The sequence below is a fragment of the Gossypium hirsutum genome, chromosome A07 (assembly GCF_007990345.1).
Source record: "Gossypium hirsutum isolate 1008001.06 chromosome A07, Gossypium_hirsutum_v2.1, whole genome shotgun sequence".
Taxonomy (NCBI): domain Eukaryota; kingdom Viridiplantae; phylum Streptophyta; class Magnoliopsida; order Malvales; family Malvaceae; genus Gossypium; species Gossypium hirsutum.
The window spans coordinates 61,119,674-61,263,852 of record NC_053430.1 but is presented as its reverse complement, the minus strand read 5'-3'; positions in this window follow the sequence as shown (position 1 = coordinate 61,263,852).

The following is a 144,179-nucleotide window of genomic DNA, read 5'->3' as shown; positions in this document are numbered from 1 at the left end:
AATTTAAAACTTTTCATTTCACATACATTTTGTCCCTTAAACTGGCTCACGAGGCCCAAAACATGCATTAGAGGAGGTTCGGGACTAAACCGAGAACTTAAGAAAAACTTAAAAAAATTTCATGCTTTAAGGCTCCACACGTCCGTATGGATACAGACCGTGTAGTCACACATGCCTGTGTGGCTTGGGACACGCCCGTGCCCTTAACCCGTATGTAACACTGACTTTAAAACACGGCCATGGCACACTCCCATGGGGGTAGACCTTGTGTCTACCCGTGTAGACAACTTACAAGGCTATTTTCCAAGCCATTTTGTCACCCTCACAACATATGCACACATACTTATCCAATAATATACAACATGTCATAAATGAGCTCTTAAACATCTACAGACATGTTATGCTCATGTCAATTTTTTATGCAATAAATATCATAGAATTTACTCAAATCATTACCACATACTTGTCATAACTACCATTCCGTCACAAACCTCATGTCCATCACTAGGCATGCATAATCATATCCACAAACCATTCATGAGGCATTATTAACTATTTACCAATCACTTAATCTTGCATCAGTTATTAACTCATCAATGAATCTCAATTTAATCTCTAGGCATACAAGCTGTAAACCACATCACAAGAGATAATAACATACATGCATAAGAATAATCATATAGGCCCATAACGTCATTAGCCGACATAGGCCCATTCGCATGACTATATACTACCTTAAGAACAAGCCAATGCCTTTGGCTATATCATAATATCACATACTCAACATTAAAACCTTATACATGCCATAGACTCAAAACACTAGGATTTACTTACGCCGATAGCGTTAACTTGACAGTGTGATAATATCTCTGATAGCCTCCAACCTGAGCTAACCTGGAAACTCTAGGGAACATGGGAAAGAAAATGGGGTAAGCTTTATGCTTAGTAAGTTCATATAAAAACAATAAGCAATTCATTAACATCTTTTATCAATGTTTACAACATATTCTCAAATTCATGACAAGCTGTCTTCTTGAGCAACAGTCACTAAATTATTTATATATGGAGCTACGAAACTCCAAATTAAGTTTCGTTAATTTTATTTGAAACTAGATACCTTTCTACCATAAAATTTAAATAATTTTTAGCTTAGCCAATTAGTACAGTTTATTCCTCAAAGTTATCCTTGATTCACTGTCTAACAGTTCAGACCCTTCTGTACTAAAGTTGAATTATCTCATAGTACAGGATTCGAATAATGTTCTCATCTATTTCTCTTGAAACTATACTCATTAAGAATTCTAAGCATATAAATAATAACTCATAACCATTTTTTTTACAATTTATAATGATTTTCTCAAATCAAGACAGGGTATTTTGAAGTCATTCTAACTCTGTCCCACATAACTTCAAATATCTCATTATAGGAAATTCTTTTGCTTACATAGTTTCTTTTATAAGAAGCTAGACTCAATAAGCTTTATTTCAATATTTTATTAAGCTTCTAACGCGTTTTCCACTATTTTAGTGTATTTTCAAAGTTACACTACTGCAGTAACTCAAATCTGTCAAGGCTAAGTTACTCATTCATGATCATTGTTCACAAATTTAATACAATATCATTTCATCCATCATGGTAAGAACACATATTTATGCATCATAGATCATCACATTCCAAGGCATTCTCATAGGCTTAGTGTACATAACTGCACAACTCGTAACATAGCTCAAGTGCATACTCACCAATGACTTACCTCATTGGGACCATCATCAACTCTTTCCTCGGATTACCCGTTGAACACTTGGAATACTAATTGGATACTCGAAAAATCCTTTGCACATAAGTGCCTCAACTGTAGCTAGAGCTACCTCATATCTCATGACATTTAAATGCTCATGACATTTAAATGCTCACTCTAGAGCTAGTCATCTAGACTCATAATTCCTAGTGACATGTCACTCGTATCCTATTTTATTCTTAAGGTTAAAACGAGATTTTTCCTCGCTTATCAAGGCTTTGTCTCATCATATTTATATTAATCACATACACATTAATATTTGTACAATTCATGTGATGATAACATTTAAATACATGTATAGCATGGTATTATTTACATATGAACTTACCTCGACACCACAAAGGTGAAAAAGACGTAATCGTCCATAAGTTAATTTTCTCCGTTCTAGGCCCAAATCGCATTTTTCAACATCTAAAATATCACATTTAGCTAATTAAAACAATGTACTGATCAAATTAGTCCATTGACACACTTTGGAAAATTTTACAATTTTGCCCCTCTATTTTTCCAAAATTACCAAATTGCCCTTAGGCTCGTAAAATGATTTTTATTCAATTTCTTTACTCTTTAAGACTAGATGAACCATTTTCATAACTATAATCTGCGGTAAGCCCAATAGGCTCGTGGGCCCACATAGATAAAATCTGCGGTAAGTGACTATTAATGGACTAAGCTATGGTGTTCGCATAGCTGTGACTGGAATTGGGCTAAATGGGCCACACGAGCTTGTGGGTCCACTTGGGCTGAGTAATGGGCCTTGGGTCCATTTACACCGTTATGATCATTTAGGTTATTTGTGTCACTCGAGGCGACTGTAGACCTTCAGAGAAATCGTTATCTGGTCGTAATACCCCTGTAGGCTAAAATGACCGTAATACCCCTATAGGATAAAATGACCGTAATACCCCTGTAGGGTAAAATGATCGTAATACCCCTATATGGTAATATGACGATTATGCCCTTATATTCCGTATGACTGATGTGCCTATGATTTACATATATGATTGTACTGAGTATGACTTTACATACACGTAATATTTATGACATGACATACTGCATGGAGTTAGGATTTTTATATGGAGGAAGTACTGTATTGGTGACTATGTCACATTCACTATTACTGGTGGCTACGCCACAATTACTGATACTGGTGGCTTTGCCACATTTACTGTTCTGGCAGCTATGCTGCAATATTATTACTAGTACCTTTGATGCGATATTGGTGTGCTAGTTGGGTGGGTCGATTTATATCCCCACATGGAGTGTTGGTTGGTACAGATGGTGTACTGGCTGGATTTGGGTGGGATGCATAGTTGCATGTTTGCACTGTATTGATACTGTATTTGTGCCTAGGCCCACACTGTTTCTGTATAGGGCTAAGGCCCAGACTGTACTGTTACTGAATAGGGCTCTGGCCTAGACTGCTACTGCATGTGCTATTTTCTGTCTGGCTGATAAGGGATTACACGCTCAGTTTTTGTAAACTCACCCTTTCTTTTAACTGCGCAGGTAATCCCCAGCCTTAGACAATTTGGAGTCGCGAGGGACTCAGAGGTGGCCACACGACCGCTGATGCTCTGTTGAAGACTTTTTATTTAAATTTTATATTTTGGGGTTTTAATTCTATAATAAGGCCTCTGAGGGATTAAATTTTTAATTGGGCTTTTGATTTTCTTATTTAAAATTGCTAAACACGAATTTTCAAAAAAATAATAACTATTTTCAAAAACACTTAAAAATAGACTTTTTTTATTTCAAACTTTAGTAACTTCCGCAATTTGAAATAACTTAAAGTATCAATGCCAGACATTAAGCAAATGTTTTTGACGAGAAGATTTGCTAACCTCGTGCTAAAGGTTTTAGTTTTAGAAATGAACTTTCAATGACAACTCATTTTTTTTGAATGACGCTTTGATGTGACACGCTAGATTCAGCCCTAATGTCTAGGTCGGGTTTGGGGTGTTACAGTAAACCTCAGATCTCTATCTGAAATAATCGATAAGGGCACCCCGTGAAGTCTCACTATCTCTAAAACATATAAATTAGCCAATTTCTCAAGGGAGTAGTCGGTACGCACCGGTAAAAAATGTGTCGATTTGGTAAGTCTATCAACAATGACCCAAACGGAATCCTTTTTCTTTGGCGTCAAAGGCAACCCTGTCACAAAATCCATGGTTACTCGGTTCCATTTCCACTTGATAACCATCACAGGCTAGAGAAAACCTGAGTGTACTTAGTGTTCGGCCTTCACTTGTTGACAACTTAGAGACAAACTCAGAAATGTCTCCTTTCATTCTCGGCCACCAGTACATTTTCTTCAAGTCATTGTACATTTTCACATTACTCGGATGGATAGCCAAGCAGCCACTATGTGCCTCTCGTAAAATCTTCTGAATAAGCTCCTTATCCTTGGGTACACAGATCCTGTCTCAGTACATCATACAACCGTTGGCACTAATACGAAATTCTAATTCACTTCTCGTTTCATACTGAGCCATTTTAGCTTGCAAGTCCTCATCACTTTTCTGAGCCTCACAAATCTCTTAAAGGAACATAGGTCTAGCTCTCATCTCTATTAGAATCAAGCCATCATCAATCATGGTCAGTTGAGTATTCATAGCCCTCAGGGCAAACAATGATTTCCTACTCAAAGCATCAGTGACTACATTCGCCTTTCCGGAGTGGTAGTCAATCACCAATTCGTAATCCTTTGTCAACTCCAACCACCTTCGTTGCCATAAATTCAGCTCCTTGTGAGTCATCAAATACTTTAGACTCTTATGGTCAGTGAACAGTCAGCATCTCTCGCCATACAAATGGTGTCTCCAAATTTTCAGCGTAAACACAATGGCGGCCAACTCTAAATCGTATGTTGGGTAATTGTTCTTGTGTGGCTTTAGCTGTCTTGAGGCATTTCCTATCACTTTTCCTTCTTACATGAGTATGCACCCCAATCCATTTAAGAAGGCGTCACTATATACCACGAATTCTTTCCCCGATTCTGGTTGTACCGGAATTAGAGCCTCGGTCAACAAGGCCTTTAATTTCTTGAAACTTTGTTGGCACTTCTCTGTCCATTCAAACTTGACATCCTTTTATAACAACTTTGTCATCGGAGTAGCTATTATTGAGAACCCATTTACAAATATTCTGTAGTATCCAGCTAAACCCAAAAAGCTTCAAACTTCTGTTACATTCCTCAGTGATTTCCACTCAACAATGGCCGAGATTTTGCTTGGGTCAACTCTGATTCCATCTCTCAACACGATGTGTCCTAGGAATCTAACTTCTTTAAGCCAAAATTCACTCTTACTGAACTTGGCATATAATTGTTTATCTCTCAAGGTTTGTAAAATAGTTCTCAGATGCTCCACGTGCTCACTCTCATCACGTGAGTAAATCAGTATGTCGTTGATAAAGACCACTACAAACTTATCCAAATACGGTCAAAAAATATAGTTCATCAAATACATGAACATCGCAGGAGCATTTGTTAAACCGAAGGGCATAACAAGAAACTTATAATGCCCATACCTTGTCCTAAATGTAGTTTTTGACACATTTTGCTCCTTAACCCTTAACTGATAGTAGCCCGACCTTAAGTCGATCTTAGAAAACAAGGTGGCTCCTCTTAACTGATCGAATAGATCATCGATCCTTGTCAAGGGATACTTGTTCTTCACGGTTACCTTGTTGAGTTGTTGGTAGTCTATACACAATCTCATCAACCCGTCTTTCTTTTTCAGAAAAAGTACCAGAGCACCTCACGATGAATAACTCAGTCTTGCAAAACCTTTATTCGTTAACTCTTGTAACTGAGCCTTCAAATCCTTTAACTCTATTGGAGCCATTCTATACGGAGCAATCGAGATAGGTGTCGTACCAGAGACCAAGTCGATGCCAAACTCGACTTCTCTAGTTGGAGGTAATCTGGGCAACTCTTCCAGAAACACATCTAGATACTCACATACCACCGACACTATCTCAATTTTAACTTCTGACTCTTTAGTGTTCAACAAATATGCTGGGTAGGATTCATACCCTTTTCTTAAATATTTCTCGGCAATCAAAGATGAAATCAGTACTAGTGAGTTATTCGGTTCACCTGATTCAACTCGAAGAAGATCCCCATTCTCACATTTCATTTCAATGAACTTGCTACCAGAATTCACTATCACATTATGAGCAATTAACCAATCCATGCCAAGAATTAGGTCAAATTCATCAAACGGTAGTAGCATGAGGTTAGCTGGAAAACAATAACCTCTAATCATCGAAGGAAAATCTCTACACACTTTATCCACTATCATATGCCTGCCTAATGGGTTTGACACTTTTATCACAAATTTGGTGGACTTAGAAGACATATTCATACTGGGTACTAATTTTGTAATATCCTGAATTAGGGCTTAATCGGAATAGTGGTTTCGTGACCATAAATCTGAGATAGAAATAATTATTTTACAATGATTTTGATGTTTATGATATGATTGCATGATTGTGTGAAAATTTCGTGATGAAATTCTATGCCTAAAGTGCTTAAATTGAAAGTAGGGACTAAATCGAATAAGTTGCAAAACTTGCATTCTAGAAATTTTTAGTATGAAATTGTTTTGGAATATTAATGAGGAGGTCTTAAATAGCAATTTGACCAATTTTAAGTTCATGGACAAAATTAGGACATGGAAGGAATTTTTGGAAAGTTTAGTACTAAGGGTATTTTGGTCATTTAGTTATTAAAATGAATTAAAAACAAAATTAAAAGCCAATTTTTGTCCATCTTCTTCATTTGGCCGAAATTTCAAAGGTTCTCCATAGCTAGGGTTTGTTTCAAGCTTCCAAGCTCCATAATCAAGAAAAACGAGATTCAAGTCGTGATCGAGGAAAAAAAAGATTGTGGACTAAATTGCAAAATCCTTATATTTTGGTACCAAGGTAAGTTCATGTGTAAATAATGTAGCATAAATGTTATTTTTAAGTTATTAATGTTAATTATATGATATGCTGATTTTTAATCGTGAAATATTATGCTTTGTGGTTAATGTTGAGTAATATGCAAATTATGTTTACTACTTGATAAATATGAATTGCTACCGAGTATCGGTTCCGATATTCCATGGAAGACGGCAAATGTGAGATCGAGGGAAAAAGCCCGTTTGAACCTTAGGAATAGATTAGGATACAAGTGACATGTCACTAGGATGGTTGAGCATCCGAACTCGTTGAGTTGAGTCCGAGTTCACTTATGGATGCAAATGTCCGAACTCGGTGAGTTGAGTCCGAGTTCGTGAGATGTAACTAGGCATCCGAACTCATTGAGTTGAGTCTGAGTTCACTTAGGGGCGGGTTACATGATTTCTTGATTACATATGTGGCACTTATGTGCAAATTATCCATGTATCCGAGTTATATTCTGATGTGTTCAACGGGTGAAATTTCTAGTTTAATGGAAGAGCACTTAAGATATAAGTGACGTTTTGGGTAAGTGTTGTGAAATGGACACTTTGGACAGGTATGTTCTTAACCCTCGGGTTGAAATTAGATACAACAACGATAAGGTGGTAAGATGATGAATGATGTTTAAAGATGTGATATATGTTTTGGTGGTACCATGCTAAAGTTGTTTGGTATATTTGTATTGTTATGTTACTTGTTATTTACATATGAACTTACTAAGCATTTATGCTTACTCCTTCCTTTTCATTCACTATAGTTTGAACAAGCCGGCTCAGGAATCGGGACAGGTCGAAAGTTCGATCACACTATCCAAAGGACTTTTATCTTGGTAAATGGCTTGTACAACTACTTAAGTATGGCATGTATAGCAATATACCTATTTTGTGTAAATAATTTTATGATATGGCCATGTTTGGTTGAGAAAATGTTTGATATTGATAAGTCATGGTGATGGCTAATTTAGATCATGTTTGATATCATGGAAGTTTAACAGGTTATCTAGTTCATAAAAATTCATGGAAAGATGAAACTTGCCTTAAAACAGAATATTGCTGCAGCAATGACATGAATTTGAAAAATCACTAAAAATAGTATAAATAGAAATAAGTGATGAGTAAGTTATGAAATTGAATCTTAATGAGTCTATTTTCATATGGATTGAACAAAATAGGAATATAAATTATATTTTATGAGATATTTAAACTTTTACGAAACAGGGCCAGAGTGATTTCTGGATCCCCTGTTCTGACTTTAAAAATTCATAATAAATTTTACTAAAATAATTAGAAGTTGTTATTTATATGTACAGATTCCTTATTGAGTCTAGTTTTAATAAAAAGAAACCTCATAGTCATTGAAATTTTGTATAGATATATATCTGATTCGTAATACACAGAGATCAGAGCTGTCGAACCCTGAAATAGGGGATATTTTAATTAATAAACTGTACTAATTTGCCAAATAAAAAATTCTAGAAAAAAATTTTCAAATAGATATATGAGTATAGATTCAGGGAAAATTTACGGATCTTGATTTTGAGTTTCGTAACTCGAGATATTATTTTTCTTGTAACTGTGACGCGAGTAGCTAGAAAGCTGTGAATGTAGAAACAAATGATTTGAAGTTCTTAAATTGATAAATTATGTTCGGTAACCCCTCAAGCTCGACCCCGGTGATGGTCTCGGGCGTGGGGACATTACATTTAGTGGTATCAGATCAGGTTTAGTCGGTTCTCGGACTACGTGTTGTATGTACGGATTTTGCTATACATGCCATATGTATGAATTGTGATAGTGTGATGACTTCTGACCTTTTTAAATGATTTTTATATAGTAAATGGATCCCGATCCAGCTGTGGCAGATGACGTAGAGAGTAATGCGCCAGCTCCGGCTGAAGGGGCAGCGCCGACTGAAAACCCACCTCCTACTGTTGGTTAGGGAGGAGGAGAAAGGGATCGGGAAGCCTTTCTCCAAATGATGAGTGCATGGTACACTGAGTTCGTTCGTACGAACCCAAATGTACGACCTCCCCCACCTCCCCCAATTCCTCAACCTATGCCTCCAATGCCTCAAGGAGTGGATATGATAAAATTTCACAGAACCCCCGTTGATAGAATTCGTAAACAAGGGGCTGAAGAATTTAGAGCAAATATTGATGATGATGCAGAGAAAGTAGAGTTCTGGCTTGAAAATTCTATCCGGGTATTTGATGAATTATCTTGTACACCTGAAGAATGTTTGAAATGTGCTACATCTTTATTGAGAGATTCAGCCTATAATTGGTGGAAGACTTTGATTTTGGTGGTACCGAAAGAGAGGGTAACCTGGGAATTCTTTCAAGAAGAGTTTCGGAAGAAATATATTAGTGAAAGATTTATTGATTAGAAATGTAAAGAGTTTCTTGAGCTAAAGCAAGGTAATATGACAGTCTCAGAATATGAAAGAGAGTTTGTTCGATTGAGTAAGTATGCCAGGGAATATGTTCCTACAGAAGCCAAAATGTGCCGACGATTTGAAAACGGGCTCAACGAAGACATTAAAGTATTTGTCGGGATCCTTGAACTGAAAGAAATGGTAGTCCTAGTTGATCGAGCTTGTAAGGCTGAAGAACTACTTAAAGAGAAGAGGAAGGTAAAGGCCGAGACACAAAATTGGAAGAAAAGGCCAATGAGTAAGGGACCTTCACAGCAACCCGGAAAGTCAAGAAATATGAATCCTCGTTCCCAAGTTTCAGCTGGGCAATCATATGGAAATTTTAAGAAGCAGAATGTGGGTCCTAAATCTCAAAATACTTCTACAGCCAGTGTAGGGAACTCGAGATTTGTTAAACCTGAGTGCCAGTGGTGTGGTAGAAATCATTTTGGTCCGTGCAGAGCAAATGAATGTTTTCGATGTGGTTCTCCGGATCATTTTATTAGAGACTGCCCAAAGAGAGCTGAGAAAGAAAAATTTCAGAGTGTAAAAGCTAGTGGTGCAAACTCGAGGGGAAGGTATCCGAGAAAAGCTGGAAGTGAAACAAGCAGTAAGAATGTAGCCAGAGATGCAGCAGTTAGATCTGAGGGAAGAGCTCTGGCTAGAACTTATGCTATTAAAGCGCGTGAAGATGCTTCCTCACCCGATGTGATTACCAGTACATTTTTCTTTATGATATTAATGTTATTGCTTTGATTGATCCTGGTTCTACTCATTCATACGTATGCATTAAACTGGTGTCTAGTATGAATATACCTGTTGAGAACACAGAATTTATGATTAGAGTGTCGAACCCGTTAGGCAAATGCGTGATAGTTGATAAAGTAAGCAAGAAATGCCCTTTAATGATTCAGGGTCATTACTTTCCGGCCGACTTGATGTTGTTGCCGTTTGATGAATTTGATGTTATTTTGGGTATGGATTGGTTGACATTGCATGATGCTATAATAAATTGCAAAGAAAAGGTTATAGAATTAAAGTGTGAAAGTGGTGAAATTCTGCTGGTTGAGCCAGACAAATCAGAGGCATTATCTAGTATGATTTCTTCGATGTCGACTTAGAGATATTTGAGAAAGGGTTATGAAGCTTATTTGGCGTATGTAATTAATACAAAAGAAGTTGAAAAGAAAGTTGAATCAGTGCCGGTTGTGTGTGAATTTGCGGACGTATTTCCAGAAGAATTGCCGGGTTTGCCTCCAGTCAGGGAAGTAGAATTTGGTATTGATTTAATATCGGGAATAGCTCCGATCTCGATTGCTCCATATAGAATGGCACCAACAGAGTTGAAAGAATTAAAGTCGCAGTTGCAAGAGTTGACTAATAAAGGCTTTGTGAGACCGAGTTTTTCACCTTGGGGTGCTCTCGTGTTATTTGTGAAAAAGAAGGATGGTTCTATGAGATTATGTGTTGATTATTGGCAGTTAAACAAGGTGACAATCAAAAACAAGTATCCGTTGCCGAGAATTGATGATTTGTTTGATCAGCTAAAAGGAGCGACATGGTTTTCAAAGATTGACTTGAGATCTGGGTATTATCAGCTGCGAGTAAAAGAGTCAGATGTGCCTAAAACTGCTTTTAGAACAAGGTACGGTCGTTATGAATTTTTAGTTATGCCATTCGGGTTGACAAATGCTCCGGCTGTGTTTATGGATTTAATGAATCGCATATTTCGGCCATACTTGGACAGATTTGTTGTGGTGTTTATAGATGATATTTTAATTTATTCAAAAGATGAGACAGAGCATGAGGAGCATTTGAGGATAGTGTTGCAAACTTTGAGAGATAAGCAGCTATATGCTAAGTTTAGTAAAAGTGAATTTTGGCTCCGGGAAGTTGGATTTTTGGGTCATATTGTTTCAGGTGATGGTATACGGGTTGATCCTATTAAAATTTCAGCCATTGTTGATTGGAAAGCACCGAAAAACGTAACTGAAGTTAGAAGTTTCTTGGGGCTAGCTGGGTATTATCGGTGGTTCATAAATGGATTTTCTATAATTGCTGCTCCTATGACTAGACTACTTTGAAAGGATGTTAAATTTGAATGGACAGAAGAATGTCAACAGAGTTTCGAAGAATTGAAAAAGTTATTAACTGAAGCACCAGTGTTGATACAACCCGAATCAGGTAAAGAATTTGTGGTGTATAGTGATGCTTCTCTAAATGGTTTGGGGTGTGTACTCATGCAAGAATGAAAAGTGGTGGCTTATGCTTCGAGATAGTTAAAACCTCATGAGAAGAATTATCCTACTCACGATTTGGAATTGGCTGCGGTGGTATTTGCTTTGAAGATTTGGCGACATTATTTGTATGGTGAAAAGTGCCGAGTATATACCGATCACAAAAGTCTTAAATACTTGATGTCACAAAAAGACTTGAATTTGAGACAGCGAAGATGGTTGGAGTTATTGAAAGATTACGAGCTTGTTATCGATTATCATCTAGGAAAAGCGAATGTGGTTGTCGATGCTTTAAGCAGAAAGTTGTTGTTTGCTTTGAGAGTTATGAACACTCAGTTGAAAATTTCAGATGACGGTTCGATTCTAGCAGAGTTAAGAGCAAGACCGATGTTTTTACAAGAGATTTCTGAAGCTCAAAAAAATGATGAAGATTTGCTAGCCAAAAGAAAACAGTGTGAAGCTGATACGGGATCAGATTTCAGAATCGGTTCTGATGGTTGTTTGATGTTTAAAAATCAGATTTGTGTACCGAAAAATGATGAGTTGATTCAAAAGATTTTGCATGAAGCACATAATGGTTGTTTAGCGGTTCATCCGGGCAGTACGAAGATGTATAATGACTTGAAGAAAATGTACTGGTGGAGTGGAATGAAAAGAGATATTTCCGAGTTTGTATCAAAGTGCTTAGTTTGCCAACAAGTGAAAGCTGAACACCAAGTACCTTCGGGATTACTCCAGCCTATTATGGTTCTTGAATGGAAATGGGATCGGATTACTATGGATTTTATATCAGGGTTGCCGTTAACTCCAGGGAAGAAAAATGCCATCTGGGCAATAGTTGACAGACTGACTAAATCGGCTCATTTTATTCCGGTATGTACATATTATTCTCTTAATAAGTTGGCTGAATTGTATATCCGAGAGATTGTTAGACTTCATGGGATACCTTTGTCAATCATTTCGGATAGAGATCCGAGGTTTACCTCACGGTTTTGGCAAAAGTTGCAAGAAGCATTAGGTACAAAGTTAAATTTCAGCACTGCCTTTCATCCACAAACTGATGGACAATCAGAGAGAGTAATTCAGATTCTTGAAGACATGCTCAGATGTTGTGTATTGGAATTTCAAGGTAGTTGGGAAAAGTATTTACCGTTGGTAGAATTTGCTTATAATAATAGTTATCAGACAAGTTTGAAGATGGCACCTTATGAAGCATTATATGGTCGTAAATGTCGGACGCCATTGTATTGGACTGAACTCAAGGAAAATCAGATTTATGGAGTTGATTTAATAAAAGAAATCGAAGAAAAGGTGAAAGTGATTCGAGATTGTTTGAAAGCTGCTTAAGATAGACAGAAATCTTATGCGGATTTGAAACGAAAGGAAATGGAGTTTCAAGTTGGTGATAAGGTATTTTTGAAAGTGTCTCCATGGAAGAAAGTCCTTAGATTTGGACGAAAGGGCAAGTTAAGTCCGCGTTTTATTGGACCGTATGAAATAATTGAAAAAGTTGGACCGGTAGCATATCGGTTAGCGTTACCACCCGAATTAGAGAAGATTCATGATGTGTTTCACGTATCTATGTTATGTCGGTATCGTTCGGATCCTTCACATATAATTTCACCGACAGAAATTGAACTGCGACCGGATATGACTTATGAAGAAGAACCGATTAAGATTTTAGCTCGAGAAGTCAAACAACTAAGAAATAAAAGTGTTGCACTTGTAAAAGTGTTGTGGCAAATGCATGGGGGTAGAAGAGGCTACATGGGAACCTGAAGAAACTATGAGAAACCAATACCCACACCTGTTTACCGGTAAGATTTTCGAGGACGAAAATCCTTAAAAGGGGGGGAGAGTTGTAATATCCTGAATTAGGGCTTAATCGGAATAGTGGTTTCGTGACCACAAATCTGAGATAGAAATAATTATTTTACAATGATTTTGATGTTTATGATATGATTGCATGATTGTGTGAAAATTTCGTGATGAAATTCTATGCCTAAAGTGCTTAAATTGAAAGTAGGGACTAAATCGAATAAGTTGCAAAACTTGCATTCTAGAAGTTTTTAGTATGAAATTGTTTTGGAATATTAATGAGGAGGTCTTAAATAGCAATTTGACCAATTTTAAGTTCATGGACAAAATTAGGACATGGAAGGAATTTTTGGAAAGTTTAGTAGTAAGGGTATTTTGGTCATTTAGTTATTAAAATGAATTAAAAACAAAATTAAAAGCCAATTTTTGTCCATCTTCTTCATTAGGCCGAAATTTCAAGGGTTCTCCATAGCTAGGGTTTGTTTCAAGCTTCCAAGCTCCATAATCAAGAAAAACGAGATTCAAGTCGTGATCGAGGAAAAGAAAAGATTGTGGACTAAATTGCAAAATCTTTATATTTTGGTACCAAGGTAAGTTCATGTGTAAATAATGTAGCATAAATGTTATTTTTAAGTTATTAATGTTAATTATATGATATGCTGATTTTTAATCGTGAAATATTATGCTTTGTGGTTAATGTTGAGTAATATGCAAATTATGTTTACTACTTGATAAATATGAATTGCTACCGAGTATCGGTTCCGATATTCCATGGAAGATGGAAAATGTGAGATCGAGGGAAAAAGCCCGTTTGAACCTTAGGAATAGATTAGGATACAAGTGACATGTCACTAGGATGGTTGAGCATCCGAACTCGTTGAGTTGAGTCCGAGTTCACTTATGGATGCAAATGTCTGAACTCGGTGAGTTGAGTCCGAGTTCGTGAGATGTAACTAGGCATCCGAACTCGTTGAGTTGAGTCCGAGTTCATTTATGGATGCGAACGCCCGAGCTCGTTGAGTTGAGTCCGAGTTCACTTAGGGGCGGGTTACATGATTTCTTGATTACATATGTGGCACTTATGTGCAAATTATCCATGTATCCGAGTTATATTTCGATGTGTTCAACGGGTGAAATTTCTAGTTTAATGGAAGAGCACTTAAGATATAAGTGACGTTTTGGGTAAGTGTTGTGAAATGGACAATTTGGACAGGTATGTTCTTAACCCTCGGGTTGAAAATAGATACAACAACGATAAGGTGGTAAGATGATGAATGATGTTTAAAGATGTGATATATGTTTTGGTGGTACCATGCTAAAGTTGTTTGGTATATTTGTATTGTTATGTTACTTGTTATTTACATATGAACTTACTAAGCATTTATGCTTACTCCTTCCTTTTCATTCACTGTAGTTTTGAACAAGCCGGCTCAGGAATCGGGACAGGTCGAAAGTTCGATCACACTATCCAAAGGACTTTTATCTTGGTAAATGGCTTGTACAGCTACTTAAGTATGGCATGTATAGCAATATACCTATTTTGTGTAAATAATTTTATGATATGGCCATGTTTGGTTGAGAAAATGTTTGATATTGATAAGTCATGGTGATGGCTAATTTAGATCATGTTTGATATCATGGAAGTTTAACAGGTTATCTAGTTCATAAAAATTCATGGAAAGATGAAACTTGCCTTAAAACAGAATATTGCTGCAGCAATGACATGAATTTGAAAAATCATTAAAAATAGTATAAATAGAACTAAATGATGAGTAAGTTATGAAATTGAAGCTTAATGAGTCTATTTTCATATGGATTGAACAAAACAGGAATATAAATTATATTTTATGCGATATTTAAACTTTTGCGAAACAGGGCAGAGTGATTTCTAGATCCCCTGTTCTGACTTTAAAAATTCATAATAAATTTTAATAAAATAATTAGAAGTTTTTATTTATATGTACAGATTCCTTATTGAGTCTAGTTTTAATAAAAACAAACCTCATAGTCATTGAAATTTTTTATAGAGATATATCTGATTCGTAATACACAGAGGTCAGAGTAGTCAAACCCTAAAATAGGGGATACTTTAATTAATAAAATGTACTAATTGGCCAAATAAAAAATTCTAGAAAAAAATTAGCAAATAGATATTTGAGTACAGATTCAGGGAAAATTTACGGATCTTGATTTTGAGTTTTGTAACTCGATATATTATTTTTCTTGTAACTGTGACGCGAGTAGCTAGAAAGCTATGAATGTAGAAACAAATGATTTGAAGTTCTTAAATTGATAAATTATGTTCGGTAACCCCTCAAGCTCGAATCCGGTGATGGTCTCGGGCGTGGGGGCGTTACAAATTTCATGCATATATAGAAATGAGTAGACCCCGGATCAATCAAAGTAATAATAGAAATATCGTGAAGAGAAAAAGTATTCGTAATCACAGCTGGTGAAGATGCCTCTTCGCGAATGCAAATGACATAAGTCCTTGTAGGCGCACGACCCTTGGACCTCATAGCAGAATCTCTAGGGGCACCTCTACTGCTAGCCCCACTGCCCAGGTTCTTCTATGGTTTACCCCTCGTAGGAGCACTACTCGCCCTCACGTCTTGCTTTTTCTCTTTCTCATCTAATTCGGGGCAATCTCGGATGAAGTTTTCCAAAGATCGACATTTGAAACAACCTCTTTCATTCACACATCATTCACCGAAATGATGTCTACCACATTGTGAACACTCCAGCCTGTTTGGCTGAGCACTACCAACACTCGCGACAGAAGTGGTTTGGGCTTTAGATGCCGTATGTTGCTTATTCTTTCTTTTATTCGAGAACCCTATTGATGCATTTGATCCGGCAGGAAACTCTCTCGGTCTCTTAGATGAGGTCTATTGTGATTTCCCCATTTGTCTTTTCCTTGAGTCTCAGGACTTGATGTCAGCTCTTCTCTTCTCTTTGGCCAATTCCTCAGCCTCACATGCTCTCTCCATGAGCACCACAAATTCCCTTATCTCCAAGATGCCAACTAATAGACGAATATCTTCGTTGAAACCATCGTCAAACCTCTTGTACATAATGACTTCTGTAGATACGCACTCCCATGCATATTTTCTGAGTCTCACAAACTCACGTTCGTACTCAGTGACCATCCTACGGCCTTGCTTTAGCTCTAAAAACTCTTTTCTTTTCTGTTTCATAAACCTCTGACTAATGTACTTCTTCTAGAACTCCTCCTGAAAGAAATCCCATATAATCCTTTCCCTTGGTACAACCGACACAAGGGTGTTCCACCATTGATAGGCTGAGTCTCGTAGGAGTTACACTGCGCACTTCACGCACTCTTCAGCCGTGCAGGATAACTCATCAAATACCCTAATGGTATTTTCTAACCAAAATTCTGCTCTCTCTGGGTCATCATCAATCTTAGCCCAAAATTCGTTAGCCCCTTGCTTTCGTATCTTATCTACTGGGCATTTCTCTCTCCTAACCAAATCCACTCCTTGCGGAGCTACAAGGGCATACTGACGAATCGGAGGAGGTGGAGGAGGTGGAGTGTTCGGATTTGCACGAACAAACTCCGTGTACCAGACATCCATCATGTGGAGGTAAGCTTCTTTAGCCCCTCCACCTTGACTCAGTGTCACAGGCCCACTATCTATTGGCTCGGTCTCTGCAACGGGAGTCGGTGCATTACTTTCCACGTCATCCACTGTAGCTACGTCAGGATCCATTTACTATATTAAAAACATTATTTATAATCGTTAGGAGTCGTCACACTATCAATATACAACTATGACATGAATAGAAAGACTCGTACTCATGCTAGATTAGTCCTAGAACCGACTAAACCATGCTTTGATACCATTAAATGTAACACCCCAAACCCGTGCCCTACATCGGGACAGAATACGAGGCGTTACTAAACTCAAACACATGCATTCCACATTTTGATGTCATTAAAACTTGGTCATATTAAAAATTTTTTCCACACTTTGTCTAAAACTTCTTATCAAGGGCCTATAAGGTTCAAAACACCTCTTAGAAACCATTCGGAACCAATTTGGATCCTTTAACCAACACTATGAAAATAACCTTTAAAGTAGGACACACGCTCGTGCAGATGGGCAACACGCCCGTGTGGTCATTAGAACATGGCCGTACTGATGGCCCGTGTGACACACATGGCCTAAGCCTCTAGGGACACGCCTATGTCCCGCGTCCGTGTGAATTAAATTCTAAATTCAAACATACAGGGGTTTTCACACGGCCTGACAGATGCCCATGTCCATGGCCCGTATCCCTCACACGGCCATGACACGCCCGTGTCCCTCACACGGCCATGACACGCCCGTGTCCTAGCCTGTGTCTAAAAATCTTGACATTCTGTTTCTAACGTTAGAAATCCTTAATGGTCACACGGCCAAGGCACACACCCGTGTGCTAGGCCGTGCCCTTCACACGGCTAAGACACACGACTGTGTCTCTGCTTGTGTGTTTACTACCATGCATACGAACTTGAAATTTTAACATGCAGGAGACACACGGCCAGACAACACGCTCATAGGGCTGGCCGTGTTTCACACACGGCCTAGACACATGCCTGTATGTCTACCCGTGTGGAAAATATAAGGCTATCTACCAAGCCTTTTGCCACCCTGAAACATGATTTAATGACCACTAACATATCAAAGTCTAACTTGATATGATTTCTCAACCAAACAACCATAACTAAGGCTTTCACACATTTCATTTATACTTAATCAATTGATAAATTACTCATTCATGAAAGAACTTCTTGTATTCATAAAACAACCTTCAACATTTGCCAATTTCCATGCCCTTACACAAAATAAATCAAATGCTAGAGTAAGCCAACACATTTGGCCAATTAACAATGATGCAAAACTCAAAAGTTAGGGTCCTATACATTCCATAATAAAAATAAATAGATCTAACTATACGAATTGCTTCGATTGATAGTGTAATCGATGCCTCTAACGTTCGTTGATCACGAGTTAATTAGGCAACACTATAAGAAAATGGAAAGAAATAGGGTAAGCATAAAGCTTAGTAAGTTGCATGCAATAAATATAACAACAACTTTCCCATTCATCATCATGCTCATAGTACTTAAGTAGGCATAAGCACAACTTACTCATCACTAGCCAATACATTTCACATAGCATATATTGAGTTCACATCTCATACATTTCAAATAGGTACCTGTACCACTTACAACATGATTATACATTTCTTGTTTAACTGAAACTATGACTCTCACCGTTGAACCATTTGGAATGCTATCGAATATTCATTAAGCCTTAAACATAAGGTGTAATGCCGATGCCATGTCCCAGACATGGTCTTACACTGGCTCATCCATCAAGTCGATGCCATGTCGTAGACATGGTCTTATAGTGACTATCGAAATCGAGGCCGATGCCATGTCCCAAACATGATCTTTCATTGGCTCTCACATGTCCGTACCGATGCCATGTCCCAGACATGGTCTTACATTGACACATCTCATAGTCGATACATGTCCCAGACATGTCTTAGACTGGCTTACATCTCGAGGCCGATGCATGTCCCAGACATGTCTTACACTAACTCTCGTCTTAATGTCGTTGCCATGTCCCAAACATGGTCTTACACTGGCTCTCATAATGTGGCTGATGCATGTCCCAGACATGTCTTACACTAGCCCACAAATAACCCAAATGTCATGGCGCGAATATCCGATTTGTTCCTAAGGTTCCCCCGGGAGTTCTATTATCTTAATTATGATAAAGTGTTTTCATTACCACAATTAAGAAATTTATACTATATCAATTCAAACACAATGAAGTTGTATTATTTACAAAGAACTTACCTCGGATTACAGGATGTAGACGACTAGTTCAGCTTAGTCCACTCGCTTCGCTTTTCCCCGGTCTTGGCCCAGATTTTGTAATTCTTGATCTAGAATGATAAAAATTTACGAATTTAATCATTTTATCCATCTAGATACTCAACAATTTAAAATTGGGCAAAATGACCATTTTGCCCTAGACTTTTGCAAAATGACCATTTTACCCCTAGGTCTGAAAATCGATTTTTATTGAATTTCTTCATAACTTAAGCCTAGTCGATTACTTTTTACACTAGACGTAGTAAAAAATTCCCAATATTTCACACTTTATCAGCTATTTTACAACTTATGCAAAATGGTCCTTTTTAGGGTTTTCATGAGAAATCTCTTCACAAAGGTTGTTTGTTTCACAACCATGGTTCATTTTCTTCCATAAAATTTCAGAAAAAAACAAGTCTACTATCATGATAAAACCCTAGACTTTCAACCATTTTGTAAAATAATCCCCTCATTTGAAAGCTCATGATATAAGGATCTTGAAAGTACAAAAATATTCAAGAAAAGCCCTCAAAATCACTTGTAGAGAGACTAAGTGGCTGAAATTTCAAGCTTCAAAAACTCCTCTAATGGATAATATTTTTAGTGGAAGAAGGAAAGGAAAGAAGAGATGACAACATTTTTTTATTTTATTTCTAGACAACATTATGTCATCAATTTACCTAACCCTTTGACTAGATGAATTTTCTTGTCTCATGGCCAGCCAAGCTAAAATCCAAGGGTCTATTTGCCCTTAAAAGACCCCCAATTTAAGTGTCATGGCAGTTTAACACCTTTAGCTATCAATTCAAGACTTTTGAACTTTATGCAATTTAGTCCTTTTTCGCGATTAAGCTCATAAACACTAAAATTACTTCACCAAAATTTCCATGCATTAATATGAACGTGCTATAACTCTAAAATAATAATAAAATACTTTCTCTAACTTTGGATTGGTGGTCTCAAAACCACCATTCTGGCTGAGCCTAAAATCGGGCTCTTAGAACATTCAACCATTTACCATGCATTTGTGAACTAGATCACACAAAAAATGTAACACCCTATACCCGTAACCCATACCTTACCTAACTTTATCTCATGCATACAAATAGCCTCAAGTCACCGAGACTTGGTCCAAATTAAAAAATTTTCAATTTTTATCTTAAATTTCTTATTATGGGCCTACGACCCCAAGTCATTCGTTAAAAACTATTCGAAACCATTCTGGGTCCTTAAACCAACCTTAAGAAATTTTCCTTAAGATAGGGCGCACACCCGTGTGGAAGGTTAACATGCCTATGTGACCATTTCGACATAGTCGTGCTGGTGGTCTGTGTGGCTCACACAGCCTAAGCACCTTAGGACATGCCCGTGTCCCACACCCGTGTGGAATTAAATACTAATTCACACCTATAGGGGTTTTCACACGGCCAGAGACACGCCCATGTCAATGTCTCGTGTCCCTCACAAGGCCATGACACGCCCGTGTCTTAACCCGTGTGCAAAAACCTGGGTATTCTGTTTCTCACGTCAGCATTCCAAAATTGTCACATGGCCAAGGCACATGCCCATGTACTAGGCCGCGTCCTCTACACGGCTGAGACACACGACCATGTCTCTGCCCGTGTGTTTATTATCATGAATACTGACTTGAAATTTTTATGTGCAGGGGTCACACGGTCGGACCATACGCCCACAGGGCTGACCGTGTGTCACACACGACCTAGACACACGCCTGTGTGCCTATCTGTGTGGAAATATAAGGCTATTTACCAAGCCTCATTGCCACCCTTGCATACCTATTTTCACGCAATACCAGCTAATACCAAACAAGCATAATTTCCAAAATCAAATCAGCCAAAAAGACATTCATTCAACCATGTAGATGCAACTTTTATAAACTCAAAATAAATATTAGCCAACATTCATGGCTTAATATTAAGTGTGAGATCTATCCCAAGCCAACACATTTGGCCAAATCTCTAAGACTAAAAATAATAAGTTCTAATCCTATACATGCCATATTCATAAATATAAATCCAACTATACCGAATGTTTTGGTTGATAGTGTGATCTATATCTCTGACTTTCAGTGATCCTTGAGCTAGTTAGGCGACACTGAAAGAAATGAAAAGGAAAGGGAGTAAGCATAAAGCTTAGTAAGTTGCATATAAATAAATATACAACAATAAGCTTACAATTTACCAACAACTTATGATACCAAAGTGGGCATAAGCATGAATTACTCTTTACTTCATACAAATCACATAGCTTATACAATGAGTTCACATCTTATACATATGTATCACTTAGGTTCTTGTAATACTCACAATACGGTTATACTTTTCTCATTAACTTAAATTTAAAACTATCTCCATTGAACCATTTAGGACACTACCGGATATTCCATAGGCCTTAATCATGGGTAAAGTGCCGATGCCATGTCCTAGACATGGTCTTACACTAGCTATCATCTTCGAGGCCGATGCCATGTCCCAGACATGGTCTTACACTAGCTCTCACATAACCGTGCCGATGCCATGTCCTAGACATGGTCTTACACTGACACATCTTATACTGGCTTACGTCTCGAGGCTGATACATGTCCCAGACATGTCTTACACTGCACTCGTCTCAATGCCAATGCCAAGTTCCAAACATGGTCTTACACTGGCTCTCATAATGTGGGCGATGCATGTCCCAGACATGTCTTACACTAGCTCACACAAATGACCCAAGTGATGTGGCATGAATATCCGGTTTACTTCCTAAGGTCCCAACGGGAATTCTACTATCTCAATGATCATTACACATTCTCAATCTCAAAATCAAGCAATTCATGCCATATCTATTCAATGACAATTTCAATACGGATAGTAGCAATATAGTTATATTATTTACATACAGCTTACCTCAGATTTCAAAATATAGCGACTATACAGTTTAGTCGATTTGCTTGGCGAAATTTCCCTCGGTCTTGGTTCGAATTTGGAAATTGATCTCTATTAGCAAAATACACTCGTTTAGTCACTAATTACAATTAGGCAATTGAAAATTCACATTTTCAGTAAAATGACCATTTTGCCCCTAGACTTTGGCAAAATGACCATTTTACCCCTATGCCTGAAAATTAATTTTTTATCGATTTTCTTCACCTCTTAAGCTTAGTTGAACTCTTTTTATTGTTATAGAAACCTAAAATTCCCACTATTTCACACACTTATCACTTATTTTGCAACTTAGTCCCTTTAGGTGTTTTCATGCTAACACCTTTCACAAAAGTTATTTATAAGACAACCAAGACTCATTTTATTCCATAAAAACTCAGCAAAAAACACAAATTCTTTCATGGCAAAACCCTAAACTCTTGATCATTTTGCAAGATAGCACTCTCATTTGAAAACTCATACTTCAAGGGTCTCAAAAGTACAAAAATATTTTAGAAAAGCCATTAGGATCACTTACTTGTGAGTGCTTCAAGTTGCTAAAAATTTTTGAAGCTTAAACCCCAAAAAATGGCTAATATTTTCAGCTAAGAAGAAATGGGAAATAGGGTGATATCATTACCTTTTTCTATTTTCTATTTTTGTCAAAATTGGTCACCTAATCCCACCAAAAATTGAAATTTTTGACCACACATGTCCCCTATGGCCGGCCACCCTATTTCTAGGGGTGTAATTATCCTTTAAAGGTCCCCCGATTTAGGTTTTCTAGCTATTTAACACCTTTAGCTATCAATTTAGGCCTTTTACACTTTATGCGATTTAGTCCTTTTTCACAATCGGGCTCACAAACGTCAAAATTAACTCACCAAAATTTTCATGTACTAATATAAACATGCTATGACTCCAAAATAATAATAAAATAATTTCTCCAACTTCAGATTTGTGGTCCTAAGACCACTATTCCGACTAGGCCCTAAATCAGGTAAGACCACTATTCCGACTAGGCCCTAAATCAGGCTGTTACATTTCTCCACCGTTAGGGATTTTTATCCTAAAAAATCTTACCAGCGAATAAGTTCGAGTACTAATCTCTCATAGTCTCCTTGAGTTCCCATGTGGCTTCCTCAACTCCATGTCTATGCCACAAAACCTTCACAAGTGCTATATTCTTATTTCTCAACTGTTTGACTTCTTGAGCCAAAATCTTGACTGACTCCTCGCCATAATTCATGTCCGAAAGAATTTCAACCTCAATCGGTTAATCACATGAGAAGGGTCTGATCTATATCAACGTAGCATGGACACATGAAACATGTCGTGAATCTTTTCCAATTTCAATGGAAAATCCAATCAGTAGGCAACTGGCTCTACTTTCTCGGTAACTAAATAAGGTCCTATGAAATGAGGACTCAACTTGCCTTTCCTACCAAATCTGAGGACTTTCTTCTACAGAGATACCTTTAAAAATGCCTTATCACCGACTTGAAACTCAATTTCCTTTCGTTTCAAATCCGCGTAAGATTGCTGTCCATCCAAGGCAGCCCTGAAGCAGTCACGAATCACTCTAATTTTCTTTTAAGTCTCCTTAATTAATTCAACCTCGTGAATCTAACCCACTTTAAGCTCGGTCCAATATAAGGGCGTTTGACACTTTCGCCCATATAATGCCTCATAAGGCGCCATTTTCAGACTTGTCTGATAACTGTTATTATAGGCGAATTCAACCAATGATAGATACTTTTCCCAACTACCTTGGAACTCAAGGACGCAACATTGTAACCTGTCCTCTAATATCTGAATTACTCTCTCTAACTGATCGTCAGTTTGCGAAAGGAAAGTTGTGCTAAAATTCAACTTTGTTCCCAGAGGCTCTTGTAACTTTTTCCAAAACCTTGAGGTAAATCTCGGGTGTCTGTCTAAAATAATCAATATGGGCACTCCGTGTAGTCTCACAATCTTAGAAAAATACACGTCAACTAATCTCTCAAGGGAGTAATTGGTACGCACTAGTATAAATGTGCCAACTTTGTTAGCCTATCCACAATAACCCAAACAGTATCCTTTTTCTTTGGGGCTACCGGCAAACCCGTCACAAAGTCCATAGTGATCTGATTCCACTTCCACTTGGGGACCATGATAGGTTGAAGTAGACCCGAAGGCACTTGATGTTCAGCCTTTACTTGTTGACATGCCAGGCACTTAGACACAAACTCTGAAATATCTCTTTTCATACCCGACCACCAATTCATTTTCTTAAGGTCATTGTACATTTTCACACTGCCCGGGTGGATGGACAAACAACCACTATGTGCTTCTCTCAAAATCTTCTGAATAAGCTCATTGTCCTTGGGTACACAAACTCTGTCTCTAAACAGTAAACATCCATTGGTACCAATACGAAAATCTGATTTAATTCCCAACTCACACTAAGTTCTCTTGCCTTGCAATTTCTCATCACCTTTCTGAGCTTCTCGGATCTCTTGAAGAAATGTCGGTCTTGCTCTTATCTCTATTAGAATTGTACCATCATCAGAGAATGTCATATTGACATTCATTACTCTCAGTACAAATAACAATTTTCTACTTAAAGCTTCGACGTCTACATTTGCCTTTCCCGGATGGTAGTCAATAATCAATTTATAGTCCTTTATCAGCCACTATCGTTGTTGTAAATTCAATTATTTTTGAGTTATCAAGTACTTTAAGCTCTTATGATTGGTGAATACCCGACATTTTTCCCCATACAAGTGGTGTCTCTAAATTTTTAGTGCGAACACGATGGCGGCCAACTCTAAATCATGCGTTGGGTAGTTTTTCTCATGTGGCATCAGTTTTCTTGAAGCGTAAGCTATGACCTTACCTTCTTGCATAAGCACGCACCCCAAACCATTTAAGAAGGCGTCGCTATATACCAAAAATTCCTTGCCTTACTTCGGTTGCACTAACACGAGGGCTTCAGTCAACAAAGCCTTTAATTTCTCGAAACTCTGCTGGCACTTTTCTGTCCATTCAAATTTGACACCCTTTTGTAGTAGTTTTGTCATTGGTGTAGCTATCATAGAGAATCCGTTTACAAACCATCTATAGTACCTAGCCAACCCCAAAAAGCTTCGAATCTCTATCATATTCTTCAGAGGTATCCATTCAACAATAACCGAGATCTTACTTGGGTCAACTCGAATCCCGTCTCTTGACACAAGATGTCCTAGAAAACTGACCTTCTTAAGCCAAAATTCACTCTTACTGAACTTGACATACAATCTCTTGTCTCTCAAGGTTTGCAACACAACTCTCAAATGCTCTCATCACATGAATAAATAATAATATGTCATCGATAAAGACGACGACAAACTTATCCAAATATGGCCTGAAAATGCGGTTCATCAGATCCATAAATACTGCCGGGTCATTAGTCAAACCAAAAGGCATAACAAGGAATTCATCATGCCCATATCTCGTCCAAAAAGTAGTCTTTGGTACATCTTGCTCTTTTACTCTCAACTGGTAGTACCTGGTTCTTAGATCAATCTTGGAAAATACAGTGGCCCCCTTCAACTGATCGAACAAATCATCGATTCTTGGCAAAGGATATTTGTTCTTCACCATCACCTTATTGAGCTGTCTATAGTCGCTACATAATCTCATTGACCTGTCTTTCTTTTTCATGAAAAGTACCGAAGCACCCCATGGTGAAAAACTTGGCCTCGTAAAGCCCTTATCCATTAGCTCTTGCAACTATGCTTTCAACTCTTTTAACTCAGTTAGAGCCATCCTATACGGAGCAATCAAGATGGGCATCGTACTGGGAACCAACTCAATTCCAAACTCGATTTCCCTCACTGGAGGTAGTCTGGGTAATTCTTCTGGGAACATGTCTGTAAACTCACAGACCACTGGTACCGATTCAATCTTCAACTTAGACACTTGAGTATTATTCAACACAAAAGCTAAATAAGCCTCACATCCTTTCCTCAAATATTTCTCAGCAGTTAAAGATGATATTACTACAGGTAGATTATCTGATCCATCTGGTCCAACTCAAAGAACATTCTCGTCTTCAGATTTCAACTCAATAACTTTCCTCCCACAGTCCACTACAAAACTATGAGAAGTCAACCAATCGATCCCCAGGATTACGTCAAATTCATTAAACGAAAATAACATCAAGTTACCCGAAAAACAATGACTTCTAATTGTCAAAGGACAATCCTTACACACTTGGTCCACTAATACATATTTGCCTAAAGGGTTAGAAAATTTGATCACAAACTCAGTGGACTCTACTAGCATGCTCATACGAGGTACCAATTCCATACAAATATAAGAGTGGGTAGATCGTGGGTCAATTAATGCAACAATAGATATATGATGGATAGAAAAAGTACCCGTGATCGCATCGAGAGACTCTGCCTCTTCTCGAGCTCGAATAGATAAGTCCTTGTGGGCGTTCTGCTCTCGGACCTCACTGCAGTGTCTCTGGGTGCACTTCTGCTAGAAGCCCCACTTTTCGGGTTTTTTTTATGGTCTACCCCTCAATGGAGCACTGCTTGCCTTTACTTCTTGCTTTCTCTCTCCCATCTCAGGGCAATCACGAATAAAGTGGTCTAGTGACCCACACTTATAGCAACCTCTCTCGTTTCCTCGACACTCGCCAAAATGACGCCTGCCACACTGCGAGCATTCTGGCCTATTTAGCTGAGCACTACCGACACTCGCGATAGAAGCGGTCTGGGCTCTGAAAGTTACATTCTGCCGGTTCTCGTTTATATTTGAAAACCCCACCGAAACATTCGATCGGGTAGCGAACTCTTTTGATCTTTCGGATGAAAACTTATATGATTTCCCCATCTATCTTTTCTTTGAATCCTGCGACTCAATAGCTGTTTTTCTCCTTTCTTTTACTAGCTCCTCAGCCTTGCATGCTCGCTCGACGAGTACTACAAATTCTCTTATCTCTAAGATGCCAACAAACACTCGGATGTCTTCATTAAGTCCATCCTCAAACCTCTTACGCATGATAGCTTCAGTCGATATGCATTCCCGTGCATATTTGCTGAGTTTCACAAACTCTCGTTCATTCTCCTTCACAGTCTTATTACCTTGCTTCAAATCTAAAAATTCCTTCCTTTTTTGATCCATGAACCTCTGGCTAATATACTTTTTTCAGAATTCTTCTTGGAAAAATTCCCAAGTTACTCTTTCTCTCGGTACCACGGACATGAGAGTATTCCACCACTGATATGCCGAATCCCGTAAAAGTGACACCGTACACTTCACGAATTCTTCAAGTGTGCATGATAATTCATTAAATACCTTGATGGCATTTTCTAGCCAAAATTCTGCTCTCTTCGGATCATCATCTATGCTAGCTTCGGTCCCTTATTTTCGAATCTTGTCTACTGGAGGCTTCTCTCTTCTAAACATGTCTGCACTTTTCGGAGCTACTGGAGCATACTGAGGAATTGGGGGAGGTGGGGGAGGTGGAGTGTTCGGGTTCTCACAAATGAACTCTGTGTACCAAGCATCCATTATCTGGAGGTAAGCTTCTGTAACCCCTTCGCCTTGGCCCATAGTCACGAGCTCACTCTTAACCAGAGTGGTCCTTTCGGCGAGAGCCGGCACATTACTTTCCACATCATCCACCGTGGCTCTATCATGATCCAATTACTATATAAAAACATAATTTATAATCGTTAGAATTCGTCACACTATCAATGTACAATTATGGCATGTATAGCTAGACTCGTACTCTCACTAGGTTAGTCCTAGAACTGACTAAACCATAGCTCTGATACCACTAAATGTAACACCCTATACCTGTAATCCACGTCGGGTCGAAGTACGAGGCATTACCTAATTTTATCTCATGCATACAAACACTCTCAAGTCACCGGGACTTGGTCCAAATTAAAAAATTTTCAATTTATACTTTAAACTTCTTATTATGGGCCTACGAGCCCCAAATCGACCATTAAAAACTATTTAGAACCAATCTGGGTCCTTAAACAAACCTTAAGAAATTTGCCTTAAAATAGGGCACACGCCCGTGTGGAAGGTTAACACGTCCGTGTGACCATTTCGACATGGTCGTGCTAGTGGTCCCTGTGGCTCACATGGCCTAAGCACCCTAGGACACGCCCATGTCCCACACCCGTGTGGAATTAAATTCTAATTCATACCTACAGGAGTTTTCACACGGCCAGACACACGCTCGTGTCAATGTCCCGTGTCCCTCACATGGCCACGATATGCCCGTGTTTTAACTCGTGTGCAAAAATCTGGGTATTCTGTTTCTACGTCAGCATTCCGAAATTGTCACACGGCCAAGGCACACGCCCATGTACTAGGCCGTGTCCTCTACACGACTGAGACACACGGCCGTGTGTCTACCTGTGTGTTTATTATCATGCATACTAACTTGAAATTTTTACATCTAGAGGTCACACGGCCGGACCATACGCTCATGGGGCTGACCGTGTATCACACACGGTCTAGACACACGCTCGTGTACCTACCCGTGTGGACAATATAAGGCTATTTACCAAGCCTCATTGCCACCCTTGCATACCTATTTTCATGCAAATAGCAGCCAATACCAAAGCAAGCATAATTTCCAAAATCAAATCAACCACAATAGACATTCAACCATGTAGATGCAACTTTTATAAGCTCAAAATAAATATTAGCCAACATTCATGGCTTAATATTAAGTGTGGGATCTATCCCAAGACAACACATTTGGAAAAATCTCCAAGACTAAAAATAATAAGTTCTAATACTATACGTGCCATATTTAAAAATATAAATCCAACTATACCGAATGTTTTGGCTGATAGTGTGATCGATATCTCTGACTTCCGGTGATCCCTAAGCTAGTTACGCAGCACTGAAAGAAATGGAAAGAAAAGGGAGTAAGCATAAAGCTTAGTAAGTTGCATGTAAATAAATATACAACAATAAGTCTACAACTTACCAACAACTTATGATACCAAAGTGGGCATAAGCATGAGTTACTCTTTACTTCATACAAATCACATAGCATATACAATGAGTTCACATCTTATACATATGTATCACTTAGGTACCTGTAATACTCACAATACAGTTATAGTTTTCTCATCAACTTAAATTTATAACTCTCGCCATTGAACCATTTGAAGCACTATCGGATATTCCATAGGCCTCAATCATGGGTAAAGTGTCGAAGGCAAGTCCCAGACATGGTCTTACACTAGCTCACACAAATGACCCAAGTGATACGACATGAATATCCAGTTTACTTCCTAAGGTCCCAACGGGAATTCTACTATCTCAATGATCATTACACATTCTCAATCTCGAAATCAAACAATTCATGCCATATCTATTCAATGGCAATTTAAAGACGGATAGTAGCAATGTAGTTATATTATTTACATACAACTTACCTCGGATTTCAAAATGTAGCGACTATAGGGTTTAGTCGATTTGCTTGGCTTTCCCCCGGTCCTGGTTTAGATTTGACAATTCTTGATCCATATTAGCAAAATACACTCGTTTAGTCAGTAATTACAATTAGGCAATTGAAAATTCACATTTTTGATAAAATACCATTTTGCCCCTGAACTTTGGCAAAACGACCATTTTTACCCCTATGCCCGAAAATCGATTTGTTATCGAATTTCTTCTCCTCTTAAGCTTAGCTGAACTCTTTCTACTCTTATAGCAACCTAAAATTCCCACTATTTCACACACTTATCACTTATTTTTCAACTTATGCAAAATAGTCCCTTTAGGTGTTTTCATGCTAACACCTTTCACAAAAGTTGTTTATAAGACAACCAAGACTCATTTTCTTCCATAAAAACTCAGCAAAAAACACAAATTCTTTCATAGCAAAACCCTAAACTCTTGATCATTTTGCAAGATAGCACCCTCATTTGAAAACTCATGCTTCAAGGGTCTCAAAAGTCCAAAAATATTTTAGAAAAGCCGTTAGGATCACTTACTTGTGAGTGCTTCAAGTTGCTGCAAATTTTTGAAGCTTAAAACCCCAACAATGACTGATATTTTCAGCTAAGAAGAAATGGGAAATTGGGTGATAACATTACCTTTTTCTTTTTTCTATTTTAGTCAAAATTGGTCACCTAATCCCACAAAAATTGAAGTTTTTGACCACACATGTCTCTTATGGCCGGCCACCCTATTTTTAGGAGTGTAATTACCCTTTAAAGGCCCCAATTTAGGTTCTCTAGCTATTTAACACCTTTAGCTATCAATTTAGGACTTTTACACTTTATGTGATTTAGCCCTTTTTCACAATCGGGCTCACAAACGTCAAAATTAACTCACCAAATTTTTCATGTACTAATATAAACATGCTATGACTCCAAAATAATAATAAAATAATTTTTCCAAATTCAGATTTGTGGTCTCTAGACCACTATTCTGACTACGCCCTAAATTGGGCTGTTACAAGGGATAATTGCACATGCATGCATATGTAAATACTTATTTATAGCTTACAACCAATCCAACCAAAATGGGCCAAGTTACATGGCTAAATACCAAATCAAGCCTTTGAAAATTACAAGCCAATACATTTGGCTAAAATCATGATGACAGATATAACAAAATGACCAAGTTCCTATACATACCATATTCTCAAAATGTTTAAAATCATCAGTACCCAAAATAATAGTTTGATAGTGTGATGCGAGCTCCGACAATCTCCAACCCGAGCTAGCTTGGTGATTCTATAAAATATGGAAAATAAAACGGAGTAAGCTATATAGCTTAGTAAGCTCGTATGAAAGAAATAAGCAAACTTTACCATTCGTTAACATGCAAGTAATATATCATAAGATAATGTAATTTACTGAAATCTCATGATTGTAATTCATTCCATCACAAACTACCTTGAAATTGTCATTTCAAGAATTAATAATCATAAGCTTAAAGTACATACCTGTACCATATCGTAATAATTTCATACTTAGTATCATCGTTGTCATACCCAATGAACCACTCGGAATAAAAATATCAGATACTCGAGAAAAACCTTGCACATAAGGTGCCACATATGTAGCCATTGCTACCTATATCTCATAACACATATTGCTCATTCTCGAGCCATTAACGGGCCTGCTCACACAAGCTGTCAGTCAAGACATAACTACTTGGTGCCGCTCACACAAGCTGTCAAGTAACCGTAACATATGCCGATATACTCAGCCACTGGTAGGACGTACAGGACCAGCACCCAAATCACATAACATAAAACCCTAGTGACAGTCACTTGTATCCTAATCTATTCCTAAGGTTCGATTGGGATTTCTTGCTTACCAAAACTTTGTCGAATGTGCCCATAAGGTCGATTACACAAATCATGCATAAATTAAAGCATTTAAAATACATTTAAAGTAAAGCTTATTTAACATACGAACTTACCTAGGTTACAAAAAAAGGCCAAAAAGGATTTATTCGTCAGTTACTTTGTATTTCCTTGATCTAGACCCGAACTTCATTTTTCTTTATCTATAAGTCACATTTAACTTATTTAATCATCAAATTATTCAATTCAACCCAAAAACATATTATAGAAAAATTTATATTTTTTCCCTTAACTTTTCAACATTTTACAATTTAGTCCCTAGGCTTGTAAAATAAATTTCTTTCAATTTCTTCACACCCAAGCCTAGCTGAATATTATTTATACTCATAACAGGCCACGTTTTTCATTTATGTAACTTTTCTACACATTTTATAGAATTTTACAAACAAGTCCCTATTTAACATTTTTATCAAAAATCACTTTACAAACGTTGTTTAACTAACAACGAACATGCATTTTCTACCATCAAACATCAAAATACAAACATATTTAACATGGGTAAAGATTTTAGACTTTAAATTTCTTCCAAATTAGTCCTTGAAATAGCTAAATCAAGTTACAATGATCTCAAAAATATAAAAATCATTAAAAACGAGACGAGAATAGAATTACAATCGAGCTTGAAAGCTTGGCAAAAACCCTAGCTATGGTTTCCCCCAAAATTTTGGCTATAAGGGACTAAATTGAAGAAGATGACATCTTTTATTTAGTTATTTTTGTTTTATTTACCAAATTACCTATTTACCCCTCACTTAGACTTTGAAATTGTACCTACTCCATATACATTTTTGTCCATCCTAAAGTATAATGTCTAATTACCATTTAGGGACCTCTAATTTATAATTTCATAACAATTTACTACCTTTATGTGACATCCCTAATTTGACCCTAGTCGGAAAGTGGTTTTGGGACCACAAAATCGAGCCATAAAAATAATTAACTATTAAATTCTATGTTTATTATATGTGTAAATGCATGTGTGAAAGTTTCATGCTTTGATTTTGTCATTTGTATGTAAAATTTATAAGATAGGACTCATGTGATAAAACTTGAAAGTGTGATAGGTAAATTTGTAAAGTGTCAAATAATGCATGAAATGTTAACATGAGGGATTTGCATGTCAAATATTCCTTTTTGGTTATAGTGGCCGGCCATGTTGAGGAATTTATATTAAAAATAGACATAAATAATTACTTATGATGGTTGTATAATTTTATATTGTTAAGGAATAATAAAAAAAAGAAACAAATAGCTCAGTGGAGAGAGGGAATGAGTTTTAAGTTTCATTTTTCTGTGCATGTTGATTTGGGGGAAAGGAGAAAGCATATTTGGCCATTGATGTTTTAGTTTGAAGCTCAAATTAGTTGGTATGTTAATGATCATTTTTGCTTATAATTTATATTTTTGGAACCTTAGGATCATGAACTAGCATACCCATGTTGAAATTTGTGGAATGATTGTAGTTAATAGAAATTACTACGGTAGAAAATCTAAGTTCTTAATATTATTATGGTAGATTTTTAAAGTTGGAAGTGAAGTGAGATGATTTGCAAAGTCAATTCATGAAATTGCACATTGAGGATTATTATGGAAAATTTTAAAAATATGGTGGATTAAATTGTTTATTTATGTGAAATTATCAATGTATAAAAAAAAATACGTCATTGACATATTTTGAAGTCTTTTATTTGAAAGAGTTTTGTTTGGGTGCTTGATGTTGAATTTGTGTTATTTTATAGAGTGAATTTTTACTACATTTAAAAATTAAGGATTTAATTGAGTAAATTATAAATGAGAAGGATTTTATTATAAATTAAAGATATACATATACACGCTGTATATTAAGGGTTAAGTATTTGGCAATAGTGGGTTATGTGTTAATTGTGAAATTAACTTGGTGGATATGACGGATTAAATTGTATAGGATGTAAATGTTTTGGGGAAAATGTGTAAAAGTGTAAATAAGTAGCTAAATGTTTTGAATTAAATGATATATGAAATTGAGATTAATATTTACATAGTCATTTTAGAAACGAGTAGAATGATAGTTTGATGATTTTTTTAATTATTAGTGTTTAATTAAGTACAATGATTAACTTAAGTGGGAGATAAATTAGTAATTAGTATTAAATTTCAAAGTGAGATTATAATAAAGGATTATTTAAATAAATAGTCCATTAATTTGATGAGTTTTGGTTAGTGGATAATTATGAGAGAATTATATATATATGTAATATATGTTAAGTTATAATAAGAAAATGAAAATGATATGAAAGTAGGAATAAAATAAAAGAAACAAATAGAGTAGTGGGGGAAAGAAAAGGAAAGAGAAACAAAAATTAAAGCTTCATCTCTCGCATGCCGATTTGGGGAGAAAAAAAAGGGTTAGCATCATTCGGCCTTTAAGTGCCATTTTTGAAGCTTATTTCTGTTGGGATGATTTGATTATTTTCAATTAAATTTTATATTTTTGGAACCTTAAAATTTTGTAGTAGATTACTTATGTGGAAATTTAGAGAAATTATGACTTTTGTGGAAGTTGCCATTCTTGAAAAACTTTACTGCTTGAAGTTGTTTTGATAGAATTAGAGGTTAAATTGTTAATTTTGTGAAGTCTAGGGACTATTTTGGTGGATTGTTCTTTTGCTGGAAATTTGAATTGAATTACTAGGTTTAGTGAGTAATTAAAATATTTTGTACCATGAGTTTTGTTAGTATTAGCTTGCAAGGAGTTTAATGCTATAAATTAAATTAGCATGGTGTTAAGTTATAAAATTCAAGAATTTAGGGATTGTTAATAAATTATATGTATATTTGGTTAATTATGGAAATGGTAAATTCAATGATTAATTAGTAAAGTAAATTGAAATGAAGTTTTGCCGAATGTGTTTATTGGTGTGTGAAAATTTGAATTGTAACGTTAAATCGTTAGTATGTGTTCTATGATTTCCGAATGTGAGTTAAGGTAAATAATGTGGAGAAGGATGAGTTGAGTTGTAAAATTTATGTATATGAATTAGTGGTTAATGGACAATCGGTCAAAGTGGTTAATATGCATTTGTATATGTTATAATGGCCGATTATAATCAAGAATAAAGATGTGAATGAATGGTTGTTAATGAGTTGTCGTATATTTCTTATTAAGAAAAATTATTAATGTTTGAATCTAAATAAATTAGTCAAGTAATTAAACAAACCAATTTATTTTACCTAGCTCAAGAGCGAAAGGAACTTAACTCGGAAAAGGGGAAAGCGAAACAAATGGAATAGTCGATTCGTAGTTGTCCGACGACATTTAAGGTAAGTTCTTAAGTATTTGAGTTTGATTCCTTTGTAAGTCTTAAGTTTTAAAACGGGATGAATATGAATTATGTATATACGTTAAGGTCAATGACTTTTCTAAATGACGGCATATATGATATTATGTTTTAAATATGTGAATGAGAACTTTACAGAGTAAATTGTATAAATCTGCTAGGGACAGCAGCAGTAGCGTGTTTTGGAAAAATTACCATAAATTGTGGGAGTTGAGTTAAAAGTTGGATAAATTATGTAATTAAAGCTTGACGCGTCTAGTTTCGTATAAAAGAAATTGTGTAAGTAAAGGGGTTGCCGATAATGAGATTTTCAAAGTTGTGTGAGATAGAGTCAGAATGGCTCCGAAATCCTCTATTTAGTATTTGAAAAATCATTATAAATCGTACAAAAATGATTATAAGATAAAATTTTATGCTTAGACTCCTTAATGAGTCTAGTTTCAAACAAAATAAATGAAAATATATTTTGAATTCTGTACAATTTTATGCTTAGACTCCTTAATGAGTCTAGTTTCAAACAAAATAAACGAAAATATATTTTGAATTCTGTACAATGAGAAATTAAATTCTTAGTGAAGAGTAGTCAGAGTAGTCAAGCAGTAAAATAGGGGAAACTTTAAGAAAAATCTGGTATTGATTGGCCAAACCAAAAATTCTGAAAATTTTGTGGATAGAGGATATACGAGTCTATTTTCATGGAAAATTAATGGCACATAATTTGGAATTTCGTAGCCCTAGTTACAAATAATGTAACGACTGTTGCTCAGGAAAACAGCTTGTAGAGAAATTGTGGTCATGTTGTAAACATGGATAAAACTTGTTTTAGTTGCTCATAAGCTATTGATTAAACCCATACGTGAATTCTAAATTGTGATATTATAAAATGATATATGAGTGTTAGATGGATCTTTGATATTAAAATTTGTGAAATTGTAAGTATATAAGTATTCGAATATGAAATGATAGTATGGCTTGAAATTGAATTATTCATCGGAAAATGATAGATGTAGATTCAGCCAAGACAAAGTGTATACATGAAAGTATATGTGGTATGTGAAGTATATTTGGATAATTGTGATGTGAATACATGAAAATTTATATTTTGATTTAGGATGTTATGTGATGAATGTGAATGTGTATATATGAGATAAGGCCGAATGGCAAATGTGATGAATGTGAACCTGTATATATATGTGTGATAAGGCCGAATGGCCAATGTGATGAATGTGAACATGTATATATGTGGTAAGGCCGAATGGCTAATGCGAAATGTGTATGAGATAGATATGAGGTAAAGCCGAATGGCTAATGCGAAACGTGTATGAGATGGATATGTGGTAAAGCCAAATGGCTAATGTGAGATATGTATGAGATGTGTATATATATATTGTGGCCAAATGACAAACGGCGGAAGGTGTGTTTTATTAGATATTTGATAAGGTAAATGAATTACAAATATGATAGTCGATGTGAATGTTGTAACATGTGAATAAAGATGCATGAAACTCTATGATGTAAACCTGGGATTAAAGACCAGATGACCATATGTGGTGACTATGTCTGGGTTAAGACCTACTGACTTCGTGTGGAGATTTCATCTGAGCTAAAGGTCTCGCCGCTAATCCGAGTAGAGTTTAAAGCTATAAGACTTCGCAATAAGAATTGCTTATAAATATATGCAATGTGAAAGGTTAAATAGGTATGTACTCCAAGTTTATATGTGAGCTTGATTTGAACTAAATCATAAGGTAGTTATGTGATGCATACGTGAGCAATCTATGAGACTATTCCTATGATTATGTGACATTGGATCAGTGTGAATGGTTATGTGAAATTATACAATATATCTATGTCACATGAGCTCACTTTTATGTGAAAGTTTATTTGCCTATTATATATGATGGGATGTGCATATTCGGTAAAGGGATGGTATGCCCGAAGGAAGAGTGAAATAAAAATTCGAACAACTATGTTATAATTTGATTGTTATCTGTTGATACTGCTTAAAACTTACTAAGCATTGTAATGCTTACCCCGTTTACTTTGTTTCCTCTGTTTTATAGATCTCATTTGGAAGCTACAGGCTCGGGGATCGTCAGCAACTAGTCACACTATCACTATCCACTGCTTGTTACTGTTATGTTTTGAATTATTTTATGGCATGTATAGAATGGGCTAGTGGCCGAAGAATATTTTGGTTAATGTATATAAGCCATGCGAAAATGGCATATTTTGAATGTGTACTTATAGAAGTTTAAATTTGTATCCCTGGCTGCCTTTAGTATTTATCTAAAGGAATGTTCTTTACTTCAAAAAAAAATTCAAGATTTTTACTGTTCTGATATGAGTTTCAAGTCCGGTAATGCCCCTTTACCTATTCCGGCGACGGATACGGGATACGGGTGTTACACTTTAGCCTATAGAACTCAAATTTTGCACCTATTGCAATTTAGTCCTTCTAGTCAAATTGAGTACTCAATCTATAAAATTTCTAAATGAAATTTTCACACAATTATTCTATAATGCTGTAGACCTTAAAGAAATTGTAAAACAAATATTTCTACTTCAAATTTGTGGTCCTGAAACCATTGTTCTGATTTGATCCAAAACAGGCTGTTACAACTCTCCCCCTTTAGGGATTTTCGTCCCCGAAAATCTTACCGGACAAGAGGTTAGGGTACTATTTTCTCATAGCTTCCTCAGGTTCCCACGCAGCCTCTTCGACCCCGTGTCATTGCGTTAAAACTTTCAGTAGGGTTATGCTTTTATTTCTCAACTGTTTAACCTCTCGAGCTAACACTTTGATTAGTTCTTCACCATATGTTATATCGGGTCGAATCTCAATTTTTGTTGGGGAAATTACATGCGAAGGATCTGATAGATATCATCGTAACACTGATACATGAAACACGTTGTGGATCCTCTCTAATTTTGATGGTAAAGCTAGTCGATATGCCACTGGCCCTATTCTTTTGATAATCTCATACGGCCCAATGAAGCGCAAACTCAACTTGCCATTGCGACCAAATCTAAGAATTTTCTTCCACGAAGACACTTTCAGGAACACTTTTCCACCGACCTGAAATTCAATATCCTTTCGTTTCAAATTCGTGTACGATTTCTGTCGATCCGAAGCTTCTTTCAAACAATCACAAATTACTTTTACTTTTTCTTCAATTTCTCTAACCAAATCAACCTCGTGAATTCGTTTCTCATTAAGGTTGATCCAATACAACAAATTCGACACTTGCGGCCATACAACGCTTCACACGATGCCATCTTTATACTCGATTGATAATTGTTGTTATAAGAAAATTCGACCAACGGTAGATATCTCTCCCAACTACCTTTGAACTTTAAAATACAACAGCGAAGCATATCTTCAAGAATTTGAATCACTCTATCAGATTGACCATCGGTTTGTGGATGGAATAAGGTACTAAAATTCAACTTCATACCCAACGCTTCTTGCAATTTCTTTCGAAATCGTGATGTAAACCTTAGATCTCTATCTAAAATAATAGAAGTAGGCACCCTGTGCAATCTAATAATCTCAGCAATGTACAATTCAACTTGTTTATCAAGTGAATAATTGGTACATACCGGAATGAAATGAGCCGATTTTGTCAATCTATCCACAATGACCCAAACAACATCTTTCTTCTTCAAAGTCAGAGGTAACCCTGATACAAAATCCTTCGTAACTCTATCCCATTTCCACTCAGGGATAGTCACAGGCTAAAGTAACCTAAAGGTACTTGATGTTTGACTTTCACTTGTTGACAAATCAAACATCTTGTTACAAACTTTGAAATGCCTCGTTTCATGCCTGAACACTAATATAATTCCTTCAAATCATTATACATCTTTGTACTTCTAGGATGGATAAATAAACAACCATTATGTGCCTCATGAAGGATTTTCTAAATCAGTTATGTATCTCTCGGTACACAAATCCTACCTAGGAGCCTCAAACAATCATTGGATCCAATCTGATAGTCTAAATCACTATTTGATTCGCATTAAACTCTTTTAGCTTGGAACTCATTATCATCTTTCTAAGCTTCACAAATTAATTGAAGAAATACCGGTCTAGTTTTAAACTCGGCTAGAATCAATCCATCATCAGATAAAGTTAACCACATTTTCATCGCCCTCAGAGCAAACAAGGTCTTTCTACTTAAAGCGTTTGCGACTACGTTTGTTTTCCCTGGGTGATAGTCGATCACTAATTCATAATCTTTCAATAGATCAAGCAATCTTCGTTGTCGCAAATTCAAATCTTTCTGAGTCATCAAATACTTTAAACTCTTGCGATCGATAAAGATGTGACACTTTTCACCAAGTAAATGACGTCTCTAAATTTTTAAAGCAAACACAACAGCAGGCAATTCCAAGTTGTGCGTTGAAAATTCTTTTCGTGCAGTTTCAACTATCTTAAACCATAAGCTATCACTTTACCCTTTTGTATCAACACACAACCAAGACCGTTCAATGATGTGTCACTAAAAAATACAAACTCTTTACTTGACTTAGGTTGCACTAATACTGGTGCTCAGTCAACATTGCTATCAACTGTTCAAAACTTTTTTGACTTTTTTCAAACCGCTTGAATTTCAAATCCTTTCGTAACAGTTTGGTCGTAGGTGTAGCAATAATCGAAAATCCTTTAACAAAGTGTAACACCCCGAACCCGAGACCGTCACCGGAGTCGAACACGAGGTGTTAACAGACTTTTAAAAATTTTCCAGACACTGCCAATCTGCGTAATAGTCGCTTTAAAAATCATATCTTGAGTTTCACAACTCGAAAATCAGTTTTGTGATTTTTCCTTGAAACTAGACTCATATGCCCATCTACATATTTTTTTCTAGAATTTTTGGTCGGGCCAATTAGTACAGTTTATTAGTCAAAGTCTCCCATGTTACAGGGATCGACTACCCTGACCTTTGCGCATTACGACTTGGATATCTCCTTGTACAGGGCTCCAATACTGATGCCGTTTCTTTCTATAGAAACTAGACTCAGAGAGGAATCTATACATATATGGTATGACTCCTAATTATCTCTGGTTAATTTATAATGAATTTCCAAAGTCGGAACAGGAAATCCAGAAACCGTTCTGGCCCTGTCTCACAAGAACCTGAATATATCTTAACATACTGTCCGTATGATGGTTTCGTTACTTTCCTATGAAAGTAGATTCATCAAGGTTTGTTTACATAATTTATTCACTATTTAATTCCCTTCCTACTATTTTTAGTGATTTTCCAAATCTACATCACTGCTGCTGTCAGCATCTGCCTTTAAGGTAGACTTTACCTATTTCATGGTTTCCATGATTCAACTAGCCATTTTTGCATAAATAGCACAATTTATGAAAGTGATTAACCATCCCCATGGCCAATCCTTGTCAAGCATATCCACACCAAATGATTATAACAATATACTCAAACACATATAAGCCATTTTCGCATGGCTATCCAAAATTTATACAAGTCCAAAGGGTCCACGACCCATAACAAACGGGTAGTCCTATACATGCCATTTCGAAGTTCAACCAAAATTGTACCAAAAGGGGGCTTTGATAGTGTGGGCGACTTTGACCTCAAGATCCCGAGTCCGATAGCTGGATAACCAAATCTATAAAACAGAGGAGCAATGAAACGGAGTAAGCAATTTATGCTTAGTAAGTTTTGAGCAAGGAATTCCAGCACAACAAAAGTATAGCATTCATATAGCTAAACGGATAATTTCATATGCAAAAATTTACGATATCGTACTTGCTTCACATTATCAACCCTTATGTACATACACAAAAGATCAACTCGGCCAAAGGCCGGTAGCTCGTTTATCAACTGAGCGAATACTTATTTGTAAGGGCTCAACTACATTCAAGCACATACGAAACATACCTCAATGTCGGGATGTTTCGAGAGTATTAACTGGAATTTTACAGCAAGTTCATTCATTCCCAAATCACGTACCTTCGGAATTTAACCGGATATAGCTCCTCGTTCAAATGCCTTCGGGACATAGCCCGGTTATAGTAATTCGCACAAATGCCTTCGGGACTTAACCCGGATTTAGTAACTCGCACAAATGCCTTCGGGCTTAGCCCGGAATTAGTATCTCGCACAAATGCCTTCGGGCTTAGCCCGGAATTAGTATCTCGCACAAATGCCTTCGGATCTTAGTCCGGATATTGTCACTTAGCACAAGCCTTCGGGACTTAGCCCGGACATCATTCAAATAACCATGCACATTTAACAATAAATCATGGCCCATTCGTATTTCATTTTCGTTAGCAAAACTCAAACACAAGACATTTATCATTCTTGCAAATTCGGCTCAATAGCCACACAAAGAGCATGATTTTAATTTGCTTAAAACATGATCTAATCACATCATAATTTAAGCTCTCTTACTCAAGAACTTACCTCGGGTGTTGTCGAACGATTCCGATAGCTATTCGACCGCTTTTTCCTTCCCTTTATCGGATTTAGTTCCCCTTTGCTCTTGAGCTTAATTAAACAAATAAATTGATTTAATCATTTGAGCATCGAAAAGAGGAACACAAGGCACTTAGCCCATATTTATACATTAGACATTAAAGTCACATATGTACGGAATCATGAATCAAACTCAACATTTTAGCAAAATTTTCCCCCTTGGCCGAATATGCATGTCTATTTTGGGGCCGATTTCAACACTTAATACATTCTACAAGTATGGTCACTTGTATTGACTAAACACCCTTTTGTTTCAAGTTCAAAACTTGGCTAATACACACATATACACACTAGTAAAGCATCATCTCCCTTTCCATCAATTTAACACATGCATTGCTCATTAACATGAAAAAGTTATATTCGGCCTTAGCACACAACTTGCTAGCCGATTCTTCTCCATTTAGCAACCAATGCACATATGTGCTCACTCAAAAATGCTAAAAAGGAGGTTCAAGAATCATCAAGCCATCATCACATGCATCATTAACAAGCTTCATATTTAGCATGCAATGGCATTAACACAAACTCCACCTAGGCCGAATCTTAACTCATCTTCATGCCTCATCACCACAACATCAAACATCAACCAAGAATGATGCATCCATGGCCGAGTGTCATTTCCATCACATAGCAAGATTTAGACCATGGGCTAGGTAGAACTCAAGCTAACAACTAAAATATGCATGAATCTCAAAGAATAATATCAAACATACCTCAATCTAGTTACATGCATGGCCAAACTTCCTCCTAATCCTCTTCCAAACCAAACATGAAGCAAGAACTCCTTCCTCCTTCTTTAGAATTTTCGGTCAAAAGAGGATGAAAAAGGATGAACAAGTTTTTCTTTTCCTTTCTTTAGCTCACGGCAATGGGGGGGGGAAACAACTACACACATTTTTTTTTTGTATTCATCATACTCCTTTTTATTATTTTATGCCCATGCCCCTTATTTTATTTTTTTCCTACATACCTCACTAGGCCAACATGTTCCCAACATGTTTCCACCCATAGCATGGCCAACCACTAGCCTAAATTTTGGGTAATTTGACATGCAAACCCATCATTTTCACAACATGCATTAATAGACCATTTTAAATTAGCCTATCATATTTTCACCATGTCTGATATCAATCCCTATTTAATAATTTCTCATGCAATTGGCAAAATTGGAGAATGAAACTTCCACATACTCATGTACACACATAATAAGCATAGAATATGGAAATCAATTATTTTTATGACTCGGTTTTGTGGTCCCGAAACCACTTCCCGACTAGGGTCAATTTTGGGCTGTCACACAAAGCGTCGATAATAGCAAGCCAAACCTAAAAAGCTTATAACCTCAGATACATTCCTTGGTGGTTTCCAATCAACAACTACAGAAATCTTACTCGGATCAACCCATATACCTTTCGCTGAAACAATTTGACCCAAAAATCTGACTTCTAAGCCAAAACTCACTTTTTCTAAATTTAGCAAACAATTTCTTATATCTCAAAGTCTGCAATACGATTCTTAAATGTTCGGCATGCTCAGACTCATCTCCGGAATAAATCAAGATATCATCAATAAAAACAACTACAAATTTGTCTAAATACTATCTGAAGATTCAATTCATCAAGTCAATAAAAATTGAAGGAGCTTTAGTTAACCCAAATGACATAACAAGAAATTCATAATGCCCGTACCTCATTTTGAACGTGGTCTTTGACACATCCAACTCTTTAACTCTCAACTGATAATAGCTTCATCTCAAGTCTATCTTTTAGAACACCATTGCCCCTTTCAACTGATTGAAAAAAAATCATCAATCCTCTGTAAAGGATTGCAACATCCTGATTTTGGGCCGAGTCGGAATAATGGTTTCGTGTAACATCCCAAATTAGGGTCTAGTCAAAATAGTGGTTTCGAGACCACAAATCTTAAATAGAAATAATTATTTTATGATTATTTGATGACTCATGACATGATTGCATGTTTGTGTAAAAAATTCATGAAGAAATTCTATGCCTAAGATGTCCAATTTGACTTTAGGGACTAAATTAAATAAGTTCTAAAACTTGTATTCTAGAAGCTTCAAGCATGAATTAGAGGTCCTTAAATAGAAATTTGACCGAGTTCTAAAATTTTGGACAAAAATGGGCATGAATAGGAAAATTTTGAAAGAAAGGCCTTAAGGGCATTTTGGTCATTTGGTTAATAAAAGAATAAAAAGGGAAAACTCAAGAAAAAATGATTTCCATCTTCTTCTAACAGTGCCAAAATTTGGGGAGTCCCCATAGCTAGGGTTTTCAACATTTCAAGCTTGATTGTAAGTGCTCCCAACATTTTTAATGTTCTTTACATTTTTAAAGTTGTCATCAACCGATCTAGCTATTTCTACCATTATTTTGAGCTATGGTTCATGTATGAAATTTTACCCATGTGTGATATGGTTGTTTTTGATGTTTAATGGGGGAATATGAATGTTTGATGTGTGATAAACATATTTTACTAAGTGATTTTTAGTGAAAACACCTAAAAAGGACTTGTTTGTAAAAGGTGTAAAAATGAGTAGTAAAAATGTGTAATAAAGGAAAATGTGGGCTGATATGAACATGGTGTAGGTTTTGCTAGGCTTGGGTAACCAAGAAAATCCATGCATTTCATTTTACGAGCCTAGGGACTAATGTATAAATAAATGAAAAGTTAGGGGTAAAAAGGTAATTTTACCAAAGTTTTTGTTATGGGTCGACATGAATAATGTGTGCATTGAACAAGTTAAATTTGACATTATAGATCAAGAAAAACGTGATTTGGGTCTTGATCAGGGGAAAAACAAGGTTTCGAGGATTAGGCTCATTTCTATCATTTTGTACTGAGGTAAGTTCATGTGTAAATAATGCAATGTTGTATCATGTTTTAATGCTTAAATTTTATTATGAATTATGCTTGATTATTTCATGAGTATGTGGGTGGTGCCATGAATATTGAAATCGACATTACGAGCAAGCTCAACAAAAATGTGGTTCGAAGATTCCCGTTTAAACCTTAAGAATAGTTTAGGATACAAGTGACATTTCACTAGGAATTATGTGATCTAAACTCATTGAGTTGTGGTTTGAGTTCATGATTTATGTAATTTGAACTGATGAGTTGTGGTCTGAGTTCATGATTATGAGACACATGTTATGACAGTCCCGGTACTGGTCTCATACATAGTATTGATGGCGAGGTAGTCTGGCATGTGTTGCAGATACCTGACAGCTTGTATGAGCAGACCCGTAAGATGCTTAAAAATGAGAAACATGTGACATGAGATATGAAGTAGCATTGGCTACATATAGGGCATTTAGGTTCCAGATTTCGATGTATCCGATAGTATTCTGAGTGCTCAACGGGTAGTTCTAAGAGAAGTTAATGGGTAGCCTCGATGAATATGTCAAAGACGAGAAAGTAAGTTATTATGTGCAAGTGGGCATAGGTATGTACATTGAACTCATGAGAATGACATGAGTTATGATGAACTTGTGGTAAGAATATGTAGGTATATATATATAAAGAATAAGTTTAAGAGTTGATAAAATGCAAGATTTTACTCATTATGTCAAAAGTATGATTAATGCATGTTTAAGTTGCATTTTATTTGCATGAGAACTTACTAAGCTTTATGCTTGCCCCCGTTCCTTGCCATCTATTATGTCGCCAAGCTAGCTCGAGGATTGGAGGATGTCAGAGAATCGATCACACTATTAATTGAATATTTGGTATAGTTAGATTCAACATTTTGAATATGGCATGTATAGGGACTTGGTCTTTTTGTTAGTCATATTGATTAGCCAAATATGTTGGCTCATGATGGTATTGTGATTCATTTTGTATATGGCCATGATGTAACAGTCCAATTTTGACCCTAGTTGGAATAGTGGTTTCGGGACCACATATCCGAGTCAAAAAATATTTTAACATTATTTTTCATGCCTATGATTAGTGAATTGACATGTGTGAAAGTCTCGTGTGAAAATTTAACTGTTTGTGTGCTTAATTTTCAAAAAGGATCTAATCGTGTAGAAGGTAAAAGTTGTGTGCTAGTTGTTAGAGTGCTTATTTGAATTGGCTTTCTAAAGAAAAGGTCCTTATGTGGTTATTTGACCATTGGAAGTTGGAATGGACATAAAAGGCATGTGTTAGGTGAATGAATAATTTTATAACAAAGGGTAAAATTGTTATTTATTTATTTAGTTAATATTAAATAAAACAAAGGCATGAAAATCAAGCCATTAGTGTTCATCTTTGCCGAAAATTAGAAAAGAAATAGGGTGCGGAAAGCTTGGTTCATTCGGCCATAATTAAAGCTTGATTTAAGGTTTGTTTTTGATCCGTTTTTGATAATTTCTACGATTTTGTGATCGTTGTTAAGTGCTCTAGCTAGCCCATGCTTAAATTCATGAAATTTTTGATGATTTGGAAATGTGCTATGGATGAATTCATGAACTTGATGATGTTATATGTTGTAATATGAAAGCTTGATGTTGGGTTTACATGTGTTGTCTTTGAATTTTTTATGAAATTGAGTGATTTGGGCTAGATGGTAAAAATGTTATTTTTGAGGGACTAAAATGTGAAATAAATAAAATGTGTGGACTTGTATGAGAGCCATGAAAATTTCGCAAAGCCTGTGTGTAAACCAATTTTGTGTATTTTGTGAATTCGTGAAATAGGGACTAAAGTGTCGAAATGTGAAAATGTTAGGACTAGTTTGTAAAATGTCTCAAATATGTGTTTATAGATTGAATTGAATTAATTGGTGAATAAAAGGGTTAATTTTGAAAACATATAGATAAAGAAAAGAGGAATTCAGACTTAGATCGAGGAAAGTTGAAGGTTATCGAGTAGACAGTCCAAGTCGACAAATTTCGAGTACAAGGTAAGTTTGTACTTAAAATATGATGTTAAGTAAGTTTTGATGCCTTTATTATACATGGGTTGTATATAATTGAATTGGATAATATGGTGATGAATCGGATGTTTTGGCACTAAGTGTGCAATTTAAACTGGCTTTGGCACTAAGTGTGCGATTTAACTAGCTTTGGCTACTTGAGGCACTAAGTGTGCAATACTGACTTAGTCTCGGTTATTTGATATGGCACTAAGTGTGCAAAAATATTTAGCTTCGGCTAACCTTATAGCACTAAGTGTGTGGATGTCTAAATTAGGAATAACGTATGGAAAGTCTTATAACATTCAATAAGAGGTAAGTACGAAAGTGAGTAAGTACGGAAAGATTCAGGTATGTATAATACCTAAGTGGTAGATGATGTTATGTATGTGAATTTCATTGAGTTGATATGGTTTTATGGATTGAAATTGTGAAAGTACTCATATACTGTTATTCTATGTTCATATACTATTGATTATTTGAGTACGAGCTTACTAAGCTTTTGAAAGCTTACTTTGTGTGTGTGTTTGAATTATTTTTTAGATATCGAAGCTACCAAGCTCAGGGATCATCAAAGATTGTCACCACTCTATCGAATCTCATTTTGGTACTTTTGAAAATGTAAATATTTGAAGTATGGCATGTATAGGCTAGTAGTTGTGAAGTATGTTTTATGATGTATATAGTTAGCCACGAGATTTGGCTAATTTGTGTTTGAACTCACATTTGATAATGGCGTATGATATGTGATGTTAATTTGCAATTATGGCATGTATTAATTGGATAAAGGAGATAGAAAGTTTGGTGAGTTCATGGTATGAGAATGAATGATGTTTTTGATATAATCTTACATTATGTTTTAGTATAAAAAGGTAAGGTTTATAAGTATGTATGTAACACCCCAAACTCAGCCTGGAAGTTTGGCTCGAATTTGGCGTGTCACATTGAAGTGTTTTTTGAAAACCATGTTTCCATTAAAAACCGTTCTTAATAATTAAAAACTTATACCCTTTTTAAACCTTGTTAGAAAACCTCAGCTGAATAACATTCTTAACAACTTTGTAAAAATCTTGGCAGTCAAGGAAGCTTAATTTAAAAACAATTGCGGATACGTGATGTTTTGAACAACAGTAGTTGCTTTGGAAAATCGTGTTCTAATACTAGTAATTATAAGAACAATAAATAAAATTCCAAATTTGAAATCCAAAAAATTAACACGGCTTTACTACAACCCACATAGAAACATTTAAAAGTAATAATCAAAACTGTAACATAAACAGTGTGTGTGGCTTCCTCCGAGCCCTTCGCAGCTCCGATCCGTCTAAGGCTAGAAATTACCTGAAAGGTTCATAAACGGGGTGAGTTTACGAAAACTCAGTGTGAAATCCCCTACTATATAAAAGGAACAGTCAGTCATATAAAAGAATTAAAAGTCTGGCCCCAGCCCTACTTACAGTTTCAGTGTCAATTTGGCCTTAGCCCATTATAACAGACAGTACCAGATGGGCCTTAGCCCATTACAGGATAAGAAACATTATCAAAACTAGAATCAAAATGAGAATCAGAATCAGAATTAGGTGACAGAATTAGAATCAGAATCAGAATTAGGTGACAGAATCAGAATCAGTATCAGGTAATAGAATCAGAATCAGAATGTGAATGCAATCCCAACCCAATCCAGCCATCACACCACCCGTACCAGCCCATCACACCATGTGGGGAATAACTCAACCCACCCAGCCCACACACCAATATGCATCAAAGTTGCTAATAACAGAATATTGTGGTAGAGCCACCAGAATCAGATAATGTGGCAAAGCCAGTTAACAGAATACGTGGCACAAAGCCATCGATAACGGGTCTATAATCGGCACGAAGCCCATAATATCAATACGAAGCCCACAACAACGGCACACAGCCTTCGGTAACATGATCGGCACTCAGCCATTGATCGGTCCACAGTCGTCTCGGGTGACCCGTACGACCTTATCAAATCAGTACGAATATATGGCTCTTAAGGCTTCGGTGGATCCATAGTCGTCAAGCAACCATGCGATCCTAACAGATCATGTGACAACCCAAAATTGACCCTAGTCGGGAAGTGGTTTCGGGACCACAAAACCGAGTCATAAAAATAATTGATTTCCATATTCTATGCTTATTATGTGTGTACATGAGTATGTGGAAGTTTCATTCTCCAATTTTGCCAATTGCATGAGAAATTATTAAATAGGGATTGATATGAGACATGGTGAAAATATGATAGGCTAATTTAAAATGGTCTATTAATGCATGTTGTGAAAATGATGGGTTTGCATGTCAAATTACCCAAAATTTGAGCTAGTGGTTGGCCATGCTATGGGTGGAAACATGTTGGGAACATGTTGGCCTAGTGGGGTATGTAGGAAAAAAATAAAATAAGGGGCATGGGCATAAAATAATGAAAAGGAGTATGATGAATACAAAAAAAAATGTGTGTAGTTGTTTCCCCCCCCCATTGCCGTGAGCTAAAGAAAAGAAAGGAGAAAATTTTTGTTCATCCTTTCTCATCTTCATTTAGCCGAAACTAGAAAGAAAAAAACAAAGAAAAAAAATGCTCATCCTTTGGTTCATCCTTGGCCAAAAATTTTAAGGAGGAAGGAAGAAGAAAGGTTGAAGAGGTTCGGCCATGCATGTAGCTAGGCTAAGGTATGTTTGATGATGTTCCATGAGATGCATGCATGTTTTAGTTGTTAGCTTGAGTTCTACCTAGCCCATGGTCTAAATCTTGCTATGTGATGGAAATGACACTCAGCCATGGATGCATCATTCTTGGTTGATGTTTGATGTTGTGGTGATGAGGCATGAGGATGAGTTAAGATTCGGCCTAGGTGGAGTTTGTGTTAATGCCATTGCATGCTAAATATGAAGCTTGTTAATGATGCATGTGATGGTGGCTTGATGATTCTTGAACCTCCTTTTTAGCATTTTTGAGTGAGCACATATGTGCATTGGTTGCTAAATGGAGAAGAATCGGCTAGCAAGTTGTGCGCTAAGGCCGAATATAACTTTTGCATGTTAATGAGCAATGCATGTGTTAAATTGATGGAAAGGGAGAGGATGCTTTACTAGTGTGTATATGTGTGTATTAGCCAAGTTTTGAACTTGAAACAAAAGGGTGTTTAGTCAATACAAGTGACCATACTTGTAGAATGTATTAAGTGTTGAAATCGGCCCCAAAATAGACATGCATATTCGGCCAAGGGGGAAAAATTAGCTAAAATGTTGAGTTTGATTCATGATTCCGTACATATGTGACTTTAATGTCTAATGTATAAATATGGGCTAAGTGCCTTGTGTTCCTCTTTTCGATGCTCAAATGATTAAATCAATTTATTTGTTTAATTAAGCTCAAGAGCAAAGGGGAACTAAATCCGATAAAGGGAAGGAAAAAGTGGTCGAATAGCTATCGGAATCGTTCGACAACACCCGAGGTAAGTTCTTGAGTAAGAGAGCTTAAATTATGATGTGATTAGATCATGTTTTAAGCAAATTAAAATCATGCTCTTTGTGTGGCTATTGAGCCGAATTTGCAAGAATGATAAATGTCTTGTGTTTGAGTTTTGCTAACGAAAATGAAATACAAATGAGCCATGATTTATTGTTAAATGTGCATGGTTATTTGAATGATGTCCGGGCTAAGTCCCGAAGGCTTGTGCTAAGTGACAATATCCGGACTAAGATCCGAAGGCATTTGTGCGAGATACTAATTCCGGGCTAAGCCCGAAGGCATTTGTGCGAGATACTAATTCCGGGCTAAGCCCGAAGGCATTTGTGCAAGTTACTAAATCCGGGTTAAGTCCCGAAGGCATTTGTGCGAATTACTATAACCGGGCTATGTCCCGAAGGCATTTGAACGAGGAGCTATATCCGGTTAAATTCCGAAGGTACGTGATTTGGGAATGAATGAACTTGCTGTAAAATTCCAGTTAATACTCTCGAAACATCCCAACATTGAGGTATGTTTCGTATGTGCTTGAATTTAGTTGAGCCCTTACAAATAAGTATTCGCTCAGTTGATAAACGAGCTACCGGCCTTTGGCTGAGTTGATCTTTTGTGTATGTACATAAGGGTTGATAATGTGAAGCAAGTACGATATCGTAAATTTGTGCATATGAAATTATCCCTTTAGCTATATGAATGCTATACTTTTGTTGTGCTGGAATTCCTTGCGCAAAACTTACTAAGCATAAATTGCTTACTCCGTTTCATGGCTCCTCTATTTTATAGATTTGGTTCTCCAGCTATCGGACTCGGGATCTTGAAGTCAAAGTCGCCCACACTATCAAAGCCCCCCCTTTTGGTACAATTTTGGTTGAACTTCGAAATGGCATGTATAGGACTACCCGTTTGTTGTGGGTCGTGGACCCTTTGGACTTGTATAAATTTTGGATAGCCATGCGAAAATGGCTTATATGTGTTTGAGTATAATGTTATAATCATTTGGTGTGGATATGCTTGACAAGGATTGGCCACGGGGATGGTTAATCACTTTCATAAATTGTGCTATTTATGCAAAAAGGGCTAGTTGAATCATGGATACCATGAAATAGGTAAAGTCTACCTTAAAGGCAGATGCTGACAGCAGCGGTGATGTAGATTTGGAAAATCACTAAAAATAGTAGGAATGGAATTAAATAGTGAATAAATTATGTAAACAAACCTTGATGAATCTACTTTCATAGGAAAGTAACGAAACAATCATACGGACAGTATGTTAAGAGATATTCAGGTTCTCGTGAGACAGGGCCAGAACAGTTTCTGGATTCCCTGTTCCGACTTTGGAAATTCATTATAAATTAACCAGAGATAATTAGGAGTCATACCATATATGTATAGATTCTTCTCTGAGTCTAGTTTCTATAGAAACAAACGGCATCAGTATTGGAGCCCTGTATAAGGAGATATCCAAGTCGTAATGTGCAAAGGTCAGGGTAGTCGATCCCTGTAACATGGGAGACTTTGACTAATAAACTGTACTAATTGGCCCGACCAAAAATTCTAGAAAAAAATATGTAGATGGGCATATGAGTCTAGTTTCAGGTAAAAATCACGAAACTGATTTTCGAGTTGTGAAACTCAAGATATGATTTTTAAAGTGACTAGTACGCAGATTGGCAGTGTCTGGGAAATATTTTTTATAAGGGGTTTAAAGTCTGTTAACACCTCGTGTTCGACTCCGGTGTCGGTCTCGGGTTCGGGGTGTTACATTTGATTGGTATCAGAGCTACGGTTTAGTCGATTCTAGGACTACCGTAATGCGTTGGGTCTAGCTATACATGCCATTTTATGTGATTACTTGATAGTGTGGTGATTTCTGACAATTGTAAATGTGTTTATTTATAGTAATGGATCCCGATCCCAACCGAGAGGTAGCTGATGATCTTGAGAGTGTAGCGCCTGCTCCCACACAAGGGACAGCGCCGGCGGACTCTCAACCTAATGCTAGTAACCCGAATGATGAAGCTAGACAAGCTTTCTATAGCGTGATGAATGATTGGTTCAACCAATACATTCGAACTAATACGGCTGTCCCACAACCTCCATTCCCAACTAATACCACCCCCGCACCTACAATACCTCCGGTAACTGACCAAATAAGGTCAAATAAGCCCCCAGTTGACAGAATCCGAAAACATGGGGCTACTGAATTTAAAGCTACGGATAGCGACGATGCCGAGCAAGCTGAATTTTGGTTGGACAACACTATCCGGGTACTCGATGAGCTATCTTGTACACCCGATGAATGCCTAAAGTGTACTATCTCCTTGCTACGTGATTCTGCCTATTATTGGTGGAGTACTCTGACTTCTGTTGTGCCCCGAGAGCAAGTAACTTGGGAGTTTTTCCAAACTGAGTTTCGGAAAAAGTATATCAGTCAGAGATTTGTTGATCAAAAACGGAAGGAATTTCTTGAGCTTAAGCAAGGTTCCATGTCAGTTACTGATTACGAGCGAAAATTTGTTAGACTTAGTAGATACGCTCGGGAATGTGTTTCGTCCGAGGCTATCATGTGTAAACGCTTCGAGGATGGGCTGAATGAAGATATAAAAATGTTCGTTGGCGTTCTTGAAATACGAGAGTTCGTAGTACTGGTCGAGCGAGCTTGTAAAGCCGAAGAGCTTAGAAAAGAAAAACAAAAAGTTGATGTGGGAACTGGAGAGTTTCGTAAAAGATCTTCGGGAAAGTCTCTTCAACAGGCATCGAAGAAATTTCGAGATGATGCGGGCCAGTTTAGAGGCACTTCGGGCCTTTTTAGACGAGATCGTGATCGACCCCCTGTGGGTACACGAGGCACTTTGGTTGCCAGTGTTGGGAATGAACGTCGAGATAGAACGAAATGTCGATATTGCGGTAAATGGCATTCGGGGAGTTGTAGATTCCCTCACCGCTCCTGTTACAAGTGCGGATCAGTTGACCACTTCATTAAAGATTGCCCGAGGTTGTTTGAACAGAATGAAAATCAGAGTGGGAAACCGGGTGCTACCACTGCTCGAGGTAGACCATCTGGAAATACGAGCAATGCTAGTGGTGGTCAGAGAGGATCTAGAGATGCTACGACCAGATCCGAGGCTCGTGCACCTGCTAGAGCTTATGCTATACGTGCCCGCGAGGATGCTTCTTCGCCTGATGTTATTACCGGTACTTTTACTCTCTTTGATACTAATGTAATTGCTTTGATTGACCCCGGTTCTACTCATTCTTACATATGTGAAACCTTAGCATCCAGTAAGACTTTACCTATTGAGTCTACTGAGTTCGTAATTCGGGTGTCAAATCCCTTGGGTCATTACGTGCTTGTCGACAAAGTGTGTAAGAAATGTCCCCTAGAAATTCGAGGTTCCTGTTTTCCGGCGGACTTGATGCTTTTGCCGTTTGATGAATTTGATGTTATTCTTGGTTTGGATTGGTTGACCGCGCATGATGCGGTTGTGAATTGCAAAAGCAAGACTATTGCTTTAAGGTGCGCAAATAACGAAGTAATCCGAGTTGAGTCTACGGACTTGGAGGGGATGCCAGCTGTAATATCAGCAATGTTGGCCCAGAAATATGTAAGAAAAGGGTGTGAAGCATACCTTGCGTATGTACTGGATGACAAAGAATTAGACAAGAAACTCGAATCTGTGCCGGTGGTTTGTGAATACCCGGATGTTTTTCCTGAAGGATTACCGGGTTTACCACCTGTTCGGGAGGTAGAGTTTGGTATTGAGCTTGTACCTAGGACTACGCCGATTTCGATAGCTCCGTATCGTATGGCACCAACCGAGTTAAAAGGGTTGAAAGCTCAGTTGCAAGAATTGACGGATAGAGGTTTTGCTCGACCAAGTTTCTCACCTTGGGGTGCACCAGTATTGTTCGTGAAAAAGAAGGACGGAACCATGAGGTTGTGCATTGACTATCGTCAACTGAATAAAGTGACGATAAAGAACAAAAATCCGTTACCACGTATCGATGATTTGTTCGACCAACTGAAGGGAGCCTCAATGTTTTCAAAAATAGATTTGAGATCGGGCTATTATCAGTTGCGAATTTGAGATTCGGACATACCCAAAACTGCTTTCAGAACGGGATATGGTCACTACGAGTTCTTAGTGATGCCGTTTGGGCTCACAAATGCCCCTGCGGTATTTATGGATTTGATGAATCGGATCTTCAGACCATATTTGGATCGGTTCGTAGTTGTGTTCATTGATGACATCTTGGTCTATTCAAGAGATGGGACCGAACATGCTGAGCATCTGAGGCTAGTGTTGCAAATTTTGCGGGATAAGTAGTTATATGCTAAGTTCAGTAAGTGTGAGTTCTGGTTAAGAGAGGTTAGCTTCTTGGGTCATGTGGTATCCGCATCGGGTATTCGAGCTGACCCGAGCAAAATTTCAGCCATACTTAACTGGAAGCCTCCAAGAAATATTACCGAAGTTCGGAGCTTCCTGGGACTCGCCGGTTATTACCGACGATTTGTCAAAGGTTTCTCGATGATAGCCACACCAATGACGAAGCTACTTCAAAAGGATGTTAAGTTCGAATGGACGGAGAAATGTCAGAAAAGTTTTGATCAACTAAAAACTTATTTGACTGAAGCTCCAATTTTAGTGCAACCCGAATCAGGCAAAGAGTTTGTCATTTATAGTGACACATCCCTACTTGGGTTGGGTTGCGTATTGATGCAAGAAGTTCGAGTGGTGGCCTATGCGTCGAGACAATTAAAGCCACATGAGAAAAATTATCCGACCCATGATCTTGAACTAGCTGCCATCGTATTTGCTTTAAAAATATGGCGACATTACTTATTTGGTGAGAAGTGCCATGTATTTTCGGATCACAAAAGTCTCAAAAATTTGATGACTCAAAGAGACTTAAATCTGCGACAAAGACGTTGGCTTGAGTTGTTGAAAGATTACGAGCTTGTCATTGATTACCACCCGGGAAAGGCTAATATGGTTGCGGACGCCTTAAGCCGAAAATCATTGTTTGCTTTACGAGCGATGAATGTGCACTTGTCTGTTCTACCCGACAATGTGTTAATAGCTGAATTAAAAGCCAAACCATTATTGATTCATCAAATTCGTGAAGCCCAGAAAGTTGATGATGAATTGGTTGCAAAACGGGCTGAGTGTGCTCCGAACAAGGAATCAGAGTTTCAAATTGATGATGATGATTGTTTGAGGTTCAGAAGTCGTTTGTGTATTCCAAGGAGTTCGGAACTCATTTCGATGATTCTGAACGAAGCCCATTGTAGCCGAATGTCAAGTCACCCGGGGAGTACGAAAATGTACAACGATTTGAAACGTTGGCTTTGGTGGCATGGTATGAAACGAGACATCTCCGACTTTGTTTCGAGATGTTTAATATGTCAACAAGTGAAAGCGGAACATCAAGTGCCTTCAGGATTACTTCAACCGATCATGATACCCGAGTGGAAATGGGATCGAGTCACAATGGACTTTGTGTCCAGACTGCCATTGTCAACAAGTAAGAAGGATGCGATTTGGGTTGTTGTTGATAGACTGACTAAGTCGGCTCACTTTATCCTCGTGTGTATGGATTTTTCATTGGATAGACTAGTTGAATTGTACGTTTCTCAGATTGTGAGATTACACGGGGTACCTATTTCTATCGTGTCAGATAGAGATCCGAGATTCACCTCGCGATTTTGGAGGAAATTGCAAGAAGCTTTGGGTACCAAGCTGCATTTTAGCACTGCTTTTCATCCCCAAACTGATGGTCAATCTGAGCGGATAATTCAGATACTTGAGGATATGTTGAGATGTTGCATCCTCGAGTTCAGTGGTTCATGGGAACGGTATTTACCTTTGATTGAATTCGCTTACAATAATAGTTTTCAATCAAGTATTAAGATGGCACCTTACGAGGCTTTGTACGGTCGTAAATGCTGTACACCGTTGTTTTGGACCGAGCTCGGTGAAAGTAAAATTTTCGGAGTTGATTTGATTAAGGATGCTGAACAGAAAGTAAAGGTAATCCGTGAAAGTCTGAAAGCAGCCACAGATCGTCAAAAATCGTATGCGGATTTGAAACGAAAGGACATTGAATATCAGGTGGGAGATAAAGTGTTCCTTAAAGTTTCGCCTTGGAAAAAGGTACTCAGGTTTGGCCGTAAGGGCAAGTTGAGCCCGAGATTCATTGGGCCGTACGAAATCTCTGAACGAGTTGGTCCGGTTGCGTATAGATTGATTTTGCCCCCTGAGCTTGAAAAGATTCACGACGTCTTTCATGTTTCGATGCTTCGACGCTATCGATCTGATCCATCGCACATAATTAGCCCATCAGAGGTTGAAATTCAAGCCGATATGAGTTATGAAGAAGAGTCGATGCATATCCTAGCTCGTGAAGTGAAGGAGTTGCGAAACAAAAAGGGTTCCGTTAGTGAAGGTGTTATGGCTCAAACACGGGATCGAGGAAGCTACTTGGGAAACCGAGAGCTCGATGAAAGAACGATACCCAAACCTATTTACCGGTAAGATTTTCGGGGACGAAAATTTCTTAAGTGGGGGAGAGTTGTGACAGCCCAAAATTGACCCTAGTCGGGAAGTGGTTTCGGGACCACAAAACCGAGTCATAAAAATAATTGATTTCCATATTCTATGCTTATTATGTGTGTACATGAGTATGTGGAAGTTTCATTCTCCAATTTTGCCAATTGCATGAAAAATTATTAAATAGGGATTGATATGAGACATGGTGAAAATATGATAGGCTAATTTAAAATGGTCTATTAATGCATGTTGTGAAAATGATGGGTTTGCATGTCAAATTACCCAAAATTTGAGTTAGTGGTTAGCCATGCTATGGGTGGAAACATGTTGGGAACATGTTGGCCTAGTGAGGTATGTAGGAAAAAAATAAAATAAGGGGCATGGGCATAAAATAATGAAAAGGAGTATGATGAATACAAAAAAAATGTGTGTAGTTGTTTCCCCCCCCCATTGCCGTGAGCTAAAGAAAAGAAAGGAGAAAATTTTTGTTCATCCTTTCTCATCTTCATTTAGCCGAAACTAGAAAGAAAAAAACAAAGAAAAAAAAATGCTCATCCTTTGGTTCATCCTTGGCCAAAAATTTTAAGGAGGAAGGAAGAAGAAAGGTTGAAGAGGTTCGGCCATGCATGTAGCTAGGCTAAGGTATGTTTGATGATGTTCCATGAGATGCATGCATGTTTTAGTTGTTAGCTTGAGTTCTACCGAGCCCATGGTCTAAATCTTGCTATGTGATGGAAATGACACTCGGCCATGGATGCATCATTCTTGGTTGATGTTTGATGTTGTGGTGATGAGGCATGAGGATGAGTTAAGATTCGGCCTAGGTGGAGTTTGTGTTAATGCCATTGCATGCTAAATATGAAGCTTGTTAATGATGCATGTGATGGTGGCTTGATGATTCTTGAACCTCCTTTTCAGCATTTTTGAGTGAGCACATATGTGCATTGGTTGCTAAATGGAGAAGAATCGGCTAGCAAGTTGTGTGCTAAGGCCGAATATAACTTTTGCATGTTAATGAGCAATGCATGTGTTAAATTGATGGAAAGGGAAAGGATGCTTTACTAGTGTGTATATGTGTGTATTAGCCAAGTTTTGAACTTGAAACAAAAGGGTGTTTAGTCAATACAAGTGACCATACTTGTAGAATGTATTAAGTGTTGAAATCGGCCCCAAAATAGACATGCATATTCGGCCAAGGGGGAAAAATTAGCTAAAATGTTGAGTTTGATTCATGATTCCGTACATATGTGACTTTAATGTCTAATGTATAAATATGGGCTAAGTGCCTTGTGTTCCTCTTTTCGATGCTCAAATGATTAAATCAATTTATTTGTTTAATTAAGCTCAAGAGCAAAGGGGAACTAAATCCGATAAAGGGAAGGAAAAAGTGGTCGAATAGCTATCGGAATCGTTCGACAACACCCGAGGTAAGTTCTTGAGTAAGAGAGCTTAAATTATGATGTGATTAGATCATGTTTTAAGCAAATTAAAATCATGCTCTTTGTGTGGCTATTGAGCCGAATTTGCAAGAATGATAAATGTCTTGTGTTTGAGTTTTGCTAACGAAAATGAAATACAAATGAGCCATGATTTATTGTTAAATGTGCATGGTTATTTGAATGATGTCCGGGCTAAGTCCCGAAGGCTTGTGCTAAGTGACAATATCCGGACTAAGATCTGAAGGCATTTGTGCGAGATACTAATTCCGGGCTAAGCCCGAAGGCATTTGTGCGAGATACTAATTCCGGGCTAAGCCCGAAGGCATTTGTGCGAGATACTAATTCCGGGCTAAGCCCGAAGGCATTTGTGCGAGTTACTAAATCCGGGTTAAGTCCCGAAGGCATTTGTGCGAATTACTATAACCGGGCTATGTCCCGAAGGCATTTGAACGAGGAGCTATATCCGGTTAAATTCCGAAGGTACGTGATTTGGGAATGAATGAACTTGCTGTAAAATTCCAGTTAATACTCTCGAAACATCCCAACATTGAGGTATGTTTCGTATGTGCTTGAATTTAGTTGAGCCCTTACAAATAAGTATTCGCTCAGTTGATAAACGAGCTACCGGCCTTTGGCTGAGTTGATCTTTTGTGTATGTACATAAGGGTTGATAATGTGAAGCAAGTACGATATCGTAAATTTGTGCATATGAAATTATCCCTTTAGCTATATGAATGCTATACTTTTGTTGTGCTGGAATTCCTTGCTCAAAACTTACTAAGCATAAATTGCTTACTCCGTTTCATTGCTCCTCTGTTTTATAGATTTGGTTCTCCAGCTATCGGACTCGGGATCTTGAAGTCAAAGTCGTCCACACTATCAAAGCCCCCCCTTTTGGTACAATTTTGGTTGAACTTCGAAATGGCATGTATAGGACTACCCGTTTGTTGTGGGTCGTGGACCCTTTGGACTTGTATAAATTTTGGATAGCCATGCGAAAATGGCTTATATGTGTTTGAGTATAATGTTATAATCATTTGGTGTGGATATGCTTGACAAGGATTGGCCACGGGGATGGTTAATCACTTTCATAAATTGTGCTATTTATGCAAAAAGGGCTAGTTGAATCATGGAAACCATGAAATAGGTAAAGTCTACCTTAAAGGCAGATGCTGACAGCAGCAGTGATGTAGATTTGGAAAATCACTAAAAATAGTAGGAATGGAATTAAATAGTGAATAAATTATGTAAACAAACCTTGATGAATCTACTTTCATAGGAAAGTAACGAAACAATCATACGGACAGTATGTTAAGAGATATTCAGGTTCTCGTGAGACAGGGCCAGAACGGTTTCTGGATTCCCTGTTCCGACTTTGGAAATTCATTATAAATTAACCAGAGATAATTAGGAGTCATACCATATATGTATAGATTCCTCTCTGAGTCTAGTTTCTATAGAAACAAACGGCATCAGTATTGGAGCTCTGTACAAGGAGATATCCAAGTCGTAATGCGCAAAGGCAGGGTAGTCGATCCCTGTAACATGGGAGACTTTGACTAATAAACTGTACTAATTGGCCCGACCAAAAATTCTAGAAAAAAATATGTAGATGGGCATATGAGTCTATTTTCAGGTAAAAATCACGAAACTGATTTTCGAGTTGTGAAACTCAAGATATAATTTTTAAAGTGACTAGTACGCAGATTGGCAGTGTCTGGGAAATATTTTTTATAAGGGGTTTAAAGTCTGTTAACACCTCGTGTTTGACTCCGGTGTCGGTCTCGGGTTCGGGGTGTTACAGATCAGATCTTCCTCCGTACAAAATCCCAACCCATGCAACATGTCATGTATGCAGAATGTCATGCCCATATTTGAATTAAACAATCACAGTCAAGTCATTCATATCACCAACATATATTCACAATCAAATCCATCAACCACACAGTCCAAGTCAGTCACTTGCCCACAAGGGAAAAACAGTCATTTAACACCCTAGGGGCAAAATGGTAATTTTACCCCACAAGGGTATCTCGGTAATTTTACCCTACAGGGGTATTTCGGTATTTCTACCCAACCAGGGTATTTCAATAATTCTACCCTACAGGGGTATTTTAATAATTTTGTAAATCAAGGGTAAAACGATAATTCTGTAAATCGGGGGTACTTTGGTAATTTTACAAGTCGAGGGTATTTCAGTAATTTGGTAAACTAAAGTATTCTAAATAGGGATAACAGTACAAATGGGCCTAAAGCCCATTCTCGGCCCAAATGGGCCCACACGCTCGTGTGGCCATTTTAGCCCAAATCTAGCAACAGATATGAGATTCACCTAGCCTAGTCCAATATTTACTACACAATCAAACAACTTATCCAATTGGGCCTGTAGGCCCATTGGGCCCACATGGCCAAGTTCGGCCCATCGCGGCCCGAAGTAGCCATCCTACAACTAGAGTAGTGAGAAATACACACCTGATAGGAGACTGGAGTTAATCCGCGCTCTGAGCACTCTTAGCCGACGCGCAACCCAAACGAGCACGCCATAAAGCGAAAGGGATCAGCCAAGAAAGGTACCTTTACTCTCCTCATGGTTCTCTATATTTAAAGCCAGCTTCACATGCACTCTTATGTTAGCTTCCCGATGTGGGATCCCTCCATCATCAGAGTTTAAATTCAACACCAACTCTTGCCGCCCCCTGTTACCAAAATAAATGCTCTTTGATTGCCATGAGTTTCGAACCCTGGACCTCCTTGCCAACTCTATGACGCCACTTTCCTGCCTCTTATGTGGCGCTACTTTTCCACTAGACTACAAGGCTTTTTGTGGCACAATTTCTCCAATAATATTTTCAAGGCCTACCTACTACACCCAGGGTTTGATTCACCTTAAACCAAAATTTTTGCTAGAGTCCAGGTTTGAACCCAAGACTTCTCCAACACTTCTCAGCACACTTAACCAGTAAAACAAGCCTTCATTAATGAAATTTACATGCACAACAAAATGTTATAAGCTGCCTTCAACTGCTCCCATGCTCAAGGCCCAAAACTTCTAGGCCCAAATTTAGGGTGTTACAATGTAAATGGTTGATAATATTATGGCATGAATGATGTATGTTTTAGCATAAATAATGGTTGATTGGGTTGTACATATATGCTTGATTTCTTCTTTTTAGGTTGACCCATAATGGGGTGGCAAGTTGGCTTAAACCAAGCCTGTTGTAATATCTCGAATTAGGGCCTAATCGGAATAGTGGTTTCGTGACCATAATTCTGAGATAGAAATAATTATTTTATAATTATTTTGAGGTCTATGATATGATTTCATGATTGTGTGAAAATTTCGTGAATAAATTCTATGCATAAAGTGCTTAATTTGAAGTTAGGGACTAAATTGAATAAGTTGCAAAACTTGCATTCTAGAAGTTTCTAGTATGAAATTGCTTTGAAATATTAATTAGGAGGTCTTAAATAGCAATTTGACCAATTTCAAAGTTTATGGACAAAAATTGGACATGGATGGAATTTTTGGAAAGTTTAGTAGTAAGGGCATTTTGGTCATTTAGGGGTAAAATGAATTAAAATACAAAATTAAAAGCCAATTTTGCTCATCTTCTTCACCATGGACGTGTATATCAAGGGAGACTCCATGGCTAGGGTTTCCAAGCTTCCAAGCTCGATTGTAAGTTCGTTCTAGCCTCGTTTTTAATGATTTTTACGTTTTTAGAGTCCCGGTAACTTGATTTAGCTTATGCTAGCAATAATTCAACCTAGGGTTCATATTTGGAAAAATACCTATAGGTGAAATTTGCATATTTTGATGTTTTATGATAGAATATGAGGTCTTAAATTATGTTAGACAACTTGTGCTACTCGGTTTTAAGTGAAAATGAGCAAAAGGGCTTAATTGGTAAAAATACCTAATAGTCATAAGTACATGTTAGAGTGAGAATTTGATGTTGCCATAGAAGGGAAAAATGATCAGCATGTCATAAAATATAATAAAATAGGATGAAGTTTAATTTCTGAACCTTGGGGCAAAAGTGCAAATATGTAAAAGTTTAGGGGTCAAAATGAAAATTTTTAAAAATATGAGTTTTGGACCCGTATGAATAGTGTGACTAATTATTAAGCTAAATGTGATATTATAGATGAAGGAAATCGAGATTCGGGCTTAAATCGAAAAAATACAAGGTTATGGACTAAAATGGTAAATTACTATTTCTAGATCGAGGTAAGTTCGTGTGTTAATAATAATGCAATACCATGCATGAATTGTAATTCTCTATTGATATGGCATAAATTGTATGACTTCATATGTTTAAGAGAAGTTGATGGATGGTATGTATGATATATGGAAAAAAAAATATGTAATGCTAGTTGTATTATGTGAAATTGAATGGAAAATTATTGCTACGTGAATTGAGTGTTAAATTACTATTACCTGGGTTGTATGAATTGCTGCACGGTTGTACCTGATGAGATTTCGACAAGTTTGTACGTAAATAATTTATCGATTCTTTTTATTTTATTATATTATGTTATCATATGAAATTAGGCTACCTATAGATTGACTATTTGTTGTAAATTGAAAATTGAAAAAAGACTATGAATAAATTTGTAACATGTTGGAAAGTGAGAAATTTCCCGGTTGAGCCTTCGGAATAAAAACGATACGAATGATCTATTGTGAGGTCGCATGTGTAGTACTAAATGCAGGCTACTATGCGTACCCGATAACTTCGATCACGTGTGTAGTACTAAGTGTAGGCTACTACGTGTATCAGATGATTAGGTCACGTGTGTAGTACTAAGTGCAGGCTACTACGTGTACCGGATAATTGGTCGCATGTGTAGTACTATGTGCAGGCTACTATGCGTACCAGATAGCTTTGGCTGCAAGTGTGAAAATATGTGCAGGCAATTGAGTATCAGTTATTATTCCGAAGAGTTCAACGGGAAAATCGATTAAGTAAAAATACATATGAACATGATTATATGATGAATAAGTGCAGGTATATGTTTATGAAAATTATGAGCAATGTGCTCGATAGTTGGGTGAACTTCGATAAGATAAAATGGATTAAGTGGAATTATATAAGAATGAATTTTAGTAGTAAAACAGTGTTGGACAGCAGCAGTTGCGTGATTTTGAAAATTCACTAAAAATTGTGAAAGTTGAATAAAAATGTAAATGATATATGAAAATAAATATTAATGAGTCTATTTTCACATGAAAGAAACATGGGAATCAAAATAATTCTATATTGTGTGATATTTGAATTCTTGTGAAATAGGGTCTGAATGATTTCGAGATCCCCTGTTCTGACTTTATAAACTCACCATAAATTGTAAAAAAATTATTAAGAGTCATACCTTACATGAATGGATTCCTTATTGAGTCTATTTTTAAGGGAAACAAACGACATGGTCTTTGAAATTCTGTACAGGGAGAAATTTGGTTCATAGTGAACAGAGGTCAGAGTAGTCATACTCTAAAATAGGGGAGACTTTAACTAATAAACTGTACTAATTGGCCTGACCTAAAATTATGAAAATTTTATGGGAAAAAGATAGATGAATCTAGTTTCAGGGAAAATTAACAAAATTAAATTTTGAGTTTTGTACCTTCAGATATGAATGATTTAGTAACTGTAACTAAATAACATAACTTAACCTGAACATGTGTAATTGTACAATTATAGTGTTTTGTCTTAAAAAGCGTAGTAGTAATTGCTTATTATTTTCATATGTAAGCGTAAAGCTTACCTATCCTCTCCATTTCTTTAATATTGGCAGGTCGGCTCGGGGTTGGAGATCGTCGGAGGCAAAATCACACTATCAAACTATCATTTTTGGGAGAATTAATTCAAATATTAGAAATATCAAGTGAGTGGCATGTATAGGAAGTTGGTTTGTGATATGTATTTTTATTATGATTTTGACCATACGTATTAGTCTGCATTGAGTTATCGTATAAAATCATGAGATGTGGTCCTTATCCATTATGGTTTATAAGTTTAATTAACCGTGCCATGTTCTATGTTTTGATGTGATGATATAGTTAGCTTTGTTTGTTATGCATGTGTTCGAAAAGTTTTGAATTAAATGAAATTTTATGGCCCAATTTTCGTCTATGTGTATTGTTAAGTCTGGTAATGCCTCGTACTCTGTTTCGGCCTTGGATACGAGTAAGGGGTATTACACCTCCATTGTGCCACACGATCTGGGAACACGGGCATGCCTTGTGGCCGTGTATGTAAAGCAATACCCTCTTAAGATCACACGGCCATAGCACATGGGCATGTTTGTTGGCCGTGGGTGAAAGTCAGTATGTATGCTCTATTTTGGCACGGTTGGATTACATGGGTGTGCCTAGTGCCTGTGTAAAGCACACGGCCTGGTTACACGGCCGTGTGACTTCAACAGAATTGAGAAATTTTGCTAAGTTTTAAAATTTTTGAATGTGTTTGGTTTAGTCCCGACCTATTCCTAATGCATGTTTAAGGTCTCGTTGACCTAAGAAAGGGACTTTATGTTGATGTTTGACTATGATGCTATGATGTTTGTGAAATGAATTCGAAGTGTTTCAATATGTTCTGTAATGCTGCTTAACCCTAGCCCAGTGATGGATACGGGTTAGGGGTGCTACATTTAGTTGGTACCAGAGCTATGGTTTAGTCGGTTCTAGTACTACCATAGCGTATGTGAGTCTAGCTATACATGGCATATATCTGAAACTGCGATAGTGTGATGAATCCTGACATTAAAATGTGCTTTTTTATAGCAATGGATCCCGATAGAGTTGTAGTTGACGATGTTGAAAGCAATGCGCCTGCTCTCGTGCAAGGGATAGTGCAAGCTGATTCTCGAATGGCTACGAGTAGCTGTGATGGTGAGGCTAAGCAAGCATTTTATCAGATGATGAATGATTGGTTCACCCAATACATTAGAAGCAATCCGGCTGTACAACAACCTCCACTCCCAGTTGATCCTCCTCAAACTCCTGTTATGTCACGAGTGAATCCAGTACAGTTGAGTAGACCACAAGTTGACAAGATTAGAAAATATAGAGCTGAAGAATTTTGAGCTACAACAAGTGACAATGCTGAAAAAGCCGAATTTTGGTTAGAGAACACAATAAGAGTGTTTGATGAGTTATCTTTAAGTCTAGAAGAATGTATAAAATATACCGTTTCACTGTTGAGAGACACAGCGTATCATTGGTGGAAAACTTTGACGTCTGTAGTTCCAAGTGAACGAGTTACGTGAGATTTCTTTCAGGTTGAATTCCAAAATAAATATATCAACTAAAGATATATTGATCAGAAACGCAAAGAGTTTCTCGAGCTTAAACAAGGTCGTATGTCTGTCATAGAATACGAGCGGGAATTTGTAAGGTTGAGTTAATATGCTCGTGAATGTGTATCTTCGGAAGCAATGCAAGAGATTTGAAGACGATTTGAATGAGGATATTCATCTACTAGTTGGTATTCTAGAAATCAAAGAATTCATGGTGCTTGTTGCATGAGCATGTAAAGCGGAAGATCTTGGGAAAGAGGAAAGAAAGGCTGATTTTGAAGCTAGAGATCATCGGGTAAATCATTTCAGTCTGGATCCAAAAAGTTTAGAGATGATAGTGGTCATTCAAAGACTAGTGCGGGATATCTAAACAGAGATCGTGTTAGATCGTAATTGAATTACAAATCTACAGCCACGTCTGTTGCTAGTGTTGATAATGCAAAGAATGAAAGGCCTGAATGTGATCAATATGGAAGACGACACTTTGGTGAATGCTGGGGAAAGAGTAATAATCGAGCTTGTTATAGTTGTGGTTCAAGAAACCATTTTATTAAAGACTGCCCAGATTTAGCTGAAAAAGATAATGTTCAGAATATGAAATAGAATGGTAATGTTTCTCATGGTAGATCTCCTAGAAATTTGGGAAATGTAAGTGGCAGTCAAAGAGGAATCAAAGATACAACTGTTAGATTTGAGGCTCGTGCACCTGCTAGAGCGTATGCTATCCGAGCTTGAGAGGAAGCTTCATCACCAGATGTGATTACGGGTACATTTACTCTCTATGATACTTCTATGATTGCTTTGATAGATCCTGGATCAACACATTCATATATATGCATGAACTTAGTGAATAGTAAGACTTTGCCTGTAGAGTCTACTGAATTTGTGATTAGAGTTTTAAACCCCCTAGGCATATGTGTTCTAGTTGATAAAGTCTATAAGAATTGTTCGTTAATGTTTCGAGACAATTGTTTTCCGGTTGATATGATGTTATTGCCTTTTGATGAGTTTGATATAATTTTGGGTATGGATTGGTTAACCTTACATGATGCTAATTGTAAACGGAAAGCTATTGATTTGAGATGCAAGAATGATGAAATAGTCAGAATTGAATCTAGTGATTTGAATGGATTGCCTGCTGTAATATCTTCAATGAAAGCTTTGAGTATTGTGAGAAAAGGTTGTGAAGCCTTTGCTTATGTGATTAATTCGAAAGTCTCAGAAAAGAAAATTGAATCTGTACCTGTTATCTGTGAGTTTCCTGATGTGTTTCCTGAAGAACTTCCGGGATTACCTCCAGTTAGAGAGGTAGAATTTGGCATAGAATTGCTACCTGGTACTATTTCAATTTTGATAGCTTAGTATAGAATGGCTCCGACCGAGTTAAAAGAATTAAAGTCTCAGTTGCAAGAATTGATCGATTGAGGATTTGCAAGAATGAGTTTCTCACCTTGGGGTGCTATGGTTTTATTTGTTATAAAGGACGGCACGATGAGAATGTGTATAGGTTATCATCAGTTGAATAAAGTGACTATCAAGAATAAGTATCCTTTGCCCTGAGTTGATGATTTGTTTGATCAGTTGAAATGAGCTATTGTGTTTTTGAAAATAGATTTGAGATTGGGCTACTATCAGCTACGAGTGAAAGATTCAGATATTTCGAAGACTGCTTTCAGAACGAGGTACGGCCACTATGAATTTTTAGTTATGCCTTTCAGATTAACTAATGCGCCTGCTATTTTTACGGATTTGATGAATAGAATTTTCAGACCGTATTTAGATCAATTTGTTGTAGTCTTCATTGATGACATATTGATTTATTCACGTGATGAATCTGAGCATGCTGAACATCTGAGAATAGTGCTACAAACTTTGCGAGATAAACAGTTGTATGCAAAATTCAACAAGTGTGAGTTCTGGTTGCGAGAAGTTGGTTTCTCGGGTCATATTGTATCAGCCTCTGGTATTCGAGTCAAAAAATGTTTTAGCTATCTTGGATTGGAAACCTCCAAGAAATGTTTCTAAAGTCCGTAGTTTTCTAGGACTTACTGGTTATTATAGAAGATTCGTAAAAGGTTTTCTCGATGATTTTGACTCTGTTGACAAAATTGCTCCAGAAAGATGTAAAGTTTGAGTGGTCTGGAAAGTGTTAGAATAACTTTGATCAGTTGAAAGCTTTATTGACTGAAGCTCCAATTTTGGTACAACTCGAATCGGGTAAAGAATTTGTGATTTATAGTGATGCTTCATTGATTGGTTTGGGATGTGTTTTAATGCAAGAAGGAAAAGTTATTGCTTCTGCTTCGAGGCACACGAGAAGAATTATCCAACTCACGATCTCGAGTTAGCTGCTGTTGTGTTTGCCTTGAAGATCTGGCGTCACTATCTGTATGGTGAGAAATGTCATGTGTTTTCTGATCATAAAATCCTGAAGTATTTAATGACGCAAAAAAGATTTGAATCTGCGACAGAGAAGATGGTTAGAATTGCTCAAAGACTACAAACTTGTAATTGATTATCATCCGGGAAAAGCAAATGTTGTTGTTGATGCCTTAAGTCGGAAAGCATTGTTTGCTTTAAGTGCAATGAATACTCATTTGGTTCTGTCTGATGATGGTCCAGTTTTAGCTGAATTAAAAGCAAGACCCTTATTCTTACAGCAGATTATCAAATCTCAGAAGATTGATAATGAGATTTTGGCTAAACGAGCTCAGCGTGATGTAGAGACAGATTCAAAATTCAGAGTTGATAAAGATAATTGCTTAAGATTTCAAGATAGGATTTGTGTTTCGAGAAATCCAAAGTTAATTCAAATGATTTTGAGTGAAGCCCACAGTAGTCGGTTGTCTGTGCATCCGGGCAGTACGAAAATGTTTAATGATCTGAAGCAGCATTATTGGTGGTCCAGAATGAAAAGAGATATCTCTGATTTTGTTTTTAAATGTTTGATCTATCAACAAGTCAAAGCTGAACATCAGGTGCCATCTGGATTATTACAACCAATTATGATTCCAGAGTGGAAATTGGATCGAGTAACCATGGACTTTGTGTCAGGTTTACCTCTATCTCCAAAAAAAAAGATGCAATTTAGGTTGTAGTTGATTGATTGACAAAATTGGCTCATTTTATTCTGGTTCGATTTAATTATACGCTTGATAAATTAGCTAGATTATACATTTCGGATATAGTGATATTGCATGGTGTGCCATTGTCTATAGTGTCAGATAGAGATCTGAGATTTACTTCGAGATTTTGGAAGAAATTGAAAGATGCTCTGGGTACTAAATTGCATTTTAGCACTACTTATCATCAGTAAACAGATGGTCAATCCGAACGGATTATTCAGATACTTGAGGATATGTTGAGATCTTGTATTCTTGAGTTTGAAGGTACGTGGGAACAATATTTACCTTTGATTGAATTCACTTATAATAACAGTTTTCAGTCGAGCATTAAAATGGCATCATAAGAAGCTTTATATGGTCGCAAATGTCGTACACCTTTGTATTGGACAGAACTTAGTGAGAATAAGATTCACGGGGTTGATTTGATAAAAGAAACCGAATAGAAGGTGATACAAGATAGTTTAAAAGCAGCTTCTGATCATTAGAAATCTTATGCAGATTTGAAAAGAAATGACATTGAGTTCGAGATCGGTGATAAAGTGTTTCTGAAAGTGTCTCCATGGAAGAAAGTGATTCAGTTTGGTAGAAAAGGCAAGCTGAATCTGAGGTTCATTGGACCGTATGAAATCTTTGAGTGAATTGGGCCGGTTGATTATAGACTAAGGCTACCATCGAAGTTAGAAAAGATACATAATGTGTTTCATGTGTCGATGCTTCGACAGTATAGATCTGATCCTTCGCATGTAATTCCTCCGTTTGATATTGAAATTCAGTCTGATATGACGTACGAAGAAAAGCCGATTTGAATCTTAGCTCGAAAGGTTAAAGAGTTACGTAATAAGAAGATTCCGTTAGTTAAAGTGATGTGGCATCGACACGGTATTGAAGAGGCCACGTGGGAACCTGAATATGCTATGAAACAACAATATCCAAATCTATTTAATGGTAAGATTTTCGGGGACGAAAATCCCTAAGGGGGAGAATTGTAACAATCCAGTTTTGACCCTAGTTGGAATAGTGGTTTCGGGACCACATATCCGAGTCAAAAAATATTTTAACAATATTTTTCATGCCTATGATAAGTGAATTGACATGTGTGAAAGTCTTGTGTAAAAATTTAACTGTTTGTGTGCTTAATTTGCAAAAAAAGACCTAATCGCGTAAAAGGTAAAAGTTGTGTGCTAGTTGTTAGAGTGCTTATTTGAATTGGATTTCTAAAGAAAAGGTCCTTATGTGGTTATTTGACCATCGAAAGTTGAAATGGACATAAAAGGCATGTGTTAGGTGAATGAATAATTTTATAGCAAAGGGTAAATTTGTCATTTATTTATTTAGTACAAAGGCATGAAAATCAAGCCATTAGTGTTCATCTTTGCCGAAAATTAGAAAAGAAATAGGGTTTGGAAAGCTTGGTTCATTCGGCCATAATTGAAGCTTGATTTAAGGTTCGTTTTTGATCCGTTTTTGATAATTTCTACGCTTTTGTGATCGTTGTTAAGTGCTCTAGCTAGCCCATGCTTAAATTCATGAAATTGTTGATGATTTGGAAATGTGCTATGGATGAATTCATGAACTTGATGATGTTATGTGTTGTAATATGAAAGCTTGATGTTGGGTTTACATGTGTTGTCTTTGAATTTTTGATGAAATTGAGTAATTTGGGCTAGATGGTAAAAATGTTATTTTTGAGGGATTAAAATGTGAAATAAATGAAATGTGTGGACTTGTATGAGAGCCAAGAAAAATTCGCAAAGCCTGTGTGTAAACCAATTTTGTGTATTTTGTGAATTCGTAAAATAGGGACTAAAGTGTCAAAATGTGAAAATGTGAGGACTAGTTTGTAAAATGCCTCAAATATGTGTTTATGGATTGAATTAAATTAATTGGTGAATAAAAGGGTTAATTTTGAAAACATATAGATCAAGAAAGGAGGAATTCAGACTTAGATCGAGGAATGTTGAAGGTTATTGAGTAGACAGTCCAAGTCGACAAATTTCGAGTACGAGGTAAGTTCGTACTTAAAATATGATGTTAAGTAAGTTTTGATCCCTTTATTATACATGGGTTGTATATAATTGAATTGGATAATATGGTGATGAATCAGAATTTTTGGCACTAAGTGTGTGATTTAAACTAGCTTTGGCACTAAGTGTGCGGTTTAACTAGCTTCGACTACTTGAGGCACTAAGTGTGCAACACTAACTTAGTCTCGGTTATTTGTGATGGCACTAAGTGTGCGAAAATATTTAGCTTCGGCTAACCTTATAGCACTAAGTGTACGGATGTCTAAATTATGAATAACTTATGGAAAGTCTTATAACATTCAACAAGAGGTAAGTACGAAAGTGAATAAGTATGGAAAGATTCAGGTATGTATAATAACTAAGTGGTAGATGATGTTATGTATGTGAATTTCATTGAGTTGATATGGTTTTATGGATTAAAATTGTGCAAATACTCATATGTTGTTATTTTATGTTCATATACAATTGATGATTTGAGTACGAGCTTACTAAGCTTTTGAAACCTTACTTTGTGTGTGTGTTTGAATTGTTTTGTAGATATCGAAGCTACCAAGCTCGGGGATTGTCAAGGATTGTCACCACACTATCGAATCTCATTTTTGTACTTTTGAAAATGTAAATATTTGAAGTATGGCATGTAGAGGCTAGTAGTTGTGATGTATGTGTTGTGATGTATATAGTTAGCCACAAGATTTGGCTAATTTGTGTTTGAACTCACATTTGATAATGGCTTATGATATGTGATGTTAATTTGCAATTATGACATGTATTAATTGGATAAAAGAGAAGGTAAGTTTGGTGAGTTCATGGTATGAGAATGAATGATGTTTTTGATATAATCTTACATTATGTTTTAGTATAAAAAGGTAAGGTTTATAAGTATGTAAATGGCATATATGCCTGATTCCTTCTTGTAGGCTGACCCATAATAGGGTGGCAAGTTGGCTTAAACCAAGCCTACATTGTGCCACACGGTCTAGGAACACGGGCGTGTCTTGTGGCCATGTATGGAAAGCAGTACCCTTTTAAGATCACACAACCATAGCACACGGGGGTGTCTATTGGCCATGGGTGAAAGTCAGTATGTATGCTCTGTTTTGGCACGACTGGATTACATGGGTGTGCCTAGTGCCCATGTAAAGCACACGGCCTAGTTACACGGGCGTGTGACTTCAACAGAATTGAGAAATTTTTCTAAGTACTAAAAATTCTAAATGTGTCTGGTTTAGTCCCGACCTATTCCTAATGCATGTTTAAGGTCTCGTTGACCTAAGAAAGGGACTTTATGTTGATGTTTGACTATGATGCTATGATCTTTTTGAAATGAATGCGAAGTGTTTCAATATGTTCGGTAATGCCGCTTAACCTTAGTCCGGCGATGGATACGGGTTAGGGGTGTTACACATGAGAGGTGGCTCATATTGATAATTTGGGTTGTAACCGTAATTATTGATGCATGCATGCAAATGTGCTTGTGCTTTAATGTGGTTATGGTTACTTATGGTTAATGAGTGTGATGGATGGCATGTATGTTTTGGTGTATGAAATATGGCTATTGTGTATGACAATAATGTGGTGCAAATGTCTAACTTGAAAGTAGGTTAGAAAAGATGATAGACAAATATGAAATTGGTGTGGAATGCCATATGAAAGCTTAATGGTTTAAGTATGTGATATGTCGACACTACCAAGTCATAATTAACCATGAATGTGAATGCTTGAGTAGTCAAATGTGCCATGCTGCATGTGATGAAGTGGGTTTAAGTATGTGAGTGTTTAAGGATGGTAAATGGCTTGAAGAATAGCCTAGAAATTGTCCATACTTAGACACACATGCATGTGTCTAGACCGTGTGTGACTACAGTCTGCCCCATGGGCGTGTACTCCAGCCGTGTGTCCCTCCACCCTAATTATGCAAAACAGAATGCTTAGTAGTAAACACACGAGCAGAGACATGGCCGTGTGAAGTCTGCACTTGATTTTTGGTGTGTGACTTGGCCGTGTGACCTTATTTACTTGATGATGTCATAGTCAGAGAGTTACACGGACTGAAGACACGGGCATGTCCCTAGCGACATGGGCGTGTGCGACCACACGGCCTACCCACATGCGCGTATGACTCTTTTAGAGTAGGAAAAATTTTCTAAGTTATCCTGAAGTTCTGAAAGTTCTCGGTTTAGTTTTGAATCACCTCTATTGTATGTTTTGGGCCTCGTAGACCCTTATAAGGGACAATTTGCATGTGATTGAAAAGTTTTAATTTGGACAAAATTTTATGGCCTAGTTTTTTATGAATGTTCATGTTTAAGTCTGATAATGCCTCAAACCCTGTCCCAGTGTCGGATACGGGTAAGGGTTGATATATTTAGTGGTATCAGAGCTATAGTTTAGTTAGTTCTCGGACTAACGTAGCATGTGTACGAGTCTAGCTATACATGCCATACATATATTATGATAGTGTGACGTGATAAACCGTAAATTATACATATTTTCACCCTATGTTTAATGCATTGTTGGATGATTTCCCATAAGAATTGGTGAATTCGATGCTGCTAATGCTTTAATTTCATGTTTTATACTTATAAGAGCATAGGAGAGCGAAAGGAACGAGAAACGGGCCAAAAATAGAGAAAATGGGCCAAAGTACGAAATCAACACGGCCTGGACCTCCTCACGTGGGCAGACTGCATGGCCGTGTCTATTTGGCAGGCTCAAACACGGCCTGAAGTAATCGTACACGGGCGTGTGCCACGGGCGTGTCCCTGCTGAGCCCAAGTTGAGTCCAATTCGAAAAAGGCAAATTTTGAGGGTTCCTAGGCATTCCAAAGCCTATAAATACACCCTAGAGAAGGAAGAAAAGACACACGGAGAATAGGGAGTAAGGAATTACTCCAAGGAAGTTGATTGATCCATTTCAGAAGTCGGATTCATCATCAAAACTAAAGATCTCTCCTCAATTTCCCTTCAGGAATTTTGGGTTTTCTTTATGTTTTGTATTCTTTATTCTTCTAAGATGTTTTCTTATTTAGTCATGAACTAAAAACCCCTAGATACCTAAGGGGAATGAAACCTAAGACGAATCTTGTTATTATTTTCTGAATCGTATGATAAATATTTAACTTGTTTTTAATTATGTGTTCTTAATTCTTGTTTTGATATCCCAGGGTACTAATTCAGGATAAGCTCTTATTCAGAGGAGGAATAGACCCTATCTAAGAGTACATTTGTCATAATTAAGCGGAGTTGATTGCGCGCCTAAACATAGGGTGACAAGATTTTGCAGGATTAGGGTGAAACTAATAAGGGGATCCATAGATCGAGTTAATGCAACCCTAGGGTGTTAATTAGAGAAAAGTCTCAATTATTCGATCTAGGGATTAGACGTTGTTAATCTTGAATAGGGATAATAACATAACTTAGGGATCTCTACAGAACAAGTTGAATGAATAAATCGTCTGATTCGGAGCCAGAATAACAAGTAAAGTCTAGATGGATTTTTCTTTAGGTATTGTCTTAAGTCAATCGATTTTCCCCAAAAGCAATTCCCCAATTCTTTTCTTTGTGAGTTCTTAGTTTAGATAATTAGTTAGTTAAAACAAAACCCCTTTATTCTTAGGCTAGATAATAAAAAGACAGTCATTACTAGTACTTTTAGTTCCTTTGGGTTCGACAATCTGGTCTTGCTAAAAATATACTACTATTTGATAGGTACACTTGCCTACATCGTGATAATAGTTAGTTTAAGAACGAGTAATTATAAATATTTAAAACCTATCACAAAATCACGCGATCATGATGACTCTTGAGGATTTAAAAAATGTGTTTTCATATAGTAAATCCTGATAGAGCGGTGGCTGATGATGTTGAAAGTAATGCACTTGCTCCTGATGAAGGAGCAGTGCTGTCTGATAGTAAACCCACAAATGTTAGTAAAGGAGAAGAAGGCAGGAAGCCTTTCTCCACATGATGGATGCCTAGTACACAGAGTTTATTCGAACCAACCCGAATGCTAAACCTCCTCCACCCTCTCCAAATCCCTAACCCGTACCCCAAGTGCCTCAAGGTATGGATTTTACGAGATTTCATAGAACCCCAGTTGATAAGATTTGAAAGCAAGGACCTTAGGAATTTAGGGCCAATTCTGATGATGACCTTGAGAAAGCAAAATTTTGGCTTGAGAATTCTATTTGGGTATTCGATGAGCTATCATACACACCCGAAGAGTGTTTGAAGTGTGCTATTTTCTTGTTGAGAGACGCGGTATATCATTGGTGTAAGACACTAATTTTGGTGGTTCCAAAAGAAAAGGTCGCTTGGGAATTCTTTCAAGATTAGTTCTGAAAGAAATACATCAGTGAACGATTCATCGATCAAAAGCGTAAGGAATTTCTTAATTTGAAGCAAGGCCGCATGTCAGTTACTGAGTATGGAAGAGAGTTTGTTCGGTTTAGTAAATATGCTCCGGAGTGTGTATTGTTTGAGGCTAAAATGTGTAGAAGGTTTGAAGACGGACTTAATGAGGACATTAGAGTGTTAGTCGGTATTCTTGAGCTGAAGGAATTTGTTGTGCTCGTTGATCGGGCTTGTAAAGTTGAGGAACTAACCAAGGAAAAGAGAAAAGCTGAGGCTGAGGCTAGAGATATAAGGAAGAGGCCGATGAGCAAGTCACTTCCATCTTAACCTAAGTAATCCAGATATATAAATTCCCATTCTCATGTTTCAGCTGGGCATTCATATAAAAATCGTAAGAAGAAAAATTCGAGTTTTAAATCTCAGGCTACATCTGTGGCTAGTGTGGGTAATGATAGAACTTCCAGACCCAAGTGCCAACGATGTGGTAGAGGTTACTTTGGTAAGTGTAGGATGGACGATGGATCTTGTTTCCAATGTGGTTCTCAAGACCACTATATCAAAGACTGTCTTGAGATGGTCGAGAAAGAAAAATTTTAAAGTACAAGGCCAGGCAGTACGGTCAGAAAGGGAAGACCCTCGAGAAATGCCGGCAATGGGGCTAGTAGTAAAAATGTAACAAAGGATACAGTGGTGAGATCCGAAGCTAGAGCTCTGGCTAGAGCCTATGCCATATGTGCACGTGAGGACACATTTTCCCCCGACGTGATTACGAGTACTTTTTCTCTCTATGACACTTTCGTTATTGCCTTGATTGACCCTTGTTCTACTTATTCATATGTGTGCAAGAAATTGTATCTAGCATGAATATGCTTGTTGAGTCTACGAAATTTATGATTAAAGTGTCATACCCGTTAGGCAAGCATGTTTTAGTTGATAAGGTATGTAAGAAATGTCCTTTGATGATTAGAGATCATTGTTTTCCAACTGACTTGATGTTTTTGCCGTTCGATGAATTTGATGTTATATTAGGCATGGATTGGTTGACACTTCATGATGCTATAGTAAATTGTAGACAAAAAGTTATTGAATTGAAATGTGAAAATGGTGAAATTCTCTGGGTTGAATCAGATGAGTCAGATAAGTTGCCAACTTTGATTTCTTTGATGTCTGCTCAGAAATTTTTGAGAAAAGGATGGGGGCTTATTTGGCTTATGCGTTGAATAAGAAAGAGCCTGAATCAAAAATTGAATTAGTGCCTGTTGTAACTGAGTATCCGAATGTGTTCCCAGAAAAGTTTCCTGGATTACCTCTTATTAGGGAAGTTGAGTTTGGTATTGAGTTATCCCCTGGTATAGCACCTCTTTCAATTGCTCCATATAGAATGGCCCCGACTAAGTTGAAAGAACTAAAGTTACAGTTGCAAGAATTGGCCGATAAGGGTTTTGTGAGACCGAGCTTTTCATTGTTGGGTGCTCTGGTATTATTCGTGAAAAAGAAAGATGGATCTATGAGGTTATTTACAGATTAACGACAGCTCAATAGGGTAACAATTAAGAATAAGTATCCTTTCCAAGGATTGATGACTTGTTTGACCAATTGAAAGGAGCGACATGGTTTTCTAAAATAGACTTGAGGTCTGGTTACTACCAGTTGAGAGTGAAAGACTCAGATATGCCAAAAACTTCTTTTCGAATGAGGTATGGTCACTATGAATTTCTCATCATTCTTTTTGGTTTAACGAATGGTCCTGCTGGATTTATGGACTTGATGAACCGTATTTTCTGACCATATTTGGATAATTTGTTATTGTTTTTATTGATGACATATTGATTTATTCTCGTGATGAATCTGAACATGCCGAACACTTGAGAACTGTTTTGCAAACTTTGAGAGATAAGCAGTTGTATGCTAAGTTTACTAAAAGCGAGTTTTGACTTCGATAAGTTGGATTCTTGGGCCATATTTTTTTGGGTGATGGTATTAGAGTTGACCCGAGTAATATCTCGGCTATTGTTGAATAGAAATCGCTGAAGAATGGACTAAGGTCAGAAGCTTTCTAGGCTTGGTCGGTTATTATAGACAGTTTGTTAAAGGATTCTCCATGATTGCTACTCCGATGACGAAGTTGCTATAGAAAGATGTCAAGTTTGAATGGACAGAAAAAAGCCAGTAGAGTTTTGAGAAATTAAAGGTATTGTTGACTGAGGCTCCAGTTTTGGTATAACCCGAGTCAGGTAAAGAATTTATGATTTATAGTGTTGCTTCCTTAAATGGTTTGGGATGTGTACTTATGCAAGAGGGTAAAGTCGTAGCTTACACTTCGAGACAGTTGAAGCCTCATGAGAAGAACTATTCGACACATGACTTAGAGTTGGCTGTCATAGTGTTTGTTTTGAAGATTTGGTGATATCATTTATTTGGTGAGAAATGCCTTGTCTATACCGATCATAAAAGTCTTAAGTACTTGATGACTCAAAAGGATTTGAACTTGCGGCAACGAAGATAGTTAGAACTGTTAAAAAATTATGAGCTTGTAATTGACTACCATCCGGGTAAGGCGAATGTGGTCGCCGATGCTTTGAGTAGGAAATCATTGTTTGCCTTGAGGGCTATGAATACACGGCTGACATGGTCCAATGATGGCTCGATTCTAGTCGAGTTGAGAGCTAGACCGACTTTTTTTCAACAGATTTGTGATGCTCAGAAAGTTGATAAAGTGTTGCAAGCTAAGAGAATTCAATGTAAGTCCAGCAGTGAACTGGATTTTCTAAGTGATTCCAATGGTTGTTTGAGATTTCGTGGTAGGGTTTGTGTTTCGAAGGACACTGAGTTGATTCAGAATATTTTGCATGAGGCACACAATGGTTGTTTGTCAGTTCACCTGGGCAGCACAAAAATGTATAATGACTTGAAGAAAATGTATTGGTGGAACGGTATGAAAAGAGATATCTCTGAGTTTGTGTCGAAATGCTTAGTTTGTCAGCAAGTAAAGGCTGAACACCAAATACCTTCAGGTTTACTTCAGCCTATCATGGTCCCCGAGTGGAAATGGGACTGGATTACCATGGATTTTGTGACAGGTTTGCCTTTAACTCTGAGAAGGAAAGATGCCATATGGGTTATTGTCGATAGACTAGCTAAATCGGCTCATTTTGTTCCAGTGCATACCAATTACTCACTTGATAAGTTAGTGGAATTGTAAATTGGTGAAATTGTTAGACTTCATGGAGTACCTATATTGATTGTATCGGATAGAGATCCGAGGTTCACTTCATGGTTTTTGAAAAAGTTACAAGAAGCTTTAGGTACAAAGATGAATTTTAGCACGACTTTTCATCCTCAGACTGTTAGTTTGAGCGAGTAATTCAGATCTTGGAAGACATGCTCCGATGTTTTGTATTGGAATTCCAAGGTAGTTGGGAAAAGTACCTACCATTGATGGAGTTTGCCTACAACAACAATTATCAGTCGAGTTTGAAAATGGCACCTTATGAGGCACTGTACGGATGTAAGTTTTGAACACCATTGTATTGGACTGAGCTTAGAGAAAATTAGATTCACAGAGTTGATCTAGTCAAAGAAACCGAAGAGAAAGTGAAGGTAGTTCGTGATTGTTTGAAAGTCACTTCGGATAGGCAGAAATCCTACGTCAATTTGAAACAGAAAGAAATTGAGTATCAAGTTAGTGATAAGGTATTTTTGAAAGTGTCACCATGGAAAAAGATTTTAAGATTTGGCAAGAACACCAAATTGAGTCCTCATTTTATAGGGTCGTATGAGATCACCGAGAGAATAGGGCCGATTGCCTATCGGTTAGCTTTACCATCAGGGTTGGAAAAGATTCATGATGTATTTCATGTGTCTATGTTATGCTGATATAGATCAGATCCTTCACATGTGATTTCACCAATAGAATTTCAGATTCGACCGGATATGACTTATGGTGAGGAACTGGTTAAAATTTTGGCACGAGAAGTTAAATAATTGAGAAACCAAAAGCATTGCCTTGGTGAAAGTGTTATGGCAAAGACATGGGGTTGAAGAGGCTACATGGGAGCTCGAGAGGCCATGAGAAAGCAATACCCAAACCTTTTTATCAGTAAGATTTTTGGGGACGAAAATCCCTAAAGGGGGAGAGTTGTAGCATCCTGAATTAGGGTCTAGTCAGAACAGTGGTCTCGAGACCACAAATCTAAAATAAAAATAATTATTTTATGATTATTTGATGACCCATTACATGATTGCATGTTTGTGTGAAAATTTCATGAAGAGATTCTATGCCTAAGATGTCCAATTTGACGTTAGGGAGTAAATTGAATAAGTTGTAAAACTTGTATTCTAGAAGCTTCAAGCATGAAATTACATTGGATTATTATTTAGAGGTCGTTAAATAGCAATTTGACCAAGTTCTAAAAGTTTGGAAAAAATGGGCATGAATAGGAAAAATTTGAAAGAAAGGCCTTAAGGGCATTTTGGTCATTTGATTAATAAAAGAATAAAAATGGAAAAATCAAGCAAAAATGATTTCCATCTTCTTCTAAGGGTGCCAAAATTTGGGGAGTCCCCATAGCTAGGGTTTTCAACATTTCAAGCTTGATTATAAGTGCTCCTAAGCCCCGTTTTTAATGTTCTTTATATTTTTGAAGTTGTCATCAACCAATCTAGCTATTTCTACCATTATTTTGAGCTAGGGTTCATGCATGAAATTTGACCCATGTGTGACATGGTTGTATTTTGATGTTTAATGGAGGAATATGAATGTTTGATGTGTGATAAACATCTTTTACTAAGTGATTTTTAGTGAAAACACTTAAAAAGGACTTGTTTGTAAAAGGTGTAAAAATGAGTAGTAAAAATGTGTAATAAAGGGAAATGTGGGCTGATATGAACATGGTGTAGGTTCAGCTAGGCTTAGGTAACCAAGAAAATCCATGCATTTCATTTTATGAGCCTAAGGACTAAAGTGTAAATAAGTGAAAAATTAAGGGTAAAAAGGTAATTTTACCAAAGTTTGTGTTACGGGTCGATATGAATAATGTGTGTATTGAACAAGTTAAATTTGGCATTATAGATCAAGAAAAATGTGATTCGAGACTAGATTGGGGGAAAAATAAGGTTTACGAGGATTAAGCTCGTTTCTATCATTTTGTACCTAGGTAAGTTCATGTGTAAATAATGCAATGTTGTATCATGTTTTAATGCTTAAATTTTATTATGATCTATGCTTGATTATTCCATGAGTATGTGATTGGTGCCATGAATATTGAAATTGACATTACGAGCAAACTCAACGAAAATGTGGTATCGAAGATTCCCGTTTGAACCTTAGGAATAGTTTAGGATACAAGTGAGATGTCACTAGGAATTATGTAATCTGAACTCATTGAGTTGTGGTCTGAGTTCATGATTTATGTGATTTGAACTTATGAGTTGTGGTTTCAGTTCATGATTATGAGACACATGTTATGGCGGTCCTGGTACTGGTCTCATACATACTATTGATGGCGAGGTTGTGACAGCCCTAAAGTGACCCTAGTCGGGAAGTGGTTTCGGGGCCACAAAACCGAGTCATAAAAATAATTAGCTGTCATATTTGATGCTTATTATATGTATATATGCATGTGTGAAAATTTCATGTTTGAATTTTGTCAATTGTAAGTGAATTTTATCAAATAGGACTTATGTGAGACAATTTAGAAATGTGCTAGGCAAATGTGAAATGGCCTATTAATGCATGTTGTGAAAATGATGGGTTTGCATGTCAATTTACCCAAATTTAAGCTTAGTGGCTGGCCATGCTATGAGTGGAAACATGTCACAAACATGTTATGTTAGTGATGTATGTTAGGAAAAATAAAATAAGGAGTATGGGTAATAAAGAAAAGGAAAAAAAAAGGAAAGACTGTGTGTGATTGTCTCCCCCCCTATTGCCGTGAGTGGAAGAAAAGAAAACAAAAAAAAGTGTTCATCCTTTGGTTCATCCTTGGCCGAAAATTCTAAGGAAGAAGGAAGGAGTTCTTGCTTCATGTTTGGTTTGGAAGAGGATTAGGAGGAGGTTCGGCCATACTTGTATCTAGATTAAGGTATGTTGATGTTGTGCCATGAGATTCATGCATGTTTTTAGTTGCTAGCTTGAGTTCTAATTAGCCATGGTTCAAATGTTTGCTATGTCATGGGGATGATATTCGGCCAAGGTGGATTTTGTGTTAATGTCATTGCATGCTAAATGTGAAGCTTGTTAATGATACATGTGATGGTGGATTGATTAACTCTTGGATTTTCTTTTTAGCATTTTTGAGTGAGACATTAAGTTCTTTGTTTAACCATGATCAAAATTGAAATGGTAAGGTGTTGTGATGTATTTGGCCATGGTATATCCATAAGTATGATTTATGCTTATTGCATGGTAGGTAAGATTTGTGTTTTGGATTTATGTTTATGTTTGGTTATAATCAACCTTGTGATTCGGCTCTTACACATATATATATGTTTGCACATGATGTATTGGCATGACATATATAATATCTCAAAGTATATATTTTCATATGATGGTGTTTCGGTTATGGAGTAAATGATGGATGCGTATTGAGTTATAATATGTAATGCATTAGTTAGTAAAATATATGCCATTTGTGTGTGGTATTAAGTATATAATTGGCCTCAACATAAACATGCATATTCGGCCACATGAATGAGTACATAGGTTGATGTGTTTGTTCGGCCATAGGTAAGCATATTGAAGGGTTTATCTTGACTTAGAAAATTCGGCTAAGGAGAATACTAACTAATGTGTTGAGTTTGATTCATGATTCCGTACATATGTGACTTTGATGTCTAATGAATTATATATGGGCTAAGTACCTTGAGTTCCTCTTTTCGATGCTCAAATGATCAAATCGATTTATTTGTTAAATTAAGCTCAAAAGCAAAGGGGAACTAAATCCGATAAAGGGAAGGAAAAAGTGGTCGAATAGCCATCGAAATCGTTCGACAACATCCGAGGTAAGTTTTCGAGTAATGGAACTTAGATTATGATTTGATTAGATCATATTTTAAGCGAATCAAAATCATGCTCTTTGTATGTGGCTATTGAGCCGAAATTGCAAGAGTGATAAGTGTCTTGTGTTTGAGTTTTGCTAATGAAAATGAAATACGAATGTGTCATGATTTATTGTTAAATGTGCATGGTTATTCGAATGATGTCCGGGCTAAGTCCCGAAGGCTTTGTGCTAAGTGACCATATCCGGACTAAGATCCGAAGGCATTTGTGCGAGTTACTAATTCCGGGCTAAGCCCGAAGGCATTGGTGCGAGTTACTAATTCCGGGCTAAGCCCGAAGGCATTGGTGCGAGTTACTAAATCCGGGTTAAGTCCCGAAGGCATTTGTGCGAGTTACTATAACCGGGCTATGTCCCGAAGGCATTTGAACGAGTAGCTATATCCGGTTAAATTTCGAAGGTACGTGATTCGGGAATGAACGATCTTGCTGTAAAAATTTCAGTTAATACGCTTGTAACATCCCAACATTGAGGTATGTTTCGTATGTGCTTTGAATTAGTTGAGCCCTTACAAATAAGTATTCGCTCAGTTGATAAATGAGCTACCGGCCTTTGGCTAAGTTGATATTTGTGTATGAATATAAGGGTTGGTAATGTGAAGTAAGTATGATATTGAAAATTTGTGCATATGAAATTATCTGTTTAGCTACATGAATGCTATACTTTGGTTGTGTCTAAATTCTTTGCTCAAAACTTACTAAGCATTTAATGCTTACTCCGTTTCTTTGATTCTCTGTTTTATAGATTTTGGTTCTTCAGCTATCGGACTCGGGATTTTGAAGTCGAAGTCACCCACACTATCAAAGCTCCTTTTGGTATGCTTTTGGTTGAACTTTGAAATGGCATGTATAGGACTACCCTTTTTGTTGTGGGTCATGGACCCTTTGGATTTGTATAATTTTGGATAGCCATGCGAAAATGGCTTATATATGTTTGAGCATTATGTTATAATCATTTGGTATGGATATGGTTATTTAGAGGTGTGGATATGCTTAACAAGGATTGACCATGGGAATGGTTAATCACTATCATAATTTGTGCTATTTATCTAAAAGGGCTAGTTGAATCATGGAAACTATGAAATAGGTAAAGTCTACCTTAAAGGCAGATGCTGATAGCAGCAGTGATGTAGATTTGGAAAATCACTAAAAATAGTAGGAATGGAATTAAATAGTGAATAAATTATGTAAACGAACCTTGATGAATCTATTTTCATAGGAAAGTAATGAAACGATCATATGAACAGTATGTTAAGAGATATTCAGGTTTTAGTGAGACAGGGCCAGAACGGTTTCTTGATTCCCTGTTCCGACTTTGGAAATTCAGTATAAATTAACCAGAGATAACTATAAGTCATGCCATATATTCATAGATTTCTTTTTGAGTGTAGTTTCTATAGAAACAAACGGCATCAGTATTGAAGCCCTGTAGAGGGGGATATCCAAGTCGTAATGCGCAAAGGTCAGTGTAGTCGATCCCTGTAACATGGGAGACTTTGACTAATAAACTATACTAATTGGCCCAACCAAAAATTCTAGAAAAAAATTTGTAGATGCATATATGAGTCTAGTTTCAGGGAAAAATCACGAAACTGATTTTCGAGTTGTGAAACTGAAGATATGATTTTTAAGGTGACAGTGACGCAGTTAGCCAGCTTGCCTGGAAAATTTAAAATGGATTGTGCAAAGAAGTGATTTAAGTCTGCAAACCCCTCGTGTCTGACTCCGGCGACGGACTCGGGTACGGGGTGTTACAATTTTATTGGTATCGTAGCTACGGTTTAGTCGATTCTAGGACTACCGTAATGCGTTGGGTCTAGCTATACATGCCATTTTATGTGATTATTTGATAGTGTGGTGATTTCTGACATTTGCAAATGTGTTTATTTATAGTAATGGATCCCGATCCCGACCGAGCGGTAGCTGATGATCTTGAGAGTGTAGCGCCTGCTCCCGCACAAGGGACAGCTCCGGCTGACTCTCATCCTATTGCTAGTAATCCGAATGATGAGGCTAGACAAGCTTTCTATAGCGTGATGAATGATTGGTTCAACCAATACATTCGAACTAATACGGCTGTTCCACAACCTCCATTCCCGACAAATACCACCCCCGCACCTACAATACCTCCGGTAACGGACCAAATAAGGTCAAATAAGCCCCCAGTTGACAGAATCTGAAAACACGGGGCTACTGAATTTAAAGCTACGGATAGCGATGATGCCGAGCAAGCCGAATTTTGGTTGGACAACACTATCCGGGTACTCGACGAGCTATCTTGCACACCCGATGAGTGCCTAAAGTGTACTATCTCCTTGCTACGTGATTCTGCCTACTATTGGTGGAATACATTGACTTCTGTTGTGCCTAGAGAGCAAGTAACTTGGGAATTCTTCCAAACCGAGTTTCGAAAGAAGTATATCAGTCAGAGATTCATTGACCAAAAACGAAAGGAATTTTTGAACTCAAACAAGGTTCCATGTCGGTTACCGACTATGAACGAAAATTTGTGAGGCTTAGCCGGTATGCGCGAGAATGCATTTCTTCAGAAGCTGTGATGTGTAAACGTTTCGAAGATGGACTGGATGATGACATAAAGCTGTATGTTGGCATGTTAGAAATTCGAGAATTTGTGGTACTTGTCGAGTGAGCTTGTAAAGCCGAGGAGCTCAGTATGGAGAAAAGAAAAGCTGAGGTAAGGGCAAGGGAGTTTCGTAAGAGGTCTTCGGGGAAGCCCTTCCCACAGTCATCGAAGAAATTTAGAGATGGCTTAGGCCGGTCTAGAGACACTTCAGGCTTTTCTAGACGAGATCGCGATCGACCCCCTGTGAGTGCACGAGTCACTTCGGTCGCTAGTGTTGGAAATGATCGTCGAGACCGAGCGGAGTGCCAGTATTGTGGTAAATGGCATTCGGGGAGTTGTAGACTCCATGATCGCTCCTGTTACAAGTGCGGATCAGTTGACCACTTCATTAAAAATTGCCCGAGGTTGTCTAAACAGAATATAAATCAGAGCGGGAAACCGGGTGCTACCACTGCTCGAGGTAGACCATCCAGAAATACGGGCAATGCTAGTGGTGGTCAGAGAGGATCCAGAGATGGTACGACCAGATCTGAGGCTCGTGCTCCTGCTAGGACTTATGCTATACGCGCACGCGAAGATGCTTCCTCGCCAGATGTTATTACGGGTACTTTTACTCTTTTTGATACTAAAGTGATTGCTTTGGTTGACCTGGTTCTACTCATTCTTATATATGCGAAACCTTAGCATCTAGTAAGACTTTACCTATTGAGTCTACTGAGTTCGTAATTCGGGTGTCAAATCCCTTAGGTCGTTACGTGCTTGTCGACAAAGTGTGTAAGAAATGCCCCCTAGTAATTCGAGATTCCTGTTTTCCGGCGGACTTGATGCTTTTGCCGTTTGATGAATTTGATGTTATTTTTTGTTTGGATTGGTTGACCGTGCATGATGCGGTTGTGAATTGCAAAAGCAAGACTATTGATTTGAGGTGCGCAAATAACGAGATAATCCGAGTTGAGTCTACGGACTTAAAGGGGTTGCCAGCTGTAGTATCAGTAATGTTGGCCCAGAAATATGTAAGAAAAGGGTGCGAAGCATACCTTGCGTATGTACTTGATGACAAAGAATTAGAAAAGAAACCCGAATCTATGCCGGTGGTTTGTGAATACCCGGATGTTTTTCCTGAAGAATTACCGGGTTTACCACCTGTTCGGGAGGTAGAGTTTGGTATTGAGCTTGTACTTGGAACTACGCCAATTTCGATAGCTCCGTATTGTATGGCACCAACCGAGTTAAAAGAATTGAAAGCTCAGTTGCAAGAGTTGATGGATAGAGGTTTCGCTCGACCAAGTTTCTCACCTTGGGGTGCACCAGTATTGTTTGTGAAAAAGAAGGACGGAACCATGAGGTTGTGCATTGACTATCGTCAGCTGAATAAAATGACGATAAAGAATAAATATCCGTTACCGCGTATTGATGATTTGTTTGATCAACTAAAGGGAGCCTCAGTGTTTTCAAAGATAGATTTGAGATCGGGTTATTACCAGTTGCGAATTCGAGATTCAGATATACCCAAAACTGCTTTCAGAACGAGATATGGCCACTACGAGTTCTTAGTGATGCCGCTTGGGCTCACTAATGCCCCTGCGGTATTTATGGATTTGATGAATCGGATCTTCAGACAGTATTTGGACCAGTTCGTAGTTGTGTTCGTTGACGACATCTTGGTCTATTCAAGAGATGAGACCAAACATGCTGAGCACTTGAGATTAGTGTTGCAAATTTTACGGGATAAGCAGTTATATGCTAAGTTCAGTAAGTGTGAGTTCTGGTTAAGAGAGGTTAGCTTCTTGGGCCATGTGGTATCTACATCGGGTATTCGAGTTGACCCGAGCAAAATTTCAGCCATACTTAACTGGAAGCCTCCGAGAAATATTACTGAGGTTCGGAGCTTTTTGGGACTTGCCGGTTACTACCGACGGTTTGTAAAAGGTTTCTCGATGATAGCCACACCGATGACGAAGCTACTTCAAAAAGATGTTAAGTTCGAATGGACAGAAAAATGCCAGAAAAGTTTTGATCAACTGAAAACTTATTTGACCGAAGCTCCAATTCTAGTGCAGCCCGAATCAGGCAAAGAGTTTGTCATTTATAGTGATGCGTCCCTACTTGGGTTAGGTTGCGTATTGATGCAAGAAGGTCGAGTTGTGGCCTATGCGTCGAGACAATTAAAGCCACATGAGAAAAATTATCCAACCCATGATCTCGAACTAGCTGCCATCGTATTCGCTTTAAAAATATGGCGACATTACTTATTTGGTGAAAAGTGCCATGTATTTTCGGATCACAAAAGTCTCAAATATTTGATGACTCAAAGAGACTTAAATCTGCGACAAAGACGTTGGCTCGAGTTGTTAAAGGATTATGAGCTTGTCATTGACTATCACCCGGGAAAAGCTAATGTGGTTGCGGATGCCTTAAGTCGTTAATCATTGTTCGCTTTACGAGCGACGAATGTACACTTGTCTGTTCTACCCGACAATGTGTTAGTAGCTGAATTAAAAGCCAAACCATTATTGATTCCTCAAATTTGTGAGGCTCAGAAAGTCGATGATGAATTGGTTACAAAACGATCTGAATGTGTTCCGAATGTCGAATCAGAGTTTCAAGTTGATGATGACGATTGCTTGAGGTTCAGAAATCGTTTGTGTGTTCCAAGAAATTCAGAACTTATTTCGATGATTCTGAACGAAGCTCATTATAGCCGAATGTCGATTCACCCGGGGAGTACGAAAATGTACAACGATCTGAGACGTCAGTTTTGGTGGCATGGTATGAAACGAGACATTTCCGATTTTGTTTCGAAGTGTTTAATATGTCAGCAAGTAAAGGCGGAACATCAAGTGCCTACGGGTTTACTTCAGCCGATCATGATACCTGAATGGAAATGGGATCGAGTCACGATGGATTTTGTGTCTGGGTTGCCACCGTCGACAAGTAAGAAAGATACGATTTGGGTTGTTGTTGATAGACTGACTAAGTCGGCTCATTTTATCCCCGTATGTATGGATTTTTCATTGGATAAACTAGCTGAATTGTATGTTTCTCAGATTGTGAGATTACACGGGGTACCGATTTCTATTGTGTCGGATAGAGATCCGAGATTCACCTCGCGGTTTTGGAAGAAATTGCAAGAAGCTTTGGGTACCAAGCTGCACTTTAGCACCGCTTTTCACCCCCAAACCGATGGTCAATCCGAGCGGATAATTCAGATACTTGAGGATATGTTGAGATGTTGCATCCTCTAGTTCAGTGGTTCATGGGAACGGTATTTACCTTTGATTGAATTCGCTTACAACAACAGTTTTCAATCAAGTATTAAGATGGCACCTTACGAGGCTTTGTACGGTCGTAAATGCCGTACACCATTGTTTTGGACCGAGCTCGGTGAAAGTAAAATTTTCAGAGTTGATTTGATTAAAGATGTTGAACAGAAAGTAAAAATAATTCATGAAAGTATGAAGGCAGCCACAGATCGCCAAAAGTCGTACGCGGACTTGAAACGAAAAGACATTGAGTATCAGGTGGGAGATAAAGTGTTTCTTAAAGTTTCGCCTTGGAAAAAGATACTCAGATTTGGCCGTAAGGGCAAGTTGAGCCCGAGATTCATTGGGTCGTACGAAATCTTCGAACGAGTTGGTCCAGTTGCGTATAGATTGATTTTGCCCCCTGAACTTGAAAAGATTCACGACGTCTTTCATGTTTCGATGCTTCGATGTTATAGATCCGATCCGTCACACGTGATTAATCCATCAGAAGTTGAAATTCAATCTGACTTGAGTTATGAAGAAGAACCGATTCGTATCCTAGCTCGTGAAGTGAAAGAGTTGCGAAACAAAAGGGTTCCGTTAGTAAAAGTGTTATGGCTCAAACACGGTATCGAAGAAGCTACTTGGGAAACCGAGAATTCTATGAAAGAACGATACCCAAACCTATTTACCGGTAAGATTTTCGGGGACGAAAATTTCTTAAGTGGGGGAGAGTTGTGACAGCCCTAAAGTGACCCTAGTCGGGAAGTGGTTTCGGGGCCACAAAACCGAGTCATAAAAATAATTAGCTGTCATATTTGATGCTTATTATATGTATATATGCATGTGTGAAAATTTCAAGTTTGAATTTTGTCAATTGTAAGTGAATTTTATCAAATAGGACTTATGTGAGAAAATTTAGAAATGTGCTAGGCAAATGTGAAATGGCCTATTAATGCATGTTGTGAAAATGATGGGTTTGCATGTCAATTTACCCAAATTTAAGCTTAGTGGCCGGCCATGCTGTGAGTGGAAACATGTCACAAACATGTTATGTTAGTGATGTATGTTAGGAAAAATAAATTAAGGAGTATGGGTAATAAAGAAATGGAAAAAAAAAGGAAAGAATGTGTGTGATTGTCTCCCCCCCTATTGCCGTGAGTGGAAGAAAAGAAAACAAAAAATAGTGTTCATCCTTTGGTTCATCCTTGGCCGAAAATTCTAAGGAAGAAGGAAGGAGTTCTTGCTTCATGTTTGGTTTGGAAGAGGATTAGGAGGAGATTCGGCCATACTTGTATCTAGATTAAGGTATGTTGATGTTGTGCCATGAGATTCATGCATGTTTTTAGTTGCTAGCTTGAGTTCTAATTAGCCATGGTTCAAAGGTTTGCTATGTCATGGGGATGATATTCGGCCAAGGTGGATTTTGTGTTAATGTCATTGCATGCTAAATGTGAAGCTTGTTAATGATACATGTGATGGTGGATTGATTAACTCTTGGATTTTCTTTTTAGCATTTTTGAGTGAGACATTAAGTTCTTTGTTTAACCATGATCAAAATTGAAATGGTAAGGTGTTGTGATGTATTCAGCCATGGTATATCCATAAGTATGATTTATGCTTATTGCATGGTAGGTAAGATTTGTGTTTTGGATTTATGTTTATGTTTGGTTATAATCAACCTTGTGATTCGGCTCTTACACATATATATATATGTTTGCACATGATGTATTGGCATGACATATATAATATCTCAAAGTATATATTTTCATATGATGGTGTTTCGGTTATGGAGTAAATGATGGATGCGTATTGAGTTATAATATGTACTGCATTAGTTAGTAAAATGTATGCCATTTGTGTGTGGTATTAAGTATATAATTGGCCTCAACATAAACATGCATATTCGGCCACATGAATGAGTACATAGGTTGATGTGTTTGTTCGGCCATAGGTAAGCATATTGAAGGATTTATCTTGACTTAGAAAATTCGGCTAAGGAGAATACTAACTAATGTGTTGAGTTTGATTCATGATTCCGTACATATGTGACTTTGATGTCTAATGAATTATATATGGGCTAAGTACCTTGAGTTCCTCTTTTCGATGCTCAAATGATTAAATCGATTTATTTGTTAAATTAAGCTCAAGGGCAAAGGGGAACTAAATCCGATAAAGGGAAGGAAAAAGTGGTCGAATAGCCATCGAAATCGTTCGACAACATCCGAGGTAAGTTTTCGAGTAATGGAACTTAGATTATGATTTGATTAGATCATATTTTAAGCGAATCAAAATCATGCTCTTTGTATGTGGCTATGGAGCCGAAATTGCAAGAGTGATAAGTGTCTTGTGTTTGAGTTTTGCTAATGAAAATGAAATACGAATGTGTCATGATTTATTGTTAAATGTGCATGGTTATTCGAATGATGTCCGGGCTAAGTCCCGAAGGCTTTGTGCTAAGTGACCATATCCGGACTAAGATCCGAAGGCATTTGTGCGAGTTACTAATTCCGGGCTAAGCCCGAAGGCATTGGTGCGAGTTACTAATTCCGGGCTAAGCCCGAAGGCATTGGTGCGAGTTACTAAATCCGGGTTAAGTCCCGAAGGCATTTGAACGAGTAGCTATATCCGGTTAAATTTCGAAGGTACGTGATTCGGGAATGAACGATCTTGCTGTAAAAATTTCGGTTAATACGCTTGTAACATCCCAACATTGAGGTATGTTTCGTATGTGCTTTGAATTAGTTGAGCCCTTACAAATAAGTATTCGCTCAGTTGATAAATGAGCTACCGGCCTTTGGCTAAGTTGATCTTTGTGTATGAATATAAGGGTTGGTAATGTGAAGTAAGTATGATATTGAAAATTTGTGCATATGAAATTATCTTTTTAGCTACATGAATGCTATACTTTGGTTGTGTCTAAATTCTTTGCTCAAAACTTACTAAGCATTTAATGCTTACTCCGTTTCTTTGATTCTCTGTTTTATAGATTTTGGTTCTTCAGCTATTGGACTCGGGATTTTGAAGTCGAAGTCACCCACACTATCAAAGCTCCTTTTGGTATGCTTTTGGTTGAACTTTGAAATGGCATGTATAGGACTACCCTTTTTGTTGTGGGTCATGGACCCTTTGGATTTGTATAATTTTGGATAGCCATGCGAAAATGGCTTATATATGTTTGAGCATTATGTTATAATCATTTGGTATGGATATGGTTATTGAGAGGTGTGGATATGCTTAACAAGGATTGGCCATGGGAATGGTTAATCACTATCATAATTTGTGCTATTTATGCTAAAAGGGCTAGTTGAATCATGGAAACTATGAAATAGGTAAAGTCTACCTTAAAGGCAGATGCTGACAGCAGCAGTGATGTAGATTTGGAAAATCACTAAACATAGTAGGAATGGAATTAAATAGTGAATAAATTATGTAAACGAACCTTGATGAATCTATTTTCATAGGAAAGTAATGAAACGATCATATGAACAGTATGTTAAGAGATATTTAGGTTTTCTTGAGACAGGGCCAGAACGGTTTCTGGATTCCCTGTTCCGACTTTGGAAATTCAGTATAAATTAACCAGAGATAACTATAAGTCATGCCATATATGCATAGATTTCTTTTTGAGCCTAGTTTCTATAGAAACAAACGGCATCAGTATTGAAGCCCTGTAGAGGGGGATATCCAAGTCGTAATGCACAAAGGTCAGTGTAGTCGATCCCTGTAACATGGGAGACTTTGTCTAATAAACTGTACTAATTGGCCCAACCAAAAATTCTAAAAAAAAATTTGTAGATGCATATATGAGTCTAGTTTTAGGGAAAAATCACGAAACTGATTTTCGAGTTGTGAAACTGAAGATATGATTTTTAAGGTGACAGTGACGCAGTTAGCCAGCTTGCCTGGAAAATTTAAAATGGATTGTCCAAAGAAGTGATTTAAGTCTGCAAACCCCTCGTGTCCGACTCCAGCGACGGACTCGGGTACGGGGTGTTACAGAGGTAGTCTGGCATGTGTTGCAGATACTTGACAGCCTCTATGAGTAGACCCGTGAGTAGCTCGAAAACGAGCAACATGTGATATGAGATATGAAGTAGCATTGGTTGCATATAGGGCACTTATGTACCAGATTTCGATGTATCCTATAGTATTCTGAGTGTTCAACGGGTAGTTCTAAGAGAAGTTAACGGGTAGCCTCGATGAATATGTCAAAGACGAGAAAGTAAGTTATTATGTGCAAGTGGGCACATGTATGTACATCAAACTCATGAGGATGACATGAGATATGATGAGCTTGTGGTAAGAATATGTAGGTTTATATATATATATATAAAGAATAAATTTAAGAGTTGATAAAATATAAGATTTTACTTATTATGTTAAATGTATGATTAATGCATGTTTAAGTTGCATTTTATTTGCATGTGAATTACTAAGCTTTATGCTTACCCTCTTTCCTTTCCATCTCTTATAGTGTCGCCAAGCTAGCTCGAGGATTAGAGGACGTCGGAGACTCGATCTCACTATCAATTGAATATTTGGTATAGTTAGATTCAACATTTTGAATATGGCATGTATAGGGACTTGGTTTTTTTGTTATGTGTCATATTGATTAGCTAAATATGTTGGCTCATGATGGTATTGTGATTCATTTTGTATATGGCCATGAGAGGTGGCTTATATTGATTGTTTGGGTTGTAACCCTAATTATTGATGCATGCTTGCAAATGTGCTTATACTTTAATGTGGTTATGGTTACTTATGGTTAATGAGTGTGATGGATGGCATGTATGTTTGGTGTATGGAATATGATTAATGTGTATGACAATAATGTGGTGCAAATGTCTAACTTGAAAGTAGGTTAGCAAAGATGAATAGACAAATATGAAATTGGTGTGGAATGCCATATGAAAGCTTAATGGTTTAAGTATGTGATATGTCGACACTACCAAGTCATAATTAACCATGAATGTGAATGCTTGAGTAGTCAAATGTGCCCTGTTGCATGTCATGTAGTGGGTTTAAGTATGTAAGTGTTTAAGGGTGGCAAATGGCTTGAAAAATAGCCTAGAAATTGTCCACACAGTTAGACATACATGCATGTGTCTATTCTGTGTGTGACATACGGTTTGCCCCACGGGCATGTGCTCCGGCCGTGTGTCCCCCGTACCCTAATTATGCAAAACAGAATGCCTAGTAGTAAATACATGGGCAGAGACACGGTCGTGTGTCTCATCTGTGTGAAGGAGATGGTCTTAGGACATGGGCGTGTGCCCAAGCCTTGTGTGAAGTCTGCACTTGATTTTTAGAACTTAATGCGCCACACGGCCTAAGCACACGGGTGTGTGACTTGGCTATGTGACCTTATTTGCTTGATGACGTCTTAGTCATAGAGTTACTCGGGCTGAGGACACGGGCGTGTCCCGAGCTACACGGGCATATACGACCACACAGCCTACTCACAAGGGCGTGTGACTCTCCAAAGTTGGAAAAATTTTCTAAGTTACCCTGAAGTTATGAAAGTTCTCAATTTAGTCCCGAACCACCTCTATTGTATTTTTTGGGCCTCGTAGGCCCTTATAAGGGACAATTTGCATGTGATTGAAAAGTTTTTAATTTGGAAAAAAATTTATGGCCCAGGTTTGTATGAATGTTCATGTTTAAGTCCGGTAATGCCTTGAACCCTGTCCTAATGTCAGATACGAGTAAGGGGTGTTACATTTCGAGATCACAAATCTGAAGTAGAAATAATTATTTTATGGATGTATTGAGGTCTATGATAAGTTTGCGTGTTTGTATGAAAGTTTCGTTAAGAAATTTTGTTGATAGAGTGTCCAATTTGATTTTTAGGACTAAATTGCAAAAGTTACAAAATATGTGATTCTAGAAGCTTTAAGCATGAAATAGTTATGGATTATTAATTAGAGGTCCTTAAATAGCAATGTGACGAATTTCTATTTTTATGGACAAAAATGGGCATGAATAGGTAAAATTTGAAAGTTTAGTAAAAAGGGCATTTTGATCATTTGGTTAATAAAAGATTTAAAAGGGAAAATGAAGTAAAAATGTTGTCCATCTTTTCCATAAAGTACCAAAATTTATAAGGTGCCATAGCTAGGGTTTCTTCACTTTCCAAGCTTGATAGTAAGTGCATCCTATGCCTGTTTTTATTGTTCTTTACGTTTTTAAAGTTATTATCAACCGATCTAGCCATTTCTACCTATAACAGCCCGATTTAGACCCTAACCGGAATGGTGATTTCGGGACCACAAATTTGAGTAAGAAAAATATTTAAAAATTATTTTCTATGTTTATTTTATGTGAATTTATATCTGTGAAATTTTCGTGATTTAATTTTGTCGTTTAGGTGTCCGATTAAATAAAAGAACTTAATCATGTAAATTGAAAATTGGTAATTTAATATGTAAAGGGCCGAATGGTTAGTGGTTTCCTAAGTTGGGGTGTTATGTTGCAATTACACCAATTGCATGTTGTTTGGACGGTAATAACCATATATGTTGTGATTTTACTATTATTTCATAAAGGTTAAATTAGTAAATGAAATAACATGTATAATATATCTAATATTAACATAATTAAAAACCATGTCTTTTTTTATTCACCATTGCCGAAACATAAACAAGAAAGAAAAGAAAAAGAAAGCTAGGGTTCAGTCTTGTTCAAGCTAGATTAAGGTACGTGTTCAGCTTGGTTTTTGATAATTTCTACATTTTTGAGATTGTTGCTTCGAGTACTACAAAACCCAAGCTTTAATTTTTGATTTTGATGAATATTTTGAGTTGTGTCATTGTTGATAGTTTGTGATTTTTGTTGTTTGATGATGAAAAATGGAAGATATGTTTTAGATTAACATGTTTTGTATTGGAATTTTTGATGATTTTGAGTAATTAGGACTTAACTGCATAAATAATAATTTGAGGGACTAAAATGTGAAATTAATGAAATATATGGACTTGTATAGTAATGGGTAAGATTCGTCCAAACTTGGGTATTTGGAAATTTTGTGTATTTTGTGTTTTGTGCAATAGGGACTAAATTGTAAAAATTATAAATGTTAGGGGTAAAATGGTAAATTTCCTATTTATGTGTTTCTAGACTAAATTGAAAGAAAATATGTTTGAATGAGTTTAATTTGAATATGTTTAGATCAAGAACCAAAGAAATCAAATTTGGATCGGGGAAAAATGAAAGTTGTCGAATAGATGCTCGATTCCGTTTTGTAGCATCCGAGGTAAGTTTATAAACAAATATACATGTTTATTGCTAATTTAATGTTATATTCACATGCTGTTACGAAATGTTAAAATTAAAATATACTATGGCCGAGTATGTTTAAATTTGGCTATGACACTTTCGAGTTCGATTCGACCGAGATACGACATCTGAAAGCCCAGTATGAACCTTAGGAATAGCTAGGATACAAATGCAATGACATAGATTCTGATATATGTGTGCAAGTAAGTGCATGGCATCGATTTGTGATTCTGATATGTGTTTACGAGTAAGACCATGTTTGGGACAGTGGCATCGATATGTGGCTACATGTAAGACCACGTCTGGGACGTTGGCATTGCATGATTTATGTGATTATCCGAGTGTCCTATCCAATTCTGAATGATTCATCAGGCAAAGGTACATCGTGTACAGATGTGTAATACGGGTTATGTATATAGGTATGAGTTGTCTTGATATCTACTTGAGATAAGGTAAGAAAGTACTATAGATATTAATTGTAAATTATATGCTATGCAAAGGAAAAATTCGTGTGTATTTAATATGTGCATTCGGCTTGTAGATGAATAATCTATATATCATTGAAAAGCTACCTAAACAAGTGCATATATGAGATTTGGTAAATTCGGCTATATAGGTAATTAGTATACATGAGTTGTCATTCGGTGATTCTTAAGTTTGCATATAAGAGTAAATGGATGTATGGTTTGTTATGGCAATTTTCTTGGAAGTTGATTTATGCTGTGCCAAATGACTAAGTATATATTTGGCTTAGAGGGATAATAGACCATGAAGGATGTATTATTTATAGACTTTATAAGTTTGAGATTAATTATGACAATGTAATTGTAATTTATTTAATTAATATGAGTGGACTATGTTGTTGAGTTGCTTATTTTGCTTATGACTTACTAAGCTAAGTTAGCTTATTTCGTGTGTTCTTGTTTACCCTGTTTTATAGATTTTGGAGTCGAGCTATAAGCTCGGGGACTGTCAGCCAAGCTCATCACACTATCGACTATTTTGGTATCTTTGTAAGTTAAACACAAATTATGGCATGTATAGGCTAAAGTGTGTTTTGGAAATGTTGAATATTTGGTTGTGTATAAAACCATGCAAAAATGGCTAAGCTATTGTCTTTAAAAATTTATTTGTGTTAAGTTTGATTATCGCCCACTTTGCTTTTTATTTATGTGTTATCTATGCGTGATGTTTGTGTTAGGTTTTGCATGTGCTGAAAAATGTTTGATGCTATGTTCCTATTCGGTTCCTACCTATTACATTAAATGTTCACTAAGTTTGATTGATGACAAATAGCGTATATACTTTGTGGACATTTGAGTTGTTTAAATAGTATGTATTTTATGTTAAATAAGGTCTTTGCGTCAGGTAAGATACGTATGATATATGTACTTCACTTTTAGGTTCGGCCTTGATGTACTGTATGGGAATATATATAAGATTGCTATTTAGATAAATTAATATGTTTGCATGCATATAATGAGTATTTATGATGTTGCCGTTGGGTTAAATCAACCTTGATAATAGGTGGTTAAAAGTTTAAGATAGTTGGATAATATCAATGAATATATGAGGTTGAGTATTCGACCATGACATATGGATGAGCTCTCATATGTCTTGTTATATATATATAGGTGTTTATATTATGGTTGGTTTGCATATGTGTATAATTATGTTGATTCATTGATTTTTGTGTAGTTACGAAAATATGTAAATGAGTTGTGATAGCTGAATAGCTATAGAATGGAATGGATTTTTTGTACGTTCCCAAATGTTAGTCTTCAATTTTTGTAATTATGCATAATATGCAAAGTTGATATAAACTTAGGCATAAATGCCGCATTAATGATCAATAATGGATGTATTAAATGATTGAATAAAATTTAAGTAATTTGGTTGTATAAGTGCATTTTAACTTATTACTTATTATTATAAGTGTTCAAAATAACTAAAATCTTGATGGGGTTAATCATGTGTAAAGTTTTATATTATTATATGAAATGTCACTGATATATTAATGAAATCGATAAAGGCATATATGTTAATGAATATTTGTATAAACAATAGTATGTCCGGTAGCGCCTCATAACCCTAGTTCGGCGACAGATACGGGTTAGGGTTATTACATTTTATTGGTATCAGAGCTATGGTTTAGTTGGTTCTAGGACTACGTAACGTGTGTGAGTTTAGCTATACATGCCATAATTATATACTGTGATAGTGTAGTGACTTCTGACATTTGAAATGTATTTTTATATAGTAAATGGATCCTGACAGAGCTGTAGCTGATGATGTCGAGAGTGTAGCGCCTGTTCCCGCGCAAGGGACAACGCAGGCTAATTCTTGACCGACTTTGAGTAATCAAGAAAGTGAGGCTAAACAAGCCTTCTATCAAATGATGAATGACTGTTTCACTCAATATATCCGGACTAACCTGGTTACACAACAACCTCCACCCCTGATTAATCCATCTTGCATACGTGTTGTACCTCAAGTAAGTGATCCGTTGCGATTGAATAGACCACCTGTCGATAAAATCAGAAAACATGGAGCTGAAGAGTTTAAAGGTACGGATGATGACGATGCTGAGCGGGCTGAGTTCTGGCTTGATAATACTATCTGTATGTTTGATGAGCTGTCCTGTACTCCAGATGAATGTTTGAAATGTGCTATATCATTGCTCTGAGACACAGCATATCTCTGGTGGTATATTAGTAGTTCTGAAAGAGCAGGTGACCTGGGAATTCTTTCAGACTGAGTTCTGTAAGGAATATATCATCAGAGATTTATCGATCAGAAGCGTAAAGAATTTCTGGAGCTGAAATAGGGTCGATGATAGTGACCGAGTATAAGCAAAAATTTGTGAGACTCAGTCAGTATGCTCGAGAGTATGTTTCCACTGAAGCCATAATGTGTAAAAGCTTTGAAGATGGTGTGAATAACTGAGATGGTAGGTACTGTGAGTGAGTGCAAGCTGAAGAGCTCGGGAAGGAGAAAAAAAAGACTGACTTTGAAGTTAGACACACGTAAAAGAACATTCGGTAAGTCATTCCAGTCGGTATCAAAGAAGTTCTGAGATGATTTCAACCATTCTAAAGCCACTTCAGGTTACTCTAGACAGGATCAGAATAGACCACCAGTAAGCTTGAGAGCTACCTCAATAGCGAGTATGGGTAATGTCAGATCAAATCAATCTGAGTGTAAACACTATGGTAAACGACATCCCGACAGTTGCAGATTACATGATCGGGCCTGTTTTAAATGTAGATCGATAGATCATTATATTCAAGATTGCCCAATGTTAGCTGAGGAAAATCCAGTGCAGAATACATGATCGGGTAATACTGCAGCTCGAGGTAGACCATCCAGAAATGCTGGTAATATGAGTGGTAGTCAGAGAGGGGCTAAAGATACGGCAGTCAGATATGAGGCTCGTGCACCTGCCAGGGCTTATGCTATACGTGCACGAGTGGAGGCTTCATCCCCAGATGTCATTACTGGTACATTTACTCTTTATGATACTAATGTGATTGCATTAATTGATCCTGGTTCTACTCATTCTTATGTGTGTGAGACATTAGTATTTAGCAAGAATCTACCTGTTGAGTCTACTGAGTTTGTGATTAGAGTGTCAAACCCCTTGGGCTGGTGTGTTATGGTTGATAAACTGTGTAAGAATTGTCCCTTGATGGTTCGAGATCTGTGCTTTCTGGCTGATTTGATGTTGCTGCCATTTGATGAGTTCATTATAATTCTAGGTATGGATTGGCTGACATTACATGATGCCATTCTGAACTGCAAAAGAAAGACCATTGATCTACGGAGCCAGCATGATGAAGTTATTCGGATTGAATCTAGTGATTTTTATGGTTTACCAGTAGTGATTTCTTCGATGATGGCTCAGAAATATGTAAGAAAAGGGTGTGAAGCTTAACTACCTATGTGCTCAATAATAAAGTGGCTGAAAGAAACATTGAATCAGTACCTGTTGTGTGCGAGTATTCGAATGTGTTTCTTGAAGAAATACTGGGTTTGCCTCCATTCGAGAAGTAGAATTTGGTATTGAGTTAATGCCTGAGACGACTATGATATCTATACCACCATACAGAATTAAAAGAATTGAAAGCTCAACTGTAGGAATTGACAGATAGAGGTTTTGCACGACTGAGTTTCTCTCCGTGGGGTGCACCAGTACTATTTGTGAAAAAGAAGGATGGAACTATGAGAATGTGCATTGATTATAAATAGCTCAATAAGGTGACTATAAAGAATAAATATCCGTTGCCATGGATCGACAAAATGTTTGACCAGTTGAAAGGAGCTACAGTATTTTCAAAGATAGATTTGAGATCAGGCTACTATTAGCTTCGGGTTAAAGATTCACACATACCAAAGACTACTTTTTAGACGAGGTACGAACGTTATGAGTTTTTGGTTATGCCTTTCAGACTCACTAATGCACCTGCTATTTTTATGGATTTGATGAATCGGATCTTCAGACCTTATCTAGACCGATTTGTGGTTGTGTTTATAGATGACATTTTGATCTACTCTTATGATAAAGCTGAACATGCCGAACATTTGAGACTTGTGTTGTAGACATTGTGAGATAAACAGTTGTATACAAAATATAGTAAATGTGAGTTTTGGTTAAGTGAAGTTAATTTTCTAGGCCATGTAGTATCAGCATCAGATATTCAGGTTGATCCGAGCAAAATTTTAGCCATACTTGATTGGAAACCTCCGAAGAATGTTTCTGAAGTCTAAAGCTTTCTAGGACTTGCTGGTTATTATAGATGGTTTGTGAAAGGTTTCTCTATGATTGCAACTCCAATGACAAAGTTATTGCAGAAAGATGTTAAATTAGAGTGGTCAAAGAAGTGCCAGAAGAGTTTTGATCAGTTGAAAGCCCTTTTGACCGAAGCTCCAGTGCTAGTTCAGACAGAATTGGGTAAAGAATTTTTTATTTATAATGATGCATCTTTGAATGGTTTGGGCTGTGTTCTGTTGTAGGAAGGAAAAGTTATAGCTTATGCCTCGAGATAGTTGAAGCCACATAAAAGGAATTATCCGACACACGACTTGGAACTAGCAGCCATTGTGTTTGCATTGAAAATTTGGCGTCACTATCTGTTTGGTGAGAAATGTCATGTTTATTTTGATCATAAAAGCCTAAAATATTTGATGACTCAGAAAGATCTAAATTTGACACTACGTCGATGGTTAGAATTGCTAAAAGACTAAGAGCTTATGATTGATTATCACCCGAGAAAGGCTAATGTTATTACTGATGCTTTAAGCCAGAAATCATTGTTTCCTTGCTTGCAATGAATATGCATATGGCCATGTCTGATGATGGTTTGATAGTAATTGAATTGAAAGATAGATCGTTATTTGTTCAACAAATATGTGATGCCCAGAAGGTTGAAAATGAATTGATTGCAAAAAGAGCTCAGTGTAAGACGGATGCTGATTCAGAGTTCAAAGTTGATGCTGATGACTGTTTAAGATTCAAAAACCGAATATGTGTTCCGAGGAATTCAGAGTTGATTAAGATGATTTTGATTGAAGCTCATAGTAGTTGGTTATCTATTCACCCAGGTAGTACAAAGATGTATAATGATCTGAAATAGCTTTACTGGTAGCATGGAATGAAATGAGACATTTTTGACTTTGTTGCAAGATGTTTAATCTGTCAACAAGTAAAAGCCAAGCACTAAGTACCTTCAGGATTACTACAGCCTATCATGATACCTGAGTGGAAGTGGGATAGAGTCACGATGATTTTGCATCTGGTTTACCGTTGACACCGAGCAAGAAAGATGCAATTTGGGTTGTTGTGGATAGATTGTCTAAGTCGGCTTATTTTATTCCGATACGTACGGACTACTTGCTAGATAAGTTGGCTGAATTGTATGTTTCTTAGATTGTGAGATTACATGGTATGCCTATATCTATTGTTTTGGATAGAGATCTGAGGTTTACATCGCAGTTTTGGAAGAAACTGCAAGATGCACTAGATACGAAATTACATTTCAGTACTGCTTTCCATCCGCAAATAGATGGCCAGTCTGAGCAAATCATTCAGATACTTGAGGATATGTTGAGATGTTGCATTCTCGAGTTTGAAGGTACGTGGTAATGATACCTACCTCTGATCAAATTTGCATATAATAACAGCTACCAATCGAGTATCAAAATGGAACCGTATGAGGATTTTCATGGTCGTAAATATTTTACGCCATTGTATTGGACTGAGCTCAGTGAAAATAAGATACACGGGGTTGACTTGATCAGAGAAACTGGGCAAAAAGTGAAAGTGATCCGTGAAAGTTTGAAAGCAGCATTAGATCGTTAGAAATCTTATGCAGACTTGAAACGTAAAGACATAGAGTTTCAGATCGGAGACAAAGTCTTTTTGAAAGTCTCACCATGGAAGAAAATACTCAGATTTAGTCGTAAAGGCAAATTGAGTCCGAGGCTTATTAGGCCGTATGAGGTAATAAAGTATTGGGCTAGTTGCTTACAGATTATTGTTGCCACCTGTGTTAGAAAAGATCCACAATGTATTTCATGTTTCAATGCTTCAGAGGTATCGATCTGATCCTTCACATGTGATTAGCCCGTCTGAGATTGAAATTAAGCCCAATATGACCTACGAAGAAGAACCGATTCGCGTTTTTTACTTGTGAGGTTAAAGAGTTGTAGAATAAGAAAATTTCGTTAGTTAAAGTATTATGGCATAAGCACGGAGTTGAGGAAGCAACTTGGGAGCCAAAGGATACAATAAGAGAACATTATCTGAACTTATTCATCGGTAAGATTTTCGAGGACGAAAATCCCTAAGGGGGAGAGTTGTAAAAGCCTGATTTAGACCCTAATCGAAACAATGGTTTCGAGACCACGAATATGAGTCAAAAAAATATTTAAAAATTATTTTCTGTGTTTATTTTGTGTGAATTTATATCTGTGAAATTTTAGTGATTTAATTTTGTCGTTTAGGTGTCCGATTAAATAAAAGGACTTAATCTCGTAAATTTAAAATTGGTAATTTAGTATGTAAAGGGCCGAATGGTTTGTGGTTTCCTAAGTTGGGGTGTTTATGTTGCAATTACACCGATTTCATGTTGTTTGGACGGTAATAACCATATATGTTGTGATTTTAATATTATTTCATAAAGGTTAAATTAGTAAATGAAATAACATGTATAATATATCTAATATTAACATAATTAAAAACCATGTCTTATTTTTATTCACCATTGCCGAAACATAAACAAGAAAGAAAAGAAAAAGAAACCTAGGGTTCGGTCTTGTTCAAGCTAGATTAAGGTATGTGTTCAGCTCGGTTTTTGATAATTTCTACGTTTTTGAGATCGTTGCTTCGAGTACTACAAAACCCAAGCTTTTATTTTTTATTTTGATGAATATTTTGAGTTGTGCCATTGTTGATAGTTTGTGATTTTTTTTGTTTGATGATGAAAAATGGAAGATATGTTTTAGATTAACATGTTTCGTATTGGAATTTTTGATGATTTTGAGTAATTAGTACTTAACTGTAAAAATAATAATTTGAGGGACTAAAATGTGAAATTAATGAAATAGATGGACTTGTATAGTAATGAGTAAGATTTGGCCAAACTTGGGTATTTGGAAATTTTGTGTATTTTGTGTTTTGTGCAATAGGGACTAAATTGTAAAAATTATAAATGTTAGGGGTAAAATGGTAAATTTCCTATTTATGTGTTTCTAGACTAAATTGAAAGAAAATATGTTTGAATGAGCTTAATTTGAATATGTTTAGATCAAGAACCAAAGAAATCAAATTTTGATCGGGGAAAAATGAAAGTTGTCGAATAGATGCCCGATTCCGTTTTGTAGCATCCGGGTAAGTTTATAAGCAAATATACATGTTTCTTGCTAATTTAATGTTATATTTACATGCTGTTATGAAATGTTAAAATTAAAATATACTATGGCCGAGTATGTTTAAATTTGGCTATGACACTTTCGAGTTCGATTCGACCGAGATACGACATCTGAAAGCCTCGTACGAACCTTAGGAATAGCTAGGTACATATGTCATGACATAGATTCCGATATATGTGTGTGAGTAAGTCCATGGAATCAATTTGTGATTTCGATATGTGTTTACAAGTAAGACCATGTCTGGGACAGTGGCATCGATATGTGGCTACATGCAAGACCACGTCGGGGACGTTGGCATTGTACGATTTATGTGATTATCCGAGTGCCCTATCCAATTCTGAATGGTTCATCGGGAAAAGGTAAATCGTGTACAGATGTGTAATACGGGTTATGTATCCATGTATGAGTTGTCTTGATATCTACTTGAGACAAGGTAAGAAAGTACTATAGATATTAATTGTAAATTATGTGCTATGCAAAGGAAAAACTCGTGTGTATTTAGTATGTGCATTCGGCTTGTAGATGAATAATCTGTATATCATTGAAATGCTACCTAAACAAGTGCATATTTGAGATTTGGTAAATTCAGCTATATAGGTAATTAGTATACATGAGTTGTCATTCGGTGATTCTTAATTTTGCATTTAAGAGTAAATGGATGTATGGTTTTTTACGACTATTGAATTGGAAGTTGATTTATGATGTGCCAAATGACTAAGTATATATTCGGCTTTGAGGGATAATAGACCATGAAGGATGTATTATTTATAGAATTTATAAGTTTGAGCTCAATTATGATAATGTTATTGTAATTCGTTTAATTAATATGAATGGACTATGTTGTTGAGTTGCTTATTTTGCTTATGACTTACTAAGCTAAGTTAGCTTACTTCGTGTGTTCTTGTTTACCCTATTTTATAGATTTTGGAGTCGAGCTACAAGCTCGGGGACTATCAGCCAAGCTCATCACACTATCGACTATTTTGGTATCTTTATAAGTTAAACACAAATTATGGCATGTATAGGCTAAAGTGTGTTTTTTTGTGTTTTGGAAATGCTGAATATTTGGTTGTGTATAAAGCCATGCGAAAATGGCTAAGCTATTGTCTTTAAAAATTTAGTTGTGTTAAGTTTGATTATCATCCACTTTGCTTTTTATTTATGTGTTATCTATGCATGACATTTGTGTTAGGTTTTTCATGTGATGAAAAATGATTGATGCTATGTTCCTATTCGGTTCCTACCTATTCGATTAAATGTTCACTAAGTTTGATTGATGACAAATAGCGTATATACTTTATGGACATTTTAGTTGTTTAAATAGTATGTATTTATGTTAAATAAGGCCTTTGCTTTAGGTAAGATACATATGATATATGTACTTCACTTTTAGGTTCGGACATGATATATTATATGGAAATATATATAAGATTGCTATTTAGATAAATTAGTCTGTTTTCATGCATATAATAAGTATTTATGATGTTGCCATATGGGTTAAATCAACCTTGATAATAGGTGGTTAAAAGTTTAAGATAGTTGGATAATATCAATTAATATATGAGGTTGAGTATTCGACCATGACATGGGGATGAGCTCTCATATATCTTGTTATATATATAGATGTTTATATTATGGTTGGTTTGCATATGTGTATAATTATGTTGATTCATTGATTTTTGTGTAGTTACAAAAATATGTAAATGAGCTGTGATAGCTGAATAGCTATAGAATGGAATGGATTTTTTGTACATTCCCAAATGTTAGTTTTTAGTTTATGTAATTCTACAGAATATGCAAAGTTGATATAAACTTAGGCATAAATTCCGCATTAATGATCTATAATGGATGTATTAAATGATTGAATAAAATTTAAGTAATTTGGTTCTATAAGTGCATTTTAGCTTATTACATATTCTTATAAATGTTTAAAATGATTCAAATCTTGATGGGGATAATAGTGTGTAAAGTTTTATATTATTATATGAAATGTATTTGATATATTAATGAAATCGATAAAGGCATATATGTTAATGAATATTTGTATAAACAATAGTACGTCTAGTAGCACCTCATAACTCTAGTTCGGCGACGGATACGGGTTAGGGGTGTTACACTACCATTAATTTCAGCTAGGGTTGATGTCTAGGGTTTAACCCATGTGTGATATGCATGTATTTTGATGTTTCATGATAGATTATGAAAGTTTAATGTGTGATAAACAACATTTACTAAGTAATTTTTCATGAAAACAAATAAAAAGGACCTATTTGTAAAAGTTGTAAAATGTGTAGTAAAAACCTGATTTGATGAAAAATGTGGGCTAATATGAGCATGTGTGTGGGTCAACTAGGCTTGGGTAACAAAGAAAATAGTATTTCATTTTACGAGCCTAAGGACTAATTTGTAAATATATGAAAGTTTAGGGGAAAAATAGTAACTTCTCCAAAGTATGGTTTTTGAACTGATTTGAACATTGTGGTAATTAAATGAGCTAATTTTCTATTATTGATCAAGAAAAACAGAGTCTCGATCTAGACTGGGGAAAGAACAAGGTTGTGGACTAAATCGAATTAGTTAACTATATTTTGTACCGAGGTAAGTTCATATGTAAATAATGCAATATTATGTTTATATTTTTAATGCCTTAATATTGTATGAATTGTATAATTGATTTGATGAACACATTCGACAAGTTTCGACAAGAGAGAGAAAATCTCGTTTGAACCTTAGGAATAGAATAGGATACGAGTGACATCTCACTAGGATCCTATGTGATATATATATGTTTACATGAATCTGGGTGCTGGTCATGTATGTCCTACGGGTGGCTAGGTAGTTCGGCATGTGTTGCGGATACCTGTCAGCTTGTGTGAGCAACCCGTGTAGCTACATCTTGACCATCAGCTTGTATGAGCAGACCCGTGATTAGCTCGAGAGCGAGCCTTTATGTGATATGAAATATGAGGTAGCTTTGGCTACATATGTGGCACTTGTGTGCAAAGACCTTCCGTGTATTCGTTTAATATTCCAAGTGTTCAACGGGTATGTTAAGAATGAGAAAGAGTATGTTAAGTCTCGAGTTGGTACAGGTACGTAAGAAAAACTCATAAGAATGAGCTTGCTAAGTAATGAGCTTTCGGTAAGATTAAGAATGATAAGGTTATGCTTATGAAACACTGATGAAAAATATGTGATTTAGGTTAAGTTAAATTGTATGATATTCATACTAAATGTTGCTTAATATTGTTTATTATTGCATGTGAACTTATTAAGCTTTATGCTTACTCCTCTTTCTTTTCATTTCTTATAGTATCGTCAAGCTAACTCGAGAATCGGAAGTAGTCGAAGCATCGACCACACTATGAATTTGATCATTTGGGTATAATTGGTTTAGATATTTTGAATATGGCATGTATAGGGAGTTGGTCTTTTTGTGATATGTGTCATTATTAATTTGGGCCAAATGTTTTGGCTTGTAATGGTATTTGATTCATTTTGTAAATGGCCATTTGGTGTTGGCTAATATTGGTTAAGCATAGATAGGTCGTCTGAGGCCCATGGGCGATTCCATGGACATGGGCTGTGAATTGGCCAACCGGGCCAGAATGGGCTACATGGGCCGATGGGCTGTTGGGCCCATAATAGGAAAAAATAGATAATTGATGCTATGTGATGGAAAATTGTATTTGAGCATGACTGTAAATGTGATTTGGGCCTAATGGCCATATGGATGTGATTTGGGCCTAATGGGCCATATAAATGTGATTTGGGCCTCATGGGCCATATGAAAGAGATTGGGCCTAGTGGGCTATATACAGGTATGTGGATTTGTCTGGGCTTTGTAAGGGGTTTTGGGCCTAGTATCTGATAACTGCTTAAACAGACATAAAACTTAATTAATTAATTAAAGACCATGGACAAGTCATAGGGTTAAGGTGTGGTAACAGGTATATGCATGTCTAGGATTGGATCTAGGGAGAGCTTGGCACTTAAGCTGTAACAGCCCAAATTGGACCTTAATCGAAACTGTGGTTTCAGGACCCCGAATCCGAGTCAAAAAAATAAATAAAAATAAAAAAATATATTTTATTTATTTATTTCGTGTTTATCATATGTGAATTTGCATGTGTGAAAATTCCGTATAAAAAATTTATTGTCTGAGTCACCGATTTAATAAAAAGGGTTTAATTGCATAAGATGGAAATTTGATGGTTAAATGTGTAATGGCTGAATAGTGGTTATTTTTTTATATGGAGTAGTTATGTTGGAATTAGTCCACTATTGAGGGATGGCCGAATGTACCCTTATTGTATAGGGTTATATTATTTTTATTTCAAGGTTAAAGATGTAAAACATGTTAAAAGCTAGTTTATAATATAATAAACATAAGAAATTAATAAAAGAAAAGAAAGCCATACATCCTTGCCTTGTTCTTGCCGAATGTTTGAGAAAGAAAGAAGAAATATGCCTTGAGGATTTCGGCAATGTAGCAAGCTAAAAATTTAAGGAAAATTTCATGTAGTTTTTGTTAATTTTTAACAGATGTGTGATCCTTGTTTAATTAGTGTTAAAGCCCATGTTGAAATTTTGATTTCGGTTGAGGTATGTGCATTCGGTCATAGAGGAAATTGAATCAGATTTGGTTGTTTGTCTTAATTAAGGAGAGAAATTTATGAATCTATAATTATAAGTGACTAAATGGTAAAATAATGAGTTGGAGGGACTTGTATGTGAAGAGATGGAATTCGATTAAGAGTATCTTTGACAAATTTGGTTCTTGTTATTTTGCATGAACTTAGATTAATTTGTAAGGACTTGAAAATACTAAGGAATATTCAGATGAAGTGAAATAGATAGAATGTTGAGTAATTACATGTTAAGGATGTTAAGGCTTAATTGTTAATGTCCGAATTCTATAAAGGGGGTTGTTATGCGAATTAATTTTAAGTTGTGTTTTATATATATATAATATGTAATCTATGGGGTAATTTTAAGTGGATCAATTGATCGATTAATAGTTGCTTTACTTTAATTTAAGCTCAAGACCCAAAGAACCGAGATTTGGATCGGGAAAGGCGAAGTTAGCCGAGTAGTCGACACTATTGTACGAAGTTGTCAAGGTAAGTTCTTAAGTAATTTAAATTCAATTAGGTATGCTTAGAATTTAAATAAACATAGTAAGGTAAAATGCTTGATTATATAGATGTATAAATTTAATGTGATGGATATATGTTTGGAAAAATGATTAGAGCCGAATGTGGCTAAATTATTAATCCGAAATAGACATAGAAATATAATGTGCTGCATGTGTGTTTGAATAAATAAATTGAGCCGAATGTGGCTATACTTTTTGAATTGAAATAGACATTGAGACAAGGTGCCGAAGGTATTTTAAAATGAAAGGATTGATGAAATTGATGTGTATCAAAGTAGTTGTGTTATGACTCATACTATGTGTAATCTTAACAATGAGCTAAGTAGTCAATGATTGTAACATCGGGCTAAAAGCCTAGCAGGCATATTGCCGGTGATATGATTCAGGTTATAATTCTAGCAGGCTACATGCTGGTATGATTTTTCGTGACTAAGAATTGATGTGTTATTGAACAAGTTAAAAATGAGTGTAAAGCCAAGTAAGAGTTAAATTGTTATTAATTTGTAATAAGGTACGCATGTGAATAGTTATGAGAATTTTTGTATGTAATTTATGATTGAATGATGGCTATGATTTAAATGATATTGATTTGGTATATCCAATTGAAGGTAAGTTATATTGAATTGGTGAAACATATAAGCCTATATTGAGTTGATATATTTGTTTATGTGGGGAATTGAATAGAAATTGCATATTCGGTCATATGAAGTGTTTCATTTAATTAAAGGATTGAATTTCATGTAAGGATATATCGTATAAATATATGTATATATATACGGTGAATTGTATCTACTTGGCCACATATGTAAGTAATTATGTGATGGTATAATTGACTTTGAGTATTCGGTCAAGTTAACTCAATTGGATTAAAGTACGTCGTTAATGTTTAATTCGGCTACTATGAAATGAAAGTAAGATAGAGATATGTTTGTATGGCCGAATGGTAAGTATAAATTGAAAGTAATATAGTTAGCAGGTATATAGCTGAATGGCAGGTATGAACTAGTTTGATATTTACTCAATATAAAGATTATTATGTGAACTAGTTAAGTATATTCGGCCTCGTGAATATTATTGAATGAGTCTTAATTTTATGCATATGTGATAATGTGTATTTGGTTATGTAGCTAATTTATGTATGTGAAAATATATGGTATTACATGAATTTATATACTTGAATGTATGTGAACTAGATTTAATAACTATTTGGCTTTAGAAGTTAAAATATAATATGTTAATTTTGGCCACATGAACATGCGGTCTTAGTTATATATGTGCAAATTCAGTTAATGGGATGTTATATTAAAATTAAACTAAACATGACATTGAACGTTTACTATTTCTTTGTATTCGGCCCATAGGTAAACATTTATGTGATGATATAAATGAGATGGTATAAATGATTACATAGGTAAACATTTATGTGATGTAAAGTTGGGTATTGAACATTCGATAATAGTATATGATTGAGTAAAAGTATAACATCATTGATAAAATCTTTTTATTTTGAAATGTTAAAATTATTAATTCAAACTACAGGCCAGTAGGCTGTGTGCTGTTATGAATTCAGATTGATACTTAACAGGCTTAAAGCCGGTGAGTTATAAGGAATTGATGTTTACGAGTTTTGATGCTAAAGTGTTTTATGAATATGAACAATAAGCTAAAGGGAACAGGTATGTTTTAGCAAGTTTATGTTTGTGTTATAATGTAAATTAGTTATTGAGATTATAGTGCAAATTTCATGATATGAAAGGAAAAATTGTAACATTTGCGGAATTAAGTATTAAGTGTTAAATGTTTATGAGCATGTGATTAATTGAATTATGGTTATATTTTATACAAGTAAATTCGGCGATGGTAGGAATATAATTAAATAACTTGTGATGCAAGAGTTTATAACTTTGAAATTGAAAGTTTATTGATAATGTACATGAATATATTCGGCCGAAATGAAAGTGTTTAATATAAAGGCATGATATGTATTATATATAATACATTAATGTAAGTTATTAAATTGTATTTGTATAATATTACGAACGCATGCAATTAAGTTGGATATTTGAGTTGATAGATATTCAAAGTTATGTTAATATATAGAGTGTTGTTTTGCTTAAGGCTTACTAAGCTAAGTTAGCTTACTGTGTGTATAATTGTCTTTTTCTTTGTAGATATTGAACCCAACTTGCGAGTTTGAAAGTCGTCAGAGGAGCTTAACACACTATCGACAACCTTTGGTATTTATTAAAGTTACATTTTGAACCTATGGCATGTATAGGCTGGAGTGTGTCATGAATTTCGGTAATTCAGTTTGTATAATTGGGCCATGCGATAATGGCTTATTATTCAGTTGTGTTAGATTTTACGTCTTGATTAAGTGATGTTGTATGATGTATTTGTATGTGGCTTGATGGTTAGGCTACGAATTATAAATAGAAATGAATTATGCTTAATGTGTTTGATGTATAATGAGAAGAATAAAAATGAAAGTAGGTATTTGTTAAGAAGTATATCAATATAATTAGCATGTTTAAAATTTAGCATTGGAAATTGGAATTGACTACTTGAATAGTGATTCAAGTTATAAGGAATCATAATTGTTATATGCGAATTCCATAAAATATAATTTGTCTTTTGATTTATTAAATTTCTAATAATTATTTCATATGTATATCCATGAATGTCTAGATGTTGTGTTATGTTAGGTAATACCTTATAACCCATTCCTACAATAGGTTCAGGTTTAGGGTGTTACATTTTATTGGTATCAGAGCCATGGTTTAGTCGGTTCTAGGACTACCATAGCATTGTGAGTCTAGCTATACATGCCATAGTTAACCTGCGATAGTGTGATATCTCTTAACTCTGACGAAAATTGTTTTGTTGAGACAGATAAGTTTAAAAGCAATTAGACATCATTTAACTTGATTGTAACTTAGTTTAATATGTTGTTATGGAATCTACTCATAAAAGAGCTAGCCGAATGTATTTGAGCATAGAAATATTGTATTTGAGTTTAATTCGATAGGGTTATATCATTTAAAAATTCGTATGATTTATATGGAATATATGGAGTTTTTGTTATATGAATTGTGTGCGAGACAACATTATAATAGTGATATTCGGGCTTTAAGCCTAGCAAGCTTTATGCTGGTGAATGTAATCGGGCTTATTGCCTAGCAGGCTTATTGCCGGTGACTAAGAATCAGACCTTGAGTCTAGCAGGCCTTGTGCCGGGGAGATGTATCAGGCTTTATGCCTAGCAGGCCTTGTGCCGGTAAGATGTAACAGGCTTTATGCCTAGCAGGCCTTGTGCCGGTGAGATGTATCAGGCTCTATGCCTAGCAGGCCTTGTGCCGGTAAGATGTAACAGGCTTTATGCCTAGCAGGCCTTGTGCCGGTGAGATGTATCAGGCTCTATGCCTAGCAGGCCTTGTGCCGGTAAGATGTATTAGGCTTTATGCCTAGCAGGCTTCGTGCTGGTGTATTATATTAGGCTTTAGGCCTAGACTACGGACAATGATAACTATGATTGATTGTGTTAAACAGACCAAATGTTCAGGTATGTGGAAGATGATTTTCTTTTGGAAATAAGTAAGTTGAATATTGATGTGTGATAAAGGTATTAAAGGATGTTAATTAAGATGTTTGAGTATATATATGTATTTTCGGCCAGGTTACTGGTTATGCATAAGTGAATATGTGGATTATGAAACTATAAGCTTGATAGTTGAGTTAGAGTCCTAGATTGACGTTGAAGTTTGTCTGAAATTCAAAATTGAATAAATGTTAAACATAAGAGCTGAATTGAATTTTTAGAAATTTATATATATATCATTGTCGATTGTTATTCTTGAAAATTTGAGCTGTGGTGACTATTATATTAAGTAATTACCTTTGTGGATGTAGAGTGATAAAATGATTGATTTAATGAATAAGGAATAATGTTTAATGTGATTAAAATGTTTGAGTTGAAATTGATATGGAATTACATTGTGCCGAATGTGAATTTGAGGAAATGTTACAGTTTGAGTTTATATGAGTAAATGCCTAATGGATGTGAGATGTTAACGTAATGTTGTGTTGGTTTATATATATGTTACTGAATTGTGGATTGAATCCTTGAACCATAATATCCATGGTCACTTGTAATAGCTGAAGGTAAAGGAAAGCATTAGATTTTATTGATAGTGTTTTATTGATGAATGGGTGTATGGAATATCATCTAAGTTATATGTATGAAAAGTTGATAAGGTGTTAAATAAGTGTTGTCATGAACCATATATATATTCGAGTTATTCAGGCCTCGTGCCTAACAGGCTTAGGGCCGGTGAATTGTATACTAGGCTAATAGCCTAACAAGTTGGCGGCTGTCAAGTTTATTTGGACTTTGAGTCAAGCAGGCCTTGTACCACTGTGTATGGTTCGAGCCTATGCCTAGCAGTTCATACCGGTGAGTTAAATTATGTTATACCTATGTACGTTATTACCGTAATGAAAAGAGAGTAAATGTGCAATTATGCGGATCTCTGCAATTGGTCATGAGCAAACTAAGGAAAAATTGGGAATAAGTGAAAGAATTTAAAAGAAAATTTGCATATTCGGCTAAACATGTTAAAAATATTGCGTATTTTTAATGGTACTTTTCTTTTAGAATAAAATGTAAGAGGCCCGTTACTTACAGACTATTATTACTGTTTATGATTGAAAAAAAAATCTAAAATGTAATTCTTATTTTGATGCTTCGTAGATATCGATTTGACTCTTCATCAATGATTAGTCTATTTGGGGTTGAGAGTAATTCTGATATGACGTATGAAGAAGAACTGAATTGTATTTTGACTTGCTAAAATAAAGAGTAGTAAACTAAGAAAATTTTGTTAGTTAAAGAACTGTGGCGTAAGCACAAAGTTGAAGAAACAATATGGGATCTAGAGAATGCGATGAGAGAATGTCATTCGAATCTATTTACCGGTACGATTTTCGGGGACGAAAACCCCTAAAGGGGGGAGAGTTGTAACAACCCAAATTCGACCTTAATCGAAACGGTGGTTTCGGGACCCCAAATTCGAGTCAAACAAATAAAAAATAAAAAAAATATTTTTTTATTTATTTTGTGTTTATCATATGTGAATTTGCATGTGTGAAAATTTCGTATAAAAATTTTATTGTCTGAGTGCCCGATTTAATAAAAAGGGCTTAATTGCATAAGATGGAAATTTGATGGTTAAATGTGTAATGGCTGAATTGTGGTTATTTTTTTTATATGGAGTAGTTATGTTGGAATTAGTCCACTATTGAGGGATGGCCGAATGTACCCTTATTTTATAGGGTTATATTATTTTTATTTCAAGGTTAAAGATGTAAAACATGTTAAAAGCTAGTTTATAATATAATAAACATAAGAAATTAATAAAAGAAAAGAAAGCCATACATTCTTGCCTTGTTCTTGCTGAATGTTTGAGAAAGAAAGAAGAAATATGCTTTGAGGATTTAGGCAATGTAGCAAGCTAAAAATTTAAGGTAAATTTCATGTAGTTTTTGTTAATTTTTAATAGATGTGTGATCCTTGTTTAATTAGTGTTAAAGCCCATGTTGAAATTTTGATTTCGGTGAGGTATGTTTATTCGGTCATAGAGGAAATTGAATCAAATTTGGTTGTTTGTCTTAATTAAGGATAGAAATTTATGAATCTATAATTATAAGTGACTAAATGGTAAAATAATGAGTTGGAGGGACTTGTATGTGAAGTGATGGCATTCGGTTAAAAGTATCTTTGACAAATTTGGTTCTTGTTATTTTGCATGAACTTAGATTAATTTGTAAGGACTTGAAAATACTAAGGAATAGTCGGATGAAGTGAAATAGATAGAATGTTGAGTAATTACATGTTAAGGATGTTAAGGCTTAATTGTTAATGTCCAAATTTATAAAGGGGGCTGTTATGCGAATTAATTTTAAGTTGTGTTATTTTATATATATATATAATATATAATCTATAGGGTAATGTTAAGTGGATCAATTAATCGATTAAATAGTTGCTTTACTTTAATTCAAGCTCAAGACCCAAAGAACTGAGATTTGGCTCAGGAAAGGCGAAGTTAGCCGAGTAGTCGACACTATTGTACGAAGTTGTCGAGGTAAGTTCTTAAGTAATTTAAATTCAATTCGGTATGCTTTGAATTTAAATAAACATAGTAAGGTAAAATGCTTGATTATATAGATGTATAAATATAATGTGATGGATATATGTTTGAAGAAATGATTAGAGCCGAATGTGGCTAAATTATTAATCCTAAATAGACATAGAAATATAATGTGCTGCATGTGTGTTTGAATAAATAAATTGAGCCAAATGTGGCTATACTTTTTGAATTGAAATAGACATTGAGACAAGGTCCCGAAGGTATTTTTAAATGAAAGGATTGATGAAATTGATGTGTATCAAAGTAGTTGTGTTATGACTCATACTATGTGTAATCTTTGCAATGAGATAACTAGTGAATGATCGTAACATCGGGCTAAAAGCCTAGTAGGCATATTGCCGGTGATATGATTCAGGTTATAATTCTAGCAGGCTACATGCTGGTATGATTTTTCGTGACTAAGAATTGATGTGTTATTGAACAAGTTAAAAATGAGTGTAAAGCCAAGTATGAGTTAAATTGTTATTAATTCGTAATAAGGTACGCATGTGAATAGTTATGAGAATTTTTCTATGTAATTTATGATTGAATGATGGCTATGATTTAAATGATGTTGATTTGGTATATCCAATTGAAGGTAAGTTATATTGAATTGGTGAAACATATAAGCCTATATTGAGTTGATATATTTGTTTATGTGGGGAATTGAATAGAAATTGCATATTCGGTCATATGAAGTGTTTCATTTAATTAAAGGATTGAATTTCATGTACGGATATATCGTAAAAATATATGTATATATATATGGTGAATTGTATATACTTGGCCACATATGTAAGTAATTATGTGATGGTATAATTGACTTTGAGTACTTGGACAAGTTAACTCAATTGGATTAAAGTACATCGTTAAAGTTTAATTCGGCTACTATGAAATGAAAGTAAGATAGATATATGTTTGTATGGCCGAATGGTAAGTATAAATTGAAAGTAATATAGTTAGCATGTATATAGTTGGATGGCAGGTATGAACCAGTTTGATATTTACTCAATATAAAGATTATTATGTGAACTAGTTAAGTATATTCAGCCTTGTGAATAGTATTGAATGAGTCTTAATTGTATGCATATGTGATAATGTGTATTTGGTTATGTAGCTAATTTATGTATGTGAAAATATATGGTATTACATGAATTTATATACTTGAATGTATGTGAACTAGATTTAATAACTATTTGGCTTTAGAAGTTAAAATATAATATGTTAATTTTGGCCACATAAACATGCGGTCTTAGTTATATATGTGCAAATTCAGTTAATGGGATGTTATATTAAAATTAAACTTAACATGACATTGAACGTTTACTATTTCTTTGTATTCGGCCCATAGGTAAACATTTATGTGATGATATAAATGAGATCGTATAAATGATTACATAGGTAAACATTTATGTGATGTAAAGTTGGGTATTGAACATTCGATAATAGTGTATGATTGAGTAAAAGTATAACGTCATTGATAAAATCTGTTTATTTTGAAATGTTAAAATTATTAATTCAAACTACAGGCCAGTAGGCTGTGTGCTGTTATGAATTCAGATTGATACTTAATAGGCTTAAAGCCGGTGAGTTATAAGGAATTGACGTTTACGAGTTTTGATGCTGAAGTGTTTTATGAATATGAACAATAAGCTAAAGGGAACAGGTACGTTTTAGCAAGTTTATGTTTGTGTTATAATGTAAATTAGTTATTGAGATTATAGTGTAAATTTCATGATATGAAAAGAAAAATTGTAACATTTGCGGAATTAAGTATTAAGTGTTAAATGTTTATGAGCATGTGATTAATTGAATTATGGTTATATTTTATACAAGTAAATTCGGCGATGGTAGGAATATAATTAAATAACTTGTGATGCAAGAGTTTATAACTTTGAAATTGAAAGTTTATTGATAATGTACATGAATATATTCGGCCGAAATGAAAGTGTTTAATATAAAGGCATGATATGTATTATATATAATACATTAATGGAAGTTATTAAATTGTATTTGTATAATATTACGAACGCGTGCAATTAAGTTGGATATTTGAGTTGATAGATATTCAAAGTTATGTTAATATATAGAGTGTTGTTTTGCTTAAGGCTTACTAAGCTAAGTTAGCTTACTGTGTGTATAATTGTCTTTTTCTTTGTAGATATTGAACCCAACTTGCGAGTTTGAAAGTCATCAGAGGAGCTTAACACACTATCGACAACCTTTGGTATTTATTAAAGTTACATTTTGAACCTATGGCATGTATAGGCTGGAGTGTGTCATGAATTTCGGTAATTCGGTTTGTATAATTGGGCCATGCGATAATGGCTTATTATTCAGTTGTGTTAGATTTTACGTCTTGATTAAGTGATGTTGTATGATGTATTTGTATGTGGCTTGATGGTTAGGCTACGAATTATAAATAGAAATGAATTATGCTTAATGTGTTTGATGTATAATGAGAAGAATAAAAATGAAAGTAGGTATTTGTTAAGAAGTATATAAATATAATTAGCATGTTTAAAATTTGGCATTGGAAATTGGAATTGACTACTTGAATAGTGATTCAAGTTATAAGGAATCATAATTGTTATATGCGAATTCCATAAAATATAATTTGTCTTTTGATTTATTAAATTTCTAATAATTATTTCATATGTATATCCACGAATGTCTAGATGTTGTGTTATGTTAGGTAATACCTTATAACCCATTCCTACAATAGGTTCGGGTTTAGGGTGTTACATAAGCAGTCTTAATGACTCACCTCCTATTCTCTGGAATCCTACCTGGTGCATACTGTTCGTTCATCCTAGCTCACGGGATTTGTTCTTGGGCTTTTATAATTGTTTACAAATGATATTGAGGTGGTTTTGAAAGATTCTATAGTGTGGCACATCGGGTCTCCGACATCGAGCCAAGTAAGTTCTCTGATTACTAAATTATGTTAAAGTATTATACTGCAACATGTCTAAGCTATTAATTGTTTATATTCAATAGGATTTACTTAGATGTCTGATTGCATTAAAATACTTGAATCTGAATTTGATACTTATTTTTGTGTGTTTGAGAATGTTTGCGATAGGTGGATGTTTTGAATATGTATTAAAATTATTAGGATTAGAGTGCGCAGGGGTAGCGTAGTGAGATAGTTGATACACGACTACCCTGTTATTTATAAATTTCGAGGGTGAAATTTTTTTTTGGGAAGGGTGAATTGTAACACCCTAAATTTTGGGCCTAGAAGTAATGGGCCTTGAGTTTGGGATCGGTTAGAAGGCGGCTTAAATAAATGAAATGTGTTTAAATATTTTATAATTGCAAATGTGTTTAAATATTTTATAATTGCATGTTTAGTCTAATTGTTAAGTGATTTAGGAAGGGTTGGTAGTGTAGAAAATGTCTTGGGTTCGATCCAGGGCTCTAGCAAAATTTTGCATTTTTTGTCTAAAGGGCCCTAAGCATTAGGTGGAAGGCTTGTTAATAAGGCCTGGTCAAATCTAACACAAGGAAACGCTTGGCATAGTGGCAAAAGGAGTTGGTAGCAAGCAGGAAGTCCATGGTTCGAGTCCTGGCCTTGGCGAAATTTTTTATTGCGCAAATGATTAGTAGGGAAGCAAGCATTTAGGCCTTATAAATATGTTTGGTGGAAATTCAACACGAAGGATGCGCTTGGCCTAGTGGTATGATGGCGTTAGGAGTAAGGAGAGGTGTTGGGTTCAAGCCGCGGCATGAGCAGACGTTGTGGGATTTATTTTAGACAACCTAGAGGTCGGCAGAAAGATTTTATAAATAATTGGCAAGGAAGAACGACACAAATAAGGTAGGTGCCTTGGTGGCAAGGGACGTATAGCGCAGCCAAGAGATTGGTGGTTCGAATCTGAATGATAGCAAATATTTTTAGGATAACCTGCTAATAGGCCTTAAAAATAGTTAGGGATGGAATATGGCATAAGAGTGCCTGTGGTGTAGTGGCGAGAAGCATGTTATAGATATGAGAGGTTGCATGTTCAAATCCCAGGCTTGGCAAAGTTTAAATTTTTATTCCTTAAGAGAACTTAGGCTTAGGCACATAAGCCTTATAGTTAATTGTGACCGAATGTTAGCATAAGACAAGTAGCAGTGCAGTGGCCAACAGCTTGTTGGGAAGTTGGAGGATAGGAGTTCAACTTGTTCCATGTTCAAAAAGGAGATTTAATTTTGCTACTAAACCCAGTGAAGGATGGCCAGTCGGTGGAAGGAATTTGAATACAATTCAAATTGGAAATTTTGGCTAAAATCAAGGAGATAAGGATGAGGATTAAGTGTGGATATGACGAGGATAAAAATTGGAGAACTTGAAGGGAAATTAACTAGACGAGTTTAAGTCGATTGGGGAGTGTAGGTTTGTATTTTTATTTATTATTTTATTTAATTATTTTTTTAGTATATATATATGTGTGTCGTATGGGCAAGTAAGGGCATTTGTTGTTTTTGTGTGCTTCAGTCGCATATCATCTTCTCTTTTCTTTAAGCCAAACTCTTGATCTTTTCTTTCTTATTTTAATCGAATCAACCTCTTCCCTCTTCAAGTTAACCGACTGTTTCTTTTTCATTTTAAAGTTGAGTTATACACTTTGGGGGTTTGATTTCTTGTTTGCCAGCGATCTCGTAATCGGTAAGTGAATTAGATCTTCTTCAACTTTCATTAAATATTTCTAAGTTCTTTCATTTATACACTCTTAAAAGCCGATTTTTCTTTATTCTTTCCAATACTTTCGTTAACCTGTGGTTTCTCCATTTAATTCTCTTTCTCCCTCTCATTCAAAAGTGTGATCGCTGGCTAAGTATTAGTTGATGGAAGAAGGAGGTTCTATTAGAGAGGTTGGGATAGAGGCTCCCAAGTTTAAGTGACGTAAGGTGTCAGCCGTTAGGGACTTTCCGCCTGGATGCGGAAGGGGGACTACGTCAGATTTCGAGTTACGTAGGCAGATCGCAGCCGATCAATCTAGTCAAGGTTCAGGCGATTATGAATACTTAGTACTCCAAGTGATGAGTTGTGTGATTCTACCCTATGATAGCTTGATATAAAGCCGAAGGTGTGTACATACAAGGCACACACAAGTAGATCGGCTAAAGCTGAAATGCTGAAAAGCCGAAAGTTGGGCTACAGTAGTCTTGCAAGTGCGCGTACACTCATAAGGGGGAAACCAATAGGTTTTCTAAGGCCCATGGGTGATTCTATGGACTTGGGCTGTGAATTGGCCTACTGGGCCAGAATGGGCTAAATGGGCCGATGGGCTGTTGGCCCATAATAGGCAAAAATTGATAATTGATGCTATGTGATGGAAAATTGTATGTGAGCGTGACTGTAAATGTGATTTGGGCCTAATGGACATATGAATGTGATTTGGGCCTAATGGGCCATATGAAAGAGATTGGCCTAGTGGGCTATATACAGGTATGTGGATTTGTCTGCGCTTTGTAAGGGGTTTTGGGCCTAGTATCTGATAACTGCTTAAACAGACATAAAACTTAATTAATTAAGTAAAGACCGTGGACAAGTCATAGGGTTAAGGTGTGGTAACGGGTACATGCATGTCTAGGATTGGATCTAGGGAGAGCTTGGTACTTAAGCGGTCTTAATGACTCACCTCCTCTTCTCTGGAATTCTACTTGGTGCATAGTACTCATTCATCTTAGCTCACGGGATTTGTTAACGGGCCAAGGTATGTAAAAACCTACAATTAAATGAAATTACGAAAATGCCCCTAAGGGTGAAAATGACTAACATACCCCTATGTGTTGAAGGTAATATTTATGGATATTACATGTATACCTGTTGCATTCATACTCACTCATATAATATTCTATTTAGGTTGCATATGGGTTGGGAATTATGGAACGGAGGAAGTATATAAGGATCACATGGTTGCTTGACAACCGTGGATCCAACGACGGCTTTTAAGCTCAATATGTGATTGGTAGCTTGCTGCAATGAAGCTAGTGCCGCAACCGGGCTACCATTGATGTGTATCGGATGGGTGGGTCGATATTTCTATCCCCAAATGATGTGTACCGGGGGATATAGTTGGTGTGTAGCGGTTGGATTATTGGGGTGGGTTGCACAGCATTGCACGTATGATATTATTGTGATATTATTGCGATGTAGGCTTCGGCCCAACTGAGGCTAACATGGGCTAAGGCCCAAAGGCCACCGTTATTGAATTGGGCTCAGGCCCAAAATGATTGATGATTGTTTTATACTCGTTGAGGGTTGTACACACTGAGTTTTCGAAACTCATCCCCTCCTTTTAAATTTTTCAGGTGATCCTCAGTAGGCAGTTCTACGGATGGAGGGACTCGGAGGTGGCCAACTAGCATAAAACGTTTAGACTTAGTCTTTATTTAATTTTTAATATTTTGATTTTAAATTATTTCTATTTGATTTGGGTTGTAACAAGGTCTTTCCTCTGGCTAATATTTCAAATTAGGATTACTATCATTTTTATGCTTTATATTTATTAGAAGCAGAACGTTAAACCATAACTATTTTTTTAAATACTACATTTTCGCAACTAAATTTTTAAATGACAAGTTACATTTAAATTAAAATTTTTAAACAAAGCTTCTGCAACTGAAAAGAGATTTTACAAAGCAATTGAGGTGTATCATTTTAAAGAAGGGTTTTCAATGAAAACAAGGTTTTCACTAAAACACTTCAATGTGACACGCCAGATTTAGCCATAACGTCCGGGCTGGGTTTGAGGTGTTATATTTAGTGGTATCAGAGCCAAGTTTCAAAAATCAGGCTATAAAATGGGCTTTGTTTTTGGGCTTTTAAAAGTGTTTACAAATGATATTGAGGTGGTTTTGAAAGATTCTATTGTGTGGCACACCGGGTCTCCGACGTCGAGCCAAGTAAGTTCTCTTACTACTTAATTATGTTGAACTGTTATACTGCAATATGTCTTAAGCTATTAATTGTTTATATTCAATAGGATTTACTTAGATGTCAGATTGTATTAAAACACTTGAATCTGAATTTGATACTTATTTTGTGTGTTTGAGAATGTTTGCGATAGGTGGATGTTTTAAATATATATTAAAATTAATAGGATTAGAGTGCACAACGGTAGCGTAGTGGGATAGTTGATACACAACTACCCTGTTATTTAGAAATTGTAACACCCCAAACCCGGCCTACACGTTATGGCCGGATCCGACATGCCATATCAAAGCGTTCAAAAACATTTCAGGTCGTTGTTCTAGAAAACTTACTTAGTGTTTTAAAAGATAATTTTAATGTAGGTTAAGTTGAATGGAAGCTGAGCACCAGGTAGGAAACTGGAAAGGAGGAGGTGAGTCCATCGGACTGCTTAAGTACCAAGCTCCCTTCGGATCCAATCCTAGACATGCTCACCGCCATTGCCACACCTTAACGTCATGTATATTTCCAGGAAACCAATTTGTTTCAGTCCTTTTTAGGAAAAGTGATTAATTTTGGTAAATATTTTCATTGCAGAAGCTTTACTTGTTGTCGTGTTATTTTGAAATCAATTGCTGTTTTTGAAAACACGTCCTAAAGTTATCCAATTCCAATAGTTAAATATAAGTATTGCCTACCTTAACAAAACATATTAAAACCATAAAAAATAATTAAGCGGCCTTATTACAATTTAAAAAAAAACCGAAACCTTAAATGTAAAATAAATGTCTAGTTCACTGAAAGAGAGTCAAACTTGCAGAACATGTGGCCACTCCGAATCCCTCACGGCTCCAAGCCCACTATGGTTGGGGATTACCTGCGTGGATGGAAATAAAGGCGTGAGTTTGGGGAAACTTAGTGTGTAAATTAACCCAACCATAGCCTATATCAGCTCAACCACAGAAACAGAATAAGTTGGCCTTAGCCCAGAACAGAAGTCAGAATAAAGCCCACAGGGCCATAACAGAACAGAACAGATATTACATGTCTATGCAAAACCCAACCCATATCTAACCACATGCACCCCCATACCAACCTTTCACCATGTGGGGAGACTACTCGACCCACCCAACCACTACATGCCACAGAAATATGCAGCATTGCTGCCAGAACAGAAATGTGACAGAGTCACCAAAACAGATAATTGTGGCAGAGCCACCAGAACAGATATATGTGGCAGAACCACCAGATCAGATAAATGTGGCATAGCCACCAGGACGCTTCCTCCTTAATATAACCCATGTCCCCATGCAGCAGATATACAATCATGGCATACATCATACATAATTAAATTATCATGCTTTTCGGTCAAAAGTAACCCTAGGGGTATAATGGTAATTTTGCACCTAAGGTATATCAGTAATTTCCATACATAGGGGTATTCAAGTAATTTAACTATTCTTAGGGTTTTCATGCATAGCATAGCCATTTACATATGACTAGGAACACTTACTGCTTTTTCTTACCGTATTAGGCCTGTTGGCCCACTATCCCGATTTTGGCCCATTAAGCCCAAAAACATCGAAATGCACAGAATCGTACACTCTATAGTTTTATCACTTTAATCTACCATATACATCAAACTACTAATCTCACGAGCATTCGCACACTCGCATGCTCTTAAAATGTCGGCGTTTCTGCATTTCGGCTTTTTGGCTTTTGCTGATCTAGTCTATAAGAGGGTGTCAGTTACACACCTGATTGCGATGATATGCTGATGAGATCCACACACGTACTACCTACATTTGAATTACTAACACATTAATCTAACTTATCGAAAACAAACTACGTAATAACCCATTACCACATTCGGCCAAAAGCACCTTAGGCACTAGCGATCCTACCTTTGCCGAAGTTAGCGATTATGTCTAGATCCAGTCGCTCCGCTGGTCCAAGCCTTCAATCAGCAGCCTTTAGATCCCACTATTATCAAAATAAAACAGTTATAACAGCCCTTAGAGCTACATGCCCAAATCGACAACCCCCTAACCTTTAGAGGTTTCGGCTTTTCTAAAACCTGAAATAAGGATTAAGTAAAAAAAAACTTACCACCGATTCCTTTAGTCAATGACTCCAATTGACTCCTACTCAATTTTGATGCAGATCTACCCCTAAAATGATAACAAAATTCAAACCTTTAGTAATCTTAAAATTCGACTATGACCCTATGGCTATGCGTTTTCGGCTTTTTTGTAACAGTGAAGAAAAGATGAGGTTTTGTAGTGGCTTTGTCGACAGAAACTTGGGGTTCAGAGGACAAGAGAATCGGTCAAGAAAATGAGGGAGAATAAGAGGGTTTTGCCTAGAAGAAAATGGCACAAAAGAAATCAGGCCTTCGGGATTTCGGCTTTTTGAGGCAATCGACTATAGGCTTAGAACAATGGAAAAAAGTAGTGTAGGGTAGAGTGGTGGAAGGATTCGGCTACTGAGAAAAGAAGATGAGAAAGTAGATGGAGAGAAAAAGAAAAGAAGAGAAGAGTAGGAAGGATGGTCAGAAAAATGGCACAACTTACCCCTAATGCCAAACTTATACTGGCACTTAACCTAGCTAAAATTGCCCCCTAAAACATCCCTTGGCCGACCAATTCTTGCTACTCAAAAGTCCACCATTCGGCCAACACTGTTCTCCCTAATTAGCTCCTAAATTCTCTCCCTTATCAGCTCCTAAATCCTCTCCCTTATCAACTCTTAAATCCTATCCCTTATCAACTCCTAAATCCTATCCCTTCTCAACTCCTAAATCCTCTCCTGACAGACTTTCACTTCAGTTCCACTGCTTACCTTTTCTGTACATAAAAATTAATATCACTAATTTGCTTACCTTGCGACTCGAACCTTAGCTCTCCTTGGTCATCCACATGCCACCTCTAAAGCCCCCAAGTGGCGTCACATGCCAACTTACCACAGGCTTCCTTGTGTTTTATTTTAGCCAGTTAATTCTTAAAAGCCCAGTTAACCAGAACCCCTTTTCTTATAGAACTAGAATTAACTAAAATTACCAAATTTTAACTTACGGTTGGGCCTTCTAGAGGCCCACTAACATAATTAAACCTACACCCATGCAAACAGAACACAAAAATTTTAAATTCACCAACATACACAGAATTCCCAAAAATTGGGGCGTTACAACTTTACCCTCCTTAAAGAAATTTCGTCCTCGAAATTTACCTGATCCAAACAGATGAGGGTATTGCTGTTGCATCGCCTATTCCGGCTCCCAAGTAGCTTCCTCTCTGCCATGATTACGCCAAAGCACTTTCACTAACGGGACAGATTTCCTTCTGAGAACCTTAACATATCGAGCCAATATTTTCACAGGCTCCTCCTCAAAGGTCAAATCAGTCTGAACTTCAATATCTGCAACCGGCACGACATGAGCAGGGTCAGAACGATAACGCCTTAACATGGAGACGCGAAAAACATCGTGAATCCTGTCTAACTCTGGAGGTAGTTCCAATTGATAAGCTACTGGGCCTACTCGCTTCAAAAGCCGATAAGGCCCAATGAACCGCGGACTCAGCTTGCCTTTCTTACCAAACCTTAATATCTTCTTCCAAGGAGAAACCTTCAAGAAAACCATATCACCTACTGAGTACTCAATCTTCTTACGCTTCAAATCTGCATACGACTTTTGCCTATCAGAAGCTTCTTTTAACCGATCTCTAATTATTCTAACCTTATCCTCAATATCAGCTACCAACTCTGGTCCAAGAACTTGTCGCTCTCCTAGTTCAGTCCAACAACTAGGGGTACGACACCTTCGTCCATACAGTGCTTCATACGGTGCCATTCGAATACTCGCCTGGTAAATGTTATTGTACGTAAATTCTGCCAACGGTAAGTAATCCTCCCAACTACCTCGAAAGTCCATTACGCATCCCCTCAACATATCCCCTAGAATCTGAATAACCCTTTCTGACTGACCATCAGTTTGGGGATGGAAAGCCGTGCTAAAGTTCAATAGCGTCCCTAATGCCTCATGCAACTTTTGCCAAAATCGAGATGTGAATCTAGGATCCCGGTCAGAGATAATCGAAACTGGGACTCCATGAAGCCGCACAATCTCTGCCACATACAGCTTGGCTAACCTTTGAAGTGAGAAGTCAGTACGTACAGGTATGAAATGGGCTGATTTGGTCAACCTATCCATAACCACCCACACCGAGTCTTTCTTCGATGGTGTCAAGGGCAGCCCACTCACAAAGTCCATGGTTACCCTCTCCCACTTCCAAAGTGGTATCTTCACCGGCTGTAACAGTCTAGAAGGTAATTGATGCTCAGCTTTCACTTGTTGGCATGTCAGACATTTTCCTACAAACTCCGTTACTTCTCATTTAAGTCCAAGCCACCAGTACACTTCTCACAAGTCGTGATACAACTTAGTCCCTCCAGGATGCATGGCACACAGTCCCCCATGAGCTTCCTTCAATATTGCCTGCCTCAAGTTAGAGTCCTTCGAAACACAAATTCTTCCTCGGAAACATAGAACTCCTTCGCTATTTAACCCAAACTCAGAAGTTTCCCCTTCCTTAACTTGTTGAAAACGAGCGACCAAAGACTCATCCTTCAACTGCTTTTCCTTAATCTGTTCCACCCAGGTTGGTCTCACTTGTAACTCAGCCAACAGACTTCCATCATCATACAGACTCAGACGAGCAAACATTGCTCTCAGATCAGATACAGTTCTACGACTTAAAGCGTCGGCTACCACATTAGCCTTGCCTGGGTGAAATTCGATCGAACAGTCATAATCCTTAAGCAACTCAATCCATCTCCTTTGCCTAAGGTTTAGCTCCTTCTGAGTCAACAAATATTTAAGACTCTTGTGGTCTGTGTATATAATACACCTTTCTCTGTACAAGTAATGTCTCCAAATCTTAAGTGCAAATATCACCGGCGCCAACTCCAAATCATGAGTAGGATAGTTCCCCTCGTGAGGCTTAAGCTGTCGTGATGCATATGCAACCACCTTACCCTCTTGCATTAACACGCAGCCCAAACCTACATGTGATGCGTCACTATACACAGTAAAATCCTTCCCAGACTCTGGCTGAATTAACACAGGTGCTTCAGTTAGAACTTTCTTCAATTTCTCAAAAGCTTCCTACTGCTTCTCAGTCCATAAAAATGGTACTCCTTTCCTTATGAGTTTTGTCGGGGGTGCTGCCATCACAGAAAAACCTTCCACAAACCTTCTGTAGTATCCTGCCAATCCTAGAAAACTCCGGATTTCCAACACTGACCTAGGCGGCTTCCACTCCAAAATCGCGTCAATCTTCCGAGGGTCCACCTTAATCCCCTCAGTAGAGACCACATGTCCTAAGAAGGTTACTTCCTTCAGCCAAAATTCACACTTGCTAAACTTCGCATAAAGTTCCTTCTCCCTTAACACTTGCAGCACTTTACGGAGATGCTCATCATGCTTTGCTTCCGTTTCAGAATATACCAAGATGACGTCAATAAAGATGACTACGAATTGATCCAAAAATGGTTGAAACACAAGATTCATCAGATCAATAAATGCTGCAGGAGCGTTCGTCAGTCCAAATGGCATAACCAGAAACTCGTAATGACCATACCGAGTCCTGAATGTCGTCTTATGGATATCTGCCTCCTTGACCCTTAACTGATGATATCCAGACCGAAGGTCGATCTTGGAAAATACAAAAGCTCCTCTAAGCTGGTCGAACAGATCGTCAATCCTTGGCAGTGGATACTTATTCTTAATCGTCAGTTTGTTCAACTGGCGATAATCAATGCACATCCGCATCGTACCATCCTTCTTTTTCATGAATAGCACTGGTGCTCCCCAAGGAGACACACTTGGCCTAATGAAGCCCCTATCCAACAACTCCTGAATTTGTGCCTTTAACTCTATTAACTCCTTCGGTGCCATCCTATATGGTGCGATGGACACGGGCACCGTTCCAGGCAACAAGTCGATTCCAATCTCAACTTCTCGGTTCGGAGGCAATCCTGGAAGCTCATCCGAAAAAACATCTTGGAATTCTTTTACGGTCCTGACCTTATCCACCGTCAGTCCTTCCTCTTCCGATTGACTTACAAATGCCAAATAAGCCTTACAACCTTTCCAAATCCACTTTTCAGCTCTTAATGCCAACACCACATTGGACAAATAATTCCTTCGTTCCCCTATCACCATAACTTCCTCACCTTCCGCAGTCCTTAACACCATTCGCTTAGCTGCACAATCCAGAGTCGCCTTATGCTTAACAAGCCAGTCCATTCCTAGAATGAGGTCAAATTCCCTGAATGATAACTCCATCAGATCTTCAGGGAAAGTCCTACCTTGAGTTTCTAAGGGTACATCCCTATACAGTTTGTCACCCTAACCAAGTGACCCAAAGTGTGACAACCCGAATTAGGTTCTAATCGAAATAGTAGTTTTGTGACCACAAATCTGAGATAGAAATAATTTTTTTATAATTACTTTGGGGTTTATGATATGATTTTATGATTTCGTGAAAATTTCGTGATGAAATTCTATGCATTGAGCGCTTAAGTTGAGATTAGGGACTAAACCGAATAAATTGTAAAACTCGTGTTTTAGAAGTTTTTAGTATGAAATTGCTTTGGGATATTAACTAGGAGGTCTTAAATAGCAATTTGACCTATTCCTAAGTTATGGACAAAAGTTGGACATGGAGGGAATTTTTGGAAAGTTTACTAGTATGGGCATTTTGGTCATTGTATATTAAATGAAATAAAATGGAAAAATAACACAAAATTGGTCATCATCTTCACTAGTTGCTGCCGAAATTTTCTCTCCTCCATAGCTAGGGTTTCTTCAACTTTCAAGCTTCATAGTAAGTGATTTCAAGCCCCGTTTTTAATGTTCTTCACATTTTTGAAATCCTCGTAGCTCAGTTTACCTATTTCTACCATTATTTCGAGTTAGGGTTTACGTTTAAAAATTTACCCATGAATGATAGGCATGTATTGTGTTGTTTGATGGTAGAATATGAATGTTTGAAGTTAGGAGAACGATCTTTTCTAAGCGATTTTTAATGAAAACGAGCAAAACGGCATAATCGATAAAAATACCTATTGTTCATAACTATGTATTAGAGTGAGAATTTGATGTTGCCATAGAAGAGAAAAATAATCAGTAGGTCACTAAACATAAGAATAAGGGCTGAAATTAAATTTCTAAGCCTTGGGGAAAAATCATAATTTTGTAAAAGTTAGGGGGCAAAAATGTAATTTTTGTAAAATGTGATTTTTGGATTAGTTTGAGTGTTAAATGAGCTAAATATGTTGTTATAGATCAAGAAAGGCGTGGAATCGACCTCGAACGGGGGAAGGAGAAAGTTTTGGACTAAATTGCAAAATTCCCATATTTTGCACCGAGGTAAGTTTGTATGTAAATAATACATTAATTTCATTTATATTCTTATATTTCAGCCTATTATATATATATATACTAGCTGATGTTGAAGTATAAATCGACTATTGGAAGAATAGAAATAAGTACTAGAGAGAGAGATCCCGGTTGAACATTCGGAAAGATCGAATAAAATAGAGGGAGCATAGCTAGGTCACATGTATGGTGCTGAGTGCACATCATGTGTACAAGAAAGCTACGAGATACTATGTAGTAGCTAGGTCACATGTGTGATACGAGATGTATCCCATGTAGACAAGAGAGCTACGTGAGAGATAAATGTAGCTAGGTCGCATACGTGATTCCAAGTGAAGGACACCATGTAGACAAGAAAGCTACGAGACAAATCAGCTAGGTCGCATGAGTGGTACTAAGTGTTCACCATGTGTACAAGAGAGCCGAATTAAATGAAATATGATGGTGGGGCTGTGTGCTGAAACCATCAAGTATCAAGGATTAATCCCAGTTGTTCAACGGGATGGCTTTGTGGTGACATTATAGTCATGGGCCTATACTTGTCATGTATGAAATGTGGTGAAAATGCTTTGTGATATATAGATATATAAGTTAAAATGAGGTTAGTACAAAGAATGTGTAAAAGAGTGAAATTAGCATTAAAACTATTTTGGACAGTAGCAGTGACGTGATTTTTAAAAATCACCAAAAATAGAAGGAATTTAATTAGAGGTTGCATGAGATGTGAAATTAAATCTTAATGAGTCTATTTTCATATAAAAGAAACACAGCAAGCAAAGGAATTCTATATTTTGAGATATTTACAATTGTGTGACTTGCTCAGGATGACTATGTGATCCCCTATTCCTACTTTGAAAAATCATTAAAAATTGTACAAAATAGATTAAGAAATATATTTTATATGCATAAATTCCTTATTGAGTCTAGTTTTAAATGAAATAGGTTTCATGGTTATTTGAATTGTGTACTGAGAGAAATTCAATTCGTAGTGAACAGAGGTCAGATCAGTTGAGCTTTGTAACAGGGGAAACTTTAACTAATAAACTGTACTAATTTGCTAAACCAAAATTTCTAGAAAAAAATTAATAAGAATTTTTATAAGTCTACATTCAGGGAAATTTTATGGATTTGAATTTCGAGTTTCGTAACTCGAGTTATGATTTATTTAGTGATCATGACGCAGGAGGGACAGCTTGATCAAATCGGAGTAAATAGTAAAATTAAAATATGATATAATTGAGTTATGTTGTAAACATATTAGATTCCTTATTTGTTATTTATATACTTACTTACTAAGCTATAAGCTTACTTTCTTTTCTCTCCTTTGTCTTATAGTGTCATCCAGCTAGCATAGGAGTTAGAGATCGTTGAAGATCCGCCCACACTATCAATACTCTTGGTATTCGAACTCAACATTTTGAAATATGGCATGTATAGCAGACTTAGTTATTTTGTTACGTGTCATAATTGTCTAGGTTTAAAATACTAATTATAGTATCAAACTAATCATTTTGTACGAAACCTTTGAAATTGGTTTGTATTGTTAATGGCATATGTTATAATGATTCATGATCAAATTGCACGCCATATTTTTGTTGGGTTTTATTTAATAGTATATACTATAATTTGTTAATACCTCGTACCCTGTTCCGGCAACGGATACGGGTAAGGGGTGTTACACGAAGGACTTAGAATATATACCCCACTCACAGTCTTCTCAGAGTGCACACCCAACGACCCAGATATGGCACATGCAACATGGGAATGAGTAGATCCAATATCCACCAAAGCAGTATACGACATGCTAGAAACCAAAAATGTACCCGTTATAACGTCAGGTGCGTCGCCCTCCTCTCGACGACGAGCTGCATACACCAGCACTGGTTGTCGAGCTTCAGCATCTCCAGCACCCCTGCCAGGTGCCCCTCGACCTCGACCATTTCCATTCCTACCTTGCCCACGTCCTCTCGGTGGTTGTGTCCACCTCTCATGGGTTGAGCAACCCTCTGTACAGCAACCTGAGCCTGATCAGCTCTCTGAGGACAGTCCTTAACTCTATGCTCCATAGGTCCGCATTAGAAACAAGCACCGGAACGTTTCCTACACTCGCCCAAATGTACCTTACCACAGTCCCCACAGATTGGTGGTCTAACCACATTCATCGGCACTGCTCGAACTGGTTCCTCCACTCTTGCTCTCTTAATATTCCTATTAGCACCACCTGAGGGCCCTGAATCCCTTCGAAAATGGTTTCGATCCTTCTCTCGATTCTGCTTTTCAGCCCGCTTAACCTTCTCAGCTATCTTTGCCTTCTCCACCAAGACCGCAAAGTCCTGCTCCCTCTGCGGAGCAATCAACACCCTAAGGTCATCCCTAAGACCATCCTCAAAGCGCACACTACGCTCATATTCCATAGCGACTATGCCCACGGCATACCGGCTCAGCCTCAGAAACTCAGCCTCGTACTCAGCAACTGTTTTACCTCCTTACACCAGATTCAAGAATTCTTTTCTGCGAGCGTCCACATAACTTGCCCCAACGTACTTCCCTTTAAAGGCTGTCTTAAACAATTCCCAAGTTACCCTATCAGCTGGGGTCCCTTCTCTCACAGTGAGCCACCACTGATAGGCCTCGTCTCGCAGCAACGATACGGCTCCCTTTAGCTTCTGCTCTATCGAGCAGTCCAAGTCTTCCATAATCCGTTCCTTGGCCTCCAACCAATATTCCGCCACATTCGGGGCTACACCAGACACACCCTTAAAGATCTCTGTTCCGTTAGCCCGAAGTTGTTCAGAAATAGATCCCCGAATTCCATTGCCCGTACTTACCTCGGCAACCCTTTCTAGAACCCGAAGCATTGCCTCTGACAGGGCATCATCCCCAGCACCGCGGTCATGAGACTCCACCTCCATTGCCGGTGGTACTGGTGCATCCACCGCCGACATATGTCCCGAAGATGAAGATCTCGCTCGAGCACTTCCTCGGCCCCGTCCACAACCTCTTCCATGAGCGGCTCTTGTACTCATATCGTATTATCTGATTACGAATTTTATGCATTAATTCAATATTCCAGTGCTTATTACATATGTTTTATGAATCAGACAGTAATTCAAAGTTTGTTTTTGCAGAACCGAAGTCTAGCTACAGTTTCAGTCTCTTATCAAATTTTCATAAGGTTTCAGTATCATCCTATCTAGAGTATCCTAGTAGGATTTCAGTACAGACAGATAATTCAGGAAAATATTCAGAGAAGTTCAGAGTAATACTTACAGGCTTGGGCCGGAGATTCGGAATGCCACCTTTTAAAGATCTAAATTTTGAAAATCGAGTTTTTTTATATATTTTATATATCAAAAATCTTTGTTTTTGTAAACCCATTCCACAGCCGAGTTGTTGCAACCTGACTCTGATACCACTAAATGTAACACCCCAAACCCTGCCTAGATGTTATGGCCGGATTCGACATGCCACATCAAAGCATTTAAAAACGTTTCAGGTCGTTGTTCTAGAAAACTTACTTAGTGTTTTAAAAGATAATTTTAATGCAGGTTAAGGTGAATGGAAGCTGAGCACCAGGTAGGAAACTGGAAAGGAGGAGGTGAGTCCATCGGACTGCTTAAGTACCAAGCTCCCTTCGGATCCAATCCTAGACATGCACACCGCCATTGCCACACCTTAACGTCATGTATATTTCCAGGAAACCAATTTGATTCAGTCCTTTTTAGGAAAAGTGATTAATTTTGGTAAATATTTTCATTGCAGAAGCTTTACTTGTTGTCGTATTATTTTTAAATCAATTGCTATTTTTGAAAACACGTCCTAAAGTTATCCAATTCCAACAGTTAAATATAAGTATTACCTACCTTAACAAAACATATTAAAACCATCAAAAATAATTAAGCGGCTTTATTACAATTTTAAAAAAAATCGAAACCTTAAACGTAAAATAAATGTCCAGTTCACCGGAAGAGAGTCAAACTTGCAGAACGTGTGGCCACTCCAAATCCCTCACAGCTCCAAGCCCACTATGGTTGGGGATTACCTGCGTAGATGGAAATAAAGAGGTAAGTTTGGGGAAACTCAGTGTTTAAATTAACCCAACCATAGCCTATATCAGCTCAACCACAGAAACAAAATAAGTTGGCCTTAGCCCAGAACAGAAGTCAGAATAAAGCCCATAGGCCCATAACAGAACATAACAGATATTACATGTCTATGCAAAACCCAACCCATATCCAAGCACACGCACCCTCATACCAACCTTTCACCATGTGCGGAGACGACACGACCCACCCAACCGCTACACGACACAGAAATATACAGCATTGCTGTCAGAACAGATAAGTGTGGCAGAGCCACCATAATAGATATATGTGGCAGAGCCACCAGATCAGATAAATGTGGCATAGCCACCAGGACGCTTCCTCCTTAATATAACCCATGTCCCCATGCAGCAGATATACAATCATGGCATACATCATACAGAATTAAATTATCAAGCTTTTCGGCCAAAAGTAACCCTAGGGGTATAATGGTAATTTTGCACCTAGGGTATATTAGTAATTTCCATACATAGGGGTATACAAGTAATTTAACTATTCTTAGGGTTTTCATGCATAGCATAGCCATTTACATACGACCAGAAACACTTACCGCTTTTTCTTATCGTATTGGGCCTGTTGGCCCACTATCCCGATTTTGGCCCAATAAGCCCAAAAACATCGAAATGCACAGAATTGTGCACTCTACAGCCTTATCACTTTAATCTACCATATATTTCAAACTATTAATCTCACGAGCATTCGCACACTCGCATGCTCTTAAAATGCCGACTTTTCGATATTTCGACTTTTCGGCTTTTGCTGATCTAGTCTATAAGAGGGTGTCAGTTACACACCTGATTGCGATGATATGCTGACGAGATCCACACACGTACTACCTACAGTTGAATTACTAACACGTTAATCTAACTTATCAAAAATGAACTACGTAATAACCCTTACCACATTCGGCTAAAAGCACCTTAGGCACTAGCGATCCTACATTTGCCGAAGTTAGCGATTATGTCTAGATCCAGTCACTCCGCTTGTCCAAGCCTTCGATCAGTAGCCTTTAGATCCCACTATTATCAAAATAAAATAGTTATAGCATCCCTTAGAGCTACATGCCCAAATCGACAACCCCCCTAACCTTTAGAGGTTTCGACTTTTCTAAAACCCGAAATAAGGATTAAGTAAAAAAAAACTTACCACCGGTTCCTTCAGTCAATGACTCCAATTAACTCCTACTTCATTCTGACGTAGATCTACCTTTCAATTGATAACAAAAGTCGAGCCTTTAGTGATATTAAAATTCGGCTATGACCCTATGGCTATTCATTTTCGGCTTTTTTGTAACAGTGAAGAAAAGATAAGGTTTTGTAGTGGCTTTGTCAACAAAAACTTAGGGTTCAGAGGACAAGAGAATCGGTCAAGAAAATAAGGGAGAATAAGAGGGTTTTGCCTAGAAGAAAACAACACAAAAGAAATCAGGCCTTTGGGATTTCAGCTTTTTGAGGCAATCGGCTATAGGCTTAGAACAATGGAAAAAAGTAGTGTAGGGTAGAGTGGTGGAAGGATTCGGCTACGGAGAAAAGAAGAGGAGAAAGTAGATGGAGAGAAAAAGAAAAGAAGGGAAGAGGAGGAAGGATGGTTAGAAAAATGGCACAACTTACCCCTAATGCCGAACTTATACTGGCACTTAACCTAGCCGAAATTGCCCGCCTAAAGCACCCCTTGGACGGCCAATTCTTGCTCCTCAAAAGTCCACCATTCGACCAACACTGTTCTCCCTAATCAGCTCCTAAATCCTCTCCCTTATCAGCTTCTACATCCTATCCCTTATCAACTCCTAAATCCTATCCCTTATCAACTCCTAAATCCTCTCTTGACAGACTTTCACTTCAGTTCCACTGCTTACCTTTTCTGTACATAAAAATTAATATCACTAATTTGTGCGACTCGAACCTTAGCTCTCCTTGGTCATCCACACGCCACCTCTAAAGCCCCCCAAGTGGCGTCACATGCCAACTTACCACAGGCTTCCTTGTGTTTTATTTTACCCAGTTAATTCTTAAAAGCTCAGTTAACCAGAACCCATTTTCTTATGGAACTAGAATTAACTAAAATTACCGAATTTTAACTTACGGTTGGGCCTTCTAGAGGCCCACTAACATAATTAAACCTACACCCACATACACAGAATTCTCGAAAATTGGGGCGTTATAGAAATTTCGAGGACGAATTTTTTTAGAAAGGGTGAATTGTAACACCCTGAATTTTGGGCCTAGAAGTAATAAGCCTTGAGTTTGGAGGATCGGTTAGAAGGCAGCTTAAATAAATGAAATGTGTTTAAATATTTTATAATTGCATGTTTAGTCTAATTGTTAAGTGATTTAGGAAGGGTTGGTAGCGTGGAAAAAGTCTTGGGTTCGATCCAGGGCTTTAGCAAAATTTTGTATTTTTTTCTAAAGGACCTTGAGCATTAGCCTAGTGGCAAAAGGAGTTGGTAGCAAGCAGGAAGTCCATGGTTCGAGTCCCGGCCTTGGCAAAAATTTTTATTGTGCATATGATTAGTAGGGAAGCAAGCGTTTAGGCCTTATAAATATGTTTGGTGGAAATTCGACACAAAGGATGCATTGGCCCAGTGGTATGATAGCGTTAGGAGTAAGGAGAGGTGCTAGGTTCAAGTTGCGGCATGAGCAGACATTGTGGGTTTTATTTTAGACAACCTGGAGGTCGGAAGAAAGATTTTATAAATAATTGGCAAGGAAGAACGACACAAATAAGGTAGGTTTCGTGGTGGCAAGGGACATATAGTGCAGCCAAAAGATTGGGGGTTCGAATCTGAATGATAGCAAATATTTTTAGGATAACCTGGTTACGGGTTAATAGGCCTTAAAAATAGTTAGGGATGGAATATGGCATAAGAGTGCCTGTGGTGCAATGGCAAGAAGCATGTTATAGATATGAGAGGTTGCAGGTTCGAATCCCAAGCCTGGCAAAGTTTAAATTTTTATTCCTTAAGAGAACTTAGGCTTAGGCACATAAGCCTTATAGTTAATTGTGACCGAATGTTAGCACAAGACAAGTAGCGGTGCAGTGTCCAGTGGCGTGTTGGGAAGTTGGAGGACAAGAGTTTGAGTCGTTCCATACAGAAAAAGGAGATTTAATTTTGCTACTCAACGTAGGGAAGGATGGCCAGTTGGTGGAAGCGATTTGAAGGCAATTCAAATTGGAATTTTTGGCTAAAATCAAGGAAATAAGGATGAGGATTAAGTGTGGATATGATGAGGATAAAAATTAGAGAAATTGAAAGGAATTTATCTGGACGAGTTTAAGTCGACTAGGGAGTGTAGGTTTGTATTTTTATTTATCATTTTATTTAATTGTTTTTTTAGTATATATATATGTGTGTCGTATGGGCAAGTAAGGGCATTTTTTGTTTTTGTGTGTTTCAGTTGCATATCATCTCCTCTTTTCTTTAAACCAAACTCTTGATCTTTTCTTCCTTATTTTAATCGAATCAACCTCTTCCCTCTTCAACTTAGCCGACTGTTTCTTTTTCATTTAAAAGTCGAGTTATACACTTTAGGGGTTTGATTTCTTGTTGGCAAGCGATCTCGCAATCGGTAAGTGAATTAGATTTTCTTCGAATTTTGCTAAATATTTCTAAGTTCTTTCGTTTCTACACTCTTAAAAGTTGATTTTTCTTTATTCTTTCCAACACTTTCATTAACCTATGGTTTTTCCATTTATTTCTCTTTCTCCCTCTCATTCAAAAGTGTGATCGCTGGCTAAGTATTAGTTGATGGAAGAAGGAGGTTTTATCAGAGAGGTTGGGATAGAGGCTCCCAAGTTTAAGCGACGTAAGGTGTCAGCCATTAGGGACTTTCCACCTGGATGGGGAAGGGGGACTATGTTAGATTTAGAGTTACGTAAGTAGATCGGAACTGATCAATCTAGTCAAGGTTCAGACGATTATGAATACTCAGTACTCCAAGTGATAAGTTGTGTACTTGTACCCTATGATAGCTTGATATAAAGCCGAAGGTGTGTACATACACGGCACACACAAGTAGATCAGCAAAAGCTGAAATGCCGAAAAGCCGAAAGTTTGGCTACGGCAGTCTTGCGAGTGCGCGAACACTCGTAAGGGGGAAACCAATAGGTTTTCTGAGGCCTATGGGCGATTCCATGGACTTGGGCTGTAAATTGGCCAACCCAGCTGGAATGGGCTAAATAGGCCGATGGGCTGTTGGGCCCATAATAGGCAAAAATTGATAATTGATGCTGTGTGATGGAAAATTGTATGTGAGCATGGCTGTAAATGTGATTTGGGCCTAATGGCCATATGAATGTGATTTGGGCCTAATGGGCCATATAAATGTGATTTGGGCCTTATGGGCCATATGAAAGAGATTGGGCCTTGTGGGCTATATACAGGTATGTGGATTTGCCTGCGCTTTGTAAGGGGTTTTGGGCCTAGTATCTAATAACTGCTTAAACAGACATAAAACTTAATTAATTAATTAATTGAATATTGTGGAAAAGTCATAGGGTTAAGGTGTGGTAACCGGTATATGCATGTCTAGGATTGGATCTAGGGAAAGCTTGGTACTTAAGCGGTCTTAATAACTCACCTCCTCTTCTCTGGAATCTTACCTGGTGCATAATATTCGTTCATCTTAGCTCACGAGATTTGTTAACGGGCCAAGGTAAGTAAAAACCCCTAATTAAAAGAAATTATCGAAATGCCTCTATGGGTGAAAATGACTAAAATACCCCTATGTGTTGAAGGTAAAATTTATGGATGTTACATGTATACCTGCTGCATTCATATGCACTCATATGATATTCTGTTTAAGTTGCATATGGGTTGGGAATTATGGAACGGAGGAAGTATATGAGGATCACATGGTTTCTTAACAACCGTGGATCCACCGACGGCTTTTAAGCCCAATATGTGATTGGCAGCTTACTGTAATGAAGGTAGTACCGCAACCGGGCTACCATTGATGTGTATCGGATGGGTGGGTCAATATTTATTTCCCCACATGATGTATACTGGGGGTCATTGTTGGTGTGTAGTGGTTGGATTATTGGGTGGGTTGCACAGCATTGCGCGTATGATATTATTGTGATTTATTGCGATGTAGGCTTCGGTCCAACTGAAGCTAACATGGGCTAAGGCCCAAAGGCCACCGTTATTGAATTGGGCTCAAGCCCAAAATGATTGATGATTGCTTTATACTCGTTGACGGTTATACACACTGAGTTTTCGAAACTCACCCCCTCCTTTTAAATTTTTCAGGTGATCCTCAGTAGGCGGTTCGACGGATGGAGGGACTCGGAGGTGGCCAACTAGCATAAAATGTTTAGACTTAGTCTTTATGTAATTTTTAATATTTTGATTTTAAATTATTTCTATTTGATTTGGGTTGTAACAAGGTCTTTCCTCTGGCTAATATTTCAAATTAGGATTACTATCATTTTTATGCTTTATATTTATTAGAAGTAGAACGTTAAACCATAACTGTTTTTTTAAATACTACATTTCCGCAACTAAATTTTTAAATGAAAAGTTACATTTAAATTAAAATTTTTAAATAAAGCTTCCGCAACAAAAAAGAGATTTTACAAAGCAATTGAGGTGTATCATTTTAAAGAAGGGTTTTCAATGAAAACAAGGTTTTCGCTAAAACACTTCAATGTGACACGCCAGATTTGGCCATAACGTACGAGCTGGGTTTGGGGTGTTACATCTATAATAATTAGCAAGTCCTAGAAAACTTCAGACTTCAAAAACATTTCTCGAAGGTTTCTTGTCAAGTATTGCTGAAATCTTATTCGGAAACCCGAATACCTGATGCTGAAACAACATGTCCCAGAAAGGTAACTTCGTGTAACCAAAACTTGCAATTACTAAACTTCATATACAACTGTTTTTCTAGCAAAGTCTATAACACAAGTCTCAAATGCTCAGCATGTTCGGTTTCATCATGGGAGTAGATCAATATATCATCAATGAACATAACCACAATCCTATCAAAATACTATCTAAAGATTCGATTCATCAAATCCATGAAAACAACAGGTGCATTAGTATGTCCAAAAGGCATAACCAGAAACTCATAATGTCCGTACCTCATTCGAAAGGCAGTTTTTGGCACATCAGAGTCTTTAACTTGCAACTGATAGTAACCTGATCTCAAATCTATTTTCGAAAACATTGTAGCCCCTTTCAGCTGATCAAATAGGTCATCAATACGTGGCAACGGGTATTATTCTTTATAGTCACCTTATTGAGCTGACAGTAGTCGATACACATTCTCATAGTTTCATCTTCTTTTTTCACAAATAGAGCTGGTGCACCTAGGGAGAGAAACCCGATCGCACAAAGCCTCTATCTGTTAACTCTTGTAACTATGCTTTCAATTCTTTAATTCCATAGGTGCCATTTTGTATGGAGTTATAGAAATCGGAATCGTCCTAGACACTAATTCAATACCAAACTCTACCTCTCAAACAGGTGGCAAACTCGACAATTCTTCAGGAAACACATCTAGATACTCGTATACAATTGGTACGGATTCAATTTTCTTTTCAGTCACTTTATTATCAAGCACATATCCAAAGTAAGCTTCGTAACCCTTTCTTATATACTTTTGAGCCAACATCAAGGATATTACTACTGGTAAATCATTCAGATCATTAGATTCGATTCGAATAATCTCATCGTTCTAGCACCTCAAATCAATAGTCTTTCATTTACAATTAACAATAGCATCGTGCAAAGTCAGCCAATCCATACCCAAAATTATATCAAATTCATCAAATGGTAACAACATCAAATCAACCGAAAAGCATGAATTTCAAATCATCAACAGACAATTTTTACATACTTTGTCAACCAGAACACACTAGACCAGAGGGTTCGATACTCGAATCACAAACTCAGTAGACTCAGCAGGCAAAGTCTTACTGGATACTAATGTTTCACACACATAAGAATGAGTCGAACCAGAATCAATCAATGCAATAACACTAGTATCATAGAGAGCGAAGGTACCGGTAATAACAATTGGGGAAGAAGCATCCTCACGAGCGCGTATAGCATATGCTCTGCCAGGTACGCAAGCCTTAGATCAAACTGTTATATCTTTCATCCATCTCTGACTATCACTCACATTACTCAAATGTCTGGGTGGTCTACCTCGCACTGACATATTACTTGGTCTCGCATTTTGAATAGTGTTTTGCTCACCTAACATCGGGCAATCTCGAATAAAATGATCCATCGATCCACATTTAAAACAAGATCGATCATGCAATCTGCAATCTCCGGAATGCCATTTACCACAATGCTTACACTCTAGTCTATTCTGCCGAACATTGCCAACACTAGCAATCAAAGTGGCTTGTGAACTCACAGGAGGTCAGTCTCGATCTCGTCTAGAAAAGTCCTAAGTATCCTTAGATCCACTAGAATCATCTCTTAACTTCTTTGATGCTGAGTGAAAAGCCTTACCCGGTGATCTTTAACGGGAATCTCTGGCTTAAAAATCAACTTTTCTTTTCTATTTTCCGAGCTCTTCGGCTTTGCAGCCTCTCTCAACCAGTACTACAAACTCTTTTATCTCAAGTATGCCAACAAGCAGTTAATGTCTTCAGTCAAATCGTCTTTGAATCTTTTACACATGATAGCTTCAATTGAAACACATTCACAGGCATATCGACTGAGCCTCACAAATTTTCGCTCATATCTGTCATAGTCATCCGACCTTGCTTTAGCTCTAGAAATGCTTTGCGTTTCTGGTCGACAAATCTCTGGCTGATGTATTTCTTACGGAACTTAGTCTGAAAGAATTCCTAGGTCACTCGCTCTTTCGGAACCACTGATACTAGTGTATTCCACCAGTGATATGCAGTGTCTCGTAATAAAGATATGGCACACTTTAAACATTCATCCGTAGCACAAGATAGCTCATCGAACACGCTGATAGTATTATGAAGCCAAAATTCAGCTCGTTCAGCATTGTCATCATTAGTAGCTTTGAACTCTTCGGCCCCGTGTTTTCTGATTTTATCAACAGAAGGCTTATGTAATCTCAACAGATCACTCATTTGTGGTATAACAGGTATCGAAGGAGGATTAGTCGGGAGTGGAGGTTGTTGTACAGCCAGATTAGTCTGAATGTATTGAGTAAACCAATCATTCATCATTTGAGAAAAGGCTTGTTTAGCCTCACTTTCTTTATTACTCGAAGTCGGTCGAGAATCAGCCGGCGCTATCCCTTACGCTAGAGCAGGCGCTACACTCTCGACATCATCAGCTATGGTTCTTTCGGGATCCAATTACTATATGAAAACACATTTTTAAATATCAGGAGTCATCACACTATCACAGTATAAAATATGGCATGTATAGCTAGACTCACATGCGTTACGTTAGTCCTAGAATAGACTAAACTGTAGCTCTGATACCAATCAAATGTAACACCTTTATCCTGTGTTTATCATCGGAATGGGTTACGAGGTATTACCAAACAAGACACGGCTTCCAGACTATCACAAACATAATCAAGCATATAGTTCAATTACAAAGAAGATTTACATATAATTAATCAACTTATAAACTTTACTAACCATATTATAAAATTTTACAATACGAATATTCTATGTAATCACGAACAATTCATGTCAAAAATATATATATTTCACCATATAGCTTATACATCACTTTTTTTTTTAAATTGCTACCCATTTAAACCAATTACAAATGAGCATGATATAATACATTTCTCAAAAGCATAAAAATTTGTGCGCATAAGTCAACATTGCATGCTAACAAATATGCATATTTAAACCAAAACACTATTCATTTGGTACTTTACAAAATACTTAGCCAAACTTAAATTATGCATATTCAATGACCATTTTCAACTTGTTCATTCTCATTCCAAGCATATAATTTTTTTTTGCATTAAGCCAATTCATATATTATACAAAGATTTCATGTCACATAAAAAAATACCAAGCATAGCCATACATATATTTATATCACAACCGAATCAATCAAACCACAACCACACACAATCATCAAGCCAAAGCATAAATTTCAAGATTTACAAAATGACAAGCCAACTTTGCATGGCTTATTATATACATATCCAAGATCAGACAAAATACATATTAGCCTATACATGCCATAAGTTCAAATTAAAACTTTTAAAAGTACCGAAGGTTGACGATAGTGTGAATGACTTCACTGACGATCCCTGAGCTTGTAACTAACTTCCAAAATCTATAAGAACAAAGAATAAACATACACACAGTAAGCTATCGTAGCTTAGAAAGTTATAAGTAATTTGAACAAATTAATGATGTTGATAGATCAATAAAATAAAACCAAATCATACTATCAATTTCATATATATATAGACATTTCCATTCTTAAAAAAAATAAACCATATCAAACATATATTTATACTCAAAATATACCATGGCCGAATAAACACATATATAAATTATCAATATATATTCTCCAATTTCAAAGTCATAATATCATATATAATCGATTATATATATGCATTCATAAATACATACTCATAAATCAAGCTTTTAAAATATACTTATACCTATCATAAGACCGAATACATCACTCATAATTACAAACATTTTCAATAGCATCACATAACATTTTTATCACATATCTTTCAGTCAATTTACCTTTATTTCAAATAAGTAAACCACATTCACATACCTGGTCACTTTAGCTTATTTAACACATTTGATTACTTTTACCGTTACTTACATAAAATTTTCTAGGCATAAAGCCTAGTATAATACACCGGCAAAGAGCTTGCTAGGCAATAAGCCTGATATAATACACCAGCATAAAGCCTGCTAGGCAATAAGCATGATATAATGAACCAGCATAAAGCCTGCTAGGCAATAGGCTTGATATTATACACCAGCACAAAGCCTGCTAGGCATAAAGCCCGAATATCACTGATACAAAGTCGGTCTTACACATAATTCATATTTTAGAAATCCTAATTAGTCCTTAAAGTTCATACGAAGCTTTTCAATCTTCATATCTCAATTGAATCGAACTTGTTCCCAAATCTCATAAACATTTATATATTCGGCTTTAACTAATAGAAATTCACACAATTAAATTCAGCATAAAAAGATCATGTACATTCAAATTTAACGACGTTTATTGCTTATAGACTTACCTCGGATATCTACGAACGATGTAAATCGACTATTCGACTATTTTTGTTTTTCCCCGATCCAAGTCTGATATCTTTTGTTCTTGATCTATAAAATTTCAAATTAATCTCATTCAAACACAATTTCATTCAATTTAATCTAAGAACACATAAATAGGAAAATTACCATTTTACCCCTAATATTTCATACTTTTACAAATTAGTCCTAATCTCATAAAACACAAAATACACAAAATCTCCATGCAACATGCATAGGCCAAATGGTCCTCTAGTACATACAAATACATACATTTCATTTATTTTGCATTTTAGTCCTTCAATTTATTATTTTTGCAATTAAGCCTTAATTATTCAAATTTATCAAAATTTCCAATAAAATACATATTAACCCAAAACTTATCTTCCATATTTCATTTCCAAATACCACAAAACATAATTATTCATAATGGCATATCTTAAAATATTCATAAAAATAAAAAATTCAAGCATGGGTCGGATAGTACTCGAAGCAACGATATCAAAAACGTAAAAATTATCAAAAATCGAGCTAAATACGCACCTTAATCAAGCTTGTTAATGGCCAAACCCTTTAAAGCTCTTTTTGTTTTATGTTTTATTATTACTAAATAATTTGTTTAATACCGAAAATAACCTTTGTAATATTATTTCAACTCCACTAACCCATGACTGAATGTGTCCATGCATGAAACCATTGGTTTAATTGCATCATAAGCACTTCAATTTAAAAAGGCAACATTAATTTGGTCTACATTAGACCACCAGATTTTTAATTTATGTGATTAAGCCCTTTTTTATTAAATCAGACATCCAAATGATAAAATTTTTATATTAAAACTTAGAACACACAAATTCACACATTAAAAACACCGAAAATATTTTTAAAAATATTTTATAACTCAGATTCATGGTCCTGAAACCACCATTCCAATTAAGGTCAAAATCGGGATGTTACAAAGAGATTGAGTTTCAGGTCGGTGATAAGGTATTCTTGAATGTGTCTCCATGGAAGAAATTCTTAGATTTGGCCAGAAGGGCAAGTTGAGTCTGTGTTTTATTAGACTGTATGAGATTATGAAAGGGTAGGGCCAGTGGCATCTAAGTTGGAAAGGATTCATGATGTGTTCCATGTGTCTATGTTGTGCCGATACCGATCAGACCCTTCATATGTGATTTCACCGAAGGAGGTTGAGATTCGACCGAATATGACTTATGGCGAAGAGTCGGTTAAGATTTTGGCTCGGGAAGTCAAACAATTGAGAAATAAAAGCAATTCCCTTGTGAAAGTTTTGTGGCAAAGACATGGGGTTGAAGAGGCTACATGGGAACCTGAGGAAAGAATGAGAAAGTAATATCCAAACCTTTTTACCGGTATGATTTTCGGGGATGAAAATCCCTAAAGGAGGAGAGTTGTAACATCCCGATTTTGGGCCTAGTCGGAATAGTTGTTTTAAGACCACAAATTTGAAGTAGAAATAGTTATTTTATGAATGTGTTGAGCTCTATGATATGTTTATGTGATTGTATGAAAGTTTCGTTAAGAAATTTTGTTAAAAGAGTGTCCAATTTGATTTTTAGGACTAAATTGCAAAAGTTGCAACATATGTGATTCTAGAAGCTTTAAGCATGAAATAGCTATGGATTTTT